General features: G+C 55.3%; 6 protein-coding genes across 11 annotated transcripts; 3 read left to right on the forward strand and 3 right to left on the reverse strand.

Annotated features, from left to right (window-relative positions):
• Positions 1–3,138: 3,138 nt before the first annotated feature.
• NANOS3 (nanos C2HC-type zinc finger 3) lies at positions 3,139–7,564 on the forward strand. The gene is made up of 2 exons (XM_026488016.4): positions 3,139–5,257; positions 7,231–7,564. The coding sequence occupies exons 1-2, from the start codon at positions 4,786–4,788 to the stop codon at positions 7,296–7,298; spliced, it is 540 nt and encodes a 179-aa protein (XP_026343801.1). The 5' UTR covers positions 3,139–4,785; the 3' UTR covers positions 7,299–7,564.
• Positions 7,565–9,444: 1,880 nt separating this feature from the next.
• On the reverse strand, positions 9,445–29,771 carry BRME1 (break repair meiotic recombinase recruitment factor 1). Its single transcript, XM_026488010.4, has 11 exons — positions 29,712–29,771; positions 29,357–29,420; positions 28,811–28,862; positions 25,091–25,268; positions 21,572–21,653; positions 21,225–21,335; positions 16,717–18,015; positions 12,924–12,992; positions 12,544–12,632; positions 10,456–10,548; positions 9,445–10,211 (listed from the first exon to the last, which is right to left on the reverse strand). Exons 3-11 carry the CDS (start codon positions 28,839–28,841, stop codon positions 10,061–10,063), a joined length of 2,103 nt encoding a protein of 700 aa, XP_026343795.1. The 5' UTR covers positions 28,842–28,862; positions 29,357–29,420; positions 29,712–29,771; the 3' UTR covers positions 9,445–10,060.
• A 98-nt stretch (positions 29,772–29,869) lies between these two features.
• Positions 29,870–45,986, forward strand: CC2D1A (coiled-coil and C2 domain containing 1A). 6 transcript variants are annotated; one of them, XM_044379996.3, is made up of 29 exons: positions 29,870–29,962; positions 31,524–31,659; positions 33,262–33,377; positions 33,472–33,537; positions 33,808–33,942; positions 34,041–34,275; positions 37,760–37,884; positions 38,208–38,280; positions 38,423–38,494; positions 38,603–38,733; positions 38,812–38,884; positions 39,558–39,691; positions 40,043–40,157; positions 40,239–40,411; positions 41,160–41,282; positions 41,368–41,426; positions 41,517–41,633; positions 42,869–42,942; positions 43,017–43,075; positions 43,195–43,246; positions 43,360–43,459; positions 43,542–43,632; positions 43,943–44,080; positions 44,173–44,237; positions 44,811–44,874; positions 44,970–45,096; positions 45,170–45,246; positions 45,332–45,379; positions 45,477–45,986. In XM_044379996.3, exons 2-29 carry the CDS (start codon positions 31,560–31,562, stop codon positions 45,495–45,497), a joined length of 2,763 nt encoding a protein of 920 aa, XP_044235931.1. In that variant the 5' UTR covers positions 29,870–29,962; positions 31,524–31,559; the 3' UTR covers positions 45,498–45,986. The 6 variants fall into 6 exon arrangements, with proteins under 6 accessions (XP_044235931.1, XP_057167542.1, XP_026343898.1 ...); XM_057311559.1 differs by having other exon boundaries at positions 29,871–29,962; positions 44,176–44,237; XM_026488113.4 differs by having other exon boundaries at positions 29,894–30,187; positions 44,176–44,237.
• A 151-nt stretch (positions 45,987–46,137) lies between these two features.
• PODNL1 (podocan like 1) lies at positions 46,138–51,208 on the reverse strand. The gene is made up of 8 exons (XM_057311560.1): positions 51,074–51,208; positions 50,418–50,511; positions 49,738–49,847; positions 49,305–49,461; positions 48,945–49,060; positions 47,826–48,483; positions 47,027–47,175; positions 46,138–46,883 (listed from the first exon to the last, which is right to left on the reverse strand). Exons 1-8 carry the CDS (start codon positions 51,136–51,138, stop codon positions 46,733–46,735), a joined length of 1,500 nt encoding a protein of 499 aa, XP_057167543.1. The 5' UTR covers positions 51,139–51,208; the 3' UTR covers positions 46,138–46,732.
• Positions 51,209–65,078: 13,870 nt separating this feature from the next.
• On the forward strand, positions 65,079–72,845 carry DCAF15 (DDB1 and CUL4 associated factor 15). The gene is made up of 13 exons (XM_026488082.4): positions 65,079–65,219; positions 66,944–67,041; positions 67,136–67,271; positions 67,982–68,088; positions 68,172–68,311; positions 68,395–68,565; positions 70,432–70,866; positions 70,973–71,064; positions 71,165–71,293; positions 71,382–71,467; positions 71,675–71,779; positions 71,864–71,979; positions 72,355–72,845. The coding sequence occupies exons 1-13, from the start codon at positions 65,088–65,090 to the stop codon at positions 72,408–72,410; spliced, it is 1,803 nt and encodes a 600-aa protein (XP_026343867.1). The 5' UTR covers positions 65,079–65,087; the 3' UTR covers positions 72,411–72,845.
• Positions 72,846–72,961: 116 nt separating this feature from the next.
• RFX1 (regulatory factor X1) lies at positions 72,962–103,798 on the reverse strand. Its single transcript, XM_026488081.4, has 21 exons — positions 103,559–103,798; positions 96,365–96,717; positions 89,233–89,342; positions 88,928–89,011; positions 88,130–88,237; positions 87,035–87,151; positions 85,813–85,908; positions 84,140–84,234; positions 80,992–81,364; positions 79,346–79,527; positions 77,999–78,118; positions 77,798–77,913; positions 77,451–77,569; positions 77,248–77,357; positions 76,756–76,907; positions 76,576–76,673; positions 75,452–75,601; positions 75,143–75,351; positions 74,611–74,764; positions 74,486–74,531; positions 72,962–74,371 (listed from the first exon to the last, which is right to left on the reverse strand). Exons 2-21 carry the CDS (start codon positions 96,666–96,668, stop codon positions 74,202–74,204), a joined length of 2,913 nt encoding a protein of 970 aa, XP_026343866.2. The 5' UTR covers positions 96,669–96,717; positions 103,559–103,798; the 3' UTR covers positions 72,962–74,201.
• Between the last annotated feature and the right edge of the window lie 12,669 nt (positions 103,799–116,467).

Consider the following 116,467-nt stretch of genomic DNA (forward strand, 5'->3'; position numbering starts at 1 on the left):
TGCATGGACATCCATACAGGGACACACAGGCTGCCAGACACCCTCTGGAAGCTCTTGGGTCTGACCTCATGCCCCTGCTCCCTGTTCTTCAACGTGACAGCAGAGCTGCCTCCATCCATCGTCTCCCCATCTGGCTCCACTGGGACCTCTCGCCTCCAACTCTGACCTCCAGACCCATGCCAGCTGCTTTGCCTTCCTGGAGCGCAGGGTGAGGGTAGGGGTGGGGGCAGGTCAGTGTGGCTTCTGGATGGCTCCGCTCACCCCATGACTCCCAACCCCCTGCCTAGACAATTCCTCCCAGCTGGGATGCGGTGGAGTGTATGTGTGTGCGGGGACTCCCAAGGACTAAGGACCAGGAAGAGGCAGAATAAGGCTAAAAGACACTGAAGAGTGTTCCTCACTCGCGCCAAGACCTGGGGTTGGGGGTAGGAGGAGACAGCTACCCACCTCCATTATGCTGAGGTTCAAAGTCAGATGGAAAACCCAACTGGCCCTCCAGAAAGCTGGTAGGATGCTGGATGGGAAGAACAGTCAGCTTCCCCTCTCCTACCTTCCCAAGGGCCCCAAGTCCAGACAGTGAGATGCAGACAGACCAGAGGCCACCCCTCACCAAGGGCCAGCCCCAGACATAGAGGGGACAGGCTAATGGACACAGATCAGGTGTAAAGAGGCAGACCCACACAGGCAGACCCAGACAGCCAGAGACAGGAGCACACACAGAGCGGGAGACCCAGATGAATACTGGCCCATGAGGGGTAGCCAGACACAGACACCAAGGGCAAGGGCAGAAGCCTGCACTGACCACCGCAGACAAAGGCGGACAGTCAGACCCAGGAGAGGCCCCAGGCAGCCCCTCCCCCATAGGGCTGGGAGGGGCTGCGTGTTTCCTCCCACCCCTTCCTTTCTCGCCTTCTTATCCCAGCTCTGACCATCCAGACCAGGCACCCTCTGATGTCCTTCCCTTGTCTTAAGATCAACCCTTCTAGAGACTTCCCTCCTGTAGGTCAAGGTCAGAGCCTTCAAGGAAGCAAGCCAGAGAGGAGGCACAGAAGGAAAAGGGTGTCTTGAGGAGTCCCCCACCAATGTGTCCAGTACCTCATGCCTGATGACCCCTCATTCTAGCTCCATAGTCATCACAAACAAAGCTTTTGAGGAACCTGGGTGAATTCTGTTCCAAAATCTCAGAGCCTCATTATCCTCAGCAATACAATGGGTATCCTAGTAATAGAGTGGTGTATGTAAAGCATCATTATTGTAACCCTGCCCTCCCAAAACACCCTTCTCCCCAACAGTTCTAGGCATTCTGCTCTTTAGGACTTTGATCTTCAAGGCAGGAGACCCCACATGCTCCCTTAGAAGGACCTAGATATTCTGAGCCTGGCAAACGGGAGCCCTCACCCCATCGCCTGAATGGGGGCCCTGTTGGCTGGGTTGATGGACGGTGGGAGAGGGCTCCCTACTCTGAACTCCAGACAGGTGTGGGAACGTGACTGGACCCCTGCCCAGGGGCAAGAGGGGTGGGCTCTATGGAAGGGACTTCAAGAGGTAAGGGAATTCCACGGGGGAGGGGGGGCCGAGTGTTTCGGGGATCTGGCGCCTTGGGGTTCCTATTTGGGGACAGGTCCTGTCGCGGTGGGCCTTAGGGCGGTTGGGCTTCAAGGGAATGGCTCTGGGGACTCTGTAGGGACATGGCCTATGGGGATCTAGGCAGGCAGGCTTCAGAGGAGGGTCCTGAGGGGCGGGGCTCAGCGGCCTTAGGTGCTCCTAAGGCCAGCAGTGTGCGGAGAAGGGGTGGGTTCTGAGGACAGGGTCTTGGGGCAGGCCTTAGGAGAGCTGGGCTTTTTGAAGATAGGCTTAGAAGGCGGTTTTATGAAGGTTGAGCTTGGGGGCGGGCTTTAGGGGACGGGCCCTCAGAACCGGCCACCTGTGGGAGGACATTGGGGGCAGGTTTTAGGGAGGGCCTGGGTCGGTGGCTTCCGAGGGGCAGGTCTCTGGGGGCAGGCTCTGGGTGGGGATCTCGGGAACCAGGCAAGGAGAGTTGTGCTGGCTCAGTCTGCCTCCGCCAGGGGGCGTTTTGGGGTTCGCTTAAGCTCAGCACATTTGGGATCCCTGATCCCCCTTAGGGTTACTCCAGGGGGTTCCTTTAGGGCTCAATATTCCCCAGGGAAGTGGAAAGGGACCAGAAATTTGAAGGCCCCCTCCCCAGGCAATCCCTGGGGGTCCCCAGATCCAGGTTGGGGGCGGCCTTTCCTGAAACTGCATGGGGGGGGACCCCAGGGAACGGGCGCCCAAATCTGCGGGCCCCTGGGGGGAGGGACTCGGGGCCCCGTTTTACAGCTGAGGGAATAGGGAGGGGCAGCATCTTGGCGTAGTCGGAGTTCGAGCAGGTATTTGACAGACGCCTGGTTTGAAGCCCGAGGGTGAGTGACCCTGTGCCCCCACATCATGGGGGCAGCCCCCGCGTCGCTGCATCCATGGGCACTAACCTCAGAAGGTCCTGAATTCAGATGTCGAGACCCTCCAGGCAGCCAGTGGGTGTCTCCTCTAGTCCTCTGACTTCTCCCTGGTCGGGTGGGCAAGTGGACCCTGGGGTGGGCCTGGCCCTGGCCCCACTGCTGGTCCCGCATTTGCAAAGGGGAACAACCCCCCCCGGGGTTGTTGTGATTCATAAACAATAGTGCCGGAACACAGAGACTCACAGAAGGTATTACATTGTATTAAAATGACTTGTTTATCTCTTTGTTGCGTCCATGTCCCGGGGGCAATAACCGCCAGGCACCCAGCCGTCTTGGGGCCACTAGGAATCCCTCCTTTGCCTCACACTAGCATTGCTCTTTGGCCTCAGACTCCCAAACTGACAAATAGGAGTAATCTGCACTTCTAGGGCCGTTTTGAAGATGATTTGAGTAAATGCGTCAAGAAGCAAGCCCAGCGTCCAGTACTGCTACATCTGTGTAGCAAAGTCTACATAAATATCTACAGTTATTATTATTTATATTTATCTTGTGCTTTTTCCAGGTCCTGCTTGCTGACTTACTGAGTCAATAAGTCCCTCCCTCCCTCCTCTCTCCTTCCTCACACTATCTGGGTTTTTTGCCCCCCCCCCCCCCCCCCGCCCCAGTCTTGGCCCCTGGAGAAGTTGCCAAGGGTTTGGGGGAACATTCAACCTGTCGGTGAGTTTGGGCAGCTCAGGCAAACCATCGACCGTTGAGTGGACCCCGAGGCCTGGAACTGCCATCCACCCATCATGACCCCTACCTTCCAGATCTGGGGGGCCAGGGTATCTCCCAGATCCAACCTGAGCATCCCCTTCTTTAGGCCACAGCGAAGGTCACAATCAACATTCATTGTTGTCGGTGGGTTGTGAGGACGGAGGCCAGACCCACCGAGGGATGAATGTCACTGTGGCTGGGCCGGACACAGCCTGAGGGGAATGGGCTAGGGGACAAGACCCACTCATACAATGCCCTGACCTCAGCCTCTCACCCCTTGAGGAGAGCTGGCATCTGGGATCCTGATGGACACAGGCCTGATCTGGCGAATAAATCCTTGGGTGTGTGTGGGGGGGTGGTAGTTTGGGGGACAGATCACAGGCTCAGGGCTGGGCACTTGAAAAATCTTTCTGAGGACTTGGTGAGCCCTGTTCTCAGAAGGCTCGGTAAAGGTTTCTCGGATGGATGGATGGATGGATGGATGGACGGATGGGGTGGGCAGGCAGCATAGCCCCTTTTCTCCGTGTCCAAGTCCTGGGCCCAGCTTTCTCCCTTTCCTTGCCCAGCACCCACAGACCCCTGCTTTACCCTTGATTGCACGCCCACTTAGCACCTTGGTGCCTGCTGACCCCTCCATCTGCCAGTCTCTACCCCACCTGGGTAACTCCTGGAGGTCTCATTTGAGGGGGTGAGGATTGAGGCACTGGTGAGTGCTGGGGGTCCCCCCATTAGCCCAACCTGTGCCTCTGCACCTCCCATGATGTTTTGTCTCACCTCCTATCCACCCGAGGGCCAGCACCTAGCCTTGCGGGCTAAGGTAACTGGATGGGGGAGATAGGTTTTTGTGTTTGTAAGTATGGACAGGTGGCCTTATACCTCAATGAGTTTATCCATTAAATGGGGGTTCCACTGAGATGATGGGCATGAAAGCTCCCTGAGGGAGACCTGAGCTAGGGGCCTTAATCCTTGTCCTTTCCCCGCCCATGTGCCTGGCACCATCCCCCTTCCTGAGACAATTGGAGCATCAGTAGCTCCCCCTTTCCCCAAAGAGCCCAGGGGCACCTGGCTCCTCCCCCAGCCCAAGGGAAGGAAGAAAGAAGTTACTAAGTTGCTGACTATATCAATGCTTGTCTTTGGGGTGGGGCTTCCACCCCCTCTCCATCACCCTGTGGGGCAGGAGTGGCAGGCCTCACAGGCCTCCTCCAAGGAGGGGTAGGCAGGGGTAGCCCTCCCAATGCCCTCTGGGGGGTGTGTCTCCTAATTGTGGGTGCCCCCTGCAGCCTGTGTTCTGTCACCCCCCATTGCCCCCCGCCCACCCAGAGATCATGCATCCCTTGGCAGGTGCATTTATGGGGGAGCAGCAGCAAGCCCCCCTGTGACAATAAGGAACCTCCCACAGCCTGCTCCTCCCCCTTCACACCCCCTTGGAGGTATAAGGAGGGAACTGACAGCCCAGACTCGCAGGCTCCAGAGAAGGGAAGGGAGGGGCAGAGAGGAAGGGGTAGAAAGACGAGCTTTGGGCAGGCAGCGTTTATTCTCTTCTGCCCCTCTGCCTGGCACACATTGCCCAGCTATGGGAACCTTCGACCTATGGACAGATTACCTGGGTTTGGCACGTCTGGTGGGGGCTCTGCGTGGGGAAGAGGAGCCTGAAACCAGGCTGGACCCCCAGCCACAGCCAGCTCCAGGACCAGGGGGTCGGAGGCCCAGCCCGGAATCTTCACCAGCTCCTGAACGCCTGTGCTCTTTCTGCAAACACAACGGCGAGTCCCGGGCCATCTACCAGTCCCACGTGCTCAAGGATGAGGCGGGCCGAGTGCTGTGTCCTATCCTGCGTGACTATGTGTGCCCCCAGTGTGGTGCCACGCGCGACCGTGCCCACACGCGCCGTTTCTGCCCACTCACTGGCCAGGGCTACACCTCTGTCTACAGCTACACCACCCGCAACTCAGCTGGCAAGAAGGTCTCCCGGCCTGACAAGGCAAGGATGCAGGATGCAGGGAATCGCCGAGCGGGAGCAGGAGCGGCAGCAGCAGCGTGTGCAGGTGGCTGGGGGCACCCGCTGTGGAGGGGGCGGCACTGGGCTTGTGGCTAAGCCCTTGGGGCCTCTGTGAAGTAGGATTAACCCCGGTGCCCACTTTAGAGGGTTGGGGGGAGATAATCAGCGTAGAAGACTTAGAACAATATTCTAGAAGTGTTGCCCAGTGTGAATAAGCTGGGGCTGGGAATAATTTGTGGCCTTGGGCAGGGGACCTCTCTGGGCCCATGGGGAAGGTGCCATCCTTTTCCAGGCACCGGGTGCTGTCAGGGAGGCTATGGGGACTCAGGACGGATCTGTGGCTAGGTACAGCAGGGGCTCCGATCCTGTTTGGCACTTAGGAGCTGTGCAGCCTGAGAGAAGTTCTCAGCCTCTCTGAACCCCAGCTTCCTCACGGCTCCTCCTTTGTTCACTCATTTGCCAAATAGCTTGTGTGTGTCTTGTGCCAAGTGGTGGGCTGTACCAGCAATGGAAAAAGGTAGGATGACAGTTAAAACAGTGTGATGAGTGCTGAATGGAGGAATCTAGAGGAAGCACCTGATTCAGATGAAGGGGTCCAGGAGGGCTTCCTGAAGGAAATGACTTTTGGAAGTTTAATTCGGTTTGATGGAGTGCTAGAAGTGTGGCCCAGACACTGGGGCTTGTTGAGGAACTTGGTGAAGTTCAGTGTATATGGAACAAAATGTGTGTGCTTGTATGGTAGAGAGAGAGGCGTCAGAGATTTGGGGGACAGCGGAAGGGCCTAAAGGTCTTGGACTTGGGTACTAGGGAACCACGGGCGGGACAAGACCAGGTTTGCATGTTAAGAGTGTGCTAGACTGCAGCCGACCGGTTGGACTGTGGGGACAGATTTAAGAGTGTTGGAAGGCAGGGCACTAGTCCTCCAGGCAGAGGTGTCCACGGCAGCAAGGAGGGAGAAAGGCCTGGCACCTGGGGAAATGTACGGTTGGAGAGGAACATCAGGACTTTGCCGTGTGTGGATCAGCTCAGGAGGGCAGCTGGGGCGAAAGCTTACGAGATCTTTAGGTGAAGCCTCCCTGAGGTCTGGCTCTCCCCACACCGCTTGGCCCACCACGTGGGGTCACCCAGTCTCATCAAATGTGGATCCCAATGCTGCAGGTATTCTGCAAGTCTGGGTGGGGCCCCAGGACCTGCATTTCTACGGAGCTCCCAGCCTTGTGGGAATGCCGGGGAGCAGGCAGGCTGCAGGCTTCGAGCAGCTCGAGCCTACACAGCAGGGGTTATTATAGATGCGAAAGGCCTCAGCTCCTGTGGGGTTTTAAAACAGAAATTGTTTTAGCAACTTTGTCTTTGTGCAAGTCAATCAGCAGGGGAGCTGGGTCTGACTGGGCCATACTGCTGCCCTTTTGAGTGCTTTTTGTGGGTACAGGCTCCCCATCAGAGTGTGAGCTCCATGAGGGAGGTGACTGGGCGGGACAACCCCACCCTCACCGCCAGCAGCTGTGCAGTGAACATTTGTTAAAAGAATTGAGTGCCTCCATGAGTAGATACTATTCCCCCAAGAGATTCAATGAGGTCTGCCTGGGAGGTGGGGAAAGCTGAAGGGACATAGAGATGATGGTCTCAAATTTTTTTTTCCCTCTTCAGTTGGTGGGAACAGGGAAGTTCCCTTCCCTAGGCATGGAGGGTGGGGGGTTGAGCAGCTCTCACCGCCATACTGGTAGAAAGGCCAGCCTCCAGTAATGTTCTGGTATTACAGATCTGGGGTCCCCAGAACCCTGTGGCCGCAAGGGGGCAGCACAGTCAGCCAGAGTTAGAGTTTCTGCGCTTTGTGTCCAGCTCTGGGTCCCACCCTGGACGGGCAGGGCCTGGAGTGTCAAAGAGGTGCTATTCCAGGAGCAGCCCCCAAGTGGCGCTAGAGCCCCAACAGCCCTAAAGTTTGAACCTGTACTTTGGGAGCATTGAATCATATACCCTATTATTGTTTTTCTCCTTTTCCCTTCCACTTTTAAACTCCAGGTTCCAAAGGTGCTGGGAAGTCTTCTGGACCCTCGCCTTCTTCCTGCTGCCCCTCCACTTCTGCCTAGGAGACCGGTGCAGGGAGGATGGAGATGCTGCCTTCCCTTGGGTGTGGGGACCCAGGCTTGATGGAAGATGTATTTTGGGGGAAGATCGACCTTGCAAGGACCTGCCCCTGGGCCCTTGCCCCAGCCTGGAGGCCTGGTAAGAAAGCAGGGCCTGGGAGCGCAGCTGAAAGAGCCCCCATCAGGAAGGAGGTGGCCGTCAGGCACCCTGGCCCTCCCTCCCCAGCACCGGGTACCCAGTCAGCGCTCAATAAATGCTTATGAATGGATCAGCGTAATAGGCCAGGTCTTGGGATGAGGTAGCGTGAACAGGTCCAGAGGTGCTGGGGCACCTCTTTTCTATCCTGGCTGCATCTACCAGCCCCCGCATGTTATTCTGACCACCACTCTCCCCACCTGTTATTTGCATTTTGGTTCATCCTGGAGCACTGGGTGAGCTGCTTTATGCTGAGATGGAAGTGGGCACCAGAGGGCACTTCTGAGCACGGCACTTGCTGCCAGGTTAGCACCATGAAGCCATTTCTGTGATGTCTGGTATTTTCAAACTCCCATCCCTCACACAATGACATGCCAAATGGGTAGAACTGTCCACACTGGAGGTGGGGGCCTGATCCGAGAGGGGAATTGAGAGACAATTAGACTAAGCTCTCCCTCCTCCTCCCTCAAATCATCCCGACCAAGGAGGCCCTCAGTGAATGTTAAGGTCCTCACAGAGGCCTCAGAAACCAGGGCCATGGAGTCACGTGCCAGACCCTTCAGAATAAGGGAAGGACTTGGGGGGAGGGGCAGGGCTAGGCAAAGAATGGCAATATGCCCTGGGGGGTTGGGCCAGCCAAGACCTTGGGCAGGAGGCACCACGGAGGTGATCTGGCTCTGCTTGGGCAGAAATGGGAGGGAGATGGAGATCCATCACCCCCCAGGTAGTGTGATTCAGTTCTCCTGGGCCACGGCTGTGCTTGTGGGAATCCCTACTCCCTGTCTGCTCCTCTGGCCTCCAGAGGGCAGCAGGTGGCAAGTGTCCGTTCAATTTGTTCCCCAAACCAAGAGCTGGCCTGGGGACCTGGGCTCCATCCCTAGTAGCCCACACCGTCTCCCAGAATTGAGAGGGAGCAGGATTTGGACTGCGGGGTCCCTCTGTTCTTGGCTTTTGGACTTGAACTGGGACCTGAGGCCACCCAAGGAGGAGGGCTGGGTTGAGCTGGGGATGGGAGACAACCCTTGAAGACAGCCTGCTGCCCAGACTTGGAGAGGGGAGGGGAGCAGGAGAAAGAAGACACAGAGGAGGGCTCCTTAGCAGCCCTAAGAGTTTCAAATTGAGTTAGGGGACACAATATCTCAGCAACCCCCAGCTGTTTGCAAGTGCTGACTGTACAGGTCAGCGCCACTGGGGCTTGAGACCCAGGGAACCAGGAGAATGGGCATGTCCTGGCAGGTTCAAGGAAGGAGCTACACATCCAGCCAGAAGTGGTGGGGAACCTTGACCCTGCCTCACTTCCCTCCAACATGGGGTTTCCCAGGGTCTAAGAAGGCAGTAGGAGAGGGGACCTGCTTTGACCGTAGGGATTGGGGTATGGGAGTCACCAGCCAAAGGACTAATAAAGTCTCGGGTCTGGTCAACCTTTTGGTGATCAATTTGGAAGCATTGCGTTCTATAAAATGGGTTTGGCAACAGCACCTGCTTATGACATCAGCAGGGTTGTATAAGGCTTGCCCTCAGCACCCTGCAGGTACGAGCTCTGTCTGTATCAGTAACAGTCCCCCAGGACTGCCTCCTTCCAGTCTGGGGCCTAGAAGCAGCTTGTGCCTTGGAGGATGGGTAAGGCCATCTGAGCCCATCTGAGAACTGAAAGCAAACCTGCCAACTCTCCAGTTGGGTAATCGGCTATGAGTCTCAGTGGGCTTGCGGCTCCACAGATATGGGGGTGTCTGTGCTTGAATGTGTATACACATGTGCACACACACAGTCACCCATTCCTGGAGACTCTGACACATTCAGTAACTTCTGGGGACCCCTTGTTTCACAGGGCCCTGCAGGAGCCCAGCCTGCCTTCCTGGGGAGGATGAGAAGTAAAAGGAGAAAGAGGTGGTTAGGGAGGTTTGTGGGCGGAACATTAAGGAACTGAAAATACCTCAAACCCCAAACAGCAGGTCACAGATCCACACTAGGGAATCATTTATTAATGGTCTAACCAGAAGAAATAAAATGGAAATCTGGAGAAAAACAAAGGTATCACCAACAAAGGGAGCCCTTTTCTCCGCCAGGAAAGAAACAAATTCTGAACCTCCCATAACCTGAGCTAAAGAGCGAAATATGCAAATCCAGATAAACATCTGGGTGGCTCTGGGCTCTGCTCAGAAGCAGCTGGCTTCCGGAGGGAGGGGGGCACAGCCAGCCTCCTGCTGCCTGCCTCCAGCCTCCTGCCTGTGGCCTCTGCTAGAGCCCCGGGGGGGTGCAAGTTCCATCCCTCAGTGACTCCCAAGGGAGGCTGTTGACATGGGCCTGGCCTCTTATGTTTCCCATGGGAAGCTGACTTCTGGGTCGTCTGAGGGGAGGCTTCTGGGGCCCACTAGGACCTGCTGCAGCATCTTATAGGATAAACTGGGGGCACACAGGGCCCTGTAGGCTTTCCAGGGTCTGCTGAGGGATTGTTCCCAGCTGTTTGGCAGCAGCACTTCTGGGGGCCAGCGCAGAGCAAACACGCGCAGGCGCTGTGAGCTTGCGCATGTGTGTACACGAGGCGCTCCTGAGGTGGTCTGGAAGTAATCTACAAATCCCTCCAGGACCGCTCCCCTGGAGGGAGATTCCCAGCCCCCTTGGATGTGTAGGGTGCCGGGGCTTTCCCTGCCAGCCTTGCCTTCCGGTAGCTGAGACGCTTGAAGGCCTCCAGGTCCCGGTGGGTGCTCATGACCAGTCGGCTGCATGGAAGCATCAACAAGAGCTGTGTGTGCTCCACCAGACACCCAAGTGGGGACCACACCTCCTATTCGGGCACAAGTGCCTGCTCACACTCCCACACAAGCTCGCACACGTGGACACTCACAGGTCTTGGACACACACAGAGGCAGATGCAGGCTCTGGGCCCTACCTACCGTCCCCCAAAGCCTCATCCCCTCCACCCCTCTCAGCCCATTCCTCCGTGGATCCCAGCCCAGTGCTTACTTCAGGCTGGAGAGCTCAACGACAAGACCCTGCACGGTGTCTGTTGCATCCTCCAACCTGGCGGCTTCACAGGCCTTGATCCCCACGCGGGTCCTGGCAGGGAAGGGAGGGAAGATAGGAGGTCTGACCTCACTGCACAGCTCTGCCAAACTCTGTTCTGGGGGCTTTTGCTGGGCCTGGAGCTGTCTTCTCCAGATAGTAATACCTTTTCCAGATAGGAAGCCACCAGAGGCAGAGCCCTGATGGCCAACCCAGCTGGCTTTACCATCAAAAGCACACCCAGAATCCAGCCTCTTCTCCCCACCACCTCGGTCCTTGTCTGGACAGTTGCCACAGCCTCCCTGCCCCTACAGCCTGTCTCCCCTTCAGCACTGGGGTGGGGTGGGGTGGGCTTTAAAAATAGAAACCCAGCCCAGCATCCCTCCCCCAAGCCCCTGCACCATCTGCCAGCACCTCCAGACCCCCATCCCCTCCCTCTTCTTCCCCTTCCCCCCTGCTCTAGCCACACTGAATTCCTGGCTGTTCCCTGAGCACTTCTGGGGGCCCTGGAATGTTCTTTCCCCCATGTCTACTCCTGGTGGGGGGAGGGAGCCTTCCCTGATGACCACGTTAAAATTTTAACCCCTTCCTCACTGTCTTTTTCTCAACACTCCACCATCTGACTAATTTGCTTGTCTCTCACCCTCCCACCCCCACCAGATGGAAGCTGTGTGTTTTGTTCCACACCGTCTCCCCCGTGCCCAGAGCAGTTCCTAGAAGAACTGGCACTGGATGGCATTAGTATCTATGGAAGGGGTAGATGAACCACAGGACCCACTGTATCTAATGCACGTGGCCTGAGGATGTGGGCAGAGGGCTGCCCTCCTGGATCCAGGCCAACAGCTGTTCCTAAACCCTTCTCCACCCCAGCGTGGCAGTGTCTCCTGGGCTGTCTACAGAAATTCCAGTTTTACTCCACCCACTTCAGTCACCCTGAGATGGCATGCAGGCCTGAACCAGGCCGAGGACCTGCCTGGGGGGCTTCCAGATGTCCGTGTGGGTCATATCAGAGGCCACTGGAGATTCAGACATGAATCTCCCTTCTCTTTGCTCAAACAATAGTAGGGCCACTCTAGCTAAACTGCCTCTGATCCCTGTGAAGGGCGGGTGCGTGTGTGTGTGTGGTGGTGGTGGGGCAACAAGTGGTACAGCAGGTACGATGTTCAAATGTGTGCATGAGGGGGAGGTGGGAACGCAGCTACCTCTACGCAGAGGAGGAGGAGGAGGAGATAGAGAAAGGAGACACACTCTGCCAAGGGCTGTGTCCCTCACCCCTCCTCCACACCACTTGCCAGACAGAAACAGAAACTTGGCCATGAATAATCGATAAGCAGCAGCCTCTGCAGAGAGGCCAGTTGAAGTACAAGGTAACAGGAGAGGATTGTCACCCAATGCTAATGGCTGGCAGGGCTGGGAGAGAGGACACAAAGGGAGGTGATGGACTGTGCGAGGCTCTGGGGTGGAGACAGGACCCCCAACACACACACACACACACACACACACACACACACACACACACATATATATATATATATATATACTCCATGGCCTGCAGGAGGGAAAGCAGCCTGCCTCAGGGCACTGAGCCAGGTGAGGAGATAGGACAAATCAGGAACAAGTCAGGAACTCTGGAGGTCCTCTGGATGCCAGAGTGGGGACAGGCAAAGGCCAATGGTTTTTATCCCTGTCTGGGTCCCTTCCCTTCCACAGAGATTCAGGGTAAGCTCTAGATCCTCTCTCCAAAAAAACACACGTAGTATGTTAAAACAACCTATGGAACAGGGGGTACTATCCCAGGGGTCCTGGGGGGAGACTGGTTTCGCTGTAGATCAAGGATCATCAGTTCTTCATTTGCGGGGAGCAGGGGTATGCACAGTTTGAAAGACAGGGCTCGGCTCCCTACTGAGGCCCATCGAGGGAGAGGCAGGGCTGGGGTGGGGGAGTGCAGGGGTGCCAGTGCCAGGAAAGCAGCAACACTCTCCCCTCCCAGGGACTTAGGGACGACTGCTGCTGGGGCAAGAGTCCTGGGTTAGCCTCCGCCTTGCCTACCTCAGCTGGAGCTCCGTGAGAAGGCCTCCATCAGCATCTGGGCTTGTGCCAGGCCAAGAAGAGTCCAGCCTGCTCCCTGTAGGGAACAACTATAAAGAGAGAACACACATGTGAATGACCTAGCTGGTTGAGCCCTGCATGGGGAAGGAAGAGGTCATGGAGGGAACCTCTCAATTCTCCTGGGCCATGCCAGGAACACAGAGGTAGAGACTCCCGCTGAAGAAAAGTGGTGCAGGGAAGGGACAGGATGCCATGACAGTTAAACCTGAGGGCCACCAACCTGGGCTGCTCTCACCCTCCCCATTCAGAGGAGAAGACAGGGCAATGTTAGGCCTGACCCTGGTGTCCCCTGCTGAGCCTGTGCTTTCTAAGGGGCTGACCTGTGTTGGCCGATGGCTCTGTTCCTGGCAGCTGAGACGTGGCACCGTCTCCTGCTCATCCTGCGGTGTCTAGAAAGGTACAGAGAAGACCCTCAGTGATGATGACTGGAGTGAGGTGGGTATCTGGTGTTGAATGGAAGAGGTTGGCCAGGTAGGCCACCTGTTTTGTGTCAGGGAAAGATTTTACAAATATATTCTAAGGGGAAAATTTATAATTAATAGGGGATAGAGCCAGATAACCCAGAGAAGCCTAAAATTAATTAATTAATTAATTAATTAATTAATTTATAAGATTTTATTTATTTATTTGACAGAGAGAGACAGCCAGCGAGAGAGGGAACACGAGCAGGGGGAGTGAGAGAGGAAGAAGCAGGCTCCCAGCAGAGCAGGGAGCCCGATGCGGGGCTCGAACCCAGGACCCTAGGATCACGCCCTGGGCCGAAGGCAGATGCTTAACAACTGAGCCACCCAGGTGCCCCAGAAAAGCCTAAATTTCTTAATGTCAATGTGGTTTAATTTTCATGGAAAATGTCAAGCTCAATCATGGAGGTGACATATGTCCCTCTGAAAAGAGGCAAAGAGGCTGGGGTAGAGTGGCCAGTCCAGGGCCTCTTCTGGGGAGACCAAAGTCCTGGAGTAAGAAGGGATCTGTTCCGCCCTTTCAAAAGCAGGCCCCTCTCCCCAACAGGGGCAGGGGTGGGATGAAGGGCTCGAGCTAGAGCTTACAGCTGCAAATCATCCCTGAATCTCAAGAACAGATGCAAAGAACTGCCTGTAGTCCAACAATTCTCCCTGGGGGATGATCACCCCTAGACACTTCACACTGGTCAGCACACTTCGGTGGGGGGAGTGCTACTGGCATCCAGTGGGTAGAGGCCAGGAGTGCTGCTCAGCACCCAAAATTGCACAGGACAGCCCCACCACAGAGAATTATCTGGCCCCAAATGCCAGCAGTGCCAAATCAGAAGCCTGCTGTAGACAATACAGTATCTCCCAGGCATCTGGCATACTGTTTCATATAAGGGACTCTATGGTTTAAAATACAATTCACCCAACTCACTGGGCCATTCTTGGCCATGAGGAATACTCCCCCTCCTAACACTCCAACCACTGCTCCCACCAGGGTTGTGTAAGTGTTTGACACAACAAGGGCAGTCCTTGCACTGAATGTGCTGGAAGTCATCACTCTAAGACCCAAGAGGGACTTGGAATCAGCTTTTATTTTTTAAAGATTTTACTTATTGGGGCACCTGGGTGGTTCAGTCAGTTAAAACATCTGCCTTCGGCTCAGGGTATGATCCCAGTGTCCTGGGATTGAGTCCCGCATCAGGCTCCCTGCTCAGCGGGGAGTCTGCTTTTCCCCCTCCCTCTGCCCCTCCACCCCGCTCATGCTCTCTCTCTCAAATAAATAACTCTCTTAAAAATTAAAACCATTTTAAAAAAGATTTATTTGAGAGCAAGCAAGAGAGCATAAGCAGGGGAGCCGCAGAGGGAGAGGTAGAAGCAGACTCCCTGCTGAGCACGGAGCCCAAAGCAGGGCTCCATCCAGGACCACCTGAGTCAAAGGCAGATGCTTAACAGACACCCTGGAATCAGCTTTTAAATGACACTCCTTATGCGGCGTACAGAGGCTCCACCAGCCCTGGGTGTCAGGTCCTGAGAGAGCTACTACAAGAAGAAAATACCATACTTTTTTGTGAGGGGACCTGGCTTTGAAACTGGTCTGTCACCTCTGTGTGACCTCTGTGAGGCCCCGAGTTGCTTCCTCTGAAGCAGTGCTCACAGCTGTCCCACTGAGGGGGGCGGGGAGCGTTGGTGGGAGGCTGCTGCCGCCACTCTCTCCATCCACTTGCACTCTGTTCTCAAGTGTCCATGTCCACCAGCCTTCCTGCCGGGCTCCATCCAGTACCTTTCTGTGGGAACCTGCTCGTGCCGAGGTCGCCCTGACATGTTCAGGAACACCCAGTATGAAAACAAAATGTGTCCAGATGTCAGCAACCTTGTCAGGGCAGCGCCTCCGCCCCTGGAGGGCCTGTCAGGTTTGACCACCCTGGCTGTCTGCCAGTTCCCTGCACTGCGGATTCCTTGGTGTTTTCAAAGCCCAAAGTCACTGGTGGCCTAACAGGAAGGGCTTGCTCCTTCGCCTGCTGGATGCCTCTAAATATCCCAACTTCTTCTCCTTTAGCCACTGCCCAAGAGGCAGAGACTGTGGGTAACTTAAACTGTTCTAAGGGGAGGCTTTATATTGTTCAAAGGATGAGGCTCTAGTTATAAAATTCCAGCTGCACCAGCACCTGCATGCCTACCTATCCCAGGTGATTGTGTTCAAACTCTAGGACTGGGCTGTACTGTGCCTTGCTTTCCATGATCTTGCTCATCTGGTGATTGAGAAATGGGTGGCACAAGGAGCCGGCAGCCCACATGTCGCGGGGGGGCCTGGTCTAAAGTCACCTTGCAGGTAAACATTGTGAAGGGCATAAATGACCCTTGGCCCTCCCTTGGGAAGGCGGCGCCCTGGAGACCCACATTTGCCCGACCCAGCCACATTCCGCTCTGCGGCTGGAGCAGCTGGCTTTCTTCAGCTGGGTTCCAGATGAAACACTATGCTTGTGTTTCAGGGCCACGTCGTATGAAATAACTCTTTAAGTGCTGAAATGATAGGGTACAAAATGTTCACTCTGGGAGACAGGTGGGAACGGTACTACCACAAACCTCACAGGGGCAGGGACCACGCCTAATCTGTTGACTCCTGGCAGAGCAGGCTCTTGATAAGCATGTAACTGAATTAATGTTTTAAAGATCTCAACAGGACAGCCAAAGAAACAGAGGCCGATGTTTGTGAAGCAAATTGGGTTCTGTGCTCCAGGACATCTGAGACAGCAGGTGCAGAATCAAGCCAACCTGGGAGCAGACCCAGCCTGTTTCCCTCCCAGCTGTGAAACCTTGGGCAGGTGCCTGAACTCCTTTGGCCTCTTAACCACACCCAGGATGTGGAAAGAAAACCATCTATCTCCCAGGGTGTGACTGCAAAGCACTTAACCCAGACTCAGGTGTGCCAGTGGTCACGGATGTGGCGCTTCCCTGGAGGCGGGGCCAAAGCAAGGCTGCCATATGCCCGACAGGTGAATGCCAATGGGCTGCATAGGCTCGGTAGCTAGGGAAGGTGATGCTAGGTAGCTCTCCCACTGCCTGTTGGGAAGGCAAATCCCCGAAGGAAGCAAAGTCCCTACAAATTCCAGCAGGAAAGCAAAATCCTGTGTCTATGTTTGAAAAGAAATCATACTGGGACCCTGAAATGACACTTAAGATGGGGAAAGGCTCTCTCCAGTTGGGGACTGAAGTCCTCTCCCCCAAGCCCAGCTTTGAATGGCTGGCTTTTTCAAAGTTACCCCTCAAGGTCTCAGGCATCCTCTTTATAGCCCTCAGAAACCTGCAGCCTGAGTCAGGCCCTAAAGCGTGGAGAGGGTGGGTAGAACTGGGGGCTCCAGTCAAGGAAGGAAGGACCTCCCATCAACTCTGCCAGGGCTGACAGAATACATGCAGGTCACTGCCTGGGGCTCTTCAGCTCCCACACAGACAGCCCCTTACAGAAAGGCAGGTCTGTCCTTTCCGGAAAATCATGGACTCCATACCCACCACAGCTGCAACTCATTCCTCTAGAACTGTGTGCCTTATAAACAGATGGCCATGCACCCCAAATTCCACACACCCCCTACTGGGTGGTTTGGGAGAGGCTCATGGCCACTTGACACCTATCTTGGAATGGTCTGCCATAACGTGGGGAAGCTCTTACCTGCACAGGTGAGGCTTCAAAGTCAGGGGCTTCCAGGGCATCCTGTATCTGGCTGTCTGGCAGGAAGTCAGGTTCCATGGTTGGGGACTTCCCCAACACATCCTGGTCTGCAGAGCCAGGAGGGGGCTCAGACCAGCCTGTGGGGTCCACAGAGGCATCTATGCTGCCCTGGAAGGCCCTGGTCTCCTGGGAAGGGCCATCCACTGCTTCTCTGTGCACTGGTGGAGCAAAGGCTCCAAGAGACAGACTGAAGCCCTCGAGGTCTTGTTCAGGGCTCTGGTGATCTAACTCAGCGACTTTTTTACCTGTGGGCTGCAACAGCAAAGGCAGCACACACACATCTCCCTGCCCCTCTTGATCCAGGCCAGTCACCTTTGTCTGATCAACACCTGCGCCCATTTCCGAGGCTAGAAGACTGGAATCTCCAGCACCTATTGTGGCCTCTCTTATCCTGTGATCCAGAGCCAGGGAGGCTGCAGGGCCCCCCAAGATGTTGCCAGGGGGCTTGTCTTCCCACCCTGCCTCCCCTCCACATCTTGTTTCCCCAGTGAGAGGTGTGCAACTGAGCAGGGTCCCACTGCAGCCTCCATCAGGGGCCTTCCCACTGGGACAGGTAGGTGCCCTGGTGTTGGCCTGTTCGTCTGGCCTGGCCACCTCTGGAGCTCTCTGTTCGAGCTCAGTGGGGTTTGCGCTCACATCTGTGATGGCAACGGTCCCAAGGGAGGAGTGTCTTGGGCTGCTACAACTCTCTTCTGCTTCCCTGCCAGCCTTTCTGGGTATCTGCATGGGGTCAGAGAGGCCCTGGGCTGCAGATCTGGGCTCTGGGCCCTGAGTGATGGGATCTAGGACACTGTCTCCTTCCTCCTGATGCCTCTCAGGCAGGGCAGCCTCTGCTCCCCCTTGGGCACCTGCTTCCTGAAGTGCTCCTTGGTCTGACTCCTCTTCAGCATCACTGCTCAGCAGGAGCCCTTTCCGGCCATGATAGCCTAGAACGCAACACCCCTCCCCGCTTTCACCATCTGCTGTGTTGGTTCCTTGCTCTGAAAGGCGGTCCTGGCTGGCCCTCTCAGAGGCCACGGGCAGTGTCCCCCATTCTGGAGAGGCATCAATGGAGGCTGAGGGATGAGGATTCCCAGTGCCAGGCACAGGTGTCATGGGATTTTGGTCTCTGTGCTCAGGGTGGGTGCTGTCTACCTGGGTTTGGGCACCCAGCTTCCCGGCCTCCCAGGGAGCAAGTCCTAGGGACTCCTCCTGCAGCTGGCTTCCGGGCTGCTGGGCACTGGGCTCTGGTGGCATTTCCTGTGGAGAGAAAAAGACTCAGACTTGAGCCTTCAATTGTCAACCATTTCTAAAGTTTTTTTTTTTTTTTTTTTAAGTAGGCCCATGCCCAGCGTGGAGCCCAATGTGGGGCTTGAACTTATGACCCTGAGATCAAGACCCGAGCAGAGATCAAGAGTCGAACATTTAACTGAGTTACTCAGGTGCCCCAAGATTTTTCTAGTTGTAATTACCCCATACAGTCTCAGATGTTGCACACAGTGCACCCAAATAGGGCTCAGCACCAGCGCTGGGCACAGTTAGAGCCAGGGGCTGGAGGGGGAACTGGAAGCACAGGAATCCCTCCTTCCATCATCTCCTTTCCACCAGCACCAGGCACATGGAGGCTCCTGGACACATCAAGGATACAAAAATCAAGGGGCCTGTGGATTGTGCCCATGCCAACTGCCTGGTGCTATAACTGGATGCTAGTTATAGAACACGTTACCACTGGAGGAAACCGGAGGACAGCACATGCATGGACCACTCTGAAGTGTTTTGTTTTTGTGGTAAAATACACATTACATAAAACTCGGAATCTTAACCATTTTGAAGTGTACAATTCAGTGGCACAGAGTACGTTTACATTGTTGTGCAAACATCACCACCACCCATCTCCAGAACTCTTTTCATCTTCCCTAGCTGAAACTCTGTCCTCATGAAACGACTCCCCTTCCCTCTCTCCCAGCACCTGGTATCCACCAACTACTTTCTGCCTGTACAATTTTTTTTTTTTGAGAAAGTGTGTGTGTGTATGCCGTGGGGAGTGGGGGAGCAGAGGGAGATAATCTTAAGCAAGTTCCAGCACAGAGCCCGATTTGGGGCTCGATCCCATAACCCTGAGATCGTGACCGGAGCCAAAATCAAGAGTCGGATGCTTAACCGACCGAGCCACCCAGGCATCCCTGCCTCTACGGATTTGACTCCTCTAGGGACCTCCTATAAGTGGAATCCTATAATATTTGTCCTTTTGTGGTTGGCTTCTTTCACTGAGCATAATGTCCTCCAGGTTCATTTACGTTGTAGCAGGTGTCAGAATGTCTTTGCTTTTTAAGGCTGAATAATATTTCAGCATATGGGTATGCCACATTTTGTTTACCTGTTCATCTATTGATGGACACTTGGGTCTGTGATGTTCTTGCAACATTCTGGAAGTCTATAATTATTTCAAGATAAAAACTTAAGAGAGGGGCGCCTGGGTGGCACAGCGGTTAAGCGTCTGCCTTCAGCTCAGGGCGTGATCCCGGCATTCTGGGATCGAGCCCCACATCGGGCTCCTCCGCTATGAGCCTGCTTCTTCCTCTCCCACTCCCCCTGCTTGTGTTCCTTCTCTCGCTGGCTGTCTCTATCTCTGTCAAATAAATAAATAAAATCTTTTTAAAAAAAAAAACTTAAGAGAGCAAGAGGGAGAAGTGAAATGTCCCTAGCGGAGATAGAGATGACCAGAGCAGGGTGGGAAAGGAGGGTTCTGGTTGGGAGGCAGAGAGGTAACTGTCTTTTAGGTAGATGGCAGCTCAATCCAGGCACTCAGGCCTAAACCTGCAGAACCACGGCAGCCCCTGGATCTCCCCCAACTCTGAATGCTGGTAGCTGACAATTCCACTTGGTATCTCCTGGTTACCTCCAACATTACACGACCAACATCAGCTCCTGAGTGGGCCCTCAGAGGCTCCCTGTCTGGACTACAGCAACTCCATCCTTCAAGCTATTCAGACCCCAAATGCTGGAGTCAACCCGTCACTTCCCTTCCCCTCACATCCATGCCATCAACTCTCCCTTCAAACTGGACTGCAGATAATTACATTTGATAGGTAGGGACTGAGGTTTGTACCCAAGAGCACTCTATAGACAGCAGCTGTCCCTCTTCCCACACTTCTTTCATACAGTGACCACCTCTGAGGGAGACACCTCTGCCACAGTTACCTCCCTACAACAAGCAGGCCCAACCTGTCTAGGAGGGTCTGCACTGCCAATATCAGACCACTGAGGGCCAGAGCCTGTCAATTTGGCTTCAGAGAAGCCACTGGCAACCAGCCGCTGAGTTACACACAGCGTTTCCTGCACATTTTCGGTCAACAGTGAAATGGGGCTTGAACTCACAACCCTGAGATCAGAAGTCACACGCTCCACCGACTGAGCTGGTCAGGCACCCTGACCCCTCTTGTTTTTAAATTAAACTTCTTGTGAGCTCATTGTAAATTTACATGCAGTTATGAGAAATGATGGGGAAAGATTCCTCATGTCCTTTACGCAGTCTCCCCCAGTGGTAACATCTTGCATAACTTGAGTGCAATATGACAACCCACTGACAATCGATAAAGTCCACTGACCTTATCTGGCTTTCCAGCTTGACTTATACTTGTTTGTGCATATGTATGAAGTTCTATACTGTCCTCTCATGATGGAGGCCGTGCATCCACCACACAGACAAAACACGGAAAATCTCCAACACAGGATCCCTTGTGCCGCCATGTGTAGCCACACCAGCCTCCCTCCCACCCTACCCACCCTGCTCCAACCTCCTGCAACCACCAACCTAACCACCATCTCCATAATTTTCTCATTTCAATAATGTTATGCAATTGGAACCCTACAGTGTATCACCTTTTGCGACTGGCTTTTCCCACTGCACATAATGTCCTGGAAATCCATCCAGATTGTTGCATGTGTCACTAGTTTATTCCTCTTTTATTGCTGGGTTGTGTTCTACGGTGTGTTTTGCCACTCACCCACTGAAGGATATCTGAGGTGTTCCCAGATTGGGATGATTACAAACATGGCTGCTGGGAATGCCCACCACTTACTTTTGTAGGGGCCTCTGTTGCCAGGGACATCAGCACCCCTGGAGGTCACAGTGGAAAGGATGAGAGAGTATATTGTAAGACCCCCCCAACCCCAAACCACACAAAAGCTTCCAAGAAGTAAAGGGGTTCAGGGATAGAATATGGGCTGTCTTTCTGGGGTTTTACTAGTTTTACTATTCTCATGCAAGCTGTGGCCTTGACCGCTACGCCTCAGGCACAGCTGTCCTGAGTGCCTCACACAGGTCTGGCAGGCTCTCCACAAACATCTGTAGCATGGTGTACTAGAAAGGGGCATGCAGACACGTGCAGGTCTAGCCAGTGCCAAAGAAAACCAAGGTTGAACTCAGCTGCCAAGGCTGGGCCAAGAAGCTGTGTCTGTGGGCTCACCTGGCTGACTGTAGGGGCTCCATCCCCGAGGTCCTCTTCCCTCAGCTCTGCTTGTCTTGTCACTGTCTTTTTGGGTTTTGCAAACTGGGGGACAAACCTCCTGGCTGAGTTCTGTGAACCAGATACAACAAGAATAAAACAGCAAAAAGAAAGGGGAAGAATGAGGTTTCAGAAAATAAACACCAAACCAGCTCCTTTCTTGCAGCCTCAAATGTAGCCCTTGCCCTCCAACCCCAGCACACAGTCTCACCAGCCTGTTAGCCTGCTGGTGAGGAATGGAGACAAGAACTCCAGTGTAAGGGAGGCAGTGTCATTGGTCCATACATGAGGACCTAAAACAGGCTCACCTGGGAAAGAGGAGAGGGAACTGGCTCCTTTTCTGGTTGCCCGAGGAGCCTGGTGGGAGCTCCTGCTTCCTCATCATGGGAGCTGGGTGAAGAAAGACAAAACAGAGGAGGTTCTGAAGTCCTGGGACACTGTCAGTGTGTGTGGTGAGGCAAACAGAGGATGAATCCAAAGGCAAAGTAGTGCTCAGTCTCCTGTAAGGGAGGCCCTGGAGCACCTGCTTCGAGAGGGTGGGATGGAGAAGGGGAGCAGTGCCTAGGGTGACACTTGGCTGCCAAGAAGGGTGCAGAGGCCCACACCTAGAGTCCAAGCTGCCTGCTCTGGCAGCAGTTTACCCTTAAAATCCCAGGAATTGGCTCCTGAGATAATAGGAATTCTCATTGAAATGACACTCCAACTCCCAACTCTGTAAATTCCAGAGAAATGAAGTTGTAGATTTAAAAAAACGTCTAAAAAAGCAGGTGTATTCATAATTGCCAAAATGCAGAAGCAACTGAGGCAGCTTTCAGTGTAAATGGATAAACCGTGTGCATCCAGACAACGGAGTATCATTGGGCACTAAAAGAAATGAGCTATCAAGCCACAAGAAGACCGAGAGGAAACTTAAATGCGTATTCCTAAGTGAAAGAAGCCAGTCTGAAAAGGCTACGTATGTACTGTATGATTGCCACTCTGACATTCTGGAAAAGGCAAAACTATGAAGACAATACGATGATCAGTAGTGCCAAGGTTGGGAAGGGGAGGGATGAACAGATGGAACACAGGATTTTTAGGTAGTAAAAAAACTCTGTATGAGATAATAATGGTGGATACACGACATCCTGCATTTGCCCAAACCCACAGAACGTATAACACAGAGTGAACTCTAAAGTAAACGGTGGACTGTGGATGATTATCCTATGTCAGTGCAAGTTCATCCTTGGTAACAAATGTACCGCTCTGGTGGGGTGTGATTGGGGGTGGGGGTCAGTGCATGTACATGTGAAATCTCCATACCTTCTCTCCAGGATTATTGTAAAACAGGTGCCTCGGTAGCTCAGTCAGTTAAGCGTCTGCCTTCAGCTCAGGTCATAATCCTGGGGGTCCTGGGATCGAGGCCTGCCCTGGGCTCCCTGCTCAGTGGGGAGTTTGCTTCTCCCTCTTCCTCTGCCCTTCCGCCTGCTCGCTCTCACACTGTGTCTCTCTCTCAAATATAAATCTTTAAAAAATTTATTGTAGGGGCGCCTGGGTGGCTCAGTCGTTAAGCGTCTGCCTTTGGCTCAGGGCGTGATCCTGGAGTCCTGGGATCAAGCCCCGCATCAGGCTCCCTGCTCCACTGGGAGCCTGCTTCTTCCTCTTCCACTCCCCTTGCTTGTGTTCCCTCTCTTGCTGGCTGTCTCTCTCTCTGTCAAATAAATAAATAAAATCTTTAAAAAAAATTTATTGTAAACCTAAAACTGCTCTAAAAAAATTAGGTCTTTTAAAAAAGCATGTGAGACTTATGATTTTATCTAAATAAATGTGGATGTGTCTATTGTTAAAAAAAAAGATCAAGATCTGAAACTAGGGGCGCCTGGGTGGCACAGCGGTTAAGCGTCTGCCTTCGGCTCAGGGCGTGATTCCGGTGTTATGGGATCGAGCCCCACATCAGGCTCCTCCGCTATGAGCCTGCTTCTTCCTCTCCCACTCCCCCTGCTTGTGTTCCCTCTCTCGCTGGCTGTCTCTCTCTGTCAAATAAATAAATAAAATTAAAAAAAAAAAGATCTGAAACTAAAACTTCAAGATTTCAACTTTAGAAGTGGAACAGGAAAAAGCATGAAGATACAGTAATAGGTTTAAATTGTACTGGGGAGCTTGTGGAGATAGAATAAATCTAGATACTGACAGCAACAATCTGTTTGAAAAAAATTTAAAGATTTTTTATTTATTCATCTGAGAGAGAGACAGAGAGAGCACAAGTAGGGGGAGAGGGAGAAACAGACGCCCTGCTGAGCTGGGAGCCTTACCAGGGGCTCAATTCCAGGACCTGGAGATCATGACCCAAAATGAAGGCAGATGCTTAACCATCTGAGCCACCCAGGCACCCCTGTCTGAAAATTTTTAATTGGAATGGGTTGTTTGGCTGGCCTCTAGATTACTGGTTAAGATTTCGTTTCTCAACATAAATCTGTTAAAGTTTGTTTGCTTTATGTTGTTTTTTTCTGTTATACTTCTAAGCACATGGTGCTTTTTTTAAAGATTTATTTATTTATCTGAGAGAGACTGCATGCGTGCACGCACGTGTGGAGAAGGGGCAGAGGGAGAGGGAGAGAGAATCTTTAAGCAAACTTTGCACTGAGTGCAGAGCCCAATGCGGGGCTTGATCCCATGACCCTGGGATCACAATCTGAGCTGAAACCAAGAGTCAGACACTTAACCGACTGGGCCACCCAAGCGCGCCACACGTATTTCTTAATAAAACATTTTAAAAACAAAAATAGAAAAAAGAGGATGGGAACCCACTTATGTGGGTTCTGACTACTCTTATGGACTCAGACCGTGAGATGGGCAGTGCCTGGGACCCCATGAGCCCTTGTTGGCCTTCCAGGAGAGAGGAGCCAGTGATATTGTGGCACCTAGGAGAATGGCTCAGGTGTGACATGCGGCCCCTCTTCATATCACACACACATCAGTGTTGCCTCTAGTCTTAAGACTGCAATGACCTGAGATCACACATCTTCCACTCCCAAAAACAGTTCTGTTGGTCAGACTGTGCTGCAATTGTTTTCTCAGAAAATCTGGTAGACCAATCCATGAGGTTTTCTCTGAAGACTTCTGGTAGCAGGAACCCTCCTTCTCCTAACTCCTGCTAACCCTTTCTACTTTGCTCTAGTTACATGTGGTTTAACCCCATGAACAAACTATTCAGATCTTCCTTTTTTCCCCACTGCACTTAATTACATATTCCTCAAAAAAAAAAAAAAAAAAAAAAAAAAAAAAAAAAAAAGGAGCTGGGAAACCACAGTGGTTACGAGCACAGGAGCCAGATGCAGCCAGATCCCCAGCCTGCCCTGCATCAGCTCAGTGGCCTTGGAAAAATAAGTCATTTGATCTCTCAGTCTCAGGGTCCTCGCCTGTCACATGGGGATAAAAACCTATCTCACAGTGCCATGAGGATTAAACAATCGGATAGGTGTAAAGTGTTTATCTGTCTGGCACATAATTGTTAGCCCCTTTCATGAGTTATTATTTCAACTCCATCAGTCCTTTCTTGGTCAAGATGGAATGTGGGATAAACATGGATTTGCCCAACAGACAGGACAAGTTGCAAGCTATTATTAAGTGACCTTGAAGAATTCAAGGTTTTTCTTGCTTGTAGTTAAAACATTAACCGTTCTTGCTAGAGAGGAGAGTCTGGGGAAGAACGCTTTGAGAAGCAAAGGGGGAGGTGTGGAGTTGGATAGGTCATTTTGGTCCCCTCCCCTTTGCATCCTGCCTGCTGGGCTGCGGTGCTGTGTCCACTGTTGGTGGGGAGGCTTGCTGGAATGTTCCAAGCCACCTACCTGGGGGCTGTCTGTACTGGTTCCTCTGTCCTCTGCTCAGCAGAGGGAATGGGTCCTGATCTGCCTTCCGACTCTTCAGGGAGACACAAAGAGTCCCACTCAGAACTCTGGGGGGGTCCATCAGAGTCTCCTAGCCTTGGGTTCTTTGGGGCCTTCGGAGGACGGACTCCTTCCCCTCCTGATTTAAAGAGAAAGGAAGATGAAGGGATGGGAAATGCAGGGAGCATGCACTGGCACGGCTGACAACCAAACCCGGCAGGGCCACTGCCGCAACATGAGCAAGCTTATTCCAAGGGTAGGAAAACCCTGCTCTGATTCTAGCCTGGAGAGAGACGGGATGGCACCTCGTCCAAGAGCTTAGGTGGCCATGGGGTTCAAAGGCTTTTTGCCCAAGGACTGGTCATGACTGAGACTGAATCCTGAGGTGGCCTGGCACCAAACTATACGAGATAACCTGGCCCAGCCAACTATCTCTCTGGGAAGGTGGTGAAATGTGTATACTGGCTTCCATGAGTCTCAGCTCAAATGTTGCTGCAAAGGGCCATCCCTGACTTCTCTATAGAGTCCCCCCTTTCAGACCCACGCTCTGTTTTATTCACTCCACAGCTTTTTTTTTTTTTTTTTTTTTTTTTTTGAGACAGAGAGAGGGGAGGGAAGGGAGACAGAATCTTAAGCAGGCTCCATGCCCAGTGCAGAGCCCCGACACAGAGCTTGATCTCAACCCTGAGAAGAGTTAGAAGCTTAACCAACTGAGCCACCCAGGTGCCCCCACTTCACAGGGTTTTTTTTTTTTTTGTCAGTAGCTGATGTACTGGTTATTTTCTGTCTCCCTCAATACAAGGAGGGGCCTATCTCACTCTGCTGAGTTTTAAGTGCCTAGAGTTGGTGCTCAATAAATACTTGGTAAATGATTGAATAAACACATTTGTAAAACAGAGATCACCACCAGGAAACATAGGACTAAATTATGTGCCACTCTAGTTTTCTGTGACGCCTGCAGATTATCCATCCTGGGAAAACTGGGACCTAGGGTTGTCGACTGCTAGGGAAGTGATGTCCCAGCTGCCCCTTGGTCCCTCGTATCTCTGCGATAGCATCCCCATCACTGAAAAAAATATTAAGAGCCTAACGCCTATTTCCTGAATGAAGGAAACTTCCTTCATAGAAACTGCCAATAGTGGCTGACCTATAAGACCTCACCAACCCCGCCCCAACCTAATCATTCAAAAAACAAATGGTAAGAGTTGAATCTAGTGAGTTCCATGGCAGACGTTGTCCTGCGAAGTTGGGTGTGTTATGATAAAACCATTGTTACACCCATCTTATGAATAAGAAAGCTGAGGCACATGGAGGCCAAGGAATGTGGAGTGGGATCCAGTCAGTCCAACTCCAGAGCTGCACACCTAAGTGCACCTGAGCATTTATTGAGCATCTGTTATGTACTGTGCCTCTGACCACACAGTGAGAACAAAAAGGCAAACCAATCCCTGGCCTGATCCTTCTGGAGGTCAGTCAGGCAGACCTTTTCCAACCTCAGCTCGTTATATACCTTGAAGTAAACCCACTGAATGAGCTCCTTCTCCCCAGTACTGATCACCAGGGTCCTCACTAGCATTCACTCGGCTACTTGTGCTCCAGTAGACCACTGCGACTTTTCCGTAATTTCTGGATTCTGTAAGTTATGGTGTGCCCGTTTAGAACTTTACCCTACTGCTGTGTATTTGATTAGTACTCTTAGCAAGAAGCATTTTTCTTTCTCCCCTGACTAGACCCTGAGGGTCAGGAGGGCAGGAACTGAGTCTGTTGCACCCTTTTATCTCCTCCTTGCCCTGCCTGTCACTCCACCCTGCTTAGGTGTCCACTCCAGTGCTGCACTCAGAGCAAGGCTCCAATGAATGCTTCTTACACAAGCATATTCTCATCTTGTGGTCTGCCAAAAAAAGGCAAAATCAAGCAGCTTTGTTTATTTGGTTTCTTAAGATGCCCAAACACTAGCTCACTTTGCTCATCCAATGGACATGTGCATCAAATAAAAACCAAAATATCAACAGAAGTGAACAGCCTTCCATTTCCTTCCTGTGATCTGTCCCCACAGGACTAATTTAAGAAAAACTAAAGGCAGAACCTTATGTTCAATACCAAAGGCCAAAGACGTTGGGAGGGAAGGGCTTCTTTCACCACCTGCCAGAATCTTCTTCCTCTATTCCCACCCCTTCCAGGACACACAGAAACAGCTGTCCTGGGCCAGCCTGGGATCCACTGAGCTAGGGAGCCCACTGCCAAGAGAGGCCCCAAATGACCTGCTGTGGGTGGGCCTGGCTGTCCCCAGCTTCCCCCACCAAGGTCAGTGAAATTCCTGTGTTTCCGAGCGGCCTGTTACTCATCTCTATACAAAACATTTTCAAACCATTGCTAATTTTTCTGTTCCGCATTGTGGGGGAAAAAATGAGTGCTACTCCCTATGCTCATTATCCAGTAAGTAGTCATTTCCAAGCTTTTAAGAAGTTTAAATTATCTTTGACAATGACAGGGAAATGGAGCTATGCTATGTAATGGTGGGTGTTTTTCTTTGTGGGTGAGGAAATTGTACATATATATTGACAAGTAAAGATCGTCATGATATTCCATAAAGTGAAAAACAGGGATTACAGATCAGCATGTGAAATTATTCTATTTTCCAGTAGAAAACACTATTACTTATGTATACATAGAGAAAGTTTGGAAGTAGTGTGCTGAGGTTCATTTCCTGGCTTTTTATGCTGTCCTGTGATTGATCATTGTCCTGTGGTTGTGTTGCACATTAACCTTAGGGGAAGTTGGAGGTAGAAAGAACTCTGAACTATTTTTGCAAGTTTTCTGTAAGCCCCAAATTATTTCAGAATGAAAAGTTGTGTTTTGTTTGTTTTAAGCCTGGGAGGAGAATCATAATAGCAGCATACACTACCTAGGGTAGTGTATGTATACACATAATAGCAGCATACCCTACCTAGGGTCTACCCTTCATGCTTTACAAATACTAAACCACGTATAAGCTCTAGGGCAGAGTTCTCTACTTTAGTATTTTTGACATTTGGGGCCAGATCATTCTGTATTGTGGGTGCTGTCCTACACGCTGTAGGATTTAGCACATCCCTGGCCTCAACCCACTAAATGCCAGTAACCAGCCCCCACCACATACATCAGTTGTAGAAACCAAAAATGTCTCTAGACATTTCCAGTGTCCTCTGAGGGCAAAAGTCCTCCCCCAAACAGGTTGAGAATCATTGTTAGAATGGAAAGGGTAGGTGTCTTTATTATCCTCTGTTTACAGGAGGGGGAAACTGCGGTACAAAGTAAGTCATCTGCCATCACACAGGGAGCCTGAGAGCTGGGATGAACACAGGGTTTTGGTTCCACAGTGAAACACTTAGCCACATACCCAATGACCTTGCAGCACATCAAAGACCTTGTAGCTCTATTCAGAGGTCGCCTCTGAGAGTGCATCCCTGGCCTAAGCCTGTGGGATCCCACCAGAGGCTGGAGGAAGTTCCAGAAAGCTTTCACTTTTTACTGTATGCACATTCCACAATTTATACTTTTCTTACTAGCATGTATTAAATCACCTTTTTCCCCCCAAGGGGCTTGATGTGGTCATGTTAGCATTTCCGCAACAAATAAGCCTGCATTCCTCCTATAATCAGAAGCAGCAATAAAGTGGTGTCAACTTGAATGTCTAAATACCTGAAGTCCGAAGCTTCTTCCTCTTACTCATTTTATCCCTCTCTTGAAAAATCTGAAAACGAGCAAAATCCCATCATTACAAGTAGTCCCTGTCCCTGGGTACAGACCCAGTGACCCTGGATGAGGGCAGAAGCCACCCTCACCCCACCTCAGCCCATCTGGCTGCCCCGGGGTGGGGGGGGCGCAAGCTGGTCCCCAAGTGTTCACGGTGGAGGGAGTCAGCCACCTTGGGCCCTGACCAGGCAGGTAAGAATTCAAACCTCCTCCACGCTGCAGAGAGAAGAGGGAATGGCCCATCTGCCCATCCCGGGAAGCCCTAACGCCCCCAACTCTAGGTGCTAAATTGGAACAGGTTATGTGAAGCCCCCTCCCCTCTGGCTGTGGTCTGAGACCCTTACAAGGACACCTGAGGATTCTGGAAGGAGCCACCTGGGGCCCTTCGAAGGGTCAGGGAGCCCTGTGTGGGGGGATGCCTGGGGCCCTGGAAGCAGAGTCGCCACAGACCAGCTCCTGCCAGCCCTGAGGGCCAGACAAGCCTAAACCGACCTGGGCCACTGAAGTTGTCAAAGTCCGTTTGTCCTTATCAGGAACTGAGTAGGTCTGCCTGGATCTGTTGGGGAACAATTTGGTTAAATTATTTGCGATAGGATTTTTTGAGAAAATAAAAGGCAAACTTGGCCCTCACGCAGACCAGGCAGCAGGGGACCGGTCTGGAGCTGAAGGGCGGGAAGGCCCGAAGCCCGAGCGCTGTGGACCCGACTTCTGGTGACCAGACCCACACTAACTCCACCCCTGCCACCTAAAAGTGTGGAATGCCCAGACCCTGGCCGCCAGGAGAAGCCAGAGCCCGCAGGTGGCTACAGGACGCCGCGAGCCCGGCGGCCGCCACAGCCCCTCACACCTGCGCGCCCGCTCCGCCTCTTTCCCGCGCAACCCGCGGCACCGTCGCGCGCATGCGTGATGCTAGCACCGCCCCTTACACCCACGCTCGTCCCGCCTCTTTCGCCGCGCAGCTCACGGCACCGCCCACCACCCTGCAGTACGCACGCGTGCCCGCGCACTGCCGGCCGGGAGCTGTAGTTTCAGCGTGGCGGGCCCAGCAAGTCCAGTGGCTGCGCTCCGGTGCCGCGGAGCCGGAGGGCCGAGGCGGAAGTGAGGCGGTCACCCTGGGGGGCGAGGGCGCGGGGTCAGCGGTCGCGGGGCGCCAACGAGGGGCGTGTGGCTCAGGAAGTGCGCGTGCGCGGCGATAGGCCCCGGGGGAGGAGGCAGGGCAAGGCCAGGCGAGGTGGCCAGTGGTCCGGGCATCCAGCCTGGAAGATGCACAAGAGGAAGGGACCCCCGGGACCCCCAGGCCGAGGTGCCGCCGCTGCCCGCCAGGTGAGTCTGTACCCCACGGCCTCGCCTACGGAACCCTACTCACCCCTATCTCAGGTTCAGGGGAGGGCCCCACCCCCCAGGGGAACCAGATCACCACCCCCTGGTGAGCCCGGGTCCCTGCCCTCCAGATGAGGTTCTGTCCCCCAAGTGCGGCCTGCTGGCCCCTGCTCCCCAGCTCCTCAGCTCTTGGCGCCCCGCCCTGGGCTCAGGGCCACCTGTTGCCGCAGACTCTCCAGTTTGGGAGGGGAAGGCCTCGGACCTGGGATAAGGATAGTTACTGCACTCCTGGCCTGAACACGCATGGAACCTCGCATCAGCCAGGCCAAGTCAGACTCTTTTTATCCCCACTGTACAGATGAGGACACTGAGGCCCAGAGAGGTGAAGACAGCTTCCCAAGGTCATAGGGATTAACAGCTTGGCCAGAGCTAAGAGCAAATCCAGAGCTGCGGCCATGAGCCCATGGGACTGTGTCTGGACCTCCTTTCCCTCCTGCATCTCCTCTGCCCCAGGCACCTGGAGAGTTTGATTCCATCAGCTTTGATGGAAGAACCCCAGGACATAGCTTAGTGCCGGGGTATTAGCGTCTGGCCAGCCTGGAGTTCCCTGCTGGCCTCTGTACCTTGGACCCTCGGCTTCACAGCTCTTACTCCTCAGATTCCTCATCTGTAAAATGGAGGCCCTAACAGTCCCTAAGTCACAGGACAGTTGTGAAAATTCATTGAGACAGTTTATGGAAAGTGCTAGAACATAGTCCTCAATAAGTGTAACCTCGTTATTACTATTAAAAGGAGCCATACATAATTGCCCATTTTGACCCACAGAAAAGGCAATTTTGTATAGTTCAACATAATATTATCACATCACGATTGGTCTTGAAACAAGTCTGTTACACAATGAAAACCCCGCTTTCAACTTCTGTGTTGTTTTCCGGGCTTCTATTTGCTCTTGGAACCTCCTTCGTGGCCCCCACTGCTGAGTGTGCTGGAAGGAGAAGCCCAGATGTGCAGAGTGGCTTTGCTTTGGGCAAGGTGTAGGGCCTGCTTTTCCCACTGAACTTGGTCAGCAGCACATCATGGGCGTGGGCTCAGAGCAGGGAGCAGGGTCTCTGCCTGCCCTTTGCCCCGTGTGTTGATCTATGCCAGAAGGCCCAGCCCATCCTGGGACACCTGTTGCATTCTGAGCCCGTTTCAGCCTCCTGGCACTCCTCAGGGAAAATGACTTTCCCCAGGAGGTCTGGGTTTCCTTCCTCCTAAGGGAACTCTGGGTCCGTCCTGGCTGCCTCTGACCAAGTGGGGTGCATTCCGAGGTCTGACTGGACCCTTGCTCTTCCCTCAGCTGGGCCTGCTGGTTGACTTCTCCCCAGACGGCCTGATGATCCCTGAGGATGGAGTTACCAATGAGGAACTGGAGGCCGAGTTCTTGGCCTTGGTTGGGGGCCAGCCCCAAGTCCTGGAAAAGGTCAAAGGCAAAGGTGAGACTTTCAACACACCCCTGAACATTTTCTGAGCTCCTGCTGTGGGCAGGGCTCAGCGCTGGACCCTGGGGAGAAGGAGGAAAGGAGACAGAGAAGGTCTTTGCCCTCCTGGAACCCACAGCCTGGGTAAGGCTTTAAGTGATCAACTGTGGACCCAGGGTGAGTGTTCAAATCCCAGCTCTGCCGCTTACTGGCTGTGTGACTTGATGAGTCCCAGCATCTGTGTGGGCCTCAGTCTCCCCATTCGTAAAATGGGAACAATGACTGCACTTCATCACAAGAGTTATTCTTCCAGTGTTTGTAAAACACTTCACACAGGGTCTAGCATTTCTTCCGGCTTGCGTCCCGTGCTGAGGGCTGGGATGAGGGAAGCCCAGAGCGATGGGAGAGACCTGTGAGCTAGGGCCAGATGCCCGCAAGAGGCACCCACAGTAAGGAAGGCCAGGTGAAGAGCTGGGGAGCATTTTTGGGAGAGGCCGCAGCACCTGCAAAAGCCCCGTAGGGGAGGTGGCAGGGGCCTGCAACTCTGTAATGGGCAGTGGGACTGGAGCTCCAAGGGCAAACGGAAGGAACCTTTATACTTTTCAGCTAATTCAGTCAGTCCTCATTATCGATGGATTCCATATTTGTGAATTCACCTGCGGGCACCCAGATCAATACTTGGGGAGCTTTTGCAGTTCTCGGCGGGCATGCACAGAGCTGCCAGGAGTTGGAGTCACTCGACATACATGCTCCCAGCCGAGGCGAAGCGAGATGCCACTCCGCCTTCTTGTCCCGCGGTGTGCCATAAACAAGTGTCCTTTCCACGGTCTGTGTAAAGCTGCACTTTTTTCTCATTTTGGTGCTTTCTGTTGGTGATTTTGCTCTTCAAGATGCTCCCAAGGGTAGGGCTTAGTGCTGTCTCATGTTTCTGAGAGCAAGAGGGCTGTGCTGTGTCTTATGGAGAAAAGACCCAACAGGTGAGCTTCATTCAGGCAGGAGTTACAGTGCTGCTGTTGGCCTTGAGTTCGACGTTACCAAATCAACAATATATACTTGAAAAGGCATCATGAGGTAGAAGCTCACAGCAGGCAAGGGTATGACTGGTTGACAAAAATGTGCTGCCCAGAGGCTCATGGGACCCTCACCTTGTATTTCCTCGAGGGGCAATGGTCCAGTGTGCGCTAAGTCAGCACTGATGGCAGTTTTATAGAACATGCCTAATGCAAATAATGAGAATAACTCAGATAACAAAATGCTGACCACGTGCTATGCTCGAGCTTCATTTAGCTTTAGTTCCCACGATCCACCTGTGAGGGAGAAACTGTTGTCCTGGTCTAATGGGAAGACTGAGTCCCAGACAGGGCAAGACTTGCCCAGGGCTCCAAAGCGAGAAAGCTGCGGAGCCGGGGTGCCAAGTCGGGCTCCATAAGGAAGAGACAAGGCGGGCGAGATCTGCGGGGATCAGGATCATACCTGGTGGGCCCGAGGGCCGTGGGGTGCCATGGAAGGGCCAAGAAGGGGACATGCTGCCCTAGTCTTTGGGGCCATGGGTAATGGATGGGAGGCTGGGGACTCTTGAGGGATCCCCGTCCAGCTGGGGCCTCTCCCTGCCGCCAGGCCCCCTGCCCATGGAGGCCATTGAGAAGATGGCCAGCTTGTGCATGAGAGACCCGGATGAAGGTGAGGATGAGGGTACAGACGAGGAGGATGTGGAGGCTGATGATGACCTGCTGGTGAGCACCCAGGGCAAGGCGGGGGGCCTCCCACGCTGTCATTGCACCATCCAGCGGGCCCTCATGCTTGGCCCGTGGCCGTGTGCCCCTGCAGGCAGAGCTAAACGAGGTCCTTGGGGAGGAGCAGAAGACTGTGGAGTCCCACCCTCCTGTGGCTCAGGTATAGCCCAGCAACCTGCTCTCCATAGGCCAGAGTTCGAGGCCTCAGCCATGTTACCTTGCGCAGGTGGCATGACACCTCTGAGACCCAGTTCCCTGCACCGGGAAATGGGGATGATGATTTCTGCCTGGCGGGGGTGGGGTAGGGTGGGGTGGGGACAGCTGGCCCAGGGGCAACATGCCTGGTGTGTGGGAGGCACTTGACAAGGGAGCTCTTGGGGAGAGCTCAGGTGGGGTCACCACCCAGGCCATGCCCCGGTCCCTCCTGCAGCTGAAGGCCACAGCCCCCAGCCCAGGGGTGGAGGCCACCTTGCAGGAGAGGCTGGCTCTCTACCAGACAGCGATCGAAAGCGCTAGGCAAGCTGGAGATGGTGCCAAGATGCGGCGCTACGACCGGGGGCTTAAGGTGAGCGGGCAGGTGACGGGAGGGTGCTGGGACCCTACCACTGGCCACTGCACCCGGCTCCAGGCTCCTCTAAAAACCGCTTTCACACCTGCTCTCAGACACTTGAAAACCTGCTGGCCTCTGTCCGGAAGGGTAACACCATTGATGAAGGGGACATCCCACCACCTGTGGCAGTGGGGAAGGGCCCAGCAGCCACGCCCAGCCACACGGCGGCACCCACCCAGCCGGCCTCTGCAAACCAGCCAGTCCCAGAGCCCAGGGTCATGGTCGAAGGCCCTCCTTCCTCTGCTCCAGCCACATCCATAGGCTTGGCTAAGCCCCAGCTTCCTCCAGGTAGGCCTAGGGCAGGGCTGGGCTGACATGGGATTTGCGGGGGTTGTAGTCAGCAGTTGGCCATTTTGTGGAGGTGCTGACTCATTCATTCATTAGATATTTATTCATTCATTCATTTATTTATTGAGCCCATGCAAGCAGGGGGAGGGGCAGGGGGAGAGGAACAGAGAGAATCCCAACTCCACGCTGAGCACGGAGCCCAACGCGGAGCTCAGTCCCACAGCCCGGAGATCATGACCTGAGCTGAAATCAGGAGCCGAACGCTTAACGAAGTGAGCCACCCAGGCACCCCGTGTGTTAGATATTCTTAACACCCCTCCCTTTCCTAGGTCCTTGTGCCTCTGGAGTTCAGCAATGCCTTTTTTGTGCGCGTGGTGGTAGAATAGATATAACGTAACCTTGGCCGTTGTAACCGTCTTGCAGTGTGTAATTAACTGAGCGGCGTGTAGCACATTCGCAGTGTTGTGCAACCACTACCTCCATCTTTTTCCAAAGATTTTGCATCACCCCAAACCAAAACTCTGCCCCACGGAACACTAACTCCCCATTCTCCCTCCCCCCAGCCCCAGGCTGCCACCATCTGCTCTCTGTCTGTGAATTTGCCTCTCCTAGCTATTTCGTGTAAGTAGAACCACACGCTATTTGTCCTTATTCACTATTTTCACTTAGGGTAATGTTGCAGCGTGCGTCAGAGCCCTGCTCCTTTCGCGGGCTCCCATTCTCACACAGAGAGTTGTAAGTGGATAACTTCCAAGCCCTCAGCTTGTCTGTCTTCTCTCCTAAAACTCACCTGCTGGAGGTTTTCCAACCTCCCAAGAGGTTTCCCTTCTCGGGCCACCCTCCTCCCACTACGGGAAAGGAGTGCCTCCCCCCACCCCCCCGCACCTCGTCCCTTCTAGAATATCAACACAGGCTCTGCCCCAGAGGCAGACACTCCCCGAGTGAACCAAAGAGACACTTAAAACTGGGCTGGCCTGGTCGAGAAGGTAAACAGCCGGTCTAAACCTTACCTCAGCCAGACTGGTTTCTAAGCTGTTGTTTTGGCAAAGGTCAAGGAGGATTATGGGAAATCATCACCTGAAGTTCTCTGCTGAAATCACCAGAACGTTTCTCACGATGGGGTTTTGGCATGTAGGTTGGCAGGGGTTCAGGGGATCCCCCGACAGGGTGATGACAAGACTCCGCCTCTTGCCATCTGTTTGTTGGTGTGAAGCAGGTTTCTTTATGCTTTAAAAAAAGAAAACAGGGAAGTTGGGAAAGAATAAACCGGAAAACAGGAGTTAATTGGTAGAGGGGGGACCCAGCCCCGACCATGTCAACAAGAGGTACCTTGCTCATAAAAGTTTACTCTTGGTCTATAAAAATTCTTTATCCAGAAGCTTGACATGTTTCGGCTTTGCTCAGTTGCGTGCTCGTCATACCAGTGCTTCAACCCGGAAGAACATTTTCTTAACTCAGAGACTTGCAGTGATGGGACATAAAACCAAGCAAATGTCAAGGTGTTTTGCCTCAACCTACGGACACCTTTTCAGGCAATTACACCTAAACTTGAAGCTCTAGGTGCAGTTGTGAGTCTGAGAAAGTACAATGCATGGCAGCTTTCCAGGTGTTTCTAGGATCTGTGGACCCTGGGTGGTGTATCTATTACCCCGTGTTTTTTTATACCCAAAATTGCCCGGATTGCTTTCAGTTTAGAGACACTTCCCCTGAAAACCTATTGAACTGTGTTATTTGATACTGTAACTAACACACTCTTTGAAAAGAAGCTTAACTCTGCTTCCTCACTTTGGCAACGCACTGCAGGGATGGATTTTGGTTGCACAAATGTACCGTAGGGTGGTCGAGAAAAGGCTTTCGAGCACCCACATTTACAGTTGACCCTTGAACAACGCAGCTTTGAACTGAGCGGGTCACTATTTCTCTGATAAACACAGTACAACACTGTATTTCTCTTCCTTGTGGCTTTCCTAGTACCAATTTCTTTTTTTTTTTTTTAAGATTTTATTTATTTATAGACAGCGAGAGAGGGAACACAAGCAGGGGGAGTGGGAGAGGAAGAAGCAGGCTCCTAGCAGAGAAGCCTGATGTGGGGCTCGATCCCAGAACGCTGGGATCACGCCCTGAGCCGAAGGCAGACGCCTAACGACTGCGCTACCCAGGCGCCCCTCCTAGTACCAATTTCTTTGGCCTGCTTTATTATGAGAACATGGTGTATAATGCACGTAACATACAAAACATGTAGGTCAAGTGCCTTTATTGTTGGTAATGCTTCCGGTCAACAGTAAGCTATAATAGTGAAGTTTTGGGGGAGTCAAAGTAGATTTTCAACTGTGTGGCGGGAAGGGGTGTTGGCACCCTTAACCCCCACATTGTTCAAGGGTCAACTGAATGCCACTGAACTGTATACTTAGAAACGGTTAAGATGGTGAATTTCAGGGGCGCCTGGGTGGCTCAGTCGGTTAAGCGTCTGCCTTCAGCTCAAGTCATGATCTCAGGGTCCTGGGATCGAGCCCCGCATCTGGCTCTCTGCTCAGCAGGGAGCCTACGTCTCCCTTTCCCTCTACCTGCTGCTCCCCCTGTTTGTGCTCTCTCTCTGTCAAATAAATAAATAAAATCTTTTTAAAAAGATGGTGAATTCCATGTGTATTTTGCCACAATTAAAAAAATAAATGAAGGGGCGCCTGGCCGGCTCAGTCCATTGAGCATGTGACTCTTGATCTCAGGGTCATGAGTTCAAGCCCCACGTTGGGGGTAGAGCTTACTTAAAAAAAAAAAAAAAAGTGAGTATTGGTAAGTTTCAAATCACCATGGTAATTAACGTACATTAGATTTTTAAAAAGTGATGTGATAGTTTTCTTTTGTGAATGTCAATTACTTGCAAGGCAGTGGGAATAACAACAGTGGCCACTTTTGAAACTTCAGACAAAAACTTTCAGACGCCAGCTTAAAATTGCGTAAGGGTACGTAAGTTTTCCAAAATTCTCTTAGGGGCCAAACAGCAGTGGCTCCGGAGACCGCGAGTCCTGGGCTTGAGTGCCTGCCACACCATCTTCAGGCTGTGACCTCGGGGAGGCAGCCTCCCCTCTGAGCCTTGTTCTCACATCCGTAAGATGGACCTAAAGAACAGTCTTCGTTGTGAGGATTAAATAGAACTGGTTCAGGGGCACCTGGGTGGCTCAGTTGGTTAAGTGTCTGACTCTTGGTTTCAGTTCAGGTCAAGATCTCAGGGTCATGAGATCCAGCCCCACACGAGATCGAGCGCTCAGCATGGAGTCTGCTTGTCCCTCTCCCTTCCCCTTGACCCTCTCCCCTCTCTTTTTCTCTCTAAAATAAATACGTAAAGTCTTAAAAAAAAAAAAGCAAAGAAAAGAAGAAAAGAAAGAAAAAGAAAGGAAGGAAGGAGAGAGAGAAAGAAAGAAAAGAAAGGAAAGAAAGGAAAGAAAGAAAGAAAGGGAAATGGTTCATATGCTGTTCCCCCTTCCAGGTCCCTGCAGCCCTGGCCCCCTGGCCCAGGTGCAGAGCCGCCAGCGTGAATATAAGTTGGCTGCCCTCCATGCCAAGCAACAGGGAGATACTGCCACTGCTGCCAGACACTTCCGCGTGGCCAAGGTGCGTCCAGATGGGCAGACGGGGTCGGGGGGGAGAAGACAGGATGCTTCCGACTTTGCATGGTGGCAAAGAGCAGGAGCTCTGCGGTCACGCCCAAACTGGAATCCTGGCTCTTAGTCGCTCTAGAGCTGTAGTCTGCTGTATCTCTTAAAACCCCAGTTTACCCTCTCTGTGAAGTGGGCATAAATTTTGGAAGGGGCTTAAACGAGATGGTGCAGAGGAATGGATAGAGCTGGGAGTCCCCTGTCAAATGGCAGGGCACAGAGGCTCCCCACAGGGTCCTGGTCCCTAGCTGCAGCCGCCTCCCCTGCTCTTTCTCTCAGAGCTTCGATGCCGTCTTGGAGGCCCTCAGCCGGGGGGAGCCTGTGGACCTGTCCCGCCTGCCACCTCCCCCTGGTGAGAACCCTACCCTGCTCACCCTTCAGGACTTGATGCTGCCACCCTCACTGGTCACCTGGGAACCCCCTCAGGCCACACCAGCCTGGGGTGGGGGGGTGCCCAAGCAAGCCCCTCATGGACTGGACCTCTCTGCCCTCAGACCAGCTGCCCCCAGACCCACCATCACCACCACCACAGCCTCCAACTCCCACCACAGTGCCCTCCACGCCAGGTAGGCTCCTGGAACCCTGTGTGGCGGGCAGACCAGGGCAAGACAGTCTCTCCTTCCCAAGACTCTTAACGTGGCCCCTCTGCCTCCCGCCACCCCTGTCTGTCCCAGAGGTTCCCCCACCTCCGCGGACTCTCCTGGAGGCACTGGAGCAGCGGATGGAGCGATACCACATGGCTGCAGCCCAGGCCAAGGCCAAAGGGGACCAGCGGAAGGCTCGCATGCACGAGCGCATTGTCAAGGTGCGTTGGGGCCTAGTGGGCAGGTAGACAGCCCCTGGAGACCTGGCCCAGGTAGCCCTAATACTGTGTCCGTCGCAGCAATACCAAGATGCCATCCGAGCCCACAAGGCTGGCCGAGCAGTAGATGTGGCTGAGCTGCCGGTGCCCCCAGGTAGGCACTGCCCCTCCCCCAGCCCTCTGGCCTCTGCGCCTTTGTAGCTGCTGTTCCTTCGGATGGTACAGGCCTGGGGAGCTCTTTGCTACGCATTCAGGAATTCTGCAAACTTGTTAGATAATTGGTAACTTAAAGTCGGGTCATAATAGGAGTGTTTATACCATGGAAATTGGCAGACACTAAAAATCAGGGGGGGTTATTTGGAGAATCTGTTCATCAGCCCACCATCATCTGATCCCTCTATTTCTTCTTCATTCAGCTCACTGTCTCCTAGTCATCAGCTCTCAGCTTTACACATACCTACTCAGCCTCCCAGGGGGTTGGCGGTCTCCTCTGGGTTCTCAGAGCTGCCTGTGTGTCCCCCGGGAGAGCAGTTATCACTTAGCACCTTGGTCCCCTGGGAATCCCTCCAGGCCTGTGACCACCTCTTGTGCCCAGTACCCCACCTCACCTAGTATGTGCTTGTTGGAATCTGGTCAAGGCCCAGAGGCACCAAGATGCAAGAGGGAGGTTGGAATGATCTGGTGTCTACACAGAACCAGGAGGAGCTCCTTCCTGGATTCAAAGTATATCCAAAGCCCTGAGGCTACTTAGGGGGGGGAGGAACCCACGTCTCCACCATAATGGCACGGGTCCCTCCCTTCTGACTGGGCCCTGACTGGCCGCCCAGGCTTTCCCCCCATCCAGGGCCTGGAGGCTACGGAGCCCACCCAGCAGAGCCTGGTGGGGGTCCTGGAAACTGCCATGAAGCTGGCCAACCAGGATGAAGGCCCAGAGGATGAAGAGGATGAGGAACCTAAGAAGGTGTCAGGGGCTGGGGTCTTGGGGTGAGGCAGGGGAGTGGCAGCAAAGCAGAGCCCTGACAGCAGGGAAGAACTGGCCTTATCCCCGCCATGCCTCTTCCCGGCTGTGTGGCCACGGGCAGGTCATTTTGCTCTCTGATCCTGTCTCCTCATCTGTAAAGTGGGCATGGTGGCAGTCTCTGTCTCCCAGGGTCGGTGCAAAGATTCAACGAGAATGGGACCATAGGTTGCGTTCAGTGCTGAGGAAACAGAAACTAGGACAGTCCCTGTTGTCAGCATCAGGCCCTGATCCTTTGGGGAGTAGAACCACTGCAGGCCCTGGGAGAGCTCTGACTTCCTCTCCATCCCTCAGCAGCCCACCAGCCCTCCGGCCCCCACGGTCCAGCCCAAGGCCCCACCCTCAAGGGCACCCCAGTCAGGCTCCACCCCAGCAGCCAAAACAGCACCTAAGGGCACCTCCACCAGAGGTAGGTATGCCCTCCCCTCCCTGGCTGCCCATTGCCTGGCCATGGTCTGGGCAGCACCTGTCGACACCCCTGTACCCACAGCCCAGCAGCAGCTGGCCTTCCTGGAGGGCCGCAAGAAGCAGCTCCTGCAGGCCGCGCTGCGAGCCAAGCAGAAGAATGATGTAGAGGGTGCCAAAATGCACCTGCGCCAGGCCAAGGGGCTGGAGCCCATGCTGGAGGCCTCACGCAACGGGCTGCCTGTGGACATCACTAAGGTGAACTCTCTAGGCCTGCTGGACTTCCCAGGCACCCACCCATGGGGCTCTGGCCACTTAGCCATGTGACTGGGAGTATATTAGGGTCCAGGTAAAGCTGCTATAACAAATAGGTCCCCCTAAGATTGTGGCTAAAAGAAGACAGACACATATTTCTTGCATGTAAGGCTCGGGGCAGTCTGGGCTCTGAAAGACAAAGCCCTCCAGGGCTCGGGTTCTTTCCATCTTGTTGCTCTGCCACACCCCAGGAGGTCATCTTTGTCCATGTGGTCAGAGGGGGTAGATGCCCTGTCTGCATTTAGTCCGTGGGAAGATGCGAGAGAAAGAAAGGGCAAGGCAAGCAGTTTCCTTTAAAAGAAGGGCCCTGGTGTGCCATGACTTCTGCTAGCCTTCCACTGGCCAGAGCTGAATCACATGGCTGTACCTAGCTGCAAGGGATGCGGCTGTACGAGCTGCAAGGGATGCTGGGACATGTAGTCTCTTGGCTGTGTGCCTAGCCAGAACTCCATTACTAGGGAAGAGAGGGTAAGGATCACATTTGGCGGAGACAGCTAATAGATGCTGCCACTTTGGAAATGACCATCCACTTTTCTTTTTGCACCACTTTTCACCTTGGGGAAGAAGAAAGTCCAGGGCAGGGACAAAACAGTGGTCCAGGAAGGCCTCTCCAAGGAGGGCTGATATTTCCGTGGGTGGGCCTGTTCGTTAATGACCAGCAGGCCCCTCCCCATGAGCCTTGTCTTCCCAGGTGCCACCCGCCCCCGTCAACAAGGACGACTTCTCTCTGGTCCAGCGGCCTGGCCCAGGTCTGTCTCAGGAGTCTGCCCGGCGCTACGGTGAACTCACCAAGCTCATAAGGCAGCAGCACGAGGTGAGGTGGCCCCTAGCACGGTTCTGCGGGCCTCCCTCAGGGTCATGGCCCCCCATCCCTCCCCTCACTGTCTCCTGCTCTTCAGATGTGCCTGAACCACTCTAACCAGTTCACCCACCTGGGCAACATTGCTGAAACCAGCAAGTAAGTGCCCCTATCCGCATCCTGCCAGACATTTGCACCCCCAGACCACCCCTGGGACTAGGGACCTGAGCAGGGCTCTCTCAATGGCAGATTTGAGAAGCTGGCAGAGGACTGTAAGCGGAGCATGGAGATCCTGAAGCAGGCGTTCGCCCGGGGTCTCCCCACTCCCACTGCTCGCTTTGAGCAGAGAACCTTCAGCATCATCAAGTAAGGCCCTGATGCCCCTTGGCCAAAATGCCCCTTCAGAGAAGGGGTTGCACTCCCCAGAAGCCAGTGGAGGACTTGCCTCTGGGGGAGAGTTTGGTTGGGTGGTGAAAGCACAGTATATGCAAGGGTCCTGAGGCAGCTGTGAGGTGCAAGTGAAGGATGGTGATGGGGTGTTGACAGTGACATGTTGGAAACTGGGGAAGATCTAGTGAGTGCAGAGATGGGCCTTGTCCCAAGGCCTGGGCGAGCCCTTGGGATGGTTGTTGTTGGTCCTGCTCCTTTCAAGCCTTCCCACACCCCAGGGAATTGGGGTCACTTTTCCCATTTATAGACAAGGTTAGGTGCAGTGACAGCAATAACCTAGGATAAGCCACACCCGTCACCCCGGCTCCCCATCACCTCATCTCCACCCACTGTCCCCATTTCGCTCACCTCCTGCCACACAGGCCTCTTTTTGGTCTCTCAGACCAACCATGTTCCTATTTGGGGCCTTTGCGCCGGCTGTTTCCTCTGCCTAGACCCTCTTCCCCAGGTCTCCATGTAGCAGCACCTTCCCAGCATCCAGAATCACCTATGATGTCACCTCCTTTGAGAGGCCCTCCTTGACCACTCTGTCTGCAGCAGCCCCTCCTGGGTGCACCCCCCTCTCCCCTATTTTAGTTCTCTGCAGGATTGCTTTGTTTCTCTATTTATATATTCATTGGTTCTCTGTTCACTCAGCTAGCTTGGGTTCCATGAGCACACGAATAGGGTCTGTCTCACTTACTTCCATGTCCCCAGCAGCGAGGACACCGGCAGACACGTAGTAGGGGTTCCAGAAATATTGCTAAATGAAGGGCAGGTCCCCCAGCAGCTAGGGCACTCGCTGGTACATGGCAGGTGCTCGAGAAATGTCAGAAGAAGCAAATAAAGAAGACCGCAAAGCAGCTGGGGCACTGGATGATGAATATTAGGGACCCCAGAAATGTCAAATGAAGGAAAGCTCCCCCGGCAGGGAGGCCACCAGCTGGGGCGAAGCAGGTCCCAAATAGATCCGTGCAGACTGAAAAAAGGTCTCAAAAATAAGCCATTGGCAGAACTGGACAAAGAACTTCCAGTCTGTCTGATTCTAAAACTGGAGCCCAGGAGCCGATAAAGGCCAGCGAGGGGTTTGTTCCGTGGCCCCGCCGAGGGCAGAGAGGCGGGCAGGCATTGGAGCTGATGTGCCTCTGTCTCCCCACCTGCCCGCCCGGAAGGATCTTCCCCGACCTCAGCAGCAACGACATGCTTCTCTTCATCGTGAAGGGGATCAACTTGCCCACACCCCCAGGTGAGGGGCGGCAGGCTGGGGTCGGGGCTGTGGGACTGCCTCTCTGCCCAGCTCTGACCCTTGTCTGCCCACAGGGCTGTCTCCCAGCGACCTGGATGTCTTTGTTCGGTTTGACTTCCCCTATCCCAATGTGGTATGTGGAGAGCCGAGGAGGGACGGGCTCCAGCCTCATCGGGCTGGGAGTGAGTGGGTGGGCAGGGGTCCAGGGGAGGCCCCAGCCCCCAAGTTTTCCTGCCTCCTGTTTGGCTGCAGGAAGAAGCTCAGAAAGACAAGACCAGTGTGATTAAGAACACAGACTCCCCCGGTGAGCTGAGCGGAGGCGGGAGGCAGCCCAACCCCTTGCAGCGAGAACGCGAGCCCATAGCCTGACCTTTCTCTCTTTCCTCTTCGCCTGCCCCGTCCTCATTCCCCGAGTAGAGTTCAAGGAGCAGTTCAAACTCTGTATCAATCGCAGCCACCGAGGCTTCCGAAGGGCCATCCAGACCAAAGGCATCAAATTTGAAGTGGTCCACAAGGGGTGAGCTGGGGGTGCCAGGTGGACTCTGGGGGAGGGGGAGCTGCCCTGGGCCAACCATCCTGTCCCCTTCATACACACACAGGGGGCTGTTCAAGACTGACCGGGTGCTGGGCACAGCCCAACTCAAGCTGGATGCCCTGGAGACCGCATGCGAGGTCCGGGAGATCCTTGAGGTGAGATGTGGCCATTTGTCCGAAGGCTCCAGGGCGGCTCTGTCACATTTAACGTGACTCAAATGCTTCCTACGGGCCCTGGGCCTCCCAAGGGTCTCCTCTGCTGACCCAACCCCTCCCCCGGGGAGTCCCAGACCTCCCTACTTCCCAACCCTAAATAGTCCCAGCACTCTGCTCCATTCTGACCAGTCGATATCTCAGCCATACCCAGGGGCTCATATTTTGGAAATCGCCCTGGTTCCCCCTGATCCCAACCCTGGGCCTCCAGCCACTGCCCACTTCTCAGGCGCTTCCCCTCATTTCCACCCAGGTCCTGGATGGTCGCAGGCCCACGGGGGGCCGGCTGGAGGTGATGGTCCGAATTCGGGAGCCACTGACAGCCCAGCAGTTGGAGACCACAACGGAGAGGTGGCTGGTCATCGACCCTGTGCCAGCAGCTGTGCCCACGGTGAGACTCCTGCCCATCAGTGACCCCAGGGAAGGAGGCTTGGCTTGGGGGGGAGGGGGCGGGGATCACAACACTGGTTCTGTCCCCTGAAGCAGGTTGCTGGGCCCAAAGGGAAGGCCCCTCCCGTGCCTGCCCCTGCGAGGGAGCCAGGGAACAGGTAGGTAGCTGGGTCAAGCCATGCTGGAGAGAAGCCCCTTCTTCCCGTCTCAGCCCCTCCTGGACAATTTCCCATCGGGCACAAACTGTCTCATGTCTCTCCCATGCTCCAAAATGTGTCCTGCCTCCCCTTCTCCTGAAGCATCCAGTTTTAACTCCTCAGCCTGATTTTTAAGATCTTTTGTGATGTTGTCAATATATCCAGTAGTCTTCCCTTTCCCCACTTCCTCCTGTTGGTTCATGGTTACCTACACCTAGTTTTTACTGGCCTCTGGGCTTTTCTGTGGTCTTGCCCTGAGCACCCCTACCCGCTAGGCCCCCATGCTCCTGCCCAGCTCTGACTCCTGTGGCTCCCAGCTTGGCTGCGGCCTCCCCTAGGAAGCCTTCCCTGACCACCTGGCATTGCAGTTGCCTGAGGGTACGGCCATCATCCCCCCCTTGGCTGCGGGCTCAGCAACAGCAGGGTGGGCCTGGCTTGTCTCCTGCCACTCCCGGGTTCCCAGTGTGTCTGTCGAATTAATGGGGTCAGGGCTCGGGGGTCCTTGCTGCCCCTCACCCTTTCCCACCTCCGTAGATCAGCACGGCCCCTGCATAGCCTCAGCGTGCTGGCCTTTGACCAAGAGCGTCTGGAACGGAAGGTGGGTGCCTGCTCTGGTGGGCTGGGGGGGGCAGGATTGGGGGTTCTGTAGCCCCCGGGCGGGGCCATCACGGTGCCCCGCTTTGCACCCCCCAGATCCTGGCCCTCAGGCAGGCGCGGCGGCCAGTGCCCCAGGAAGTGGCCCAGCAGTACCAGGACATCCTGCAACGCAGCCAGTGGCAGCGGGCACAGCTGGAGCAGGGGGGCCCGCACATCCGGAGGGGTAGGGTCTCGGGGAGGGGTGCGTGGGGGAGGGTGGGGCAGCCATCCCCATCCTGACCCGGTCCCGCCATCAGAGTACGTGGCCCAGCTGGAGCGTCAGCTGCAGTTCTACACGGAGGCTGCCAGGCGCCTGGGCAATGACGGCAGCAGGGTGAGCGGGGTGAGGGCTGGCCGGGTGTGGAGGGTGCGGGTTGGGGCTGCCGGTAGCGGCCCACTGACCACCTCTCGGCCCCCAGGAGGCCGCAAAGGAGGCACTGTACAGGCGGAACCTGGTAGAGAGTGAGGTGAGTGGCCAGGGTATGGGTGTGTGTGTGTGTGTGTGTGTGTGTGTGTGTGGCTGTGGCCGTGAGCACCCCCTGACCCCTGTGGCCTCCCCCTCAGCTGCAGCGGCTCCGCAGGTGAGGGCCCAGCCAGGCGGGCGGCTCCTGGAGAGTGGGGAGCAGGCCCAAGGCCCCGGCACTGGGAGGAGCGGACAAAGCCACAGCCGAGAACCAGACAAGCAGACAATCAGCGGACAGTCGGCTCCAGACGGACACATTCCCCCACTGGGTCCCCCCAACCAGGCCACAGCCTCCCTGGCAGGAGGCGCTGGGGATAGTACCACCAGCCAGCTTGTGCCCCTTGCCCAGGCCTGGCTGGGTGGGCCCTGGACAGTCCCGTTTGCACAGCCTGGGGTGTCGGGCCCCTGGGCTGTCCCGGAGGTGGGGGGCAGCTAGGACCAAGCCCCGAGGGCCCCTGCAAGCACTTTACTTCCTGTCCCTCCCCAGCCTTAACCCTGAAGCCCACCCATACCCCAAAGAAGCCGCTGAGGTCAGCCAGAGCCTGGCTGGCTCCCCAGGGCTAACACAGGGAATAAAACAGCCAGGGCCACGCCTGGCTCCCTCTGTCCTATCTTTGTTTCTTGCTCCCACCCTCTGTGATTAGCTGGGTCTTCCCCACAGTCCCCCCGGGGACTGATGGCGAGGTATCTGCAAAGGGGGGCGGGCTGTGGGGGGGGCGTGTGCCTGTGAAGGATGAGTCCGCTTCACATACTTGCTGCAGGGATGCGTGTGAGGGCCCAGGGCTGCTTCGGGGCATCTGCCGTGCCCTGTGTGTCTGTCGCCAGTGGCCTTGGGCGTATTTGGGTTTACACGCGTGGTCAGGCTTTACCTGTGGTTCCTGGTGACCCACGTGTGTCTTGGGGCTTTGAGAACCAGCCCCGAGGCTCACCGGCTATGAGACCAAGTCACCTGACCCTCTTAGCCTCCCACGGCCTCACCTTCCTCAGCTGGCTGCGGGGACGGGGAGAGCCCCTCCTGCAAGGTGAAGGGCAGCTGGTGGGTGGTGAGCACTTGAAAGGGTTAGGCTTTATTGTTGCTGTCTCCACCTGCGCGGGGAGCGGGGTATGTGTCCGTGTGTCCGGCAGGGTTGGCGTTGTCTGTGTGCCTGGTGTGCGAGCTGCACGCTTCGGCCTCTCCCAGGGTGCCCTGTGTGTGGAGGCGGTGCCCTTGTCCCAGCCTCCCGGCGGCATAGCTCAGGCGGCCCAGACCTCAAGACCTGAGGGAGACCGGTCGAGGCCCCAGGTGGACACTGTCTCCTCAGTCCATGGCCCGGGGGAGCCCCAGAGGTCTGGGCTGCACTGCTGGGCCCCTCCGGGGTCAGGGGCCCCCCACCCGTGGCTGACGTGGGGCTGCGGGTGGCAGCCGGACCAGGACCTGCTCGGGGTTCCCCGCCGTATCCACCACACTCAGGTGCAGGAGGCCCAGGAAGGCCTCAGGCTCAATGCTGGTCATGTGAAGCCTGTTTGCCCTGGACCAAGAGGTGGGCATGAGGGGGGTTGCCGAGGGAGGGGGCCACAACCGTCCTGACCCACCCAGGCCTGCTCAGGTCCACCACAGCCTCCCAGGGCACCCCCCCAACCGCACCCACTCTGCCCGGCCGCCCCGGGGCACCTGAGGAAGAGGGCGCGCAGGCGGGGCGTGCTGAGGAAGGCTTCGGCGCCCACGTGGCTGATGCGGTTGCCCTGCAGGTGCAGCTCTTCCAGCGCCTCGGGCAGGTCAGGGGGCACGAAGGACAGCTCGTTGTGACTGAGGTCCAGCACCTGCGCAGAAGGGCGGAGACGGTGCCGCGGCCCCGGGCCTCGAGCCATCCGCCAGGTCCTGACCCCTCTTCCTGGGCACCCCACACCAGCCCGGGCCTTGTGCCCTCCCCTCGGCCCTTCACGGCTGCCACATGCCTCCCCCTGCCAGGGTACACGGAGTTCCCTTGGGGGCAGGCCATGATCTGGGTGCTGGGACGCCAGACAGCGGAGTCAGCCCCAAAGATGGCACTTCCCTCACCTCAGCCCTTCCGACACGGTTTACTTAGGATCGCTGTTCACTGCTTTCTCCCTAACTAGCGCTCTGTGCCGGCCCAGGAGCTGTGTCGGTTTGCGCCCAGGGGCATCTCTAGTTCCTAGAGCAGCGCCTGGCACCCACAGATGCTCTAAACTGCGGAATCCAGAGTGTTCAGAAGGAGCTAGGGGCACCCTGTTTGCTGGGGGGGTGGGCGGGGTGGTTGCAGAGGACCAGGTGGCAGGGACGGCGCACCCCAAGGCCTGGAGGCTGCGTCCGTCTTACCCCCCCCCCCCAGGCCCATCAGCTGGGCTCTCTTGGTGGCGTCTCAGGGCCTGGCGGGGAGATGCCGAGAGGCACGGGGACGGAGGGGCCGGGGGGGCCGGGGGACAGTGCGGCTGACCAGCCCGCCCCTGACCTGGAGGGCCTGTAGTTCGTGCCAGGTGCCGGGCCCGATGTCTCCAATGCGGAGCCGATTGTGTGCCAGGCTGAGCTCCCGCAGCTGGTCCAGGCCGGCCAGCAGCTCAGGCTCCAGGGTCCGCAGCTGGTTGCGCTGCAGCCGCAGGCTGTGCAGGCTGCCGGGCAGGCCGCCGGGCACCCGGGTCAGCTGGTTGCCGGCCAGGTCGAGGCTGCGCAGGGCACGCAGCGGGCGGAAAGCCCGGTGGTGCACACGGGCGCTGACCAGGCGGTTGTAGGCCAGGTTGAGCTCGGCCAGGCCCGGCATGCCAGCCAGGTCACGGGCACCCAGCGCGGTCACGTGGTTGTGCGGCAGCACCAGGGCCCGCAGGCGGCGGGGCAGCGCCAGGGGCACGCGCTCCAGCCTGTTGCCGTAGAGGTGCAGCGTGTGCAGGCCCCGCAGCGGCCGCAGCGCCCCAGCGGGCAGCCCCATCGCTCCCAGCTGGTTGTGCTGCAGGAGCAGGTAGCGCAGGCGCCGAGCCCCGCGCAGCCGGGCCGCCTCCACCCACTGGATGCGATTGCGGCCCAGGTGCAGCACGGCCAGGGTGCGGGGCAGACCAGCGGGCACCGAGGCGAGCTGGTTGTGGGACAGGTCCAGGTACTCGAGGTGCTGCAGCTTGCTGGCGGGAGAGAGGGCCGGCGTTGGGCTGGGTGCCCAGAGCGGGGGCCGGGTGGCTCTTGGGGGCGGGGGTTGAGGAGTGGTCCTGAGATAGAAGCTGGAGACCCCAACTGGGGTCTGGTTGAGTTGAGAGACGTGGGCAGGAGGCACACGTGCTGAGGTCAGGGCAGATTCCAGCCTGACGGTTGGACGTGGAGGCGCAGGACAGAGTTCTGGGTCCGAGATCGGCACGTGGCGGTGATGACGTTTGGATAATAAAACTGGGGCACAGAGCAGCCGGGAGCAAGGATGGCCGCTAGGTGCTTGGCTGAGCCTGGCGCACAGCAGGTGCTCAGCAAACGAGGCCTCGGTTTAGGAGTCATACACCAGAGGGGGATAGAGGATTGGAGTGCCCAGGTTCTGAATCTTCAACCCCTGCCAGCACAAGGCCGCACCCCTGTCCTACCCTGTCCCGGGCCCCACCTGAAGGTGGTGGCATCCAGGCCACTGTCTGTCAGCTGGTTGTGCTGGAGGTAGAGTTCACGGAGGTGGGTCTGGCGGCTCAGGGCTCCTCGGGGCACCTTGGAGATGAGGTTGTTCTGGGAAGGGAGGAGAGAATGAGGCCGGGAGAGAGGGCAGCGGGGAGCTATGGAAGGCTCTTGCGTAAGGGAGTGACGAGGAGCTCACTTCAGCAAGGCTGTTCAGAGAGCACCTGTGAATGACCCGCGCCAGTGGACGAGACTCAAAGAGATTTCTGCCTACTGGAATTGGGAGGAGGTAGAGTGCTCCCCGCCTGCCCCCCAGGAGGCGGGAACGTGGGGTGGCGAGGGGAGGGAGGGGCACCTGCAGGTGGAGCCGCTCCAGGGAGGGCGGCAGACTGGGCGGCAAGTAGCTGAGCCGGTTGCTGGAGAGGCTGAGGGTGGCTACAGCTTCGGAGCCGTGGAAGGCGTCAGGGGGCAGGCCGGCGTTGCTCAGCCGGTTGTTGTGGAGGTACACGGACCTGAGGGGAGCCCGGCTTGGCCACCAGCCTGCCCCTGGCCTTCCCCCCGCCCCCCGCCCCGTTCCTACCCCGCACCCCAGAGCTGCCTTCAGTGTGCACACCTGTGTCTCCTCCAGACACAGCGTCCAGGGGGTCCTGCCTCAGACACCGCCAGGCTAGGGCTTTGCCCCCTCCCACCCCCCAGGGCGGGCTCGTGGTCCCCTCGGGCTTCCAACGGTAGGGAGTGACCGCAGGCGTCTCTGAGGTCTGAGAGGTCTGGGCTGGGCGGGGGGCTACCTGAGCGCGGGCTTCTCCCCGAAGGTAAGCGGGAAGATCTCTGTCACTTGGTTGGCAGCCAGGTCCGCAACTCGGAGGGAGCGGGGCAGAAACTGGGGGGCCACCGAGAGCTGTGGGAGCACAGCCACGCTGGTGCCCTGCCCTGCAGCCCCCCGTGGTCCACCCCGGGGCAGGCAGGGAGGCTCACCTTGTTGTGGGCCACATAGATGTGCTGCAGCTGGGTGAGGGACTCAAAGGCCTCATCGGGCAGCCCTGGGGGCGGGAGGGCAGTGAGGGCACCCCAGGCCCGGCCTCATAGGACGCAACGGCGGAGTCTGTGCTCCCCGCGGCCCCAGGGCCCCTGTCTGGGGACTGGCGGAGGCCCCTCCAGGCCCCCTCCCACCCCCTCCCTACCGTCCTCGAAAGCCACAGCCCCCGCCCCTCCCCAGCCCCCATGCCCTGAGTTTCCATCCTGCTCAGCAAAGGGCAGTTCTGGGAACTACCGCAGAGCTACCCACAGACCCAGCAGGGGAGGGCAGGGGCCACCTCGGGTCTCCCGCCTCCGGAGGGCCCCTCTCCCCTCACCCTCAGGTCTCTCGCCTCCGCAGGCCCCTCCCCCTCCCCCTCGGGTCTCCCGCCTCCGCAGGCCCCCTCTCCCCTCACCCTCGGGTCTCCCGCCTCCGCAGGCCCCTCCCCCTCACCCTCGGAGGAGATGAGGTTGTTGTGGAGGTTGAGGGTCCGCAGGCTGCTGAGGCGCGACAGCTCGTTGTAGGGGAGCTCCTGGAGCTGGTTGTTCTGGGGGACGGGTTCACACCCCTGAGCCCTCAACCAGTGGCCAGAGCCCTGATTCCCAGCTCCCCGTTGCCTTAACCAAGTGAGCCTTGCCACCCCTCAGCCCTGCACTTGATCCCCTGCATCTAAAGCCACCCCGTAACCACAAACAGCCCTGTAACCACCAACCCCGGCACCCCCTCTGTCCCTATCGTTGACCCCCGACACGCATTACCCTGACTCCAGACAACCCCAGAACCAAAAAGACATTGACATCTGATACTCCGTCACCCCCACAAGTGACCCAAATGCTCCATCACTCTGTCCCCAAAAAACCCCATAACTGCCAAGATGTTGACCTCTAACACCTCCGAACCCTCAGCCCCTCCTACTTCCAATATCTGTACCCCTACCTCCTCTCACCCCCAACGCACAGACCCCCACACTCCCATCAAGGCCAGCTTCTACGATTGCCAAGCCCCGCATGCCCAACACCTCACTCGTACACACGGACCCCATACCCCATCAGCCTTAACCCCAGCACTTTGCATGCTCACCCTACCACCCCCATCCCCCGGGGCCCCACCTGCAGGGAGAGGTGCTGAGCTGCCCTGGTGATGTTGTCTGGAAACACCTGCAGGTCCAGGCCATTGCAGTCCACCGTGTCTGCCCGGGGACAGAAGCAGCGCAGGGGGCAGGCCCGGGGTGGGGGCTGCGAGCTCTCCCCCAAGTGGGGGAAGGCGGCGTCCTCCATGCCGGACGTGGGTGGGGGGCCAGACGGCAGCAGGAGCAGCAGCAGTAGGCTCAGCCGCTGGGAATCGAGGGACGGATGGGTCAGGGTGTGCCCAGGCCGGGCACCAGGTCACCATGGTGACAGGAGCATCCCCGCATGGGGTGGGGGTGGTAAGGGGAGCAGGCAGGCTCCCCTCCCTCCCCTGCCCTTCCCTCCCCTTCCCCCACCCCACCTTACCATAGCCAGCCCCAGCTCTGCCGTCTTGCCTGAAATGCCGACCACGGCTCCCTAATGGAAACCAGGCAGTCACCTCCTGGAGTCTCTTCCGTGGCTGCCACCGCCCCCCATCTCTTGGCACGGGCCACCCTCCACCCAGCTTGTTCTCCCAGGGGCTGGGGGGGGGGTGGAGGAGAACTAGCTGGCCCACCCCCTTCCCCGCCCTGGGGAGGGTGGGCGGGCTGCCGGATGGGGTGGTGAGGACAGGCCAGCCCGTCCCCTCGGTCCCACCCCCACCAACCACCCCAGCTCAGCTTGCGTAACCTCGGCCAGCCTGGGCCGGGCCACAGGAGCATGGAATGCTTGGGGGAAAGCTAAGATTCGCCCTGTCTGGTATTTGGGACAACCACAGAAATAGGGGTGGGGGCAGAGGAGCGGAGGATGCTTCAAGCCACGGGAGGGTCCCCAAGGAACTGGGGCTGGCAGCAAGGGGTCAGGGCAGGTCTGGGCTCAGCCCGCCAGCCCAGATGCCAGCCTGGGGGCTCCCAGCCAGATCTGCCATTTGGGCCCCTCCCCCTCCTCCCCAAATGGCCACAGCCGCCGCCTGAAAGGAAATTACACGTATTGAGGCACCAGCCCGGTGGTTAAGGATACACGCTCAGCGCCAGCCTGCCTGGGCCTGAACCTGGGGCCTGCCACCTCTCTGGGCCTTGGTTTCCCACTCTGCAAAGTGGGGGGATGGTTGTCTCATCTCTCAGGAGCGGTATAAAGATTACACGAGATAATCCATGTGAGGTGGATGAGACAGTGCCCGGCACATTCCACGCCCTCTACCCCAGAGTAGCAGTGTGGGGAGAAGGAGCCGACCTTTGCCCCAGGTCCTGTTTCCCAAGATGCACCACTTGCCAGCAAGGTGTCTTCAGGCAAATTGTTTTCCTGCCCAAACCTCAATTCTCCCATGTGTAAAACAGAGATGACAGAATACCCTTCCTTCCTCGAAGGGCTCTCACAAGGCAAAGCCAGGGAATGGACAGAAAGTTCTAAGCACCACATCTGCCCCTCACAAATGCTCAGCTCAGAAGGGGCTGAGCCAATGGGCTGCGTGAAGAGGATGAAGGAGGTCGAGGGGGGCTGGTTTCCCAGAAGCAGAGCCTGAGACAAGGATTGAGTGTATTTGTCTTAGAGAAAGAAGCTGTAGCAGAGCAAGGAAATGACAGAGGAAAGGGAGGGAGCAGCCAACGATGAGTTATTGCTGGGATAATCAACTTGCCTGGAGTTTGCCAGTATTAGCACTCAAATTCCTGTGTCCCAGGAAACCCTTAGTCCTGGGCAAACTGGGACTGTTTGTCATTCTTGTTATCAAGCAAGTTCCCACCAGAGGCACGTGGGGCTCCGTTCTGCTGGGGAATGCGGGCAGATTGCACAGGACACATGTCCTACCTGGGCGGGGGGTGGGGGGAAGCTGGGATATTGATTCTCCAACTCCCTCCATTAGGCACTGGTTGAAGGCTGCTCCTGAAGGGTCTGAAGTCACCACCGGCACTTTGGGGAGAACAGGCACCAGCCCTAAACAGATATCGGCGCCTGATGGTGAGGCCTGAGTGGGGCATGGTGGGCTCCAGACAGCACCTGTTATGGGAGGGCAGGGGGCAGTGAAGTACATCAGGGGGGTGGGAAGAAGGGACCAAGATGTGGGAGCATGATGGAGAGAGAGGGTGTCTGTATTATTAATCCCCCTCCCACAAAGGAAGAAACTTGGAGATGGTCATTCGCCCACATTTCCCAGGATGGTGTGGGCTCGTGACAAGAGACACTCAGGGTCCCTCAGGGCTAGGGTAGGAGATACGTCTTAGCTTCAGCCAGAAGAGAACAGCAGTCCCCAGCCCAAGTTCTCCATGTGGGACCAGTGGCTGTTAGCTTGGACACTGGGGAGAAGCTCCTCAGTCCTCCTAGCAGAGTAATGGGACCAGCCCCCCAGAGCTACTGAATTACTGTATTGATCCTCACCCCACTGAGAACCAACCTGTTTCCGGTAGGCCTCTTTCAGTTGCAAAGGTTGGAGAACCCAAACCAAACTAGCTAGTGCAAATGAGGGCATTTATTGCCTCATGAACCAAAATGTTCAGTAGATGTATCTTTCAGGTAAAGCTGGATCCAGGGGCTCAAATGATGTCCTCAGGATAGATGCCCCCTCTGTCTCTCAGCTCTACCAGCAGGCTTCTCTGTGTGGGGCCAAGATATCCCCAGCAGCACCCCGTGCACACCCCCAGCCTCGAGCTTAAATCTCGTTGGCCTAGCTTTGGTCACATGTCCAGCTGGAACCAGTCTCTGCAGCCAGAAAGATGGAATGTGCTCATTGGCTAAGAACCCAACCAGTGCTCTCATAGATGAGCCACTGGCCTTATCTCCCTGTAATAAACTCTCTTCTCTCTACCTTTCACTGCCCAGACCAGAGCAGCCCTGCCCTGCCCTGCCCTGCCCTGCCCTTCCTAGCCCTGCCCTGCCTAGTCCAGCCTTCCCCTACCCAGCAGAGAGTTCTGCAGGGGCTGCAGTGAAGGAGTGTGGTTGACAGACCTAGAGCCTAGCATAGTCACCATTTATTACACCTTCAGGGAGTGCATGTAGGATTGTGTCTGTATGTGTGGAAAGGTTTGCACGGGAAGCGACTGTTGGTGTCTCTTGGCTCTGACCTCAGAGTAGGGAGGACTGCAGGGTCATGGGAACAAGGGACAGTTGGAATAATACTGAGCAGCTAGTGCGGCAGTCTGGTCTCATTTTGGTTGCTGGGAGGTCCAGGGAGGAGGTGGGGTTGATGTGAAAGCGTGCAAGAGAATGATGGGAAATGCAGTCTCCCAATTAAGGAAAGGAAGGGCCTTAAATCAGTACCAATCTAATGATCCCAAGGTGCTCCTCGGTCCTGCCCCTGCTCTCTTCTAATGGCATTGAACTTCAAGGCACAGGCTACGGCCAAACTTCCCAATTCAGCCTTCATCTGGCTAATTAGCCCTTCAGGATTGGGGCCAAATCCGTCAACTTATTGATAGTTAGCTGGGCATATGGCTGCCTAAGATAAAGAACCACATTTCCCAGCCTCCCTTGGAGCTAGGTACAGCCTGTGACAGTGGAAGCAGAAGTGGTATGCACAACTTTGGGGGAAAGGGAGTGCCTTTCTCCTCCCTGTTGTTGGAAGGTTGAGGTGATGTCTGGGACTCCAGCAGCCATCTTGGGCGATGACCTTACCTTGAGAGTAGTGGCCTTGAATGATGGAGCAACAAGATAGAAGTAACCATCTCATGTCTGATGGAAGGCCGTCCCTGCAAGGACTGGGGTTTTAATCACCTCCTATCTACCCTGCTGGTGAGGGAGGGATCTCCTGCTCTAAATGACACATGGTAGCCAAACACCTGACACCCAACCCTGCATAGAAAAAAATAGGCACTGGCTTATTAGTCATATATACTCATGGCCCAGAGGAGGGGAAGAACACTGCACGCCATGTGGAGCCACATGGGGGTGTCGCACGTGGGAGCAGAGTCAAGAATCAGGGTCAAAACAGCCAGAAAAGTCACCAAATTCACAATTAAAATTAGCATATTTATTTAAATTGTGGCCTCCAAAGTTTAGTAATGAAAGTTGCTTATTCATAAAAGAATATGCTTACATTAATATGAATCTTGTAGAAAATCACCAAGAAGCTGGGATACATTTTTTTTTTTCATAAAGAAAAAATTTAAAAAGCAGGAGCTGTGGCAGGCAGGCTTTGTAGTGACAAAAGGATGAGGTGACCTCTGGTTCTCAGGGGAGGACGTGATTGGCATGTTTGGATAATTTCTCAGGCTGGCAGAAAGGTGAACCCACTAGGCTGAGGACCAGATGGGGTGCAGCTGGTCTGGCTGATAGACGAGCTAGCTAGGCGGGGAGCCTCTGCCTCCGGGCGGGGGGCATGTCTGGCAAAAGCAGGGAAACTCTCATGGTTAGGCCCCTTAGGGGCTCTATGAGGCTCAAAGATGTTTTTGTCTAAAGATTTTATGTATTTATGTATTTATGTATTTATGTATTTATTCATTTGAGAGCGAGAGAGAGCATGAGCAGGGGGTGGGGTAGAACGAGAGGGAGAAGCAGACTCCCTGCTTAGCAGGGAGCCCCATTCTGGGCTCTATCCCAGGACCCTGAGATCATGACCTGAGCTGAAGGCAGATGCTTAACTGACTGAGCCACCCAGGCACCCCACGAAGATTTTTTTTTTTAAGATTTATTTATTTATTATTTGAGAGAGAGGCAGGGGAGGGGCATAGGAAGAGGGAGAGAGAGAATCTTAAGCTGACCCTGCCCTGAGCACGGAGCCTGACATGGGGCTCAATCTCACTACCCTGAGATCACGACTTGGGCCAAAACCAAGGCAGATGCTTAACTGATTGAGCCACCCAGGCGCCCCGGATGTCTTTCTTGTGTAAGCCACCATTTCTATTCTTTTCTCCTTTGAAAACACAACGTACTCTAACCCTAGCGACTACAGAGGCTGTCCACGGCGTGAGAGCTGAAGCCACAGCACGGATGGCATTAGCCAAGGAGAAAGTATAAAACGAGAAAGGAAACTGTTGAGGAAGACTTATGCCTGAGGGGCGGGCAGAAGAGAGCAGGCAGTGGTCATGGAGAAGGAGGGTCAGAAAGAGAGGAGGAATCTGAAAGTACCTGGTAAAACTGAAAATGTGCCTGCCACGTGCTTGTGATGGTTAATCGTACAGGTCAAGTACAAGGTAATATTATAAAATGATATTGGGTCATGGGGCGCCCAGGTTGAACATGATTGCTGGGTGCATCCGTGAGGGTGTTTCCAGAAGAGACTAGCATTTGAATCAGTGAACTCTGTGACATAGATTGCCTTCCCCAGTGTGGATGGCCATCATTCAATCCACAGAGGGCCTGAAGAGAACAAAATGCAGAAAAGGTGTGGCCAGGGCTCAGGGGAGCAAGAGACCAGGGGCCCCAAACAGACCAGGTTCAGCCACTTGTTGCTGACAAAATCCAAAAGCAGGGAAAGGAATTTATTTCAGTGAGGCCAACACCAGGAGAGACAGCGACTAGTGTCTCAAGGACGGTCTCCCAAGTGCAGAAAATACTTCCAGGTTTATGGAAGGAAAATGTGGGGCAACAGTGGGTGGCTACGTGCAGGTGGGCAGGGAAGGTCAAATCGATCCTTGTCTCGGAGTCATCATGGGTGGGGTCTCGCTGGCTCAGGGCAGTCCTTCCATGTGAGCTCGGAGTTTCAGTTCCCATCACAGGAGGCTTTGCCCTCAGGGTCTTCCACCTGAGCCAAGAGACAAGCTGGAAAGAAGAACCCAACTTAGAAAGTTTGAGGTCCAAGTGGAGGCAGCCAAAGTCCTCTTTCAAATGGAGGAATTGGCCCTTTTTTCTTCCAGTCTGACTTTCGAGTAGGACCCTGGTCTTCTCCTGCCCTTGGACTGGGACTTGAGATTTACACCATTAGCAGCCCCGGCTTTCAGGCCTTGGTGCTCAGACTGGAATTAGACCATGAGGCTCCTGGACCTCCAGCTTGCCGATGGCAGATTATGAGACTTCTCAGCCTCCATAATCACATAAGCTAATTCCTCATCATAAATCTCTCTTTCTTTTTAAAAAGATTTTATCTATTTGAGAGAGAGAGAGCGCGCGCATAAGCAGGGGGAGTGGTGGAGGAAGAGGGAGAAGCAGACTCCCCACTGAGCAGGACGCCCAATGTGGGACTTGATCCCAGGACCCTGAGCCGAAGGCAGACGCTAAACGACCGTGCCCCTAAATCTCTCTTTCTATAGAGAGATAATAGATGAGTTGTAGATACAGATAGATCGATCAATAGAGATAGACATAGATCTATATAGGTCAAAGGAGAGAGATTTTATGTATGTAAAATGATATATACATATGTATAGATAAGAGAGATGTAAAGGATAAACATGTACGATAAGAGATATATATAGATACAGATATATCTATCTTATTGGTTCTGTTTCACTTGTGCATGTATAAAAGGATATACATAGATAAGATAAGGGATATATATGTAAGATATACCATATTGGTTCTGCTTCACACGTGTATTAGACAGGCATTCTGCGTACCCAACAGCCCCGAAGGTCAGTGACTAACACCAGGGTTGGTCACCCTCACAAGATGATCCCAGCAGACCAGCAGGGTCTCTGGGCCCCATGGCCACTCAGGAATCCAGCCCAACAGAAGCTGCCCCACCCTGAACAGCAGGCCCCACTGTTGCTGGGCACCGTGGAAAACAGAGACAGGACTCCCAAGTCAGCTTTTCAGGGTTTCCACCCAGAAGTATCACCTAACCCTTCTGCTCCCATTTCCTGGGCCAGGATTACTCACATAGTCCTGCCTGACTACAAGGGGCAAAGCGAGTGAGGGTAGGGGTGGGGGGTTGGGGAGGAGCAATTGGAATATTTGGAGTATTACTCTTTCTGCAGCACTCAAGGGCCAGATATCTATTCTGAAAAATAACTTTTTTTAAAAGATTTTATTTATTGGAGGGAGAGAGTACAAGCGGGGGAGGGGGCGGGGGGGGGCAGAGGGAGAGAGAGAAGCAGGCTCCCTGCTGAATAGGGGCTCGATTCCAGGACCCCAAGATCATGACCTGAGCCAAAAGCAGATGCTTAACCAACCGAGCCACCCAGGCGCCCCTAGTCTGGAAAAAACTCTTACACAGCCAGTAACAGATACATGCAAGGACGTTCCCTGTGGGGCTCTTTTATTACAGTGAAAATTCTCTCCTGCCCTGGGTCCCACAACGGCTTGCAATTTTAATTCACGTCACTTCCTCAGAGAGCCCCTCACCAGAACCCCAATCGGAAGCAACATTCTTGTCTCTCTCTTCCCTTCCCCGCTTTATTTTTCTTCCTGGTATCTCTCACATCCTGATTGATACATTTGTCCACTGTCCGTGGTCCTCCCCCACTGTGCAGGTGCGGCCCCGGCCATCGTCACCTCTGTCCCCCAGCACCTAGAACAGTGTCTAGTACATACCAGGTGATCAGCAAACATCCACTGTGTGAGCCAATGGGAAAAAAAAGCCCATACGAGGGGAATAAACACACAAAAAATGTGTCCTATTAAAATAATAGAGACCCAGACCTAGGACACACAAGGGACTCGATCTCCACATGATGTATTAGTTTCCTGGAGCTGTTGCACCAATGACCACAGACAAGGTAGCTTAAAACAACAGACATTTATTTGTTTCAGAAGTCCAAATTATTTTTTTGGACTTGTGGAGACTGGAAGTCCAAAGTCAAGGTGTTGGCAGAGTTGTTCCTTCTGGAGTCTCCTTCCTTGTATCTCTTCCAGCTTCCGGTGGTTGCTGGCAATCTCTGACGTTCTTGGGTCTGTGGCTGCATCACTGCAGTATGGCCCCCATTTCCACGTGGCCTTTTCCTCTGTGTGTGTGTGTGTTCCCTCTCCTCTCTCTCTCTCTCTCTTTTTTTTTTAAAGATTTTATTCATTCATGTGACAGAGCAACAGCCAGTGAGAGAGGGAACACAGCAGGGGAGTGGGAGAGGAAGAAGCAGGCTCCCAGCGGAGGAGCCCGATGTGGGACTCGATCCCAGAACGCCGGGATCACGCCCTGAGCCGAAGGCAGATGCTCAACGACTGCGCCACCCAGGCGCCTGACCCTCTCCTCTCTCTTATAAGGACTCTGGTCATGGGATTTAGGACCCAGCCAGTTAATCCAGGATAATCTCAAGATCTTTAACTTAATGAGATTTTTTTTTTCCCAAATAAGGTCATATTCACATGTTCAGGGGGTTAGGACATCAGGATATCTTTTTGTGGGTCACCATTCAAACCATTGTATGGATTAGTGCGAGGGGCTAGTCATGGAGGGAAAAAAAAGGTACAGAGCAAGGATGACAATTTTGATCACTTTCATAAATTAAAAAAGGTATCAGCTGTCTTGGGGGTGAAATTGGGTAGCTGGGGCTGAGGGGAGAGGGGGCGTTGCCACCATGTATCCTTGTATGTATGTTGAATTAAAAAAACAACAACAATGAAACTTGACTGCAGTATTCATGACATACAACAGAATGAAAATGTTTTTAAAGATTTTTTTAAAAAGATTTTATTGATTTATTCGACAGAGATAGAGACAGCCAGCGAGAGAGGGAACACAAGCAGGGGGAGTGGGAGAGGAAGAAGCAGGCTCATAGCAGAAGAGCCTGCCGTGGGGCTCGATCCCATAACGCCGGGATCACGCCCTGAGCCGAAGGCAGACGCTTAACGACTGCGCCACCCAGGTGCCCCTGAAGATTTTATTATTTGTTTATTTGAGAGAGAGAGAGAGGGATGAGGAGCAGAGGGAGAGGGAGAGAGAATCTCAAGCAGACTCTCCGCTGAGTGCCAAGCCAGACGTGGGCCTCCATCTCCCAACCCTGAGATCATGACCTGAGCTGAAATCAAGAGTGGAACACAACCGACTGAGCCACCCAGCTGCCCCCGGAATGAAAATGTTTTAAAGTGTACATGAGTCAAAACTCATCATTCCAAACCTCAGCATGTGTGCGCCTATGAAACCATAATCAGAGTTACTGAACATTTCCGTCACCTCCAAAAATGCCCTTCTGCTCCTTGGTCAGCCCTTCATCCGCCCTCCCCTTCACCCCAACCCCAGGCGACCACGGATCTACTATCTGTCACTGTAGATCGGGTTGTCCCATTTGGGACAGTGAGTTTTAGATTCATCTGTGCTACACGCATTGAAAGTTCATTCCTCTTTAAAAATTTACTTTAAAATTTTGAAAATTTGAGATAGAACTGACATAGAACATGAGTTTTAGGCGTACCATAATTTATTCTTGTTTATTACTTGGATGGGCCACCATTTGTTTATCATATGTTGATGGACTTCTACTTGCTTTTTACTTTGGGCCGTTACATAAAACTGCTATGAACAGTCCTGAGCAAGTCTTGGAGTAAACATGTCTTAGAGAAGTTCTCTTGGGTAAATACGTAGGAGTGACATGGGTGAATCATACACTAAGTGTCCATTTAACGTAAGAAACTGCCAAAGTGTCTTCCAAAGTGGTGGTGCCATTTTCCACTCCCATGGGCACTCTATGAGAGTTTCAGTTCCTCCACGTCCTCGTCAACACTTGGTGTGGTCAGTCTTCAATTTTAGCCATTTTGGTGGGTGTGTCATGGTACGTCATTGTGACTTGATTTGTATTCCTTTGAGGAAGATCAATGTCAAACGTCTTTTCTTGTGCTCATTGCTCATTCTGTCTTCTCTGTGCTGAATTTCAAACTGTGCAAAGGTAACACTTATTTAAAAATAAATGATCACACCCACTGGGATGGCTTGTATCAAAAACAAAACAAAACAAAACAAAACAAAACAAAACAAAACAAAACAAACCACCCCAGAAAATAACAAATGTTGGCAGGGATGTGCAGAAACTGGAACTCACTATCCACCCGAGCACAGCAACCATATCTAACCCCCTTCTCATCTCCACCCCAATCCCGGCTCCATGAACATGACCCATTGGCTCCAAATATGGCCACTTTTCTCCATCTCCATGCTATTACATGAATCCAAGCCACCATAACTTCTCCCTCTGGCCTCCCTGAGGCCATTCTTGCCCACCACCCCTAATCCCCTAAACATTCTCCACACAGAAACCAAATGACCTTTCACTAAAACTCAAAGCTCAACAACCTTTTTAGTTTGAAATAATTTTCAATTTATAGAAGATTTGTTCTATGGACTAAATGTTTGTGTCTCCCCTAAATGCATATGTTGAAACCTAACCCCCAATGTGATGGTATTAGAAGGTGGGGCCTTTGGGAGGTGAGTAGGTCTTGAGGATGGAGCCTTCATGAATGGAATTAGGGCCCTATAAGAGCACTGGTGATCTCTCTCTCCCTCTCTCTCTCTTTCTCTGCAGAATTTGTCTACAATCTAGGAAGTGGTCCCTCACCAGACACTGGCTATGCCAGTGCCTTGGTCTTGGATTTCCCAGCCTCCAGAACTGTGAGAAATAAATGTTTGTCATAAATTCACCCCGTCTATAGTATTTTTATTATGGCAGCTCAACAGTCTAAGATAATTTGCAAAATTGGCACCCTGCAAAGTTGCAAAGTTCTTGTCTACCCTTCACTCCACTGGCCCGAATGTTAACATCTTGCATAACCACGGTACAGTTGTCACAACGAAGAGATTAACTAACACTGGTACAATACTGTTCATTAAACTACAGACTTAGTGTGAATTACACCAGTTTTCTCTCTGATGTCCTTTTCGGGTCAGGATCCCATCCGGGATATCACATTTCATTTATCAAGTCTCCTAAGACTTCTCTAATCTGTGCCAATTTCTTGGTCATGCTTTGTTTCTCATGACCTTGACATTTTTAAAAAAGATTTATTTATTTATTTTTAAAATTTATTTTAGAGAGAGAGAGCAAGTGGAGTGTAGGGCTGAGGGAGAGGGGGAGAGAATCTTAAGCAGACTCCACCCTGAGCACAGAGTCCAACACAGGGCTCGATCTCAGGACCTCAAGATCATGACCTGAGCTGAAACCAAGAGTTGGACACTTCACCAGCTGAGCCACCCAGGCATCCCCTCATGACCTTGACATTTTTGAAGTGTTCTAGTCAGGTCTTTTGTATGATGTCCCTCAATTTGGGATTAACATCTGATGTTTTCTCATGAATGGATTGAGGTAATGGATTTGAGGGACAACATCAGGGAGGTGATGTGTCCTCCTCATCACATCGTATCAGGGGTCCATGCACATGATTCATTGCTGTGATGATGATTTTTTTTAAGGTTTTGTTTATTTATTCGAGATAGAGAGGGAGTGAACGTGAGCAGGAGGAAGGGCAGAGGGAGAAGGAGGCTCTCTGCTGAGCAGGGAGCCCAATGCGGGGCTCGATTCCAGGACACCGGTATCATGACCTGAGCTGAAGGCAGATGCTTAACTGACTGAGCCACCCATGGATCCCCCCCAGGACGATAATGTTGACCACCTGGTTGAGGTAGTGTCTGCCAGGTTTTTCCACTGCCAAGTTAACTTTTTGCACTTTCCATACTTTTATTTTTTTTTATTTTTATTTTTTTTAAAGATTTTATTTATTTATTTAACAGAGATAGAGACAGCCAGCGAGAGAGGGAACACAAGCAGGGGAGTGGGAGAGGAAGAAGCAGGCTCATAGCGGAGGAGCCTGACGTGGGGCTCGATTCCACAACGCCAGGATCACGCCCTGAGCCGAAGGCAAACGCCCAACCGCTGTGCCACCCAGGCGCCCCTCATACTTTTATTCCTTAGAAGCAAGTCACTAAATACAGCCCACACCCAACAAGGTGAATTAAGCTCCACCTCCTGGAAGGAGGAATATCAAACAATCTGTGGACATTTTTTTTTTTTTTTGAGAGAGAGACAGAGAGAGCGAGAGCACACGTGTGCTTGGGTAGGGGTAGGGTGGGGGTGGAGGGTGGGAGGGGCAGAGGGAGAGAGAGAATCCCAAGCAGGCTCCACACCCAGCAAGGAGCCTGAGGCAGGGCTCAATCCCACAATCCTGAGATCCTGACCTGAGCCAAAATCAAGAGTTGGGCACTTAACCTCCTGAGCCACCCAGGTGTCCCTGTGGACATATATTTTTTAAAACCCAGTAATCAATAAATATTTTAGAAGAGATACTTTTAGGGTAGGCAAATGTCACATTTCTCCTTGAAGTTTCATCCACTAATTTTAGCACTCATTGGTAGATCTTGCCTGCTGCAATTATAACCATGGTGTTTGCCTGATAATGATTTTTTATTTCCCTCATTCCTTCTATATTTATTAATTGGACGTCTTCTATATGGAAGGGTGGTCTCTCTTCCCCCATTTTTTTAAAAGATTTTATTTATTTATTTGACAGAGATAGAGACAGCCAACAAGAGAGGGAACACATCAGGGGGAGTGGGAGAGGAAGAAGCAGGCTTCCAGCAGAGGAGCCCAATGTGGGGCTCGATCCTGGAACGCCGGGACCATGCCCTGAGCCGAAGGCAGACGCTTAACGACTGAGCCACCCAGGCACCCCTCTCTTCTCCCATTTTTTATTCAATCATTTATTTATACCAGTGTGGACTCATTGGTATTTATTTCTTTGGATCACAACGATCTTTTATTGTTAGTTTTTTGTTTTGTTTTGTTTTGTTTTTTAACAAATTTATCTCTTCACCCAACATGGGGCGTGACCTCCAGGCCCTAAGATCAAGAGTTACATGCTCTACCCACTGAGCCAGATCACAATGATCTTTTAAATCTCATAGCAAATTCCACCATCTACTAAAAACCTCCTAGAGACTTCCCTTTATGCTTATATAAGAGTAAAAGCCAGCTATCTTGCTTACCAACACTCCCTGCCTGCTTCCCGGTCCTCGTCTGTTTTCCTTGCTTATTTTTTCCTTGCTCATTCCTGCTTCAGCCCAACTGGCCTTTTTGTGGTCTCTAGGTCATGCCACCCTCATCCCTCTGAAGGCTTTGTCTTTGCTGGAATATTCCTCTTCCTCACCTGCACAGGGCCCCTCTCTGACTGACCTGAGCAGCCTTCTTCCTTCCCTTTGATTTCTAATCCTACCTGGATTTAGGTAACCAAAACCAATTCCTTGTTCATCACCTGTTTGTTCACCAGTGCCTAGAACATAGTAGATGCTCAATAAATATTTGTTGACTAACTGAATGCAGAGGCTGGAAGAATGCGAAGAGCAAGATCCATTCACTTCCTCCCTGATTATAGTCACAACTGAGGTGTATGCCTGTCAGGTACCCAGGAGCACTACGCTGTAAGCCTCAGTTCCATCCTGTATAAAACGGACATAATGAAAGGACCTGTCTGCAAAACTGTTGCGAAGATTAAATGAGCCAACGCCACATGAAGACGATACTCCTAGCAGACATTCAACAATTATTACTATGACTGTCATCTGTAAAATGGGCACAACAGCGACCTACTACATAGAATTATTGTAAGCTCAGAACCACGTCTAGCACATGTAAAGTGCTACCTAAGCGATCGATGCTATCATTATCATCAACATCATCCCACCAGGACGTCCCCAGCCCATCTGAAAGATGTTTTCATCGAATCTCATCTTTTTTTTTTTTTTTTCCAAAGCCCTTTCCTTGGCCTGGCCGGGTGGCCCCAGGATAGTTGGCAGGCCTCTGAGCATCCGGGTAGAGCGCTGTGGGGACTCCAGCCCCGTGGGGACCACCGGTTCCCTTCGCCCCGCCCACGGGCCTGGACCGCCTGCGGTCTCCATGGAAACCCACCAGCCACAGAGGGGCGTGACGCCGCCGAGAGAGATAGGGGCCTTCGCCTATCCGGTTAAAGTCACCTGGGCAAGGGGCCCAATCCGGGCCTCTGACGGGTGCGTCCTTGCGGAAAGGCGGGAATACTGCGGCGAACCACGGAGGTTGTACCATCTCTACCAATCAAGGGCCGAAGTGGCTATGATGGACAGGTCTAGCGGGAAGAGGCCCCGAGTGCGGGCCTTCACCCAACCGACCGGCCGCTGTGCCGAGAAAGGGCCAATGAGGAGGCGGCGGGGGTGGGACGAAAAGGCCGGTTGCTCCGGAAGTGGAGGGAGGGGGTGAAAATGGCGCCCAGCTCGAAATCGGAGCGGAACAGCGGGGCCGGGAGCGGCGCTGGCGGCCCCGGGGGCGCCGGGGGGAAGCGGGCAGCGGGGCGGCGGCGGGAGCACGTCCTCAAGCAGCTGGAGCGGGTCAAGGTAAGGCCTGGAGTCTGGGAGGAGCGCGCCAGAGGGTGGGGAGAAGGGACGAGGGAGGCGGAGGGAGGGAGGGCGTTCGCGGGGTGAGGGGTTGGGGGCGGAGCCCCGGGGGAGGGGGCTCGGAGGAAGGGGGCTGGGCGGGGCCCCGGGGAGAGGGCTTGGATGGAGGGGGCTGGGACGGGGGTTTGGATGGAGGGAGCTGGGGGCGGGGTCCGGGGGAGGGGGTATGGATGGAAGGGCTGGTGGGGGTGGCTGAGAAAGGGCTTGGATGGAGGGGGTCGCTGGAGGAATAAGGAGGAAGGGGGCGATCCACGGTCAGACTCATTTTTCAAAACCCTGTTCCCATGGCCTCTCCGTTATGGAGCCTTCCCGCCCCCTTGGCGGAGCCCTTGCTACCGGCTGGGCTTCCTCTGCCTGGTGTTCCTCTCTCTGTCCCGGCTCTGACCACACAGGAGCTGGGAGGTCCTGTACCTGTGTCTGCCTCCCCCACTGAATGGGAGGAACCTCCTTGGAGAAAGCCTGGTCTTTCCCCTCAGACTGGGAGCTCCCTGAGCAGGGCTCTGTCTTCTCCATCAGACAGTAAACTCACAATGTGCCAGCATCTCTCTCCCCCATCAGCTTGGGAGCTCTGGGAGGGCAGACATGTGAATCTGCTGTCAGGTCGGCGGCTACCTGGGCAGACTGTATCCCTGTGGATAGGGAGAGCGCCTTCTCCATTAGGCTGGGAACTCTGTGAGGGCAGCGTTGTGTCTCCTCCTTTTGACGAGGTCCTGGGCCAGGGACAGTCTCCGCCTTCAGCCTGGTCGTTCCCTGGGTTGGGCTGTGGCTCCACCCGTAGCTTGGGAGCTCCCTGAACAGGGATTGTGTCTCCCCTGTCAGCCTGGGCCTCACCGACAAGGCTGTTCCACCAGACTGGGATCCCCTTGAGGAGTGGGCTGTCTCCCCCATATGCTAGGGAGCTCCCCAGATAGGTCTCTTTCCCATCAGCCTGTACTCTCTTGAGGGCAAGGCCAAGTATCTCACTCAGACTGGGCTGTAGGACTCAGGGTGCTCTGATCCCCTACTACCCAGCTTGTGCCTGCCTGTCCCCCCAACAAATCCTTCCTTGAAGTTTTTGGGATGAAGGGGTAAGTTAGAAGGCAACTAGGTTAATTGAGAAGGGGGGATTGGGCTGGAATTGGAAGGTCACTGATCAGCCCCACCCTTCTGCTTCAGCGGGTCTCCAGCTGAGGCCAGGGCCATCCCAGAGGTTCTGAGCACCCTGTGTGTAGGCTAGTGGGTCAGGGACAGGTGAGTTCTGTTGGTCAAGCCTCCTTAGTGGTTGCGGACACCCACAGCTCAGTGCACCATGAAGCAGCCCTCAGAAAGGCAGCCAGTGGCCCAGTGTGGCCAGGGATGAATGGGGAACCTTCCTGGGGGTGGGGGGTGATGCCAGTGCTGGTCCTTAGAACCTTGATGCTTGGGCCAGAGGGGCTCTGAGGCTGAAGAGTTGTGGGGCTGGGAGAGTGGCTTGGGTCCCTGGTGGAAGGGGAGGCTCAGGTGAGGCCCAGCTGATCCATCTTTCCCAGCTATTTCCACCTTCCAGAGCTTGGACTACTCTTGACCGTCATGGTTGTCAGAAAGTGGGCCTGTGTGTCTGGACCAGACCCTGGGGGTGCTACTTTGCTTTAGGTGAGGGGCCTGGGGGTGATGGTGCTCAAGAGCCAGGGCCTCCCCTTCCCCAGATCAGTGGGCAGCTCTCCCCTCGCCTCTTCCGGAAGCTGCCGCCCAGGGTCTGCGTCTCCCTCAAGAACATTGTGGACGAGGACTTTCTCTACGCAGGGTGAGGCTGCGTGAGGCTGGGCTGGGGCAGGGGAGGCGGCTGGGTGGGGCGGCAGGCTGGTCCTGAGCTGGCCGTTCTGCCCCTGCCCCCACAGACACATCTTCCTGGGCTTTTCCAAGTGCGGTCGTTACGTTCTTTCATACACCAGCAGCAGCGGGGACGATGACTTCTCCTTCTACATCTACCATCTGTACTGGTGGGAGTTCAACGTCCACAGCAAGCTCAAGCTGGTAGGGCCAGGCCCAGGGCTGGGCTGTCCCTTCCAGCAGTGGGACCAGCAGATCACAGCAGCCCCCTGAGCCTCAGCTTCCTTGTCTGTAAAGTGGAGAAATTCTACCCCAGGGGTCGTTGGCAGTATTCTGAGTGTTAGGTCAAACCACGTGCAGGTGCCGTTTTTATAGTTGAAAGTGAGTAGATAGAGGCACTTCCGTGTGGTTTGACTTAGCATACATAGCCTGTAAGAAGGACACGGCAGGCTCAGGCCAGGTGGGACCCGGTAGCTTTGCTAGCCCGTTTGCTTAACCCTGACTTTGACTCCTTGAACCCCCGCCCCTTTCCAGCAGGTGAGTGCTGTTACCCCAGTTTACACATGAGCTTGGAGAGGTGGTTTCAGGGTAGATTGGGCGTTGAACTGATGTGTCTGGCAGAGTCCCCTTTCTTGGGGCAGGGCTGTCATCAGCTTCCTCCTGTGCCCGGCTGGCCTCCCTGTTTCCCCTCCTTGTAAGGGGAGCCTCTCCAGCCTGTCCTCAGGAAGGCAGAGGGGTATGGTGTAGGAGCTGCTTGGGACTCCCTGGCTCGAGCCACCCCCCCCCCCCAAAGGGTACTCCTGCCAGCTCAGCCCCAGCTCCGATTCCAGCCCAGCAGGGTGTAGCCTCGGGTCCCCTGTGCCCCCTACCCTGCCCGCTCTGACCCCATACCGACCCTGAACGTGGCTGCTCAGGTCCGGCAGGTGCGGCTCTTCCAGGACGAGGAGATCTACAGCGACCTGTACCTGACCGTGTGCGAATGGCCCAGCGATGCCTCCAAGGTCATCGTCTTCGGCTTCAAGTAAGACTCGGGGACACGGAAGGCCCAGGGACCTGGGGAGGGCGGTGCGTGGGCCAGGTGGCTGAAGGCCTCCCGGCCCCCAGCACCCGCTCGGCCAATGGGATGCTCATGAACATGATGATGATGAGTGACGAGAACCACCGGGACATCTACATCAGCACTGTGGCGGTGCCGCCGCCGGGCCGCTGCGCCGCCTGCCGGGAAGCCAGCCGGGCCCATCCAGGTGAGCGGCCGGGGGCCTCGGGGTGCCGGCTGCTTCCGCGCCCCGAGGCCACGAGTGAGCCCGCGGGTCGTGTGTTGCTGCAGGCGACCCGAGCGCGCAGTGCCTGCGGCACGGCTTCATGCTGCACACCAAGTACCAGGTGGTCTACCCCTTCCCCACCTTCCAGCCCGCCTTCCAGCTCAAGAAGGACCAGGTGGTGCTGCTGAACACCAGCTACTCCCTGGTGGCCTGTGCCGTCTCCGTCCACGCGGCAGGTAGGCACCCGGGGCCGACGACGGGCCCGGCACCCGCTGGAAGTCTCCGAGCCCCTGGTCTCCTGACCCCGAACAAGGTCTGGAGAGGTGAAGTCCCTCGTCCAAGGTCACACAGCCGGAAAGCGGGAATACGGAATCCACAGCTAGCCATGCTCCACCCCAGTGCTGTCCTCTAGAACTTTCCACGGGGCTGGGGTGGCCTGTATCTGCCGGGTCTGCTACAGCTGCCCGCAGTAGCCACTTGAAAGTGGCTTGTGTGATCAAGGAACTGCATTTTTAATTTCAGTTAATTTTAGTTGAGTTCAAATAGCCACATGTGGCCACGGCTACCATGCTGGACGGTGCAGTGCTCTTTCCAAAAATTTAAAAATTTCAGGGAGTGGTTAGGGGACAGATGGCTGTCATATGTCTTTGGGAATAGGAAAAATGCCAATGAAGATCACAAGGTGATGTCCCTTGACAGAGTGGCCAAAGTTAAGAAGCTGGATAATGCTACGGACTGGCGGTGATGTGGAGCTCTGGGGCCTCCCTGCACTCTCAGGGCCGTATGGCAGCACTGTGACCACAGTCCTGTGCCTGGGCATGTCCTAGGCTTTGGGGGGTGCCTGCTCTCCATCCCTGGGGATCAGGGAGGTAGGACAAGGCAGGTATTCTCTTGGATCAGCAGTCCCAGTGGGCGCCCCAGTGAGCATGTCTGTGGATCATGCCTTAAAGACATACTAGAATGCAAAGGAAACGAAAGAAGATTTATAACCAGATAATGATACCACTCACATATAAATTACAAATATGTTCTGATTTTGCAAGAACCCAGTCAAATAAAAAGACAACCACTAACTACATTAAAATGGTTGCCCCTCGGAGAGGGAGGGGAGTGGGTATGAAAAGAGGATTAAATGTATATAACTGAGCCCACACATCAGCAAGGGCCAGGATGCCTTGTCCCCAGGCCCATCTAGGGCCCTCCTGGCCCTGGCCGCCTGTGCCACTGTGGGCAAGGCCTTGCCCTTCGTCAGGTTGTGAGCCCCCAACAAGCCAGGCCTAGCTGAGCCCCATATCCCCTGGACTTGTGGTCCCTGTAGGAAGGGCCACGTGGGACAGGACTCAGCTGTGTGCATTCGGGGGTGAGGGGGGCAGTGTCTACCACATCACCATTTACACAGAGGGGGAGTGAGTTGTGACCTGGCTGGTTTCCATGCTGGTGGACAGGAGTGCATTGGTTCGCATTGTATGGCGGTGTGACCTTGGACAACTTTCTCTCTGAGCCTCAGCCCCTAGTCTCTGAACTGGGAGGACACAGCCCCCCACAGGGTTGATTGTGGGGGAGTCCTATGGAGGTGGTGCAGGCAGAGCCCAGGGCCCAGCTCCCGGCACTGCTCGTTGAGTGCGTGGGGCTGTCCAGGCTGAGTCCACATCCCTCGGAGGGAGAGCCGGTCCTTAGTCAGACAGATGGAGGCTTGGGATTTGGCTGTTCTGTGCCCAAGGCAGTCACCTCCCATTGGAGAGGATGGATGGCTGTGTAGTAGACTCAGACTTCGGTGGTTTTTAGCTTTTGTCACTGTCAGCCCCCCAGGGGCAGAGATTTCCGTCTTGTTCACTGGAGTCCTCAGGGTGTGGCATTTGGTAGATGCTCAGAGTTGAAGTCTAAATGAAAGTGTTGTTTATGTGCGAGCATACGTGTGTATAAGGTCTTTCTCCCTTCTGAGTGTTTCTGACTGATATCTAACATAGGTAAGGCTTCTAGAAGGGTCTTCTCCAGGTGGATTTCTAAGAACCACCCCCAGGGCGGTGGGGGAGGTTGGTAGTGTCCTAAGCTTGAACTTGTCTGTGGACCACTCCCCACCTCCCTCTCTGTTTTTATTCCAGGCGAGAGCAGCTTCTGCCAAATCCTGTATGACCACACCACCTCCCCTCCGGCCCCCCCCAGCCCCCCTGGGCCCCAGAGCCCCGAGGTGCCCCCTGCCCTCCCCAGCCCCTGCCCCGAAGCGGCTCCCGCCCGGCCCCCTGGGGCCCCCGAGCCCTCGCCCGCCATCGCCAAAGCCAAGGAGTTTGTGGCCGACATCTTCCGCAGGGCCAGAGAGGCCAAGGGGGGTACCTTGGAGGAGGCCCGGCCGCCCCCCTGCCCGGGGCCCTCGGGCAGCCGCTGCCGTCTGCCCTCAGGGCCCCTGGCCCCAGGCGGGGAGGTGGTACCCCGAGATAGCCCCCCTGCGGCGGAGGCGCCAGCCCCGGAGCCCGGCTACGTCAACTACACCAAGCTGTATTATGTGCTGGGGTCCAGCGAAGGGACAGAACCGGAGGATGGTGAGCCGGGGACCCACCCAGCGGGCAAGGCCCTAAGCATGGGAGGCCAGCCAGGGGAGCCACTAGGCCCCCCCACCACCCCTACCCTCACTTCCTGTCCCCTCAGAGTTTGAGGATGACAAGATCTCCTTGCCCTTCGTGGTGACCGATCTCCGTGGGCGCAACCTGCGGCCCATGCGGGAGCGGGCTGCCGTCCAGGTTGGTGCCAGTTGTGGGGGGGCAGGCCTAGGGGCAGCCCCCCGGGAGCCTGCTGGGGTGGCAGTTGAAGCAGCCCTCCCCCTCCACGCACCGCCCACAGGGTCAGTACCTGACGGTGGAGCAGCTCACACTGGACTTTGAATACGTCATCAACGAGGTCATCCGCCATGACGCCACCTGGGCCCACCAGTTTTGTTCCTTCAGTGACTATGACATTGTCATCCTGGAGGTGGGCCCGGGGAGGGGACAGGGTGGGCCCAGGGCCTCTCTGTTCTGGGCGTCACCTCAACAGCTGTCCCTGGCGTCCCCGCCCCCAGGTCTGCCCGGAAACCAATCAAGTCCTCATCAACATTGGCCTGCTGCTGCTGGCATTCCCGTCCCCCACTGAGGAGGGCCAGCTCCGGTGAGCGAGTGGGAGGAGAGGTGCCGCCCATCTCTGCACCGCGGGAGGCCACACTTATTCTTCTGTGGGGTGGGCGATGGGGATGGGAGACGACTTCCCCCGTCCCCAGAACCTGGACTGGGCACTCCGTTGCTGCTCCAAAGACAGAAGACCGTCTGGGTCGCCCGGGACCCATCCCTTTCTCCTTTGCCCCCCACCCCACTGCAGACCAAAGACCTATCACACCAGCCTCAAGGTGGCATGGGACCTCAACACCGGCATCTTCGTGACAGTCAGTGTAGGCGACCTCACCGAGGTCAAGGGGCAGACCAGGTGAGGCGGGGCCGGGGCCCGGGCCGGGCTGGGGCCGAGGGTGGGTGGCCCGGGTGACGAGAGCCCTCACCCCCTCGTCCTCAGCGGCAGTGTCTGGAGCTCATACCGCAAGAGCTGCGTGGACATGGTCATGAAGTGGCTGGTGCCCGAGAGCAGCGGCCGCTACGTCAACAGGATGACCAACGAGGCGCTGCACAAAGGTGGGCCCCATGACTCGATGAGGGTCGGGACCGAGGTCCTTATCTGGTGTGGCGCCAGGCCTAGAGCAGGTGCGGATTCCTCTGTCTGCCTGAATGGAGTCCTCTGGCCATGCTGGCGGACACCACGGAACCGGAGCGAGGGGAGGGCAGGCTTGGAGACAACCTGGCGGGTGTGGCACCTGGGGACCCTCAGCCGGTCTGTTCTTCAGCAGCCCTCTACTGGGTGGCTGCCGGGGGAGGCCTGCAGGATAACTCAGCGGGGTCACTGCCTTCCGGAACCTTGTGGCCCAAATCCAGTCAGGGGAAGAGGCAGGCCCCTCCCTTCAGTCTGGGCCTGCGGAGATTCCACGGCTCCCTTCTGACCCTTCCCCGCAGGGTGCTCACTGAAGGTTCTGGCAGACAGTGAGCGATACACATGGATTGTGCTGTGAGGGCCCGGCCGCTCTGGACACTGACTCCAACTACCTCCGCGGCCTGGGAGCTGCCTGCCTTCCTGGCAGCCTCTCCTCGGCTGGCCAGCCGACCGACGACCGACCGACGACCGGCACTCGTGTTAGGCTGCGGGGAAGGGGGCTGGGCGGGGCAGCCCCTGGTGGCCTGAGAGTCTGGACGCTTCTTATTTATGCCTATTTAAGTTGGGAAGGGGCAGAGGGAGGGAGCCCCCTGCCCCACCAGCCTCCAGCGCCCACCTTCACCCCGCGCTGGGCACAGGCCCTTGCTCTTTGTGCATCTGCCCCTTTCCTTGGCTACAGGTGTGGACATTGCCCCCCAGGGAGGCCGAATGGACCCCCTTCCCCTGCCCACCCCAGCCTCCCCCCACCTGAGGTGGCAGACCTCGTGGCCATCCCCTCCCCCTGCCCGTCGTTCCTCTTCATGTAATAAATGTTTTATTTCTGAACCTCCTGAATTCCCTTTACTGCCGCTCGGGGCCCAGCTGGAGCCCCCAGCCCCAAGGCCCCGCGAGTCAGCAGCAGCCACATATCACAGCGGAATTTATTGTGTTTTAAGAAAGACTACAAAAAGGTAGAAAACAGCTCGGCACACTAGACTACCACACGCGTGGACACTTTCACGGCCAGGACGGGGGGCCCCGAGGGAGTGGGGAGGGGAAGTGGGGGGCCACCCCAAAAGCTGTAGCACGCGGAGCACACAAAATAGTGATTTTTATACAATAGGTCAGATCTTTTTTTGTCTTTTTTTTTTTTGCTTTTTGCCATAAACATCTATCTCACAGGTTGAAGACACTGAGAAAACCGGAACAGATAAGGCCATGATGGTTGGAAAAAAACCAACAAGTTACCAACTCCGCTCAGGCGGCTCACAAATCGCACAATAGTCATGTGGGGGGCGGGTCGCACTGCACGGAGGAGAAGCACAGTCTCCCGGGAGAGAAGGAGCACAGAGGTTCCATTACAAACCGGAGGCAGGTGGCCTGGGACACTGGGGTCTTGGATCTGAGGGAGCCGAACCCCCAGCCTGGGCCGGGACAGGCACGGGCACTTCTGGGCCCCACTGCCAGCAGCAGGCCCGTCTGGGCTCCCACGCCCAGCCCAGCCTGCTGCTCTTTGGAAGCTGGAGGCGGCCCCCCCTCCCCGGCTGCCCTCCCCCCAACCAGGCCGGACAGTGCCCTCCTTGAGGGCTGCGGGGCAAGGGAGGGCCCAGCTCTGGAGAAGATGCGACACCCACGGCTTTAATTGCACTTATACCAAGGAGTGGGGAGCAGTGGGGTTGCTGGGGGAGGGGTCCCGGGGCTGCTGCTGACAGTGGGGGGTCCCCAGGTGATGCCCACCTGTGCCCACCTGGGGCTCAGGGTTGGGCCCGGGACAGACTGTGCAAAGCCAGCGAGCTGAATAAGTTAACGGTTCCACAGGGGAGGGGGGCCTGCCTGCCTGCCCCCTGGGACGATGGGAGGGTGGGGCTGGGGGAGGGAGATGCTGAGGCCTTCGGGGCCAAGGAGCCTAGTTGGCTGTCCCACGGGGCACCGGGGCACGGCGGCGGGTTCCTTAAGGCACGTCTTTTGTGTCAGTTTGCAGCTGCGGCTCCGCCCGGCCCTGTGATTGTGCCGGCCCCCTTGGGGGCAGGGACCCCCTAGCCTTCCCTGTCTTGGAGGCCCCCTCCCGGCCCGAGGCTGGAACGGTGACAGCAAAGCCACAGAAGCTGTGTGGGACCCTGGCGTGGATGGGCGGCGGGGGCGGGCGGGCGGGGCGGGGGAGGCCGCGGGCTTAGCTGGAGGGCAGCGCCTGCACGAAGAGGCCACGCGCGTCTGTCCGTGCCAACTTGGCCGGCGGCTCCAGGGTGTCAGGCCCCAGCGCGGGCGACTCGCCGCCGGCCGCCAGCGAGATGTCCTGCGGCAGCTCGTCCTCGCTCTCCTCCTCCTCTTCCTCCTCCTCATCTGGGGCACACAGAGCAGCCCCGACTCAGCGTGGGGCGGCCGCGCCCCCCCCCCCCCCCCCCCCGTCCGCGGCTCCTTGGACTCCGGCCCCCGACAGGGACACGCCCCGCCTACCTTTATCTGGGTCAAGGGGGTTCAGCGAGGTGGTCAGGTTGGCGAACTGCAAGGAGGCAAGACAAGGGGTGAGGGTCCCGCCGAGGGGCGCCCCGCCCGCGCCCTCAGAGCCCCGCCGCGCGCACCTCGCCCATGACGGCAATTGGGGTCTCGCCCTTGGCCTGGGCCACGCGGTGCTCGATCAGGTAGTACATGTACTCGTCGTAGAGCAGCCGGATGAGGTGGAAGGAACCAAAGCTGGCAGCGCTGCGCAGGGTCAGGTCCCGGATCACCATGGAGCTGTGGGCGGCGGCGGAGAGGAGGCCATCAGGCCGGGTGCCGCCCCTCGCCCGCCTTCCGGGCCTCGAGGACCCCACGCGCCAGCAAGCCCAGCTACCCCGGTCCGGCCCCGCCCTGGCTTCCCAAGTGCTTCCGTCAGTGACAGCATAGGGCCCACACCCCGCCCACCGCCAACAGGTCCTCCGCGCTGGGGAAAAGGAACCCGAGCCCCAAGGAAGCCGGATCTTCTCCGATCCCAAATTCTGCGAGGAGGCAGGGCCTCCCCCGATCCCATTTTGGCCTGCCCCCCAGGGAGGAGGAGCCGCCTCGAGGCCCCGCCCCAGGAAGGGCCTGCCACCCCGCCTTTTCCCGCCCGCATCTCGCAGAGCTCGAGCGCACCTGTAGAAGGACCACTTGAGGAGGAAGAGCTTGGCGGCCTTGGGGAAGCCGGCGCTGCCCTGGTAGGGCTTGAGCACCTGGCTCACGACGCCGTCCAGCCAGGCCGCCCACTGCTCCAGGGAGTTCTGCTGCTGCAGGGTCACCTTGAAGTCCTGCTCCAGCCGCTGCACCACGCGGTCCTCGCAGCGGCACACCCACGAGGCCTGCTCCTGCGGTACAGCCGGCAAGCGCCCGCGGCTCAGCCGCCGCCCGGGGCCGCGCTGCCCTCACCTGCGCCGCCTGGCGCGCACCGGCCCTGCCCGCGCTCACCTGCACGTTGGCGAAGTCCACGCGGTTGAGGTCGCTCAGCATCTGGTTGATCTGCGCGGTGTTCTGCAGCACGGCGCGCGCTGCCTGCGCCAAGTGGTTGAGCGACGTGTAGCGTCGCAGGGTCTGCGCGAAGGCGCCGGCCGCGGCCACCTGCGGGGCGGGGGGGGGGGCGGGCGGGTCGGATGTGGTCGTGGCTGGTGGGAACCCAGGCCCCCCATCCCCTGCCCCAGACGCTGCGATGTGTCTGAGCCTTTCTCTCTCCTCAAAGGGAGGGATGTACCTCGTTGCTTTTTTGGGGACATCAAGGGGTCGGGATTTTCAAACTCCGGGTGGACACCCAAAGTATGGGACCAAAAAAAAAAAAAAATCCATGTAGTGTGTTTGACATTATTATTAATGAAAGGAGACAAGAGAAACTCTCAGAGGGCACTGCCTAGAAAGGGGAGTGCTCAAACCGTTATTCTCTTGAATGTCACCTTAGGGAGGGTGGGGTGTTGTCCACCTTGGTCATTGCTGTGCCCCCAGCATTGAGAACCGCGCTGGCACACAGTAGATGCTCAATAAATGCGTGCTGACTACATGAATGAACACATCTACTCGTTTATTCATTGGACCCAGCGTCTACTCTTTCCACCTCACCGCCTGTCCAGTGCACCCACGGGCGGTGCTTGAGATGCCCAGGTCCGTGTGACTGTCTCCTTAACATTTTAAGGACAACAAAAACCCCTTTTCTTCCTTTTATATTTTTGCTCAAAAGCAGGCCTATCACATCTACTTCCTCACATTGGAATAGTTACTGTGCAGCGTTGATGAAGAGGACTATTATTCTGTTCCCTTATAAACGTTATTTTCCCCCTAGTGAAGCTGTCTGAAGAGAACTACTTCAAGTTGCATTTGGTTTTTATTTTAAGATCTCGTGTCACGTACAAAACACCACACAGGGGCTGTGCTTCAGAAGTGCGGACCTAAGGACGCTGGTCTGTAAAGATAATACCCAAAGCTCACTCTGAGGGGACAGGCACGGGGACACAGCCCGTGGCCACTACCGGGGAGAGGAGAGCCGGGCCCCAGCCGCCGCTCAGCCCCCGCCCACGAGCCTGTCCCCAGAGCCCCGTCAGCCTCACCTTCACACGCAGCATCTCCTCGGGGATGTTCACCATGGCGTGGGTGAGCCAGCTCTCCAGGCTCTTGGCAAAGTTCCGGATCGCTTGGGTCAAGGCACCTACGGGTGGCGGCAGGGGCCGATCAGGGCCGTGGCGGGTGGGGACGGGGGGCCACGGGCGGGGTGGCTGTCCTGCACTCACTGGGGATGGGCCGCAGCACGTCCGGGATGAGGATCTCCACCAGGCCCTGGTACAGCACGTTGTCACAGTGCTTGGTCCACTGCAGCACTGGCTCGAACTTGGACAGGAGCACCAGGCTGGCCTTGGGCAGCCGCTTCTCAGCCTCGTCATGCCTGTGGACAGCCGCCCCATGCCCGAGGTCAGGCTGACACGGGCCCCGATGCCCCCGGGGGCAGATGGCGATCTCATACTTGCATGCCGGGCACAGGCACCCACCCGCCGCAGGGAGGGAATGGCTTCGCGAGGCCTGCTAGCCCAGGCACTGGGTGTCAGACCGATACACGAGCCCTGGAGTGGGGGTCAGAAGGTTGTGTGCACCCCACAAACTGCAGGGGTCAGGCAGATGCCCCCCTTCCACATGATGTCTGAGGTCTGGCTACCCCAGCCCTGGGTGCTGACTCTCCGTGCCCCACCCCTTCTTTCCCTCCTCCCCGCTCCCACCGAGGGACTCACACAGCCAGCGGAGGCGCCTCGTTGGGCTGGCTAAGGTTGTACCTCCAGAAGGTTTTCCACAGCGTCTCCACCAGGGTGAACTGCAGGTTCACCATGACGTCGACGATGGCCTGTTGGGGAGGCTGGATGCTCAGGGACATGGCGGGGGGCGGGGGGGCAGCATGGCTTTCCCTCGCCCCTGCCCACTCACCCAGCTGCCCTACCTCACAGTGTTCCCGGTACAGGACCTGGAAGGCCTTGATATCCCCAGGCCCAACGCCCTCGGGGAGCACTTTGCCCTGGAGGTCAAGCTCTGAGAAGTCAGGGAGACTCCTCGAGGCATCTGGAGGCAGGAGGAGATACCATGAGGCCCTTTATCCTCCACCTGCCTGCCCCCCCAAGCCTCTCCCTGGGGTCTTATCAAGTTGTCATCACTTTCCTCCCAAGCGGGGGTCCCCCACGGGACGTGGGGAATGAGGCAGCTCCGGGAAGGCAGATGAACCACCCGCATGCTGTCCAGAGGCCTCAGTCCCTGGCCCGGAGCCCGCCCCATGGGCCAGGGCGCTCTCACCCAGGAACTGCTGGTACTGCTGGACCTGGGCGCTGATGTCGGACAGCCCGGTGGCCTGCTGCGGCCCCACGGCCACACCGTTGGTCATGCCCTCCATCTTCTGGATGGGCTTGAGCCTGGAGAAGGGGTGGTGGGGGCACTGAGACAGGCCAGCATGCCCTTCCCCGCCCGCCTGCACAGGGTCCGGCCTCATCCTCCTACCTCTGCTTCTGCGAGAAGGGCTGGCCCCGCATGGCCATGTGCTGCTGGTCCTCCATCAGCCGCAGCAGGGGCGAGCTGGCCTTGATGCGCAGGCCATAGTAGTGGTATTTGGAGTTGCCCCTGAGAGGGAGGCAGAGGCTGAGGGCTGGGCTGGGAGGCCTCCAGTTGTCCACCGGGGACCTTCACATCACACCCGCCTCCCCCTGCTTGGGGGCCAAACAGCCTGGGGGCAAGACCAGTGTTCCACGGAGCCAGGGGTGCTGTGCTGGGGAAGTACAGGGGCTGTGGGTACCAAGAGAGGTCCCCATGTGCCACCTGAGTTCTGAGAAGACAGGGCCAGCATCTGCGGCACTCCTAGACCTCCGAACCCGGCACGGGGCAGGAGTCAGCAAGTACTTATGGACTACTAGTTATAACAACATGCCAGGCACTGTTCTGAGCACTTAGCACGTACAAATCCCTGTGTTCCTTAGCCCTGTCCTATGAAAGGTGCTCCTGGCATCCTCCAGGGACAGAGGAAGAAACTGCGGCACAGAGAGATGCAGTACTTTGCCCAAGGGTTATGCATCTGTAAGTGAAAGAGGTGACACTGAGGGGCGCCTGGGTGGCACAGCGGTTAAGCGTCTGCCTTCGGCTCAGGGCGTGGTCCCGGCGTTATGGGATCGAGCCCCACATCAGGCTCTTCCGCTATGAGCCTGCTTCTTCCTCTCCCACTCCCCCTGTTTGTGCTCCCTCTCTCGCTGCCTGTCTCTATCTCTGTCAAATAAATAAATAAAATCTTAAAAAAAAAAAAAAAGAGGTGACACTGAAGTCAGGAACTGGACCCGAGAGAGCAGCAGGGCTCACCCCAGGGAGGCGTGAGGGTTGCAAAGGAGAAGGGAAGAGTGGGTTCAGGGGAGGGCCCCTTGTTCCTTCCTACATGAATTCAGACTTGGAAGGCCCTGAGTAAAGCACCAACCGTGTGCAGCTCCCGCACTCTCAAGGTATGTGCATTCCAGCACTGGAAGCCAGAATGGCAACAAGAGAAGCCACACATAAGGCACGTGGGATGGCGCGCCATAGTGAGGAGGGAAAGCAAGCAGGGAAGGCGGTGGTGGGCAGTGTCAGGGAGGTGGGAGGTGGGAAGGCTTCGGTTTCAGTGAAGGGGGCCAGGGGGCATTTGAGTAAGGAGATGGGGAATGAAGGAGAAGGCACAGCTGGTGCAAAGGCCCTGGGGTGGGAGTGTGTGGGTGTCAGAGGAAGGGGCGAGTGGGGCTAGAGCACAGTGAACGAGGGCATGAGAGGGGTAGCCGCGGCCCTGGAGAACTTGGGGGGGGGCTTGTGGCTGTCGGGGGGTAGGTGGCCCACCTGGTGCCAAGACGTCGGGTGCGCAGGCCCATGAAGACGGAGCGGATGAGCTTGCCAAAGGACGCGGCGTTGACGGGCTCCAGCTTCTGCTCCTGGCAGTGCAGCAGGTAGTGGCAGTAGAGGGTGCTCCGCGGCAGGCTCACCCCCTCCGCCGTCTCATAGTTGTCCAGCAGCCACTGAACCTGGGGCCAGACCAGGGACACAAGAGCACTGAGAATCACTTCGGTTTCTCGAGTACTCATTGCGAGGTGCTCTCTGTGCCTATTTCCAGTTGTGCTCCTGACAGCCAGGCTGCAGGGCACGTCATATCGTAATCACGGGGGGGGGGGGGGGGAGGACTAAATCCCACGGAATTCTCTAGAACTGCACTGTCCAATGTGGTCACCACCAACCACACAGAGCTATTTAAATTAATTTATACTGAGTCGAAAAAGCCAATGTCAAAAGGTCATGTGGAGGATGATTCATAGGACACTCTCAGAATGACAGCATTATAGAAATGGGGAATGGATTCATGGTTGCTGGGGGCTAGGGATGCCGGGAGGGAAGAGGGCGGGAGTTACCATAAAGGGGGAGCAGGAGGGCGATCTTTGTGGCAATGGAGCAGTCCTGCATCTTGACTGTAGTGGTGGTTTCCCAAATGCACACCCGTGACAAAAAGATACAAGCAGACACCCACACTGTACGGAGCCCAGTTTCCTGGTTGGATACCGTACTGTACTGATGGGGTAACGGGGTGGGGGGCGCAGAGGGATCTCCCTGCACTATTTTTGCAACTTCCTATGAATCTATGAGTGTATCAAAATAGTTCAAAGAAAAACAAACTCGACTCAGTTCCTTGGTGACCCCAGCCACATTTTGGGTGCTCACTAGCCACTCGTGGCCAGAGGCCTCTGTACCGAACCGCGCACAGGGAATATTCCCATCAGTGGAAAATGTCCTACAGGACAGCACTGTTCTAGTGAAGCACGTTTTTCAAACTTCAGGTAAGGACCCATGACGGGGTCGTGAAATCAGTGAGGTGGGTCACAGGCAGCATTTAAAAAAACAGACTAGAAGCCAGGCTGCATGGGTATAAAAGGGAGGGTCTGCCTGCTTTCTGAGAAAGCGTCTGTCTTGATTGTGTGGTCCATGATGGGTTGCCATGTCAAAGGGTGGTAGTTAGATCACTCCAGACCCCAAGCTCCCAGAGGACAAGGACCGCCACGGGACTACCCGGCCCTGACCCATCCACAGTCACAGAGCTAGGGAGGGCCCCTCCGCAGGTGACTCCATACAGCCCACATCTGGGCAGAGAGAGGTTATCTCGCTGCCTTCCAGATGGACAAAGACCCTGGCTCAGGGCAGCCCCCCCACCGTGCTGGTGCCTGCCTCTCCCCCGCTTGCTCTACACCTGCCCTCATCGGTTCCCATCACAGGAGACAATGCTTTCTGGGCTCTAACAGCTTCATGCGTAGTAGCTGAGGCCCAGAGACGCTGAGTAACTTGTTTGAGGCTACCCAGCGATATGTGCCTCTCGGGACTCTGGTGCAACGGTTATGGTGGCTGATGGTGGCGAATGACCACGCACCCCCCTCCCCCATCACCTCCACCCAGCCCCTCTCCTCCCACCGTCTGCCTCTGCTGGGGCCCGAGTCGGCACTTACGGTGGCTGGCGAGGCACGGGTGGTGTGGGAGTAGGACTGGCTGGCACTGCCCAGCATGTAGCCGCCCTGGATCACATAGGTGCCCGCTCCGCCGCCGCCGCTGCTGCCACCGCCACTGCCACCGCCCCCGCCGCCGCCTCCCCCGCTGCCGCTGCCGCCACTGCCGCTGTTGCTGGTCCCACCCCCGCTGCTGGTGGAGCTGGTGACCACCTGGCTGCCGGACACGTACATGGGCACGGAGCCACTGCTGGCCACTGCCTGGGAGGTGGCGGGCGTGCTGACCTGGGCGGCAGTGCCCGCAGCTTCGTAGTAGCTGGTGCCCGCTGTCTGGGTGTAGAGCGGCGTCTCCGGGTAGGGGTAGGTGCTGGAGCGGCTGAGAGAGAAGCAGACGGAGGAGTCAAAGGGCCAGGGCTGGGTGGCCAGGGGTCTGACGCATGGGGCCCCTGCGGGGCGGGGTCCCTCTCAGGAAGGGAGCGAGCAGCAGCGGCCCCAGTCAGCCAACAGGTAGTTACCTATGCCGGACCAGGCACCCCCCGAGTGCTTGGTGGGGCACAATCTCTCATTTAATCATCAAAGGGGCCCCTGGCATGGGAGTCCACATCTCAGATGTGAAGAAGCCAAGACAGAACGGCGAGGTAACGTGCACTAGGCCACACACTTCAGTCAATCCAAAACCAAACCAAACAATGACCGAGTGCGTACTGTATGCTGGCCACTGTTCTAGGCACTGCAGACCCAACAGGAGGCCCTGCCTGGGGGCTAACGTGGGGGGGGGCGGGGAAGCCAGAGGAGAAGCAAGCAGAAGGTAAATCAAGATCACTGCAGAAGGAGGGCTGGGCCCGGATGGTAAATGAGGCAAGAAGAGGGTGCTGGAGAAGGGGGGGTGGTTTCTACTTCTGCATCCAGTGGCCACACGGGAGCCACTCGATGATGACTTTCGTAGTGCAGAGGCAAGTCCCTTTGAGGCAGTGACATATCCTGCCCCGGAGCGTTCTCCTCAAGCCATCCCAGGACCTGAGTCAGACGATGGAGGCCAAGGCTGCAGGTCGTCGCAAGAGAGTGAAAACTGGGGTCCATCTTTAGAGGAATGTTAAGTGAAAGGGATCCTATGGATGGGTGAGAGAGAGAGGGAGGAAGGTCCTGCCAAAGAAGAAGCTCCAGAACATTCTGTCAGGTGAACAGAAAAGGTGGGGAAAGGTAAGGATGGGGTTTCCATTTCGTATCTCCATCTGCATCCGTGGTGCTGGAGGCCCCGTGGAGGGTGGCAGGCATCTCACAAGACATCGTGGGGCACAGTTTTGATTTCGGAGCCCTCTTAATATATTAGTGTCTAAAAATAACATTGAATGTTAAAAATCCAGAAAGGAAGCAAGGCCAGCCAGGTGGGGCCCGCCTCGGAAGGCACTGTTGGAGTCTCCTGAAGGAAGCACGGGAAGGAGACTTGTAGCTTCTGGGGGCAGCAAGGAGAGGGATGGGGGTGGGGGTGGGGGTGAATGGTAGGAGGCGTGGTCACCGAGGTAAGCCCCTGCCTGATGGATACCAAGATGCAGCTCTCGATCAAGTACCCCGGTCCACGCATACCGAAGTGGCCTGGAGCAGCACCGAAGGCACGTAACCCCAAGTGGCACCAGCAAGTGCCCTCCACCCTGCCCCCAGGCAGGGACCACAGCCAGCCCAGCTCAGCCCGGCCCAGCCCAGCGCCCCACAAGCAACACGTGCTCCAAAACCGTGGCTTCGGTAGCTATTTGCTGAATGACTGACTGAATGTGTGCGTCTCTGGACGCGGCCTGGACAGAGCCAGGGACAGAGGTGCAGGGACTGTGGCTTTGGCCAGGGTGAGGCCCACCTGCAAGAATCCACTGCAAGAGAGAGCAGAAGACACAACGCCGCTAACAACGTCGCATACCAGAAGAATCTGATGCAACGATGGGCTACGTGCGATCACACGGACTATCATCACGGAGGGATGAATTCAAACAGAAGCAAAGGACGGATGCTACCAGGGGAGGCAGAAGGAGCCAGCGTAGCCCCACAAGGCTGGGTTTGTGCCTCAGCTCTGCTTCTAACACCCCTGGGGGGCCCAGAGGAACACACTCTTTCCCGGAATGCTGTCTGTGCTCTCTACCCACTCTGGTCAACTGCAAGCCTAAGAGACCGGCAGCACTGGAAATTAATCAACAGAGCTGTGAGGGAGCTGGACGCCACGGACCATGACTCAGGTGCCAAGGTCATGCCCCCTGGGATCTGCCACAGCATGGTGACCCAGGGACGGAGATGCTCTATGAGCGAACCCCCAGCATCATGCCCACATGGGACAGGGTGGGGATGTAAGAAAAAAAAAACCCAAAAAACAAAAAAAGACAAATGTAAAGAAAACCAATAGAAACTTCTAAAAATTAAATCAGCAATCACTCTAATCCTGGAATGATTACTACGGATGATGGGAGAGGGAAGGTGGTGTGCGGAGGATCCATGGCACACGGTTGTGCTGTGTGTGTATGTGTGTGTGTGTGCGCGCGCAGCAGCAGGGAGCGGGGTCACCCGAGTGTCAGCCAGGTGGGCACTGGCTATATGTCGTTCACGCTCCATCCGCACAGTGGAGCGCCACGCAGCCGTTAAACAGGGTGACTGGGGGCCGCTCAGAGAAACACGGAAGAGGAATCAACATACACCGCTGGGGGAAGAAATAAGGGACAGAACGCTCCGCCTGTTTCTGCACAAAAAAGGGGCTAGTTTCCATTCTCAGAGTACCTCCGGGAGGAAACAAAGAGGTCACAGCACCCCATTTGGAGTAGGGTTGGGGTCAACAGTGGAGTTCTCCTTTTCACTCTTTAACATTCCCTCTTACTTAAAAAATGTTATCTTATAAAATTACATTTTCTTTTTCCTTTTCTAAATCCAGGCCCATCTGACTCCAAAGCCCTAAATGATACTGGGATGCCTCTCCCAAGCTGTGAGGGTCCCCTCTGCTTTGCCCCTGCCTGGTGGCTGCTGGTTATCCTTGGGAAGCACCCACCACCCGTCACCCAAGGCCTTGAAGCCTGGCTGGTCTGCTTGGGGCTGGGACTCGGGCCTCAAGTCCTAGCAGGGTTCTGGGCAGACCTAGGTCCCAACTCCCGGCCCCTCCCCCAGCGCTCTGCCCACTCACATGGCACTGGCCGTGTAGCTGGCGTCACCGCCCTCCACATACTGCACTTGGCTGGAGTACACGTGTGGGACAGGCACCTGCTGGAGCTGCTGCACCTGGTGTGGGAGGAAGGGCACACAGGTGGTCAGGGGTGGGCCAGCTCCTCGGCCTCTGTCCCTAAAGGGCTGGTGGCTATCCAAGCCCACAAGGACACCTGGCTCCCAGGCTGGAAGGCTGCATTTCTGGGCTTTCTGACCGCATCCTGGACAGGGCCAGGGGTCAGAGGCCCAGGGGCTACAGTCTCTGCCAGGGCTGGGAATCAGGAGAAGCTGTGTCAGGAGAAGCCAGGACTCTGTGCTTAGGCTGGGGACAGCAAGAGTGGGGCCTGAGGTGAGGCGGGCTGAGGGGACCCCAGAGTCCTACTGTGGGCATGAAAGTTGGACCCCAGGAGTAGAGCCAAGCTCTGGACAATGCTGTCGCTAAAGCTGAAGTCAAAGCCAGAGCCTGAAACTACGAACAGGGCCTCAGGGGTGGAGCTTGCATCAAGGGAAGGATCCCCGTCTGCAGGGGCGGGGCCTGGAAACGAAGTACAGGATGTGAGGGGCGGGGTCCGAGCTTAGGGGTGGGGCCCCGGTTTGTGGGACGCAACCCGGAATTACTGACAGGGCCTCAGGGGCGGGGCCTGAGTTTCCCACCCCATCCCCCGCCCGTCTGCGGGAGCGGAGCCTGGGACCTGGAACCCGCCGTGGGGGTGGGGGTGGGGTCAGAGGCGGGTCCCCAGACTCGCCAGGCCGAGGTGGGAAGGGGGGGTTCTTCAGGGCCTGCAGCGCCTGACGGGCAGCCCGGGGCCGGGCGCGGGTCGGGGCCGGCGGATCCCGCCCCCGCCCGCCCGATGCCCCCCGCCCGTACGTCCGCCACCTACTTTGAGGGCCGTGGCGGCCGTGCCGAACACTAGCACCTGGGGGACTCTCTGGATCCTGACCCTCTGGTCGGGGCTGGCTCGGGCCGGGAGCCCGGGCAGTGGCTCGAAGACCACTTTCTGCTGCGGCAGGAGCAGGTGCGGGGGCAGCACGCCCACCAGCTCCACCCACTGCTCGGCGCCCGGCTCGTAATGGGGCGGCGGCGGCTCGGGGCTGCCTAGCTGCGGGAGCTCGCCGCTGCACGCGGGCGGGAGCGGCGGCGGCTGCGGGGCCAGCGCGCTCGGCCGGGGCCCGGGCGTGGGTGGCCGGGGCGGCGGCTCCGGCGGCGGCGTGGGCCGGGGCTCCTGCTGCTCTGCCTTCCTAGCGGGAAACTGACTGCCTGAGCTCTGGAGGACAAACAGAGACACTGGGGGGTCACCGGGGCCGGCCGCGGGCGGGGCTCCAGGCCTCCGCCGCCCACCGGGTCGCTGAGCTCCCGCAGCAACCCGACAGATCTCCCACCCGGTGTCTCTGGGAGGGGAAAATCAGATCTCTCTCTTCGCAAAACCTGGGCCCTTGAACTGCCAGGTGCCGGGGGCTGGGGTGGGGGTGGGGGGGACGGCTCCAAGACCGGGTCTGCAGCCCAAAGCCCCAGGTGGAGCCTGGAGCGGGGCTGGGGCCCTTGAGGACCCCCAGCTCCATTCCCTCCCTGCGGCCTGATGGGCCTGCGCCCCTCCCCAGCCCAGCCCGGGCCCAGTCCCAGCTTGCCCTGAGGTAGGTGGAGGACACACGCACCTCTTGAGCCACGTGAACTGGCTGGAGCCCCTGCACTGTGAGCTGCTGCACGGGGCCGGCTTTGGGCGCTTGTGGAGTGGCTTGGACCACGGACCTCTGGGGAGGGAAAAGGCAAGTCAGACTGTGGTAACCGTGGTGCCCCTGGTGGCCCACGCAACCCCGAGTCCCCGCCCCATGCCCACAGACTCATGGAAGCGTCAGGGCAGCCTGGTGAGAAACAGGCCACCCTTCTGCAGCTTTTCCCTGCCCGGCCTTCACCGAGTGCCTTTCAGAGTCATCACCACATTGACTCTGGGTGCCCAGTTACCGGTGTGAGCAGAGGCTCATCAAAGTGAGGCCGACAGGAAGTGTCAGAACTGAAGATGAACTTGGGTCTGAGTGACGGAGTCCTTGCTGTCCCCCTTGCCCTCTACATGGGTTATCCCACACCCCCCATCCGCCATGCTGTAGGGATCCTGATACCACCCCCAGGGCACACAGTGAGGGGCAGGGGCTGGGGGTGGGGTGGGGGGTGGTGCTGAGTGGTAGACTGGGACTCAGACCCAGGCCTGGAGGGTCAGAAGGTCTGTGGAACACGGCAGGAACATCTGTGAATCCTTCAGGGTGAGGTTTCTGCTTTCCTTTGGAGGAAGAGTCTATGGCTCTCATCTGGTTTTCCAAGGGGTTTGGAACCCCGCAACTTGAGTGATAACAACCAGATAGCAGACACCCCTTGTCACTTAACCTGCTCCAGCTGCCATGACTGGCAGCTCAGAGCAGTAGCCTCTGGGAGTCCCCAGAATCCACTCTGTAGTCTGAGGAAGAGCCTCTACCTGTCCCAAAGGCTGGCCTCGGATTTGGAGGTTGGGCCTCCCCGAGCCCCTCAGGGGTAAGCCAGGACTTGGCCTTGGGGCTTCCTCCAGGCAACTGGGCCCAATAGAGGCCGGGTTGTTTCTCAGAGCTTCCAGCGCCTGTCCAGTGCTGGGTGTTAGGTGCCACCCGTGACGACCACATTTCATCCCCCAGCAGCCCCAACCACCCTGCCCCCAGGCTCCCAGGGCAGAAGCCATTATTTAGACGAGGATGCTGAGTCTGGAGTGAGGTAGAGGCGCTTGCTGAAGGCCCGGGGGGCCTGCTGAGGCTGTACCCCCATCTGCTTGGCTCCCACAGACAGTCAAGGAGTCTGTAGAGGCTGCCTGGCCAGGACCCCTTGCCCCAGCCACTGCCCGCTTTGGCCTGGCACCTCTTGGGTGACGGGGACACTCTGCTGAACGCCGTGGACCTGAAGCTGCTGTGGCACCGTGCCCGTGGGGGCCCCGGCCGTCTTGCTGGCGGAGCTGTTGGCCTGCACCGGCGACCGCTGCAAGGGAAGCAGACACGGGGGCGTCGTCTGGGCACCCAGGCCCTGACAAAACCCTTTTCAGGAGGGCTCTCCCTAGAGCTGTTTGGGGAGGGTGGCAGACCACAGAGGTCTCAACCTCCCAGGCTGGTAACTAGCCGAATTCCATGAATCCGAATGCCTTGTCCTTGCCCCAATCACCCCCAGGCCAAGCTGGGGGTCCGGCCCAGAGGTACTGGTAGGGGGACCCATCCTCCCCAGCGAAAATGGCCTCAGCTCAGAGGCCACCTGCTGCCTCCACAATCAGAGAGACTGCAGCCCTGAGGTGAGGAGGGGTAGGTGAGGGAAGCCCCACTCAACAGACGAGGTACTAAAGCACAGATGGGAAGGGACGGCCCAAGGCCACACAGCTGAGTGGTGGCACCAGGCACTGACCCCAGGCAGACTGGCTGCAGGTCCCTGTTGGCTCTGGGCCATGCTGTGGCACTTTGTATCATTAGCTGTTTTACACATAGAAAACACTGGGCTCAGAGGGCCCCAGGGGCCTGGCCAGAGTGCCCCAGGAGAAATGACTGAGCTGGGGATCTGACCCCAAGCTCCTGATGCTGCCACCCATGCTCCCAGCCGCCCATGGCCTGCCTGCCTCCAACACCTTTGTTGGTGTTCGGGAGATTCCCAGAACCCACCCCTGTGGTCTGAGGAAGAGCCTCGACCTGCCCTGAGCGGGGACGGGGGACCTCCTTTCCTTCCTGGGATACAGAGCCCTGAGGTGCAGCTGTGAGGTCACTTTCAACCTGGGGGGAGGCTGCCTCCTCCTCCCGGAGCTGGACTCTGCTCGCAGCCAGCGGGGCCATGAATTGGGCACCCAACCCGGGCTCAACAAAGACTTTGGAGGAACAAGTGGGCTTGAGGGGCCGGGACCCCAAGTATACTCTGGGGGTACATTGCCAACCGGGGGAGAGAGGTACAGGGAGGGCAGCTGAGGGGGCCACTACCTACCTCCGGGGGCGAGTGCACCTGCTGGCTGCCATGCACCGTCAGGGAAACCTGGCCGCCCTTGCCGCCTGGGGCTGTGCTCTGCACCACCAGACGCTGCGTGGGGAGAGCCTAGAACCAGGAGGGAAAAGGACCGCAGTTCACTCACAACAGCCCGTCCGGTTTTCACGAGCACCTGGCCCCATACCAGGCGATGTCCTAGTGCCACACACCTGTTAGCTCACGGAACCGCCCCAACAGTCCCAGTGCAGCCCTGATATTAACCGCACTTCGCAGAGGGTGACAGAGAGGTTCAGGGTGGCAGAAGTGTTTGCCCGAGGTCCTGGAACCAGTAAGTGGCAGAACCAGGGTCCGTGTCCAGGGAGCCTGGCTCCCCAGGCCACACGGAATATGCTCTCACCCTTGAAGCCTGACACGACTTTGTCCGTTCTGTGCTGAGCCCCACCCTGCCCCCAGCCTTCTGGGGGACAGACCACCACACGCTCACAGTCCCTGTGCTGGCTATGGGCTCTTGGCTCCTAATTGGCAGTGGGTTCTCTGCTTTGAGACACTGGGGCTGGACCTGAAAGTCAGCTTCCTTACTGCTACTCCTCAGCTCTATTAAGAGAACTCATGCAGGTGGTCCTTCCCCGATGGGCCCTGACTGCCATGGTCTCACTCCCTGGAGGTAGCAGGTGGGGAGGCCCCCGGATGGAGCCTATGTCCTTGATGCTGGGGAGGGCAGATCTGAGCCGGCCGCAGGGAGTGGGTTGTGCACACTGGGGGACGCTGTGAGGGCTGGGGCGGGTGTGGCAGCCTTACCTGCTGGGGCACGGGGATGTTGGTGAGCTGGAGGGGTGACACGTGGCCCGGCTTGGCCTGCACGCTTGTCTGGACCAGCAGACGCTGTGGGGGCAAGGAGTAAGGACCTGAGCCACGCCAGCTTCCCCGGGGAGGCCTGGCCCAGGTGGGTGGAGGGGTGGCTGCAGTGACCATCTTGATAAGGACATGTGAGCAGATGGCTCGAGCAGCAGGGCAGGAGGGGAGGCCAAGTCCCCGTGGTCACAGTCACCACCGCCCCTCTCATGTACCCGCCCAGCCCGCCCCGGGGGAGGAGTGTGTCCTACCTGCTGGGTGCCCTGCACCTGCTGAACCACCTGAGTGGGGACTCCGGTCTGGCTGGCTGCGGAGCCTGGGCTGGCCTCCGATACAGTCTCGCTGGCCCGCATAGCGCCTTCTGTGAGGAGGGGTCACTGGGTCAGCTCTGCCTGCTGTCCCTACCTCCACCCTGAGCCTGAGTCTGAGCCCACAAGAATGGACGATGGAGCCTGAAGCTGATCCCTGACGGGGTGGGGCCTCTCCAACAATCCTGCCTGCCTCCTGGCCAGCCCTGATCCTGCCCATTGGGGTGAGCCACAGGGACCAATGATCCTTGACATGCAGAAGCAGCCCCACCCCAGCCCATCTTGTCCCAAGACCTTGTCCCAAGACCAGACCAGAAGGGGTGACTGAGGAGCCAACACACAGCAGAGGCCCGGAGGGCTGGATCCCTTTTCCCAACAGATAGGATCTGTGGACAGCCAGTGACTGACCTCCTACCCTGGGGTCCCAGCAGCCCTAGAAGGACCAAGGTGCTGGGGCCAGCTTCCTCAAGATGACTCCTGGCTTCCCAGGAATAGAAGAGGGTCAGAAGAGTGACCTTAGAAGGGGGCGCCTGGGTGGCACAGCGGTTAAGCATCTGCCTTTGGCTCAGGGCGTGATCCCAGCGTTCTGGGATCGAGCCCCATGTCAGGCTCCTCCGCTATGAGCCTGCTGCTTCCTCTCCCACTCCCCCTGCTTGTGTTCCCTCTCTCGCTGGCTGTCTCTATCTCTGTCGAATAAATAAATAAAATCTTAAAAAAAAAAAAAAAAGAAGAAGAGTGACCTTAGAAGGCCCTGCCAGCCTGTGGCCAAGCACTCCCTCCCTCTCCACTGTCCCAGCCTCCCTGTCCTCAGTGGGACGGAGTGGGGCAGGCAGGTACTCACGCTGACAGGCAGCCGAGAAGAGGCAATTGTAGAACATGGTGCCCCTACCCTGCCCCTGCCCCCGTCTGTCCAGGGGAAGCCACCCCACACTGCCCACTCCTTGCCCACCTCTTTGGGAACAGCAAGGTGCGCGGGCGGCTTTATACCCGCAACCTTGGGGAGCTAATCCCCCAGGTGGATGCAGAGCTCCCGGGCTGCCCTCTTGGAATAAACACTCTCCTCCTAGCAGGCACGGCCCAAGCAGGGCCTTCGCTGGGCTGGGGCCTTGCTATGAAGTCAGGAGGGAGGCTGGTACCCGGAGATGCTATCGGGCGGGCACAGGTCAAGTTTCATGCACATCTCACTGAGTGATTAACAAGGGAGCTGAGAAGGGGAGAGGCACAAAGGGCCAGTGTCCTTGAGAGATGCTGGATGGGAGAGCCTCCACCCCAGCCAGGACACCATCCATCCTGCCCCCTCCGTGTGGCCTGGCTTGCTCCCAGCAGTTCCAGAGGCCAGGCTGGGGCTGTGGGGCACATATGTGCCTGCTCTTCCTCCAATGTGCTACCAGGAGCCAAGGTCCCAGTGCCACCTCCAGGACAGGAGGGTGGTGGGGAAGGAGTAGTAGGAGTAACTAGAGTACTTCCAGTGCCCCAGGTGCTGTGCTAGGGTCTTCCTGGGTAGCTGGAGACAGGAAGAACTTTTATTGCCCCCGTTATCGGATAAGGCAAGAGACTGGGAGAGAGGAAGTGACCTGCCCAAGGTCACCCAGCTGGGAACTGACAAGCCAGGATGCTGGCCCGTAGTATCTATGCCCACATAAATCTTACATTGTGCGTGGAATCCCTCAGGTCATGCTTGGGCTGACACCCCAAGCGCAGTGGTGAACAGTAAGGCGAGGGTCTATGGGAACACCGTAAGGACCAGAGCATCCTCAGCCTCCAAAGTGAGGAGCTGGGCCTCAGCTAGGTGGGGACACAGGGACAGGGGCCTGGCCAGGGCAGAAGGGCAGTCCCAGGCAGATGCAAGAACCTCAGGGACCAAGTCCGGGGCACAGCTCATGAATGTGTTATGTGTTGGGGGTAGGGGGAGTGGTGGCCAGATGTGGGAGGTGGTGTTGGGGGAAGCCTTCCATTGGCCACATGTGGGACAGGCACTGGAACAACCTCAGGCCTGCTTGGCCAGCTGCCTCTGCAGCCAATTCCAGGAGATACCATTTCCTATGTTTGGCTAGAATCTTCCCTTGTATCCACTTAGGCCTCCCTGAGCAGTGAGGGAGGTAGCACTCACCAAGATGGGCCCCTGGGGAGAAACCTGAGAAAGCCCTAAGTCACGTGAGGGGCCCTGGCACACCCGGCTGTCCGTGGGACACAGGCAGCCAGGCCCAGCCCAAGGAATGGCACCCAACTGAGGCGGCCTTGCACAGGGTTTGCCTAGTTCAGGGTGGGCAGTGAGTGGGGGGCTGGCGCCAGTTACCTCCTAGGCCTGGAGGCTCAAATGAAAATTCCAAGGCTGATTCTTCAGTCAGTGGGACCCTTAGCATTTGGGAGGCCTGGGGACCTGCTGAGATCAGGGATCTGCCTGGGATGGGGAAGCTGCAGGAAACAGTCTGGGATGGCCCCCAAGGCTGGGACCCCCACATCAGCCAGGCCTGCCAGGCTGTACCACGAGGATAAGCAGGTGAGATTCCAGAGTCTACTGTCTGGATGAGAGGCTTCCTGTGTGTGTGTCCCTGTCTGCCCAGGTCTTGCCCTTGCCCTGTGTGTGTATGTGTGTATGTGCTGGGGGGTGGGGTATTAAGTCTGCGAGCCTCTGCATCTGTCTGCCTTCTCCTTTCTGGGCATGTGCACGAGACCAGAGAGGGCCCCGCAGTCTCAAGTCCTAGTCAGGAAGTGGCAGCTGATTTCCTGTCCCTCAATCTGATAAGCATCTCTTCCCCCCTGGGCCCTGCACTTCCCCACTGAGACCTGCTCACAACTCCAACGCTTCGAGCCATGAGGGGGAAGACTGAGGGAAGCCCCAGAGCCCTGACTGCGAGCTGTGGCTCTAGTCCTCACAGACGATGGGCGGGGCAGTCTGGCTCCCTCCCTCCTGATCCTTTGCTCCTGGAAATGACTTCAGTCGGGGGCTCCCGAGGGGGCCTGTGGGTCCTGGGTCCCTTGTCTGTCCTGACCTTGGTTTCCCCATCTGTGCTTGGAGATGCTGACAAACAGCCCCCCATCTCTCTCATGGACACAAGTCTTCCCTGGACTCCCAAAGACTCCAACTGTGAGAGAAGCAGGGAAGAAAGGCTGGCCGCAGACACTCCTTCAGCCCAGCCCTGTCTGCTGCGGGCAGGCTTGGTGGCACCTTCCTGGGGGTGGCTGCCAGGACCCACAGTGCCCTCCTTCGGCCTCGAGTTTCGGGCGAGAGTCTGGCAGCCTGTGAGGACAGGGACTTATGGATCTCGAGGGCTGTTCCTGAGCAGGGTAACTTGAGCTTCCTTCCCATCACCTCCAAAGATACCTTAGGGCAGAGTCCATAAGGACCGGGCTGGATGAGCTGTCTGTGGTGTCGCTCCCAGCTGGCTACCAGCCTGGCCTCCAGGTTGGGTCCAGGGCCCCACCCTGTCTCCTCCCTGCGTCTCCCTGGGTCCCTGGTCAGCTCAGATTGCTCTGGCTCTGGACGAGCCCCAGGCACCTTACGGCAGCCTTTACTGGTGTCAGTTACCTCCTCTACCTCCGCCACGCCTGGGACGGGCTCAAGTGGCCCAAAGGCCACCCTTAGATGAAAAGGGACACTAACCCAGGAGAGGGTCATGGAGGAACACTGGGAAATCACTGCAAGGGGATGGGGGAGGGGTCCACGGAGCAGCAACTGGAGTGACAAGGGGCAGCCAACCTCCCCCTCAGAACAGACTGAGGAAGCATCACCCAGTAACCCTTTGGGGACAGCCTCACTGCCACCAGAACAGGCAGCAGCAGGGAAAGAAAGTCCCCTGTGAAAGACCATTGAGGTACCACGAGACCAAAGAAGGAAACCCAAGAGTCACACCAGCGGCCCATTCACTGCAGCCCATCAGCACAGAGCAGCTCCACAGTGCAGTGGGCGATCAGGGGAGGGGGAACACAGGCCTTGGCCTCTAAGCACCAGGGACTCCCCGGGCACGCACCAGGAAGAACTGGAGAGGCTGAGGGGGAGAGAGGAATGTGCTGGGAGTTGGGGTGCTCTGGGGCCTGGAGCCATGTGCCCTTTCCAGACCCTTGCCCTAAGGACCCCGGACCCCCAAAGCCGCCAGAGCCAGCATCCAGGAGGCCCAGGGCCAATCAGAGGCCCTGTAGGCTCACCAGAGTCCTCCAACAGTGACAGGCGAGGCCTCCCACCCGCTCTCGGCCACCTGGAGCTGACAGACTGTGAGGGCTGAGATGCATCCGGCCAGCCTTCATGTGGGTGTTCATGCCACAGAGACTCAGTGGACAGAGCCCTGCCCTCAGGGACAAGGGGATGGACATGACTGCCATCATCATCACTTCAGCTGATCATGTGTTAAGCAGAAAAACAAAGCTACATCAGGACACCGGGAGGGAGCGGTGGAGGTGGGGAGGTGAGGGTGGTCAGGGAGGTAGCATCTGAGCTGACACCAGAACACAAGGGACAACCCCCCAGGAGGTTTGGGACAGGCGTGCTCCAGACAGAGGGCACTGCAAGTGCAAAGACCTGGAGGCTGGACAGAGCCTTGTGGGTTTTTGGAGCTGCAGGAAGGCTGGCAGGGCTGGAACAGGTGTGGGGCGGGGGGGCAGGTGGGCCGGGAGCCTGGCAGGCCTCCCAGACCAGAGTTGGGAGGCTAGGAAATGGTCAGGAGGGTTACAGGAAGTGTGGAGCTTTTAAAGCCCCTCCCTTGTGGGAGAGGCCACAGGGGGCCAGCTCTCCTCTGCTGAGAAAGCCAAGGTCAGGGTTTCTCAGACAGTGTCCCCAGGGCCACCTGCCTCAGAATCGTCTGGGCTGAACTGGGTTGTGATAGGCTCCCTCTTGGGTCGCTGTGGGGGCACACCATGGCCAGCGAGGGCAGAGGCTGGACCAGGGCGGGGGCCGCGGGGAGCTGGTGGGTTCTGGCGGCACTGAGGAGGCAGAGCCGAGAGGTCTTGCTCAAGGGTGGGTAGCACAGGAATCCACGCCGACCCAGGACTGGGGGTGGTATTCATTAGGATGAAGAAGTCTCAAAAGAGGGTGGATTGGATGGGGGGGTGGGGGGAATCCAGGGTTCTATTTGGCCATGCTGGCTTGAGAGGCCCGTTCAATCCTGAGCGCATGGGTCACAGGTGGCTGGGGTTCAGGGCCACAGCCCAGGGCGCAGACCGCAACGTGGGCGCACTGTTAGCACAGAGGTGGCAGTGAAAGCTGAGACACTGGACTAGGGCACCATGAAGGGAGATGAGGAGGAAGCAGCAAAGGGGCGGAGAAGGGAGGCAGGGAAGTGGGTAGAGACCAGGGGAGGGGGCGGTTCTGGGAGGAAGGGGACCAGTGTGTCAGGCGCTTCCCAGGGACCGAGGAAGAGGAGTACCAAGAGTGACCAGCAGACGGACAAGATGGGAGCTGCGGCTGACCCCCAATGGGGCGCTGTGGGGGAAAGGCAGAGGCAGCAAAGGAGAGAGCACGAGTTAAGGAAAGGAGGGCGAATCCTTCACGGAATGCTGACTTAAAAGGAAGTGAAGACGTGGGCAGCAGCTGAAGGGGGACAGGAACTGCGGTTTCGGATTAAATCGGGAACCTTTTCAACTCTGCAAGCTGGTGGGAAAGATTTGTAAGCGAGGGACCGAGTGATGAAGCCCTGGGGGGGATGGCCTAGGATTCACAGAGCCGGTGGCTGCAGACGACCCTGGCAGCTGTGAGGCTGGCTCAGGGAGATGGCATTCTTCTTGATATGTGTTGGCACCTGTCCCCAGTGAGACAGGCAGCGGGGTCAGGGGTAAGGAGCATGGAATGAGACAAGACGACGGAGGTAGGGGAAGGTTTCTTGCGGGGGTGGGGGACATGTTGGTGAGAAAAGCTAGTAGGATAACTGGGCAGTGCTGGGAACCCGCTGGAGATTTGTGGCCTGGGGACCCTGGCCACATCCACAGCTGGTGCTCTCAGCATGGCTCTCACGTGACATCCCTCCAGACCAGTCCCTGAGGTAAAGAGCCACCACCCTGAGCCCCCACCCTGAACCCTCTCTGGGGACCTCGACACCGCCAGGAGCCTAAAGGATGCTGCTCAGGGCCTCAGCTACATCTGTTCTGGTCCCATGGGGCCACGTCAGTTGCCACGTGTCACTCCATATTGTCCCATCTTCCTAAACCCAATCTTGACCTGCCCATTCCACAGCCTCCCAAGATGGCTTTATGATTCCCATCCCTTCCTTTTCCATTCTGGAAAGATTGGGCAGCGGGGGGTAGGAGGTCACCACATCCTCCCCCCTCCATTGAGCACACTGGAAACAACAAATGATACCCAGTCCTGGTCTGAGCTCCACCTTCTCAGGGGAATGACTGCCTGTCCTGACCCTCTGCTCCCAGTTCCTTCTGCTCGGCCTATCTCCATCCTGGAGGGAACTGGGGCATGAGGAAGATGGTCCAGGCAGGAACCATGGAAGCCACAACCTGAGATTCCCGGTCACTTTCTCCACAGCCATAAGGGGAGACCACAGTGAGAAACAGGGGTTCTTAGCCACATGATCACGAAATTGCCCAACCAACGGCTTCCCTCGGCCCCTGGGTCCTGCCAGGACCTCCTGGCTGACCTCCCTGAAATGCCTCCGTGAATACCTCCCGTGTATCCCCTGAGCCCACAAAGCTGTTACCAGACCTTTATGGATGAGGACACAGGCAGAGCGGCCGAGAGGCTGGTAAGAAATGAGGCCAGGCCAGGAGTGCAGCGGCCGGGCGCTCAGCCTCCATCTCCAGGAGGTGTTTGCAAACTTTAAGTCCACCCACCCTTTCCTCAAGCGGCAGTTTACTTGGGGAAAGAGACAGAAGCAGCCCTAAGAGCTGCCCTGGTGGGAAGGAGTTGAGGTGGACAGAAGCATCATTGCTTGGCCTGAAGACTCCTTCCACAGAAACACCCCCCAAGTCCCACCCAGGAACCGCAGCAAGTTTGAAAGCTGCCGTGCTGGTGACAGGCATAGTGACAGTGGGAGGGCATCACGGTGCCCCCCCCCACGCCCAGGATGCCGGACTCCCCAAACTCCTCTCCAAGTTGTTCACAGAGCATCCTGGCTCCAAGCACATGTCCACTTACCAGAGACGGTGACCACGATGTACTGCTGGGACGCCGGGGACGGGGTGGGCGCGCCCGCGGGCTGTGAGGGCGTGGGGGTGGCCGGGAGCTCCGTCACATACTGCTTCTGGCTGCCCGGTGGCTGCGCCTGGGGCTGGGGGCTCTGCAACTCAGTGACATATTGGGGCTGGGGGGTAGCAGCGGTGGCAGGCGGCTGGGGGGGCTGGGGCGCCGCTGGTGGCGGCGGTGGCTGGGGCGGGGCCTGTGGTGGCTGGGATGGTTGCGGGGCTGCCTGTAGCTCAGTAACGTACGCTGGTGTTGCCATGCCAACAGTGGGGAAAATGATAATAAATAAGGCTTTTTTTTTTTTCTTCCTTGGGAAGAAGAAGAGGAGGAGGGAAACAGAAAAAAAAAAAAACAAAAAAACAAAAGAAGGAAAAACAAGAATTAATCTACAAGCAGAGGAAACAGGGACAGTTCCCGGCTCCCTAGAGACACGTTTAGGTTCCTCACTAACTTAATTAAATCCGGAGGCTGGTGGCCAGATACAACCAACTCATCAGGGCAGGGGAACTGGTTATGGACAGGCTGGTCTACGCCTCTTCCACTCAGCCCCAGCCAGGACTTCTGCCTTCTTCCTTCCCAGCCCCTGGTGCCTGGAGGACCCCTGTGTCAAAGCTGGGTGGGGGAGCGTGGGGTCCTGGGCCCTCGCCCAGAGACAAACGGTACATTTCTCCTGAGGGCTCCTGCAGACTGGACGCACTGTGCTGAGTGCTTTCTCTACATTATTTCATTTTAAACTTTGCAACAACCGTGTCTGGGTTTGGGTTTGCTCTGCCAGATGAGCAGCAGAGGCTCAGAGAGGTTGAGGAGATTGCCCCAGGCCACACAGCAGGCTGAGGCGGAATCCTGGGCATTCTGAGTACTTGAGTAGTTGGCTAACTGCTAGAAGGTAAAGTCGTGGGGAAAGCGGTCTCCTGGCCAGCCTGTCCCAGTTCCCTACATGCCTGCTATCTCGGCTTGGATGCTTGGCTGAGTCTCATTCCCAGTGGTGTGCCAGAAAGGGAGAGGTGTTTGAGTCCAAAAAGCCCTTAGAGCAGCTTGTGGCCACAGGGGCTTTCAGGCCCTTGAACAGACCAAGTGCCCTTCTGAGTCTAGGGGCCCTGGGCCGAGAGCAGGCCTGGGTCACAGGGAAGGCTCAGCAGTCACTGCTGACCTCAGAATGGGGCCGGCTCAGCCAGGCAGCATCGCTGGCTGCTAAAGGGTCATGTTTCCGCTCCCGGGTCCCGGGCTACGCACCCTGTCCCTCGTGCTGAGCTCTGTCCCTTCTAGCTCACCGTCCCCCTCCCAGTGCTAAGCGCCCCCTCCCTCTCACCCAGCCCCGCCTCACCAGAAGATGAGCAAACGGTCTCCCCGCTGCCCACACTAATGGGTGCCACCCCAACGCCGGGGCATCTGAGGACGGCGGAACACACACTTGAGTGGCGAGGAGGAGAAGCCCCAGCCCCCATACCTTCGTGGCCCCTGCCTGGCCCAGGGAAGTGTTTGAGTTTGACAGCCCTGCCTATGGTCGGTCGCCTGTGACGCTGGCGGGCACTCCAGTCCCCGCGGGCCACTGAACCAGAGGCTCTTCTGCACGAACCCGGGAGCACCTGTGTGCCGTCATGCGCCAGCAGGCGGCTCTCCAGCCCGTGTGACTACGAGTGGGATTTGCAAGGGGAAGGGGGGGTGGGGAACAACTGCTGCTGGTTGACCAGAAGCCCCAGGAGCCTCCGCTGTGCTCACCTCTGCACCGCAGCCCCATGAGTGAGGAGCCACCACGGCCATTTTACAGATGAGCAAAACCATGTGAAGGGTGCCCAGCAACGGGTAAGGAGACGACTTGACCCCAGGTCTCTCTGACCCCCGGATGTGTGCTCTTAGCCCCCAGCCCTACTCGGAGCCAGGCATGGGGCTTGTTTATTTCTCACAATCAGTAGACAGCATCTTCCCTGGTTTTCAGACGGGGAGACCTGAGCCCCACCCACAGAGATTAAACACCTGCCACACACAAGACAAAGTCGCTTTCCCCCAGCCCCGGTCCTCCCAAACTCCTTCCTGCCAGCATCAGAGGGGCTGCCTTCTGGGGGCTCCTCACACCACTGGGTCCAAACTCTCTGGTCCGGCTCAGGAGCTTGAGTCACTGCAGCTGATCGGTGTCCGACTGCCCGGTGTCAGACCCACTTCAACATGAACCCTGACCTGTCTCTTCATTCACGAACACATTACTGACCTTCCTCCAGGCCTCAGTTTCCCCATCTGTACTGAGGATGATGAGGACACCAATTCATAGGGCTGTTGTAAGGACCCGACAAGATAAGCCCAGAGCCCAGTAAGCGCTGAGACGCAGAAGCCACTATTATCATTGTCACTGGACAAATACCCGTGCCAGGTAGAGGTGGAGAGGGGGGCAGGGGGAGGAGACACACACATTCCTCGGGCTCTTAGAAGGAGGTACCCAGGGGGAATCCAAGTCTGGTGTTCATCGGCATTACCTGGGGAGCTAGTTAAATGCAGGTTCCTGGGCACCACTGCCCAGGGAGTCTGGGATGGCCCCAGAGTCTGCCGTTTGAGCTAACCCACCCTCGGGATGATTCTGAGCCCGCTGGCCCTGGGAGAACTCTCTGAGAAACCCTGGCGTGGGCTTTCTGAGCCCTAGCAGAGCTTGCTCCTGTGGTACCCCCCACAAGGAAAGGGCTTTAAAAGCTCCACACTTGCAGGTGCTTTCTCCTCCTTGAGGTACAAAGCCCGCAAGCCCCAACCCTTCCACTCAGGGGCAGGGGAAGGAGGCAACAGTGAAAGCTGAAAGGCCAAGCTTGAAAAGGTGAAAGGGAGATTAATGAAACAGTTACACCCACTTCTTTATTGGAGGCCTTCTCAGGACTGTCATTGTCAATCTCTAGGAAGGGCAATACAGGAAACAAGTGTCCCACAATTATTCAACCAGGGAGCCCTTTTCTTCCCATTTGTGGATGACTAGGGCAAGCAGAGGTCTGCAGGGTACTCTCTAGAGAGAAATCAGTCACATATTTAAACAGCATGAGAGTCCTTTCTTTACAGAGTAGGGCGCACAAAACAAGGGAATCGCTCAGCAAATCCGTTCCTTGGCAATGACACTGCTGAGAAAAGCACCAATGGCTGCACCTATCTTCAAAGCCAACAGCTGTTTTTGGAGAATCTCTGAATCAATTAGATCAGGGGCCGGCAAACTTCTGTAAAGGGCCACAGCCAACATTTTTGGCTTTGTGGGCAGACAGCCTCTGTTGCAACTACTCAACTCTGCCACTGCAGTGTGAAAGCAGCTACAGATAACACGTAAACAAATGAGCATGGCTATGTGCTGATAAAACTTTATTTATAGACACTGAGAACTGAATTTCATATAGTCAGCACATGTCCTAACATTTTATTCAGGCCACAAAATATACTCCTTGTAATTTTCTTCCCCATTTAAAAGCATAAAAATCATTCTTAGTTCACAGGTCATGCAAAACCAGGTGACAGCCATCGTTTGCTGACCTCTGGTTTGGACGCCAGATTCTATAACCAAATGGTTTACATCTTGGACAAGGCCCTCCTAAGGAAATGAAAAGAAAACTCCCTTTCCTCATCTGCAGACTGGCTTCGATGAGGGACTTGCAGGGGAGAAGGGAGATTAAATCTAAGGCTGTGGGCTTCCTTTATCCTCTATATCCAGTTAGTTTTTAACACTCTTCAATGGTTCCTTCAAAATAGATCCTAAGGCTGGACATTTCTCTCCACCTTCATCAACACCCTGCTACTCTGAGCTGTCTTCAACTCTTGCCTGGACTGGCTCCTAGCTCCACTCCTGCCTCTACAGTCCTTAAGACCCTTTGAGGGCACCTGGGTGGCTCAGTCTGCTAAGCATCCGCCCTTGGCTCGGGTCATGACCCCAGGGTCCTGGGATTGAGTCCCACATCGGGCTCCCTGCTCAGCGGGGAGCCTGCTTCTCCCTCTACCCCTTCCCTCTGCCTGTGCTCTTGCTCTCTCTCTGTCTCAAATAAATAAATAAAATCTTTAAAAAAAAAAAAAAAAGATCCTTTGAAAGCACAAATCCTATTTGTCACCCCTTATTCAGAAGGCTCTTATCACAGAGACAAAATAAAATCCAGAGCCCTTCCCAAGCGTTATGGGGCCTTGAGGTCCTTCCTATCTTACTTTGAATGTTCTAGGCAAACTGGCTCTTGCTCCTAGAATGCTCCAGGCCTCTGCCTGCCCCAGGACCTTTGTACCAGACTCTTCCACCTGACTGACATGCTCTCCTCACCTCTACCCCCATGCTCCACTGCTGGCTGCCTCTTATCATCCAGATCTCAGCTTATATGTCACCTTCTTGGGTCTCAAGTGTGCTCTCCTCCCCCAACCCCAAGCACTCTGAAGCACATACTCCTATTTTGTTTTCTTCCTGGCTCTGTATTTCCTGGTTTATTTTCTTATTCATAGTTCCCCTTCCCTCCATGACCAGAAATGCAAGCTCCCCAGGAGCAGAGACCTGGCCTGCCTTGCCCATTACTGCCCCTCTAGCTCCTAGAACACTGATGCGCACATAGTAAGGGCTCGATTTTTACTGTCAAATATGTGTCCACAGGCCAGGAGCACCCTGCTAGTGAGTGTCAAAGGCCAGTTTGAGCCTACGAATTGACGAGCCCTTGTGAGCAAGTTCCTGCCTCCTGCCTCTGCCAGCAGCAGGCTTATGCAGCAGGGGCGGCGATGCCCCCGGCCCAGAATGGGCTCCCCGGCCCAAGAAGAGTATCATGCACTGTGCAGTTGCTATCTGCTGACTGCGTCCCTCGGGGAGTCTGCCTGGCCCATCCCTGAGCTATTGAGATGTGTATGGGGAGGGAAAGGCAAGGACTTCAGCTCCAGAGACACCATTCCCACGACACCCACACCCCTGGCTCACCCAGCTGCCTCCTGGAAGCCTTGGGGCTGAGTCTGGGCCCAGGCCCAGGAGAATTTTTCTTTTTGGCTACTCTCCTAAAGCGGCAGAAAGGCTATTCAGGAGCAAGGGGAATGACACTTTCTCACTAGAAACTGGAATCCTGGTATCCAGCTTCCTGGGATCTCTGTCATCAGCCCACACAGCCCAGCAAGTGAGTCAACCTTTAAAGCCACTAGGCTCTCACCCAATTCAGAATGATAAAAATAAATGCAAGCGGTGTAATTCAGAGGGCTGAGCAGGAAGGGCCAATCATGAGAATACCAGTGGCAGCTAAGAGAGTTTGAGCACTTACTAGGTATCTGATGCTCAACACGTATTCTTATACGAGATCCATAACACAGCAATAGGAGCTTAAAATTACTACCAAGGATCACTGCCCCTAGCTTAGACAGGAGGAAACTGAGGTCCAGAGAAGTAAAGTAAGGCATCCAAGAGCACAGAGCTAGAAAGCAGGTGATTGTTTCCAAAAGCAAACCAAACCAGTGCTCTCTACCCTCGTCAAAAGATCCCTCTGGGCTTGGACCCTTCAAATATAAAAGTTATGGCAGGGGAGAGGCAGTTAACAAGCCTAGATGATCGGTAACATAACCTTCTGCTCAAAGTTTGCCTTTCCAACAGGTGGTGATGACCTTTCAGGCAAACTTGGTATTTCCAGATTTGTACTGAAAATTAATCTCCACGCTTCCTAACTTTCAAAGGGGTCCTCCTACCACCTCTCAAAGAGGGCCTGGTCTAGAAAAGTCCCTGGAGAAGTAAGACACCCCCCCCCCCCACCTTATCTCAAATTCTTGAGGGAAAGCTTTAGGAGAGCCTGAAACAGTCCTTCTCCTTGAAGTTTATTGATTTTAAAAGAAAACGGCTGCAATTTGCACACCACCACTCTGCTCTGCTGACGCCAAGCCCCAAAGCAAGACAGAGAATAAGCAAAGTGGACTTGGCCCAGCTGGCTGTTTGAAAAAAATAAATTCTTCCCCAAGCTGGCAGATCTTGCTGCCCAGCAAAGCAGTCGCTCAGATTCTCCTGTAACAAACATGGAACACTTCCCTTTCTCTCTGATCTTGATGTCCCGCTCCTGCCCACGTGGCTCTGGAGGCTGGTACCTCCTTAGTGACATGTGACCCAGTTGACACCAACTTGATTGACACAAAAACATGTGTCTGGCCAAGAGAAGCAGCTTAAGAAATGTTAAGAAACTTCCTCCGGCGCCATTTGCTTCCCATTCCCAGAAAGGGAGACCGTGATGGACAGAATGGTTAGAAATCATCCCAGCTCCAGAAACAAGTCCTCTGCCCAGGGACAACACCAGATCTAAGAGAGCAGCCCACAGAGAAGCAATCAAGTTTCTGTTCTGTCTCAGTCACCCGAGATCACTCCTCCCTGCCATGGGCTCCGATTCTGCAAACCTCTCCAGGCTGGAGCCATATTCCTAGCCCACAGCTTCTCCACGAAACTTTGTTTCCCTTTGCCTTCTCTCAGAGAGAAGGCGGCAGATTTAGGAGCAGACAGCAGTGTTGAAATCAAGATTAGCTAACAGTTCTATCAAACCACATTCAAAACAGCACATGGGGTAAAAGTTCAAAGATGAGCCCTAGAGAAATTCCTGAAAGGAGTTAGGAGTCCCTGAAATGCAGAAAAGGGACGATAGCAATGATTCTCCCCACTTTACAGGATGGAAAACTGAGGCCTGAGATGCGGCAGACAGTGTGTACTGGGAATGACTGGGCGGGGGGGGGCTTCTAAAGCGACGCGGCACAGGTGGCCTCCCATCCCTTTGGGATGTGGTAAGGCCCAGGCGGCAGCTGCCCCACCCGGTTCCCCCCGGCACTCGCCGGCCCCGCCCACACCTTACGACCTGGCCCCGCCCACTCACCTCGGCCCCGCCTCGCCCCTCCCTCGCTCCCATTGGCCCAGCCTCCCCAGGCCCGCCTCTCCGCACCTCCCAACATATAAAAGCCCCCCGCCCCGTCCGGCCGACCTCCACTAGCCGCCAGCCTGGTAGCGCCCGCCCCTCGCGGGGGCTGGGCCCCGGACCCCAGGGGCGGGTGGTGTCGCCCCAGCCGGGCCCCGGCCCCCTCCCCCACGGCCCCGACAGTCGCCGCCGCCATTTTGACCGCCCGCCCCTTCCCCCCGGACTGTGATTACAGCGACACCCGCCGCCCGGGCCCCGCCACCCTCCCTGGCCCGGCCCGCCACTCCGGGGCCGCCCCGGTTACCTCGGCTTCTTCCTACTTCTGTCCGCAGAAGGGCTTTCCAGAGGTCTCGGAGGCGATGTTGGGAGGGGGACGGAACGTGCTGGGGTCCCCGGGCCGGGCAGGGGGGGGTGGGGGTGGGGGTCGGCCGGGCGGTTGTTGTTGTTGACTCGCGTTGCCGGGTTGCTTGGTCGCCACGACTACCGTGGCTATGGCGCCTCCGTTTCCCTCACCGGGGCAACTGTTGCTACCCACCCTACACACGTCACGAGCGGGGGCGGAGTCCCGAGTGATTGGCGGCGCCGAGAGAAGTGATTGGACGGCGCTAGGTCCTGCTGCTAAGCTATTGGTCCCAAGTCACGCTTTTCAACACCCTCTCGACTTCTCGGCGCTCTGATTCATCGGTGTGCATGTCCATCAAAGGAAACTGAGCCCTCAAAGGCAGGAGAACCCGTCACTCCCGCAAGGAAGCAGAGGCCTAAGAATAAAGGGGTGGGGTCTGTGAGGTAGGGATTGGTTTGCGGCTGTAAAACCTGCCTTATGGTTCAGCTAAAAGGACGTCAATCTATTCCAAAGGTTTGCCGCGCTCTCTAGCTGGGAACCGCACGCATGCGCGGCACGCAAGGCCAACTGGGAATGGTAGTCCGTTCTGCGTACTTTAAACGCCTTACCAACTATAAAAGGCGAGAAAGGAAAGCTCTCTTCCTTCAGACTTCTCCCCCGGTGGGTCAGTTCCTGGCCTCGCGCGCTTACGTCACGGGAGGAATGCGGTGACGTGTCTGCTCTTCTGTGACGTCTGCGGCGGGGCGGGGCTAGGGGGTTCGATGACGTCACTGGGCGCTCTTCCCCTACCCCCATTGCCCTCTGGTGGTGGGATGGTCGTGGGGAGCGAAGGTGGGGTTCGATCCCAGGTCCCATCCCCCGAGCAAACTTCCCCCGCCGCACAACCCCCGGCCACCTCTGCCTAGACCCGGCCTCCGCGCCTGCTCCCGCCTGCCCGCCCTCCCGAGCCGGGAAAGGTCACTGCTGCCGGGACAGTCGCGGCTATCTCGGCCCCGCAGGCGGTGCGGAGGGCCCTGGGAAAGGTCTCCCGCAGGCGGAGGATTTAATTAGAGGCTTCCATCGCGGGCGATAAGCAAAGGTCGGCGCCCAGCCCCTCCCGGGGGAGCTCGGGCTGCCCCGCAGGGCTCCACACCGCCCCCCCCTCCAATTCCGCTCCCCAAGACCGTCCTCCTCGCCTCAGTTTCCGCAGGGGAGAAGTGACAGAAGCGAGTTAAGGTTCGGGTTAGCGCGCCTCGGGCGCAAAAACTCAATCATCAAAATAAATGACATTCTAATCCAATATTTTTTCCAATATTTAAGTATCAAAATTAATGGGAAAAAAATAAATCCATGATGAGCAAAATACCGAAATTTTAAATAAAGGTAGGATCCACCAGGACTGGGATTAAGGTGTGGTGAGTCATGCAAGTGCAGGATCAGATCTTGTCTTTTACTTTTTTGAAAATATTTTAATCATCGAATTTTTTGCTTTAAGTTTGATTTTTCAAAATATTGTCTTGATAAGTGAGGTTATTGGCACCCCGTTCTTCAATTTTTGTGCCCTAGTCTCCACTAGAGACAGTGAGGAAAATAAAAGCCAAGATTCAGAGCCCATGGTTCTAATTCCACTTCTGCTGTGTGACAATGAGACAGAGTGGCTCTATCTCTGAGCTTCTGTTTCCTGGTTCAATCAATTTCACCCTTCTTGTGTGCAAGGCCCAGGCTGTAAAAGTAAAGAAAGCAGACAAATTCTTAGACGTTGCATTCTACTAGCGGAGACACAATTATTAGTGAAATTAATACTTGAGATAGGTTTATAAGGGCTGAAAGAGCAACGTGAGAGGGTGTGGGGGAGGAGTGAGAGGGTGCTGTAGCCTGTGTCCCCTGAGGAGGGGTCATGCAAAGTGAGCCTGAGTGGTGAGAAGAAGCGAGCCCCATAAAACCCAGGTGGAGGGGACTACAGAGGCAAAAGCCAGCAGGGGAAGGAACAAACATCTGGCTGGGGCAGAATGAGCAAAGAGGAAAATGTCAGGAGGTGAGGTCAGAGAAGTACAGGTAGCCAAATGACTCCTCAGAAATCCTCCCAACAACCCAGCAAAGTGGAATCCTCCTCCCTCCACTAGACAGGCAGGCAAACAGAATCTCAGAGGTGGAAGGTGCCCCCTCAGGATCATGCAGCTGGAGGCAGCAGAGCCCAGACAGCCTGGCTCCTTTTCTGGGACTTTCCAGTGTGCTTTCATGCCCCTGAATGTGACCCTCGGTGGAAGAGGAGAAGCAGCAGCAGTCCCAATCTGCCTGGAAACGCCGGCTGAGCTCCAGCCCTGACAAGTCCCCCCAAGAATTCACGAGACATCCAGGCATAAGGTGTCCGGGATAAATCCCAGCTGGCAGAGCAAAGTCCTGCAGCTGCTGTGAGACAGGTGGAGGTCCCAGGGCCATCCCTGTGGGGAGTGGGGACTAGAAGCCCTATTTCCACCTCCCTCCCATTTCCCCACCTTCCCGACATTCCTAAGCCCCAAGATGGGCACAGCCAAGCCTGAAATCATTTCTTCAATCACAAATATTCATTATAAGCCTTTGTGGCAAGGAAGGCAGTGTGGGCTAGAAATGTTCTAATTTGTTTTTATCTGATAGTAGTTGCATGGGTATACAGATATAAAGATTCCCTGAGCTCTCCATTCAAAATATGTGCACTTGGGGTGCCTGGGTGGCTCAGTGGGTTAAGACTCCGACTCTTGATTTCAGCTCAGGTCATGATCTCAGGGTCATGAGATCAAGCTCTGCGCAGGACTCTGCACTCAGCGTGGAGTCTGCCCGTCCCTCTACTTCCGTTCTCCCCCTGCTCGCGCTCTCTTTCTCACTCAAGTAAATAAATAAAAAGAAAATCTTTTTAAAAAATCTGTGCACTTTATGTATGTTATGCTCCAATTTGAAAGTTGAAAACACATACACACATTATACCATTGGAAGCAGCGCTTGACCAACTCCTTCTTTCTGGAACATTGGTAATGAAAAGTAAGGAATTAAGGATGGTCTTGCCTCCCCAGTATCAGCTGTAGTGGTCATTGAACAGTCTAAGAAGAATGCCAGCTTAAAAATTTAGAAGGAATTAGAAAAATCACCAAGTTGCAAAAGCCAAGGAAATAATTGATTTGGGCAGTGATCAGCAATAGGCATTATAAAGCATCAGGTGAAGGGATGATGGGAAGCAAAATATGCAGAGAGTGATGGATGGCTCTCTGGGTGTAGGGGAGTGGTCTTCATCACGGAGACCAGACTGTCACCAGTGTCAGCTGCGATGAAACTCAGCATCACAGTAAAGGGACCTGCAGCCTCAGAAGTAAGCTCACAGTTTCCCCTACGACCCATCTTGCCAAAATGTTAAATCTGACTCAACCTAACACCCAGTGTGCACAAGATGGAAAGAATAGAAAGACAAGTTAAATGACAACATCAGGGGCACCTGGATGACGCAGTCTGTTGGGCATCTGACTCTTGGTTTCGGCTCAGGTCGTGATCTCGGGGTCATGGGATCGAGCCCCGTGTCGGGCTCTGAGCTCAGCAGGGAGTCTGCTCACGGTTCTTCCTCCCTCTTCCTCTGCCCCTCCCTGCCCTAAAATAAAATGTAAAAAAACCCAAAAAACAAAAAACATCCGGAAGCAACAGACGAATCCAGAGGGTTGGGGTGTCTCTTCAACGAGTCAGTCCTGGAAAAAAGGAGTGGGGACTTTTCTAGAGCCAAATTGTTCTTTGTGGTGGGGGGTGGCTGTCCTGTCCATTGTAGGGTATTGAACATAATCCCTGGCCACCACCCACTAGACACCAGTAGCACCCTCCGTCCCCAGGTATGACAACCAAGCAGGTCTCTAGACAGAGCCAAATGTCCTTGGAGATACCACGCTAGAGGATGACAGCAACTGACAGAAGGACATGGGGTTCCCAGCTGTCATCCTGCAGAGACAGACGTTCTCTTATTTAGGCCAGTTAGGGGGGCTCTGTTAAGCCGAGAGAACTGTGACTTGGTAATGCTGTTCTGCATTTTTATATTCATTGAAAGTTTTGCACCAGGTAAGGCAAAACTCATTGAAGCGGGAAGCTGGAGGCAATGTAGGTGTCCATCTTTCTGGAAAGATGAAATCAAAAGGCTGCATGATATAGAATACTAAGCCGACGGTGAAACCAAGTAGCTCTTAAGAAATATAGTGCTAGTGGGGTGAAACCCGGACATCGTAACATTTTAAAATATGGCAACCTTGCTCCTGACCCAAGTGCCAAGAGAAAGAGATCTCCACGGAGTTTTGCTAAAAGGGAGAAAAAAAAAAAGTTTAAAACTATCTACTAATGTGCCAGCTAGTAACGAGAGTCTGACACTGGGTGCATTGAAATGCAAACAAGATATCCTCCTGTTATACTGGCAAATTGTCATAAAAAAAAAAAAAGCTGGTGCATTTCTGCTTATTATACATGAAGTGTTATGAATGATTAGCAGACTAGTTCTAACAAACTTTTCAAACTACAGGATAGGGTCAAAGAAAGAATGAATTTTTAATATATGAATACCGTGCAGATATATCCGTGGATAAAAGGAATATAGTGTCAGGGGCACCCATGCAAACAGGGTTTGGGAACTATGTTGCAAGCAAGGTTTTGATGAGTTAAGATGATCTTGGGAAACGACTGCTTGGAGTATTGCATCATCAGAGCCAAAGGAAAGGGTGGAAAAAAAGGAATGAACCGAGATTTAAAAATGAAAACAACAAAAGTCTGAAAGGTGATCCCCTAATTATTTGGGCTTCTAGAGAAAACGTCTGGGGCACATGCATATCTGCACGAACTTATGTCCACCTATTCCCACCCGTGAAGTGGTCAGACAATTTTTGTTGGGAAGAGGCTGAGAGAAACAAGTTAATAACAGCTTTGACGCTCTTAAGAAAAATGCAATGTATCCCCGAGCTAAAGGATACAGATGAAAATTCACTAGGCAACTTGTACAAACACACAAGGTAGGGGCATCTGGGTGGCTCAGTCGGTTAAGCGACTCCCTTCCGCTCAGGTCATGAGCCCAGAGTCCCAGGATTGATAAAAATCTTTAAAGATTTTATTTATTTATTTCAGAGAGACAGAGAGAGAGAAAGCATGAGCAGGGGGGAGGGGCAGAGGGAGAGGGAGAGCAGGGAGCCTGATGCAGGACTCAATCCTAGGACCCTGGGATCATGACCTGAACAGAAAGCAGATGCTTAAAAACCAAGCCACCCAGGCACCCTAAATAAAATCTTAAAAAAAAAAAAAAAGCATACAAGATAAACATATAAACATACAAAATGCTACCTCCTGTTGTTCAAGAATGTATACCCGTTCAGGAACACATGGCAAATGCCTTAGAGATTCTGGCAAAGATTTGGGAAGAGCAGGGAACTGGGGATGTGGGATGAAATTAGACCAGTGAGGGCTTTGCCTGGATCAGCAAAGGTAGGATAGTGTGTGGGGAGAGACTTGGCTGGGTGAGACCTAGACTCACTGGCATTTGGGGAGCATATAACCAATTGCAAAAGGCTGAGGGCCAATTGGGAGGTGAGGCATGGAGACAATGAATATAGGTTAGATGTATTTGGGTCAGGAAAACAGATTCTAAATCTGCACTGTCTAATATGGTAACTACTAGTCTAGTGTAGCTACTTTTATGGGGAGGGGATACCACTTATTTCTTTTTCTTGCCAAATTGCTCTGGCTACGATTTCTAGTACTGTCTTGAATAAAAGCAGTGAGAACAGGTACCCTTGTCTTGTTCCTCTGTTAGAGTCAAAGCTTGCAGTGTTTCACCTGTGAGTATGGTGTCTGCTGTGGGCTTGTCATAGATGGCCTGTCTCGTGCTGAGCTACGTTCCCTCTATGCCCAGTTTGTTGAGAGTTTTCAGCGTGAAAATATATTGAATTTTGTCAGATGCATTTCTGCATCTATAGAGACGATCGTATGACTTTTATCCTTCATTTTGTTAATGTGGTGTATCACACTGATTTGCAGACATTGAGCCATCCTTGCATCCCTAGAATAAATCCCACTTAATCGTGGTGTGTAAGCCTTTAGATGTATTGCTGAATTCGGTTCACTAATATTTTGTTGAGGATTTTTGTACCCATGTTCATCAGGGATATTGACCTGTAATTTTCCATGTGGCTATTAAAACTAAAAGTAACTAAAATAAAAATACAATGAACAATTTAGTTCCTCATTCCTCCCGAACACATTTCAAGCACCCAAGAGCCACATGTAGCTGGTGGCTACCATGTTGGAAAGCACAGATATAGAACACTCCCGCCATTGTAGAAAGTTCTCTTGGCCTAGGCTGCTCTAAACCATCTCTGAAAAGACATTTCAGAGGCTCAGGAAAATATGAATACATCTGTGGTGTAAGATGATACTGAAGAATGACTGTATATTTGTCTTTGTGTAAATGTCCTTATTTTTCAGAAAGGCATGTTACAGTATTTAGAGATGAAAAATGATGTCAGTAAGGTTGAAATGAGATGGTGTGTTTAAAGCACGTAGCACAAAACCAGGCACTCATCAAATCCTTAATAAATGTTAGTGTTAATTAATTTAAAAGTTTGGAGAAATGGCAAATTGGGAAAAAATATTTACAACTCTTTACAACCAGACAGTAAATTTCCTTCGTATATAAAGAACTCTTAGAATTGAGAAGAATAAGATGAACAATCCAAAACTAATGGACAGAGAAGGTGGCCAGAGAGGAAAGAGAAAATTATAAGAGCTCTGGAAGGCATGGAATATGTTCCACTGCACTTGTGGAAAGGAAATGCAAATTTTCTCTACTCTGACATACCATTTTTCATCTGTTATATTGGCAAAAGTCCGAAGGTTGATACACTCTGTTGGTGAGTCTATAGAGAAACAGAACTCTCATTAGTTGCTGGAGGGAGTGTGAATTCGTCGATCCCCCCAAAGGGAAAATTTGGAAATATCTATAAAAAGCACAAATGCACAGCTTGGATGGCTCCGTCGGTTAAGCACTGGACTCTTGGTTTCAGCTCAAGTCATGAACTCAGGGTCCGTGAGGTTGAGCCCCACCTCCGGCTCCAAGCTCAGCAGGGGGTCTGCTTGAGATTCTCTCTCTCCCTCTACCCCTCCCCCGTTCTCTCTCTCTCTCAAATAAATTTAAAAAACAAAACAAAAAAACCCACGGGGCGCCCGGGTGGCTCAGTAGCTTAAGTGTCTGCCTTCAGCTCAGGTCGTGATCCCAGGGTCCTGGGATCGAGTCCTGGGATCGAGCCCTGCGTCTGGCTCCCGGCTCAGTGGGCAGTTTGCTTCTCCCTCCGCCCCTCCCCACTGCTCATTTTCTCTCTCTCTCTCTCTCAAACAGATGAAATCTTAAAAAAATAAAAATAAAAAACAAATAAAATTTTAAAAAGCACAAATGCACATATTCTTCAAGCCAGAAATCTCACTTTGGGGAATTTTTCTACTGATAACGCTTGCATGTGTGTGAAACGACGTGTCTACAAAGTTTTTCACTGCAGTGTTAGCTTAAAAACAGATGGATGAAAAAATGTCTGTCTCTGGGAGTGAAATTACTACGGGGCATCCACACAACAGAATATTATGCAGCTGTAGAAAAATACCAGGGTGTGTGAAGAGAGTTTGTTTTATTTGCTTATTATTTATTTATTTTTAAAGATTTTATTTATTTATTTGACAGAGATGGAGCGAGCACAAGTAGGGGAAGCAACAGGCAGAGGGAGAGGGAGAAGCAGGCTCCCCCCTGAGCAGAGAGCCCAACTCCGGGCTCCAGCCCAGGACCCTGAGATCATGACCTGAGTCGAAGGCAGATGCTTAATGACTGAGCCACCCAGGTGCCCCATTTATTTACTTTTTTAGAAGTGGGGGAGGAGCAGAGGGAGAGGAAGAGAGAGAATCTTAAGCAGGCTCCACGCCCAGCTCGGATCCTGATGCGGGGCTCGATTAACCAACTGAGCCACCCAGGCGCCCCTGAAGAGAATTTTAATAAAGGGAGCTCTCCAGCATTTGTCGTGAAGTGGCAGGGGGTGAGGGGGGAAGCAAGGTGTAGCAGAATGTGTAAAGCACGCTGCCTTGAAATGAAATTCTGACGCACGCTACCACGTGGGTGAACTTGACAACGTGGTGCTAAGTGCAAGATGCTGGACACCAAAGGACAAACGCCATGTGAGGTTACTTACACAAGGTACACAGAACAGGCGAATCCACAGAGACAAAAAGGGAGGATGGTGGGCATCAGGCTGAGCGGAAGGGGGGGAAATGGGGAGTTAGTATTTAGTGGGGACAGAGTTTCAGTTTGAAGAGATGAAGAGCTCTGGAGATGGATGGTGGTGACGGCTGCACAACCATATGATGTACTTAACGCTACTGAACAAGACACTTAAACCTGGTTAAAATGGTATATTTTAGGGGCGTCTGGGTAGCACAGTCGTTAAGCATCTGCCTTCAGCTCAGGGCGTGATCCCGGCGTTATGGGGTCGAGCCCCACGTCAGGCTCCTCTGCTGGGAGCCTGCTTCTTCCTCTCCTACTCCCCTGCTTGTGTTCCCTCTCTCGCTGGCTGTCTTTCTCTGTCAAACAAATAAATAAAATCTTTTTAAAAAAATTGTTTATTGTAGTAGAATACACATAACATAAAATATACCATTTTTTTTAAAGACTTTATTTATTTATTTGACAGAGATAGAGACAGCCAGCGAGAGAGGGAACACAAGCAGGGGGAGTGGGAGAGGAAGAAGCAGGCTCCCAGCGGAGGAGCCTGACGTGGGGCTCGATCCCAGAACGCCGGGATCACGCCCTGAGCCGAAGGCAGACGCTTAATGACTGCGCCACCCAGGCACCCCTACAATAAACAATTTTAAATGCTCCCTTTTATGTAAAAGCAGGTGTGTGGGGGGGGGGAATAAGAACTTATATTCAGGGGCGCCTGGGTGGCGCAGCGGTTGGGCGTCTGCCTTCGGCTCAGGGCGTGATCCCGGCGTTCTGGGTTCGAGCCCCACATCAGGCTCCTCCACTGGGAGCCTGCTTCTTCCTCTCCCACTCCCCCTGCTTGTGTTCCCTCTCTCGCTGGCTGTCTCTCTCTGTCAAATAAATAAATAAAATCTTAAAAAAAAAAAAAAGAACTTATATTCATATTTGTTTGTATGGATGCACAGAAATTCTGGAAAGACCCTCAGGGGGCACCTGGGTAGCTCAGGTGGTTAGGCAGCTGACTCTTGACTTCGGCTTAGGTCATGATCTCAGGGTCGTGAGATTGAGCCCCACGTCCGGCTTTGAGCTCAGTAAGGAGTCTGCTTGAGTATTCTCTCTTTCCCTCTCCCTCTGCCTCTCCCTCTGCTTGAGCATTCTGTCTCTCTCTCTCTAAAATAAATCAATCAGGGGTCCTTGGGTGGTTCAGTTGGTTAAGCATCTGACCTCAGCTCAGGTCATGATCTCAAGGTCCTGAGATTGAGTCCCGCATGGGGCTCCCTGCTCAGTGGGGAGTCTGTTTCTCTCTCTCCCTCTGCTTCTCCCCCTGTTTGTGCTCTCTTTCTCTCTCTCTCTCTGTCAGATAAATAAATAAAAATCTTAAAATAATAAATAAATCTTTATTTTTAAAAAAGAAGAAGAAGTAAAGAAAGATACTCAGGAAATCAAGAGCAGTGGGTTACCTGTAGGGGAGAGGTGGGGTCTGAGATTGGCAGGGAGGTACTGCAGAATAAACATTCTCATACCATTTGTTCCTAGATGCACCAGAAGGTATTGACCATTACATTAGGATTAGTTAAGAAGTTTGGAGAAGGTGGCTTTGGAATTGGTAAAAGTTGGGTGCATTTTTATGCTGACCAAAAATCATAATGATGATGAAAATACTAGTGATACTGGGAGCACATAACATTTCCCGATTCTTACATTTTCTTAAAGATTTTATCCATTTATTTGAGATAGAGAGAGAGTGAGAGAGAGAGCACAAGCCGGGGAGGGAGAGGGAGAGAGAGAAGCAGACTCCTCACTGAGCAGGGAGCCCAAGACGGGGCTCGATCCCAGGACCCTGAGATCATGACCTGAGCCGAGGTCAGATGCTTAACCAACTGAGCCACCCAGGCGCCCCCTGATTCTTATGTCTTAGTTTCCTATGGCTGCTGTTACAGTTTGCCACAAATTGGGTGGCTTACAAAAACAGAAATTTATTCTCTTACAATTCTAGAGCCCAGAAGTCTGAAGTCAAGGCGTCAGCAAGGCCATGCTCCCTCCGGCTCTAGGGGAAGATCTTTCCATGTCTCTTCCAGCCTCGGTGGCTCCAGACATGACTTGGCTTCTCCGTGTCCATCATTCCAGTTTTTGCCTCGGTCTTGCCGTGGCCTTTTCTCTTCTGTCTGTGTCTTCAGCACCTGTCCTTGGATGTAGGGTCCAACCAGATAATCCAGGATGATCTCATCTCTACATCCTTAATTATGAATGCAAAGACCCTTTTCCCGAACAGTGTCATGTTCAAAGTTCCCGAGGGTTAGGACGTGGAGGTATCTTTGTGCAGGTGACATGCTAGCCAGTGCACTTACAGTGTGCCATGCGTGGTGCTGAACACTTGGCATAATTTCACCGAAGTCCCCAAACAGCCCCATGAAGGAAATATGCTTATTAACTCCATCTTCCCAATGAACTCAGAGAGGTGTCACGCCTTGCTCAAGGTCAGACGGGAACTGGAATTTGAATGCAACCATATTGGGCTCAAAACTCTGATTCTGGGGGCGCCTGGGTAGCTCAGTCTTTAGGCGTCTGCCTTTGGCTCAGGGCGTGATCCCGGCGTTCTGGGATCGAGCCCCGCATCAGCCTGCTTCTTCCTCTCCCACTCCCCCTGCTTGTGTTCCCTCTCTTGCTGGCTGTCTCTCTGTCTGTCAAATAAATAAATAAAATCTTAAAAAAAAAAAAAAAAACACCAAACTCGGATTCTGTGTAAGGCACAGAAGAGCCTTCTGGTTCTGGGCCTGTCAAAATCAGACGGGCAGCCATTACTTCCTGGCGTGATCTTTTCCAGCCGGTGAGCTAGGCACTGGGGATACGGAGAAAAGGGCAGGAGGTTGCGTCCCTGGAGAGTGGCTGGAAGAAGAGGAGGTGGAGGGGAGCCTATTATTCATCAGCCCTTTCAAAACAGTACAATCAGATATGACTCCAGCCTTCTGAAGCATTGCCTTGGCCCCAGACACCACAGGGGGCAACTGAGGCCAGGAGTGTGTCACGAAGAAAAGGACAGAGGACTCCAGTTTGAATCCAAAGGGAATGTGTCAGGTAGAAATAACATTCAAACAGCACTTACTGCCTGCCCCAGAATGTTTTAAGCTGCATTCATTAACTCTTCCCTATTTTACAGGTGAGAAAACCAAGGTACAGAGAGGTTAAGTGACTTGCCTATGGTCACACAGCAGGAAAGAGGCAGAGATGGGATTCCAACCCAGCTCAGCCCATCACCAGAGCCCCTATTGTTGTTTATTTAAGTTGGGGTGAAATTGATAACATAAAATTATCTGTGTTAAAGAGAACAATTCAGTCGCATGTAGTATGTTCGCGATGGTGAACAAGCACCACCTCGGTCCAAAATATTTCTACCCCCAAAGGGATGGCCGGTGGTTACTCCCCAGTCTGTCCTCCTCCCAGCCCCGGGCGACCACCAGTCGGCTCTCTGTCTCTATGAATGTGCCTCTTTGGAATATTTCAGATCAACAGAATCCCGTAATGTGTAACCTTCTGGCTCTGGCTTCTTTCACTCAGTGTAATGTTTTCAAGGTTCATCCACATTGTAACATGTATCAGAACTTTATTCCTTTTAGGGGCGCCTGGGTGGTTCAATGGGTGAAGTGACTGCCTTCTGCTCAGGTCGTGATCCCAGGGCCCTGGGATTGAGCCCCGAGTCGGGCTCCCTGCTCAGTGGGAAGCCTGCTTCTCCCTCTCCCTCTGTGCTCTCTCTCTCTCTGTTAAATAAATAAACTATTTTTTTTAAAAAGAGCTTAATTCCTTTTCATGACTGACTCGTATTCCATTGTAGGGGTCTACCACATTTTTTATCCACTCCTCTGTTGATGGGAATTTGGGTCATTTCTGCTTTTTGGCTGTTGTGAATCGTGCTGCTATGAACACGTGTACCTGTAACATTGAAATGGTTAATTTTACGTATAGGAATTTTACCCCAGGGGCGCCTGGGTGGCCCAGTTGTTAAGCGTCTGCCTTCAGCTCAGGGCGTGATCCCGGCGTTCTGGGATCGAGCCCCGCATCAGGTTCCTCCACTGGGAGCCTGCTTCTTCCTCTCCCACTTCCCCTGCTTGTGCTCCCTCTCTCGCTGGCTGTCTCTCTCTCTGTCAAATAAATAAATAAAATCTTAAAAAGAAAAAAGGAATTTTACCCCAGTATTTGATTTTATTTTATTGAGATTTTATTTATTTGAGAGAGAGAGAGCACATAAGCAGGGGGAGAAGTAGAGGGAGAGGGACAAGCAGACTCCTTGCTGAGCATGGAGCCTGAAATGGGCCTCGATCTCACGACCCTGAGATCATGATCTGAGGCTAAACCAAGAGTCAGATGCTTAACCCACTGAGCCACCCAGATGCCCTTGCCCCGATATTTTTATTATTTTTATTTTTTATTTATTTTTTTAAAAGATTTTATTTGTTTATTTGTCAGAGAGAGACCACACGCAGGGGGAATGGCAGGCAGAGGGAGAAGCAGGGTCCCAGCTGAGCAAGGATCCTGACGTGGGACCCGATCCCAGGACCCTGAGATCACAACCTGAGTCGAAGGCAGACACCCAACCGACGGAGCCACCCAGGCGTTCCTTATTTTTATTTTTAAAAGATTTTATTTATTTATTTATTTGAGAGAAAGAGTGATCG

This window comes from Ursus arctos, unplaced genomic scaffold (genome assembly GCF_023065955.2).
Source record: "Ursus arctos isolate Adak ecotype North America unplaced genomic scaffold, UrsArc2.0 scaffold_14, whole genome shotgun sequence".
Taxonomy (NCBI): Eukaryota; Metazoa; Chordata; class Mammalia; order Carnivora; family Ursidae; genus Ursus; species Ursus arctos.

Excerpts from the sequence above, each read along its gene's own strand:
- NANOS3 (XM_026488016.4), top strand. The coding sequence starts at position 4,786 with ATGGGAACCTTCGACCTATGGACAGATTACCTGGGTTTGGCACGTCTG. Across the intron at positions 5,258-7,230 it reads GGCAGCAGCAGCGTGTGCAG|GTTCCAAAGGTGCTGGGAAG; the intron begins GTGGCTGGGGGC and ends TTTAAACTCCAG.
- BRME1 (XM_026488010.4), bottom strand. The coding sequence starts at position 28,841 with ATGAGTAAGAGGAAGAAGCTTCGGACTTCAG. Across the intron at positions 21,654-25,090 it reads CCAGTACAGACAGCCCCCAG|CTCCCATGATGAGGAAGCAG; the intron begins GTAGGTGGCTTG and ends TTCTTCACCCAG. Across the intron at positions 10,549-12,543 it reads CTCACGGAGCTCCAGCTGAG|GACCCGCGTGGGGATCAAGG; the intron begins GTAGGCAAGGCG and ends CTTCCCTGCCAG.
- CC2D1A (XM_026488111.4), top strand. The coding sequence starts at position 30,128 with ATGCACAAGAGGAAGGGACCCCCGGGACCCCCAGGCCGAGGTGCCGCC. Across the intron at positions 38,495-38,602 it reads CACAGTGCCCTCCACGCCAG|AGGTTCCCCCACCTCCGCGG; the intron begins GTAGGCTCCTGG and ends TGTCTGTCCCAG. Across the intron at positions 45,380-45,476 it reads GGAACCTGGTAGAGAGTGAG|CTGCAGCGGCTCCGCAGGTG; the intron begins GTGAGTGGCCAG and ends CCTCCCCCTCAG.
- PODNL1 (XM_057311560.1), bottom strand. The coding sequence starts at position 51,138 with ATGGCCTGGACCTGCAGGTGTTTCCAGACAACATCACCAGGGCAGCTC. Across the intron at positions 50,512-51,073 it reads CTCAGCACCTCTCCCTGCAG|AACAACCAGCTCCAGGAGCT; the intron begins GTGGGGCCCCGG and ends CCCGTCCCCCAG. Across the intron at positions 48,484-48,944 it reads CTGGATGCCACCACCTTCAG|CAAGCTGCAGCACCTCGAGT; the intron begins GTGGGGCCCGGG and ends CTCTCCCGCCAG.
- DCAF15 (XM_026488082.4), top strand. The coding sequence starts at position 65,088 with ATGGCGCCCAGCTCGAAATCGGAGCGGAACAGCGGGGCCGGGAGCGGC. Across the intron at positions 68,089-68,171 it reads GTCATCGTCTTCGGCTTCAA|CACCCGCTCGGCCAATGGGA; the intron begins GTAAGACTCGGG and ends CCCGGCCCCCAG. Across the intron at positions 68,566-70,431 it reads CGTCTCCGTCCACGCGGCAG|GCGAGAGCAGCTTCTGCCAA; the intron begins GTAGGCACCCGG and ends TTTTTATTCCAG.
- RFX1 (XM_026488081.4), bottom strand. The coding sequence starts at position 96,668 with ATGGCAACACCAGCGTACGTTACTGAGCTACAGGCAGCCCCGCAACCA. Across the intron at positions 74,765-75,142 it reads CTCAAGTGGTCCTTCTACAG|CTCCATGGTGATCCGGGACC; the intron begins GTGCGCTCGAGC and ends CGCCGCCCACAG. Across the intron at positions 74,372-74,485 it reads CCCCCTTGACCCAGATAAAG|ATGAGGAGGAGGAAGAGGAG; the intron begins GTAGGCGGGGCG and ends TGTGTGCCCCAG.